This window comes from Salvelinus alpinus, chromosome 28 (genome assembly GCF_045679555.1).
Source record: "Salvelinus alpinus chromosome 28, SLU_Salpinus.1, whole genome shotgun sequence".
NCBI lineage: Eukaryota > Metazoa > Chordata > Actinopteri > Salmoniformes > Salmonidae > Salvelinus > Salvelinus alpinus.
Window position 1 is genome coordinate 19,857,268 of NC_092113.1, and position 131,447 is coordinate 19,988,714.

The 131,447-nt window shown below is 42.8% G+C and overlaps 4 protein-coding genes and 1 long non-coding RNA gene across 23 annotated transcripts; 4 read left to right on the forward strand and 1 right to left on the reverse strand.

Annotated features, from left to right (window-relative positions):
* Positions 1-9,002: 9,002 nt before the first annotated feature.
* LOC139557357 (cold shock domain-containing protein E1-like) lies at positions 9,003-26,208 on the forward strand. Of its 18 annotated transcripts, none has more exons than XM_071372057.1 (22): positions 9,003-9,111; positions 11,602-11,954; positions 12,128-12,213; positions 13,171-13,414; positions 15,775-15,973; positions 16,353-16,519; positions 17,268-17,354; positions 17,424-17,542; positions 17,643-17,724; positions 17,820-17,948; positions 18,521-18,646; positions 18,741-18,980; positions 19,393-19,557; positions 19,866-20,036; positions 22,763-22,870; positions 22,969-23,144; positions 23,255-23,367; positions 23,478-23,597; positions 23,727-23,905; positions 24,127-24,290; positions 24,544-24,676; positions 24,792-26,208. In XM_071372057.1, exons 4-22 carry the CDS (start codon positions 13,289-13,291, stop codon positions 24,837-24,839), a joined length of 2,652 nt encoding a protein of 883 aa, XP_071228158.1. In that variant the 5' UTR covers positions 9,003-9,111; positions 11,602-11,954; positions 12,128-12,213; positions 13,171-13,288; the 3' UTR covers positions 24,840-26,208. The 18 variants fall into 18 exon arrangements, with proteins under 18 accessions (XP_071228158.1, XP_071228156.1, XP_071228157.1 ...); XM_071372055.1 differs by lacking the exon at positions 13,171-13,414 and adding an exon at positions 14,892-15,050; XM_071372056.1 differs by having other exon boundaries at positions 11,602-12,213.
* Positions 26,209-44,048: 17,840 nt separating this feature from the next.
* LOC139557359 (AMP deaminase 1-like) lies at positions 44,049-72,655 on the forward strand. Its single transcript, XM_071372074.1, has 15 exons — positions 44,049-44,179; positions 44,727-44,892; positions 45,008-45,173; positions 52,467-52,632; positions 53,494-53,716; positions 55,296-55,425; positions 68,874-69,068; positions 69,303-69,434; positions 69,520-69,683; positions 69,944-70,070; positions 70,656-70,819; positions 71,010-71,130; positions 71,258-71,431; positions 71,658-71,768; positions 72,030-72,655. Exons 2-15 carry the CDS (start codon positions 44,741-44,743, stop codon positions 72,183-72,185), a joined length of 2,181 nt encoding a protein of 726 aa, XP_071228175.1. The 5' UTR covers positions 44,049-44,179; positions 44,727-44,740; the 3' UTR covers positions 72,186-72,655.
* LOC139557360 (uncharacterized) lies at positions 59,392-62,268 on the reverse strand. Its single transcript, XR_011671371.1, has 3 exons — positions 62,051-62,268; positions 59,879-59,938; positions 59,392-59,502 (listed from the first exon to the last, which is right to left on the reverse strand). It is a non-coding gene; the product is annotated as an uncharacterized lncRNA (long non-coding RNA).
* A 142-nt stretch (positions 72,656-72,797) lies between the features above and the next one.
* LOC139557361 (DENN domain-containing protein 2C-like) lies at positions 72,798-102,306 on the forward strand. Of its 2 annotated transcripts, none has more exons than XM_071372075.1 (19): positions 72,798-73,289; positions 83,917-85,256; positions 86,630-86,754; positions 87,067-87,182; positions 87,300-87,449; positions 88,735-88,819; positions 89,086-89,130; positions 89,399-89,607; positions 89,857-89,966; positions 90,327-90,396; positions 90,733-90,810; positions 91,181-91,321; positions 91,521-91,669; positions 91,941-92,118; positions 92,501-92,542; positions 100,062-100,164; positions 100,365-100,601; positions 100,738-100,824; positions 100,913-102,306. In XM_071372075.1, exons 2-19 carry the CDS (start codon positions 84,160-84,162, stop codon positions 100,936-100,938), a joined length of 3,048 nt encoding a protein of 1,015 aa, XP_071228176.1. In that variant the 5' UTR covers positions 72,798-73,289; positions 83,917-84,159; the 3' UTR covers positions 100,939-102,306. The 2 variants fall into 2 exon arrangements, with proteins under 2 accessions (XP_071228176.1, XP_071228177.1); XM_071372076.1 differs by having other exon boundaries at positions 89,420-89,607.
* A 1,900-nt stretch (positions 102,307-104,206) lies between these two features.
* Positions 104,207-112,098, forward strand: LOC139557362 (pre-mRNA-splicing factor SPF27-like). Its single transcript, XM_071372077.1, has 7 exons — positions 104,207-104,423; positions 106,981-107,073; positions 107,246-107,316; positions 107,470-107,631; positions 107,897-107,947; positions 108,149-108,229; positions 108,316-112,098. Exons 1-7 carry the CDS (start codon positions 104,331-104,333, stop codon positions 108,440-108,442), a joined length of 678 nt encoding a protein of 225 aa, XP_071228178.1. The 5' UTR covers positions 104,207-104,330; the 3' UTR covers positions 108,443-112,098.
* Positions 112,099-131,447: the final 19,349 nt, after the last annotated feature.

The following is a 131,447-nucleotide window of genomic DNA, read 5'->3' on the forward strand; positions in this document are numbered from 1 at the left end:
CATTAGACACACACAACTATGATTAATGTGCACTGTCCCTTTAAAATAAAATTAACCCAACCTGCAATCCCCTTTACCGACCTAACATGGTTCCACGTAATGGAAACAGATTATAATGTTAGAATACTTGAACTTTCTGTTCCAATTCACTGGTGTTACCTAAACTATCAAACCAAAAATCAATAACCAGGAACTATTACAAAACTTTTACGATTCAACTATTCAGACTTGAATCTCTTACAGTCAAATATAGCCCAGTGAGCGCGACTAACTGTCCTCTTCTTACCAGTGGACAAGAATATAACCTCTCCTCATTAACTTCCTGCCTTACCGCTATCGTACGATTAAAATCAAACTTTACAACTGTCCCGTCTTTCGGCTTCACCCTTATGAATTGTTCCAGCCTTAAAAGTAATATGTAAATCGCCAAAATTTATAACCTACATCAGTCAATCCATAAAAAAAACACATTTCGGTGGGCATAACTCTTTCTCAATTATCTCTCCGCTATTATTTAGAATGCATTAGATTTAGGTAACTGTCTCTTCTATGATTCAGTAATATAAATACGACTCCATTCTCAATACATTATTCCAGCAGATCATTTAGGCAACACAACGTATTACATCGAAATCGCCTCGCTATTATTTTGAATGAATTAGTCTTTCAATTTAACCTAAACAAGCTATTAAAACGTTCAGTTTATATCGTAAACAAACACTAACAACCGTATCTCTCCCGGCAAAACATATCAATATTTGAATTCCAATCAAAATGAATTTTAGTCTATCGGTGCATAGGCTGAGAAGCGAACCCGAGTCTCCCGTGTTTTAGGCAGGAGTTTTACCCCTGGACCACCAGCACTATTGAAAAGAAAAAAAGATAGCCCTAATTTAAAAGTCCAAGCGTTTCCCCAGCGAGGATTCTCATTAATCTCGCTCTCGTTGTCTCTGCCTCTCTCTTTCTCTCCCGATTGTCGCGCCTGACCTTCCCCTTATGTTTGCAATTGCGGTAGTTGTGTCCTACTCGGTCACAATGTTTACAGGGAGCCTTATAGCACTCTAATCATGCAATATTTTAGTAATTTGAAGAAGAAAATGTTTCAATACAAGGTCACATGACAAACAGAGGGATTGAGCCTTAGGACATTATATTAGAAGCAGCCATCTGGTGTTTGGGTTAGAGATAAGCTTCCTGTGGACAAACATATAATAAAGAAGAAGAAAATAAGTGGTACTCACTGAACTCAAACAGGCTGTAAGGGGCATAGTGGGACATCTGGGACAGAGGTAAGAATAATTGAATAAGAGACGTTTTTTACAATTTCCAATTATTCCAAGTATTACTCATTTCTATAGTTTGGGTAAAACCAGTGATTTAAGTAAAAAGATAATTTAATCTAAAACAATAATCTGTTTTCATTACGTGGAAATGTGTCTAAGAAATGTGTTGTCCTTCCTCCCCTCTACAGTTCCAGATTCTGACCCAGCACCTGCAGCAGCCCCAGTTCCCGGTTCCTGGGTCCCGGTTCCTGTTTCTCGGTACCTACTCCCCAGCACCAACTCCTGGTCTCCAGTCCCAGTCCCAACACGACATCCAGTCCCGACCTGGATTTTGGAACCGAATAATAGTACCTTTTGAAAAAGCTCACATAAGTGCATGTGACAGATGGGAGGAATATTCCATAATACAATGTTCAGTTTGCTCCATTTTCTTATTTTAATTAGAATTTTAAAAAATGGGATGTGATTGTCACGTTCGTTATAGCGATGAGACCAAAGCGCAGCGTGATTTGAATGCATCTTCTTTTAATAAAGAAAGAACACGGAATGAACTATACAAAAACAACAAAACAAACGTGAAGCTATATAATCATAGTGCTGACACAAGCAACTAAACATAGACATAGATAATCACCCACGAAATACTCAAGGAATATGGCTGCCTAAATATGGTTCCCAATCAGAGACAACGATAAACAGCTGCCTCTAATTGAGAACCAATCTAGGCAACCATAGACATACAAAACCCCTAGACAGGACAAAAACATATAATCACCCATGTCACACCCTGACCTAACCAAAATAATAAAGAAAACAAAGAATACTAAGGTCAGGGCGTGACAGTGATAATGCTTTATTCACTGACATGTCAATATACGTGAATGTACATACCATTGAAATTTGGCCAAAGAAAGAATTACCCAAAAAATATTTATATCAACGTCCATGAAATATGTATTTTAAATGTCCGTAAAATATGTATTATCAACGTCTGTAAAAGACGTCTTTTCAATGTCCGTAAATTACGTATTTTCAAGGTACAGAAAAAACATTTTTTTTACTTTTATAAAGAACCAAAAACAAACTTAATTTATTAAATGTCTGGTAAAGACGTAATTTTGCTCATTGGGGTGTTTTGAGGCTATACAGTGCTTGCTTACATTTACTTTGCTTACATATATTGCAGTAAAACAAGCTTATGTTTTTGGTTCTGATGGGGTATGACATTTGAAGTTAGCTCATGAGACATTTAGAAGTTATATTCTTTAAGAATCAATGGATACATATCATTTTTACATTTTCATTTTAGTCATTTAGCAGACACTTATTCAGAGTGATTTAAAGGAGCAATTAGGGTTAAGTGCCTTGCTCAAGGACATAGATAGATTTTTCAACTAAATGGTTCACGGATTCGAACCAGAGACCTTACGGTTACTGGCCCAACACTCTTAAGCTAGGCTACCTAATATAATTAATTAATACAGATGTAGCAACTGCAGATTGCCCCTTTAATGTCTAGCACCATGGTCAATCCACTCTCAATTGTTGTTGTTTTGCCATTATTGTAAGCCTCACACTCACACTATACAATACATTTATTAAACATAAGAATGAGTGTGAGTTTGTCACAACCCGGCTCGTGGGAAGTGACAAAGAGCTCTTATAGGACCAGGGCACAAATAATAACATAATAATAATAATCAATAATTTTGCTCTTTATTTAGCCATCTTACATATAAAACATTTGTTCATCAAAAATTGTGAATAACTCACCAAGGTTAGTGGCGTCAGGAGCAACTGCTTGCATCCGCGTTACCACTCCACTATGTCTCCCTGTCATGGCCATCAGTACAGATACCAACACATCTTGACCACCAAAGTCGATTTGATGTCACAAAGCTGTCCCGTACTTTAAAAATATCCTCTCATGTTGTACTGGTTTCCAGTGGTTTTCAGAAGAGGATGTCTTCCTTAATTGACCCCCCATAAACGTAACGGACATATACCAGGAGCTGTGCCAGGACCACCGCGTCTGACTCATCCAGCTGTAACGCATATAATTCACTGGCTTGTATGCGAAGCAGTAATTGTTTCAAAACATCTCCTGCCATGTCACTGATGCGTCATGAAACAGTATTGCTTGAAGGCATTGTCTGTATAGTTGTTTTGGCTTTTTCCCTCAGCATTGTCCCAGCCATATCCGCGACAGCAGGAAGAATTAAGTCCTTCACAATAGTATGGGGCTTGCCTGACTTAGCCACTCAGTAGCTCACCATATAAGACACTTCTAGCCCCTTATTTATGGTATATGTTGCTTTTATACATGTCTTACTACTTGAAAGTCATCTTTATTCTCGCTCAAAAAACTCATGGCTTATTTTTCAAATTGTCATGTTTCGTTTCTAAATGTCTGCGCAAGAGTAAAGGTTTCCCGCGAGAGAGTAACGGTTAATGTGATCGGATGTTAATTATTTGACTAGGCTACCTGTATTTGACATTGTGTTATTTCGCTGAATAATAGATGATTTAATTTTGGCTGTGAAACGAGGCTACTCAGGCAAGAAACAACCTCACCCAAATGTATATCCCCGTTGAAAAATATAAATGTACTGTTTGAAAATGTGAATCACGTTTTTATTTGGCGTACCCCCGACGGCATTGTCGTCAGTTTGGGTATACCTGCCTTAATGCATACTTTAAAAATATAAATAAAAGGAAATATAAAAAATATTTTCTTAAATCATTTTTTTTAGGCAGTACTAATATTACTGTCCTTACTACAACAAATCAATTCTTAAATGTATGTAATTTTGTCCATGAAACATTTATTGAAATACTGTACAATTACATTCATTCCTATGGAGGACTGCTCCTTTCGAAAAGTAACAATATGTTGGATTATGGCTTCAGAGCCTCATTGGCTAGTACATAGCATCAGCAATCTATATACAGCATCGATCTGCACTAGAAATACTTGGCAAGTATTTACCCAGTGAATCCCCTAACGAAAATGCTAGGGCGGGATCCTTGGGAAGTCCAAATCTGACATCACCACATTGAAGTTGACGTTTAAAAAGATTAAGGTATTGGTAGGGGTTAAGGTTAGGGTGTAACGTTCGTTCTCCTCCTCGTCTGAGGAGGAGCAAGGATCGGACCAATATGCAGCGAGGTATGAAGACATAATGATTTATTTAAAGAAAGACGAACACGAAAAAACTCTTAACAAACTACAAAACAATAAACGACGTAAACAGACCTGAACATGAGAACTTACAGACAACGAAGAACGCACGAACAAACTCACAAACGAAACAGTCCCATGTGGCATAAACACTAACACAGGAACAATCGGTGTGAACAGCCTACCTTAATATGGTTCTCAATCAGAGGAAACGTAAAACACCAGCCCCTGATTGAGAACCATATCAGGCTAATTAACAATGAACCTAAACATAGAAACACATAACATAGAATGCCCACCCAGCTCACGTCCTGACCATACTAAACAAAGACAAAATAAAGGAAATAAGGTCAGGAACGTGACATAGGGTTAGGGTTTAGGGTAGGGACATCCCAAGGAATCTACCTAGCATCTACTGAATAACTATGACACATAGTGTCACGTTCTGACCTTTATTTTCCTTTGTTTTTGTCTTTAGTAAGTATGGTCAGGGCGTGAGTTGGGGTGGGCAGTCTATGTTGTGTGTTCTATGTTGAGGTTTGTCATTTGGCCTGATATGGTTCTCAATCAGAGGCAGGTGTTTTGCATTGTCTCTGATTGAGAACCATATTAAGGTAGCCTGTTTTCACTGTTGGTTTGTGGGTGATTGTTCCTGTTCGTGTGTTCCTGGTTTTCTCTGTGTTCACTAGTTCGGGACTGTAGCGTCGTTGGGTTTTCGTCTGTTTATTGTTTTTGTTCATATTGAGAAGTATTCTAATAAATTATGGATACGCACCATGCTGCGCTTTGGTCCTCCTCTCCTTCTACCGACGAAAGCCATTACACATAGGCCTTCACTTATGTCAATGGTTTCACCGTACTACTTTATTGTAGTGACCTTAATCCCAACACCTAGTCTTCTTGTCAAGAGATTTGGGTCCCTTGGCATAACAGCTAAGGTGTTGGGTTGACTGTCAAAGTTGTGTGTTCAAGCCCTGGTCTACCCCCTGACTTTGCTACACTAGTGTCAGAATTTGATGGACCCCAGTTGTGGCCATCAAGAGTGTATACCAAGTGTGCAGGTACATTTTACATTTACATTTGAGCCGTTTAGCAGATGCTCTTATCCAGAGTGACAATTAGTGCATTCATCTTATGATAGTTAGGTGAGACAACAACATGTTATAATCGTAGAAAGTATATTTTCCCTCAAAGTAGTTACAATAATTATCAATGAACTCCCTAGGTTGAAGCTGTGTGGCGTCATTTTCCCCCAGCCCTCTAGCAATTTGAGTTTCAGCCAATGAGCGTTAGCCCCTCGCCATTTGCGTGATAGCTAGCAAGATGCACACACAGCAGAGAGAGACAGAGATCAATGACACGGTGCACATACAGTGCATTGAGAAAGTATTCAGACCCCTTCCCTTTTCCCACATTATGTTACATTACTGAAGAGGTAGACTGAGCGGTCAACTGGTCAGACTTCAGAGGCGCACACACCACCTACCGCTTCCGAGTATATTACTCGCTAATGTCCAGTGTCTAGATAACAAGGTAGATGATATTAGGGCAAGGGTTGTCTTCCAGAGAGACATCAGGGATTGTAACATACTCTGTTTCACGGAAACATGGCACTCAATCCTGTCGGTACAGTCGGAGTCGGTACAGCCACTTGGATTCTTTATGCGTTGTGCCGACAGAAATAAACATCTGTCCGGGAGGAAGAAGGGCGGGGGTGTATGTTTCATGATTAACGTCTCATGGTGTAATTGTAACAACATACAGGAACTCAAGTCCTTTTGTTCACCTGACCTAGAATTCCTCACAATCAAATGCCAACCATATTATCTCCCAAGGGAATTCTCCTCGGTTATAGTCACAGCCGTGTATAACGGCCCTCAAGGAACTTCACTGGACTTTATGCAAACTGGAAACCATATATCCTGAGGCTGCATTTATTGTAGCTGGGGATTTTAACAATGCAAATTTGAGAACATGGCTACCTAAATTCTATCAGCCTACTGAATGTAGCACTCGTGCTGGTAATACACTGGATTACTGCTGCTCTAACTTCCGCGATGCATGCGGTGATTCGGTGAGTGAGTTTATAAGGAAGTGTATTGGAGATGTTGTACCCACTGTGACTATTAAAACCTACCCTAACCAGAAACCGTGGATAGATGGCGGCATTCGCGCAAAACTGAAAGTGTGAACCACCGCATTTAACCACGGAAAGGTGACTGGGAATATGGCCGAATACAAACAGTGTAGTTATTCCCTCCGCAAGGCAATCAAACAAGTGAAATGCCACTATAGAGACAGAATGGAGTCGCAATTCAACGGCTCAGACACGATACGTATGTGGCAGGGTCAACAGACAAACACGGACTACAAAAGTAAAATCAGCCACATCACGGACAACAATGTCTTGCTTCCAGACAAACTAAACAACTTCTTTGCCCAGTTTGAGGGTAATACAATGCCACCAACACAACCCACTACCAAGGACAGTGGGCTCTCTTTCTCCATGGCCGAGTAAGATACTTAAACATGTTAACCCTCGCAAGGCTGCCGGCCCAGACGGCATCCCTAGCCGCATCCTCAGAGCATGCGCAGACCAGCTGGCTGGTGTGTTTATGGACATATTCAATCTCTCCCTATCACAGTCTGCTGTCCCCACATGCTTCAAGATAGCCACCATTGTTCCTGTACCCAAGAAGGCAAAGGTAACTGAACTAAATTACTTCTGTCATCATGAAGTGCTTTGAGAGACTAGTCAAGGATCACATCACCTCCACCTTACTTGTCACCCTAGACCCACTTCAATTTGCTTACCGCCCCAATAGATCCACATACGATGCAATTGCCATCACATTGCACACTGCCCTATCCCATCTGGACAAGAGGAATACCTACGTAAGAATGCTGTTCATTGACTATAGCTCAGCATTCAACACCATAGTACCCTCCAAGCTCATCATTAAGCTTGAGGCCCTGGGTCTCAACCCCGCCCTGTGCAATTGGGTCCTAGATTTCCTGACGGGCCGCCCCCAGGTGGTGAAGGTTGAAAACAACATCTCCACTTCGCTGATCCTCAACACTGGGGCCCCACAAGGGTGCGTTCTCAGCCCTCTCCTGTACTCCCTGTTCACCCATGACTGCGTGGCCATGCACGTCTCCAACTCAATCATCAAGTTTGCAGATGACACAACAGTAGTAGGCTTGATTACCAACAACAACAAGACAGCCTACAGGGAGGAGGTGAGGGCACTCAGAGTGTGGTGTCAGGAAAACAATCTCTCACACTACGTCAACAAAACAAAGGAAATGATTGTGGACTTCAGGAAACATCAGAGGGAGCACCCCCCTATCCACATCGATGGGACAGCAGTGGAGAAGGTGGAAAGTTGTAAGTTCCTCGGCGTACACATCACGGACAAACTGAAATTGTCCACCCACACAGACAGACCCACCTCAGGAGACTGAAGAAATTTGGCTTGTCACCTAAAACCCTCACAAACTTTTACAGGTGCACAATTGAGAGCATTCTGTCTGGCTGTATCATCGCCTGGTACGGTGACTGCACCACCCTCAACCGCAAAGCTCTCCAGAGGGTGGTGCGGTCTGCACAACGCATCACCATGGGCAAACTACCTGCCCTCCAGGACACCTACAGCACCCGATGTCAAACGAAGGCCAAAAAGATCATCAAGGACAATAACCACACGAGCCACTGCCTGTTCACCCTGCTATCATCCAGAGGGCGAGGTCAGTGCAGGTGCATCAAAGCTGGGACCGAGAGACTGAAAACAGCTTCTATCTCAAGATCATCAGAATGTTAAACAGCCATCACTCTAGAAGAAAAAGAAACGCACACCTATTTAGGCGAGGTGCTGGCTAGCGGAGTAGAAAAGTTGAAAATAAAGGAGAGCCGCACAGAGTGAGCTCCTAGAGTGTGCGGCTCTCCTTTATTTTCAAACAGCCATCACTAACATAGAGAGGCTGCTGTCAACATACAGACTCAAATCCCTGGCCACTTTAATAAATGGACTTAATAAAGGTATCACTAGTCACCTTAAATAACGCCACTTTAATAATGTTTATATATCCTACATTACTCATCTCATATGTATATACTGTTCTATACCATCTACTGCATCTTGCCTATGCCTATCATTAGTCACTTTAAATAACACCACTTTAATAATGTTTTCATGTCCTACATTACTCATCTCATATGCATATACTGCTCTATACCATCAACTGCATCTTGCCTATACTGCACGGCATTGCTCATCCATATATTTATATGTACATATTCTTATTCATCCCTTACATTTGTGTGTATAAGGTAGTTGTTGTGAATTTGTTAGATTTCTTGTTAGATATTACTGCATTGTCAGAACTAGAAGCACAAGCATTTTGCTACACTCGCATTAACATCTGCTAACCATGTGTATGTAACAAATAAAATGTGATTTGATTTGGCATGTGTACCCGATCAATAAACTTTGATTTGTGACACAAGTATCTCGTCATTATATCCATGATCTCTGGTATAACCTCTCAGTATCATATGAAATCTCGCGATAGGATCGCACTCCGATCACTACGTAATGTGCCGTGCTGCTTCTGGCGGCGCTGGTGACAGTGCTGAAAGCTGTTGGGGTGAGTTTTGTTTAATATACTAATTGAAAGTTACGGTTAAAACCCCATTAATATGAGATTATATTCAAGTTATAGCGATATAAAATCATTTTGAACCAAGTTTTTATCCTTCAAAGCTTATAGGCGGGGTAGTGTTATCTGGTGTTTTTACTCGTCCTAAATCATACCAACACGTTACAGTACTGTGTAGCTAACGTTATCTATCTGGGGAGATATTTTGGTAAACGTTTCGACGTAATTAATAAACTGTATAAACATTATCAATTGTTTACTGCATACTGGTATCCTCACGTTATGTTTGACGTTAAACAAATTTGCTGAAGTGACAAACGAGCTGACTCCATTTGTTATCTGGACTTGCACGAGTTTAGCAAGCGTTGGCTAGGTAGCCACAAGCTAGCGAATTTATCTGTCGCAGTTCCTTTGTTGTCCGGTGCCACACTACCAACTAATGCGCCTGCCCATCTTACAATGTTAACCCTTGCGAAGTGAATGGGTAGTTGAAATTGGCACAATAGACATTGTTCGTATTCACAATTCCATTAATTAGGAACAAACCATTTTAATGTATGATTACCTAGCCAAGTGCTCGTAGTAAGTAACTGTTAGTTAGCGAAGTAAAGCTAACGCGTTGTTGGCTAGCTAATGTCAGCTAGTTAACGTTAGCGTTTAACAAATATCTAACGTTAACTAGCCATTCGATTTGACAATTTGTTAACACCTCATTTGTGTTTTGTAGTTAGCTTGCTAGCTAATTATTGTGCGTTAAACTTAATAAATCAGCTAGCTAGCAATGCAAACTAATGATGCGTTGGCTAGTAGGCCACGTTACTGCATTACAAAGCGTGGTTGCTTGATGGCAAATCACATGGCTGTGCATAGTTATAGCTAATAGTAAGCTGGTTGGTAATTAATGAATTGCTTGGTGTCAAACATTGTTCAACCAACAGGGACAGTTAAGTGACGTTATGACTAGTAATAATGAACGACCTAGGTAGGTTGTCATGATCCATGAACGCTACAGTTCTAGCCAGCTAACGTTATCTAGCTGAGACGAGGCCGTGTACGTATGCTTGTTGTTGCCAACTTTAGTATGCTTTACTGACATGAATTCAGAATTTGGTGAAGCATCAAAACAATAGGTAACGTTAGCAAGTAAGATGACAAACAAAAGTTAGGGGCTTCTGAACTCGACAATGTTCGACCACCTATTTCAGAAATATGTGCTAAAAGGCCAATCATGGCCAGTGTTTTTAGTGGGTGGGCACTGGTAGGCAAATGTTGATTTATGGCTGCGTCATGAGTAACTGAAAAGCACTCGTTCTCAAGTTCCTGTTTTATTTTAACCATGTTGATATTCTTCATTGCTTTAAGCAAGAGTTGTTTTCTGAGTGAATGTTTTCCCCACTCCTTTCAACCAACGTCACTCTATTACCAAGGGTGATTAAATTGCTTACCGTTCTTCAGTTTGACAGTACAGGTGTTGTCTCAACAAACCTTGCTATGTGGTAGTTGTGCCAATCCATTGACAGCTTAAACACACAATGACACGTTGTAACCAAACTGTCACTAATGGCAGTGTTGTCAAGATGCATATTTATCTAGATGTGAATTGAAATCATAGAATTGCAGGGTGTTATAATGGTTATTTATGTAGATAAGTGGTATAAAGGGATCCATTATGATGGACTGTAAGTCAAAGATTGTAGAATTTCTCTGACACTGATTTCCAAGAGGTTCAATTTAGCACTGCTGTCCATAAACAACTGTAACCTGGATACCAAGTATGAGCTTTAAAGACCCATCCACTCATTGGAATTATATTTGACCCCTTTCACAACATTTAGCACTCATTGTGACACAGCCATGACGGATTAGTTAAACTTTGTGGATGTGTCCCTGCTTCTTGTTACTGTGCAAAGTCCTATACAGTTAAATGTTAGGATCAGTGTCTGAGCCTTTTGTCATGATCCACATTGCTCATAGAATTACACAGACCTTACTGGTTAGAAACTGCCATACATATCAGTACGGCCAATGGTATGCACAGGGACTTGTTTATCCGCAGGACTTCTAGTATCTAGTCAGCTGGCACTGTGTGCAGGGGCAGCTGAGGAAGGTCTATATTTAGGTCTGGGGGCGAAGAATCTGGAGTTCAATTCACATGAAAAGTGACCCAGGGCACTAGTCTACAGGTGGCTGTAATGGTTTTTCATTGTGGTCTTGATTCTGGGAAGTCTATTTAGAAAGCTCTAATGCTAGCCCCTTAGTACTTTGTTGCAGTGTTTCCAACACATGATGTCCTAATTTATTGTCAACCTATGGGCTAATGGTACCACCACCATCATAAATGGTGACATATGTCTTTGATGGCACATTTATCAGGAGTCGAGCAATTTGCTAGTTTATTCAAATTAGTAGGCTATGTACATTGATAATGACTTAATCTGATTCATTTTAAACTAATAGTGGATCTCTTTTTCTCAACAGTATGAAGTGAAACGGAACTGAATTTTTTTTGTACCATCCGCAACTGCTTCTTCAAGTTCAGATCACAACGAAGAAACAAATTCAAGAGAAACATCCTGAAACATAGTCGCAACAACTCAAGGAAAGGATCACTTCAAAGGAGAATCTAGAAGCAACTAAACTAAGAAGACATAAGATACACACCTGCCCAATCGAAACACACTCAAGAGAAGCAATCCTTTGCCAACATTGCGAAACCGTGAAGATAACTGATCTGAGACCAGAAGTTTGTGCCTACTCAACAGCTTTGACAAAGCACACGTCCCAACGCTACTCCCAGCCGCCCTCATCCTCACCACCGACTCTACCCTGGGGTGCCTAGAGGGCTTCTATTTGTTTTTCGTTTTTCCCCCCGGTTCCTTTAACTATCCCATCTCCTTCATCTATCTCTTCTTGCTCTGTTTATTTTGTTTTCAAGCACTATTGCACCTGCTTTTGCCTTTTAAAATATTTTTTCTCCCTTTTGCTTCATGCTACTCATATCTAGAACTTGTGCCAGAAACCTGTAACAATTAAGTGTGAGATCTGCAAAGGCGTTCAAGACGACCAGAAGTTTCAAGACGCCAAATCAAGGTAGGTCCATTTTTTCCTTTGTTTTACTTATTTCATAAATGTGTTGTGGTTTTGAATAACTTCTCTTTGTTTCTTGTTTGTGTCTAGAAAGGCGTCCTTTATATAGGCCCAGCTATCTCCAAATATAGTTGCATGTCAAATGTATTTACTTTGCATGAGGCTTTCACTTATCTACACGTATCAAGGACTGATTTGATAGGACGCCATTAGTAAATTTATTTGCAAACTACTGTAATGGTTTATCACATGGCATTTTATCTACAAATTGATGCTCGTGTTAAATTTGATGTTGAACCAATAAAGAGGAAAACGCACCTTCCCAAGTTCCAGTCTGGTCCCCTGGTGTGCTGTCATAAGGCAGGAATGTGGAGATATATTTGTTATGATAATGAACACAAATAACCCACTAAATGTCCCAACAATTCTGCTCTTGTACATGTGCACATCCGCTACCATTTTAACTAAGACGGGGAATATTGCCCCTTACCTAGATGGTCGTTTTTTGATATCATAAATAAACTTGCTTTTTTTGGTGACAACATGCACAACGGCTCCCCTAATTTACTTGAGTGACTTGAATTTCAGATGCAGTTGGACTAACCATCCTGTACCTCAAATTATGACTGACCTCTGCAACTACTTGATAGGGCTGAATCATTCTTCAACTTGTTTTAGGTCAATTGGTAACAAGAGATTAATTGCACCAACTCTAGCAGAGTGATTTAGCACAGTTAAAGCCTTTTAGAGAGCCAGTCTTCCCTGCCATAGGCTTACTTCGTTATTGAAGTTTAGCAATCTTTCCTCTTTATCCTGCCCCTCTACCTGGTCATATCTAGCCTTTCCCTTGTCTCCTCACACCCACAGACCCTTTCCTTTAATTGTGACACTGTTCACTGGCTGACCTTTTTGCCTCGCCCTTTGTTTATTTTTGTCCCTTTCCCATTTTCACCCTTGCAGACATCCAGAGGTGTATCATTGGGTGGTTGAGCAAAAAAATAACAAATCGAGGCAGTCAAGCAAACCAGTTATCAAGTACAACAAAGGGGTGGAGTTTTGCTTGAGTTTATGGAAAAATATGGGCAGCCCCTGGAAAGGCTTTGTTGAGTTTACCTTGCCCACGTCGCCACCTGCCGCGTTTATTAGCGCTGACCTGAGCAGCACCTCTCCCGTCGGACTCAGCCTGTCACCATACGGCCGATCCGTAAGTTCAGTCTTCCCCACCACCTCCCTCCGTCTCCCCCCCATCGAACACCCATTCACCCACCTTGCCCTGCCTCTCTCTGCTCTGACTGGCCTTACCTTTCCATTCCTCGGGGCTCAGAGACTAGCCTCTGCTCAGGTGCAGTTACAGGGTGGTCTAAAGGTTACTTGGGATTTGGGTATGTTTCAAATTTGCTTTTACCCACCACAATTTAAGGCTGTAAATGCTTTGTGCCATGCCCCATGCCACCTGAAATTAGTGGTGTGGGATATGATTAGTGCTGCAATATCTCTCTAATGTAGGCAATATAAACAAACTGAAGTTTGTTTTGTTTAGTGATCTAGTACAGGCAAAGGAAAACAATGGGAGTGTAATGTAACATGAAGTGAGAATAAAGGGTGACTATAAAAATTAAAAAAAAATGCGTGACCTACAAAGCAGGATTCTGATGCTGAGGTGAATAAATTACTATTGATTTTCTGGTTTATTACGAAAGCAAAATGTGTTTTTGCTTGAGTCAATTATACCATGCTCATTTCAAATGTCACTACTTTGTCAAGTTAGCTGGTTAACTCATTGATCCTGCTTTGTATTACACCCCTCAGGTGACGTTAATGCTCAAAATAATGTGACCAGTAGGAACTTGACAAAACGATTTAGACAATGTCAGTTTGACATTCTTTCCCAATTAATAACTAGACTGAAATAAGCTAAGGTAGGCTAGTTTGTAAGACGAGTTGATTTTAAACCTGTTTCCCCGGTGGCTGGTGTCGTTCAATGTCGCTTAGTCTGGAATCTTAGTTATCGAACCAGCAAATGGGATTATTCATCCCTTTAAGGACAAAATCCACTAACTACTGGGAATTTCAACTTTCAACATTGATGCTATGCTAGTAAGGGACCTAACAGATGAGGCTGCTCTGTGACCCTTCATGTTCCCACTATCATCTTACTGTGTAGACATGCTTCTGTCTAAACTGTCTTTCACATCAACACTTTCTGATTCTGTCACCTCTTATTTTAACAGTATTTCAGGCAATAACGGTAACTTAAAAAGTTACATGACCACCTTTCTCAACGCTTTGTTCCGTCAGATGTTGAATGGCAAGTTTTAGGTTTACTGATCAGGCTGATTATTGTAGGGTGTTTCGAAGACTACCTCGTCTGGACATTTAACCCCCCATTTTAGTGTTGTAGAGCCAAACGGCACATACATTTCCATCCATAATACTAGATGCTAGGTCTCTGCTAATAACATAATTTATTAGTTTCTCTTATGGAATTAGGATTCCCACGGTCAGTATCGATCTGTTTTTTTTATTTTTTAAATAGTTTAAAACTCTTTTACAATTGGTGTAAGAAAATAACTTCAAAGACCTAGAAAGCTACAGTGTAATGGAATGAAAACTCATGAGCAAAACCACAGCGCCAAGTATCCGAATCTCCAAATCACCCTTTGACCCCCCCCCCCCAACAGTGTTTCCCAGTCCTGACCCCACTGTTGGATATGGAGAGGGTGCACTCCGAACCCCCTTTGGCACGTAATACTGCTCCTTCCACCTCCGCGGTGGCTATACCCCGCTCCTTCTCTGTCTCCCACAAAAAACACAAGCGGACCCCCCTGTATCAGAGATCAGTAAGTGGGCATGTTGTGTGGGCATCGCATCAGTTGCACCCACAGTGGTAATGACTGCCAGGGGGATGTTAGCTAACCGCATGGTTTGTTTTGCAGTGGCTCTTGATTACTTTGAGGGAGATCAATTAAAGTACTTTTGGTTCTGTGTGAAGTCATATTGTAGCACCCAGTTCATGTTGACTTGTGCTAGTCAATGGGAGATGCAGTAGGTTTGGATAAAGATTTAAGTCCAATAACAATTGTTTTTGCATGTATAATGTTCCCAACTTTGTCAATCCAGGAGTGCTTGTTTATTTTAGTTGCAATAGTGACTGGGTGAATAGAAGTGGAGGATTCTCTTGAGCCAACTAGAAATAACTATACAGTGTGGCCTTTATTGGTAGTGAATGGTCTGAATCAACATAAAAACCACCTGGGGTTGGCCAACTGTGCTCACCGGCATTCAGAAGAGAAATGGTCAGAACACCAGAAAGCTCTTTTGGTTAGTCTCTCCAAACTTTGGTTCAACCATCAGTCAGGAAACACAATTTAATGGATTGTGTGTAAATTAGATCTTATTGACGTATGTGGGAGTTTCATTTGTGAAAGAATTGTTCTATCATATGCATTTACACAATCCCACTCATAAACTCACATCTGCTCTCGTTCAATATTCAGAGCTGTATTTTGTCAGCCTTTTTTCCTTTTCTTTTTCTTCAATAATGTCTGTTCTTGTTCTGCTCAGATGAGTTTTGACCCTGGCATGCTCCACAACAACGGGCACACGGCGTTTGCCAACGGCACGGCGGCGGGCATCAGGGAGACAGGAGTGGTGGAGAAGCTGCTCACCTCCTACGGGTTCATCCAGTGCTCGGAGCGGCAGGCGCGCCTCTTCTTTCACTGCTCCCAGTACAACGGCAACCTTCAGGAGCTCAAGATAGGAGGTGAGAGTCCAGTGCTGCTTCTAGTCATTTAGTAGTCTAGTCTCATCCAACAAGCTACTGAACAACACAAGCTTTTAGGGATGGTTTCCCAAACACAGATTAATCCTGCACTAAACATTTTCAAATGAGATTCTCCTTCAGACTAGGATTAATCTGTCTGGGGAAACCACCTAATGTTTATCTGGCCAAAAATGAGAATTCCTTCAAAAAATCCTTGGGGCTAAGTGGTAACAGATTTCTGTCTTGGGCTCTTCACAAGCTACTGTGGGCCGCTTTTAAGTCGATTGACCTCCATGAATGTCCGGTCAGCATTTGGTGTCGAGAACACATTTTCTCAAAGCCCATTTTCTTCCTTCTCTCTTCCCCTCTGCCTCTCCAGATGATGTGGAGTTTGAAGTGTCCTCAGACAGGCGCACTGGCAAGCCCATAGCAGTGAAGCTGCTTAAGATCAAACCAGAGGTGCTTCCAGAGGAGCGCATCTCGGGCCAGGTGGGGCCAGACTCGCACGCCTCTCCCTTTACTGTGCTGCATGGTTATATTCATCCAGTTAAGGAACACCATTTTACTTTTGGTTCTGTTTTTGTCCCTGTCACCTCAATGTCGGTGTTTGTTCGTCAGTTGGGTGTATGTTCAAGCTCATTGTAAATCTTTAAAATCATTTTTGTTTATTAATAGTTTCATAGATGCGTAAATACGAACCCCCACCACTCTGATTTTAAATTCACTTTTTTATTGTGGTTATTTATGTTGGTCATGGTCTGTTTATCTGAAATGCTAGGAATGTCATCTGTTTCCATGGAGATTTACAATGGGCTTGCCTGTCCTCGACATACATGTTGTGTGGTGATGGTGTTCACGGGTGGAGGTGGGATTTGAAGTTAAAACAAAACAGCCTAAGTCTTTCTCTAGAAAGTTCTGCCTAAATTAAGTTGAAGGCTTATTTTCAAAGGAATGACAAATGAAGTCAGTAAATTGAATAGGTTTGATTGGCTGTAATATTTTGATAGCATTGATGTTTTATTAGCCTTTTCTTCAAATGGCCTTTACTCATTCAAATTAAGAAATTTGGCATTTCAAGCATTTCACATCTCATGCAGTAGTGTCTACAGTACATACCAGGCTTGTATCCCTTCGCTCTCTTGATATAATTTTGAAAATCAACCAGTTTGTTTCCACAGAATGATTGATTGTAATTTCCTTATTTAGGTGCACTGATTTATAGTAAGGCAATTGTGTTGAATCACCCAAATGCCATTCTTAACCATCTCCCCCTGTGGTTCTTGCTGTCTTTTAGGTTGTCTCAGCGATTCCCACTCAACTGGATGGCAAATCTGCACCGGGGCAGGTGCCCACTGGCAGTGTGTGTTACGAGAGAAACGGGGTAAGAATGTCAAATGGCCTGTAGAAAGATTATTTTCATGACAAGGCTGGTAGTCAATGTAATGTAAAGTATGGATTCCTTCCCACGCAGGAGGTGTTTTACCTGACCTACACCCCAGATGACATAGAGGGCAACATGCACCTGGACACGGGAGACAAAGTCAGCTTCTACATGGAAACTAACAAGCAGTGAGTTGTTTGTCAAGTGTCTTATTGTTTCACAATTTAAAATGTTTTGATTGCATACTACCATAGCCTTTTCCTCCATGGTATATTCTGTGTGTTTCAGCACTGGTGCAGTCAGTGCTCACAACATCGTCCTGGTAAAGAAGAAACAGATGAGGTGCCAGGGGGTTGTCTGTGCCACCAAGGTAAAGCCACAGTAGAGCCTTGTGGATCCCTGGCTGGACATTGGCTACTGTATGTGCCTGATTATAATCTAATCTATAACCCTTTTGTCTGGTAGGAGGCCTTTGGGTTCATTGAGAGGGCTGACGTGGTGAAGGAGATCTTCTTCCACTACAGCGAGTTCAAGGGTGACCTGGAGGCCCTACAGGCCGGCGACGACGTGGAGTTCACCATCAAAGAGAGAAACGTAGGTGGCATCCCATGGAACCGTTCTGGCTAGCCAACTCTGGTGACCCGTTCTAATGGCTTGCAAAAGTATAGAATATGAGGCCAGTATTGGAATCAAGTTATTCTTATGTTAGGGACTCAACTTGTCAAATCAAGCAATGGCTGTTTAATGACAGTGAGAATGTCTCAATAGGAAAGTCTGTTCAACAGAAATTACTCCTGCTCATGTATACATTCTGAATACATATTGATGCCATGAGCCTGTAATTATGCAATAGAATGTCGTAATGGAGAGGAAAAGAGCAACATTGAAGTAACTAAAGCATTTATGGCGATACGGTGTCTGTCAGGGCATTCATACTACTTGGGTTTCTTGGAGCTGTGCTGTGTTTACACATGCTCTTCCACTTAGCGTCAACCAATCATCTCAATGCGGAGCTATATGGAGCCCTCTGCATTGTTACAAAATTTGGGAGGTGCATGGCATCGCCGTATGGAGCTCGATTTGGCCTCCGGAGGCTCCGCAATTGCGTTAGACCACATTTTCGAATCAAGGATAAATCGGCTATAAAGCATTTTGTTTTTCTCTAGGGGAAAGAGGTGGCCACCGACGTGAGGCTGCTCGCCCAGGGAACCGTCATATTTGAGGACATCAGCATTGAGCAGTTTGAAGGCACTGTCGTCAAAGTCATCCCTAAAGTTCCAACCAAGAACCAGGTCCGCAACTTATGCGATGCCTACATACTCAGAATTAACCTGCGCTTGGTTTTTACTGAATCCTGGATTTGTATTGTTCCTCCCAATCTTTTAGAATGATCCGCTCCCAGGCCGAATCTGTGCTAGGATCAGCTTCACGGACAAGGAGCTCCTATTCGGCGAGAAGGATACCAAGTCCAAGGTGACCCTGCTGGAGGGCGACCATGTGCAGTTCAACATCTCAACAGACCGCAGGGACAAGCTGGAGCGGGCCACCAACATCGACATCCTGCCCGACACCTTCCACTTCACTAAGGAGTCCCGTGAGATGGTAAGGACCATGAGGAGATCTATGGTACGCTCACTAGTTCATTTGAGGAAGCTTTGTGTGGAGTTTAATCAATGAATATGGCAACCTGAAATTTGCATTCCTAAAAAATCGAGTTCATATTCCAAACTGTTATCTATTAAATGGAAGAGCGTAAACCTACAGTCCCGAATGAAAGGGAAGGATTGGCATTTTATCTTTATGCACTGTCTCTTTAATCTCGGTTAACTCAAAAGTAAAAGAACTCAGTGAAGCAGTTTAAGGGCTGCTTTCGCCCAATCCTGATATGTCCATATAATTAGTGATGAAAACACAAGGATCGGTGAACTAATGCAGCTTGTGAACTCATGCATCCCATTCAGTCCCCGCAGATTATTCGGTCTACATGCAGAGTCGACGTCATCTCTGCTGTGTGTTGACGGCTTTCTCTGTCCTATAGGGTGTGATCGCTGCAATGCGTGACGGCTTTGGCTTCATCAAGTGTGTGGACCGGGACGCCAGGATGTTCTTTCACTTTAGCGAGGTGCTGGAGGAGGGCCAGCTGCACATCTCTGATGAAGTCGAGTTCACAGTTGTGCCCGTGAGTCCAGAGAGAACGCCCATGGTCCGTTTTTCAATATACAATTGCTGTCTTTAAAATTCCTTTACTCTCACCTTCCTTCTTTTTCTCTGTCAATCTTCCAAGGCTGTTAGTTTAATGGGAAACTCTTGATTTTGAAATGAACATCCAGTAAATTCTTATTAATATTAGGAAATTTCACTCTTTGAACCCATTCACTTTTCCTAGGCACATTGTTTTCCAAATGTATTTTGGTCTCTGTCTGGTTTGTATTGTGAGGTAGCCAATCTCAATGAGAGCATTATTGATCACCAACACATTGAAACGTTTTTTTCTCTCCCTCTCCTGTGCAGGACATGCTGTCTGCCCAGAGGAACCACGCGGTGCGCATAAAGAAGCTGCCCAAGGGCACAGTCTCCTTCCACACCCAGTCTGAGCAGCGCTTTGTGGGTGTGGTGGAGAAGGAGGCCACAGCAGCCATCACCAACAACAAGAGCGCCAGCCCCAGCAAGGCCAAAGAGAAGGTACGAAAGCACCCAGGGCAGCACTTGGGAACCCACAGCGACATTGTCAACATTTGCCTTTTTTATTTTGACAGTACATGTTTGTCCTTCCCTGCCTGATCTTTCTTTGCCTTTTCTGTCCTCACCCCCTCCTAGTCTGATCAGTATCAAAATGTAAAACTGCTCCGAGACCCGCACGCACACATTTCCCCTTACGATCAGGCATTTTTCAGCCCATTTGATTTGACACCTTAGTTCTAATTCTCTGCTTTGCTTTCTCCTTTCACCCTTTCCCCCTCATGCTACTTCTCTCCATTAGAAAAAAGACAAGGTAGGAGTTTTGTCTGCATGTTGCCATCAAGTTGAACAATGCTAGATAGATACATCTATCAATGTTTTCCTACTGGGTGGACACAGAGGCAAAGTACTAACCACTAATTTTGTCTCATGTTAGCTAGATATGACATTGATTTGCCAGACATTTTACGTGGCAACTGTGACAAATTCCCCTAGTTACCTTATTAAAATTCATCATGTATAGGTGTTTGCCCAATTGCTTAAATCAGTCTCATTTCCTAACCTTTGCTCTTCACATTGCTGCAGACATGCATACTGTAGTTGCCATGTATGCTCAAATGGTTAGACTAATTGTGCATATTTCTCAAGGGTAAAGTAGTAGAAAAGGTCAGTGGTGTTAATGCCCGCTGAATGTGCTCCTCACCCCATGGTTGACTGTGGTTTCAGTCCTAAACAATTCCTCTGTAAAAACATGTTATTCTCACTTTTGCCGTCTTGTAATTTACTTTACTAGTTCCTAAGGAGATATGGCATTTAACTAAGGCTGACCCCATTAAGTCGACTGTTTGGTCTATCGGCTTTTGGTCGACCAAGATTTCTTTAGTTGAGCAGGAGCTAAAAAAAGTTCATTCATATCTTAGGATCATTATAAAAAATTATGATTTATTACTTATACAAATGTGCTACTGCTACTTTTGGCCATAACACCACCAATTCTACAGTGGCACCTCAAACCCACCAATGAGAATTTTAATATTGAGGGGTTGCAATGCCTGCTTGTTGCCGGTTTGTTTTAATAGCCTATTCATTCTGTGAGCACCAAGCCTCACGCAACCACAACACGTCGGATAAACAAGTTCACAAATGTAGCTGTTTTTAAGCTTTGCTATGCTGTAATAATGGCTTTGCGTCTTTTTGTTTTGTTAGTACAGCCTCTCTGGTTTTATTTAGTGTAACGGTTCCAAATTGTCAGAAAAATATAAGCCGCGTGATCTCTTATTGGATTGTGACTAACTAATGTCATTATCATTAAGTGCTTTCAAGCGTCTTCGATTTAAAATAACAAAGCCACCCTTAAATAATTAGCGTAAACAATAAATAAACCATTCAATTTTGGAAAAATTGCATTCACAAACGAATGTGACTGTCTTTAATCTTTGCTGTAATAAAGGATTTACCCCCCAAAAAGTTGGACTGGTACGCATATAATTTTTCCCGGTGTTTACTTTGTTCCAAACGGTCTGGGGAAATTATATTGTAATCTAACAGCACCTGTTTGCCACACATAATATGTACACAGCGCTTGTGCCTTACCTTCTTGATCTCCAATATTTTCCACAACTGGTCAAATTTATTCTGCACATCTAACTTCCCCTTTACTTCCTGAGCAACCAGTAAACATTCCCAAATTTGAGTGCATCTGTTTTGATGTTACGGTGTTCTGAGTTTATAACCAATTTGTTGATGTGATTGATGTTCTATAGCCCAGGCCCTATTGGTCACGTGCATGTGACACATAAGTGTCATGTAAGGGTTCAGGGAATGTTTTCCCTAAAGAAATTAGGGATTTCGGTAACATGACTTCAGTCAGAATTGGCTGTAATTGTTACAGCAATGTGGACAGCGCTATAAACACTTATTTTTCCTTAACTGCTTTTTTGGTTAAGGGCTCGTAAGTAAGCATTTCACTGTTGTATTTGGTGCATGTGACAAATACAATCTTGATTTGTTCTGTGGTGGTCACTGCAGCAGGGAGGAGAGGATGGGTGCCTTTTAAAATATTTTTTTTACACAGGGCAGCAAGTCTGAGCCCTGCCCTGCACAATCAAATCAATTGCATTCGTACTCCCTCGTCATTTGTCTTAATTATTTAATTAGTGTGCTTAAAGCAGCAGGCAAGCTCAGTGCGTTTAGTTGATTTGATTGGTCGAAAGAACAACTCTCGGTCGAGCCAGTTTTTTTGGAGGGGTTGGGGGCAGCCCTACATTTAACACTGTGTACAAAGGTGTTGATTTCAAACACTAGTCAATGCTAACTGAACACTAACGAGGTGCTTTGGAATGTGTGATGTTGCACATCTTGGTGCCAGTCATCTGCACTCTTAGCGTTAACAAGAAGTTGCTACTGCTGTTCATCTGATATACTCCTAAACTTTTAAAATGCATCATTCCGCCCTTCCTCCTTTTGAAGTTATTACTGATGTGCACTGGCTTGGATGAATTAAAACATTATCCTACACTTTTACTTTCAACTATCCAGCCTCATCATATCAGTATTTATTTTTTGCCAGGCTGGGGGCATTTTTCTGAAGTATTAGAACGTTTCCTAATGCTCAGCAGTGGTGTTATAAACTTGTAACAGTTGAATGCCTGATTTCTGGAGAGGAGTGCAGTAGCCAGCCTTTGACTGGAACTGCCAGTCTAATCCGTTTTCTGATGTCTGTCATGTAGGAAGCAGAAGAGGGAGTGGTTTCTTATGAGGACTGTGGAGTGAAGCTGACTGTGTCGTACCACGTCAAAGATCTGGAGGGAGCTACCCAGCCACAGGCAGGAGACAAGGTACTGAAAACCAAACAAGTTCACACTAGCCAAACCCCAAAGAGAGACAATGAGTTGGCTCTGATTTCATGTGCTGTAAATCCAACCTTGTCCTCTAGGTGGAGTTCTCCATCAATGAGGTAAAGAGGACGGGCCAACAGAGCGCTGTCACCATCAAGATCCTCAACCGCACGGTCAACACCAAGAGGCTGCTGGGATACATTGCCACCCTGAAAGACAACTTTGGCTTCATAGAGACAGCCAATCACGATCAAGAGATCTTCTTTCATTACAGGTACAACTATTAACACATGCAAGCTAGTGTAAAATATGTTGGTTGGTGTGACATTAGATCTGTACAAAAAAGATCTGCCCTATGTTTTTCATGCTGCCTGTCTTTTCCAGTGAGCTGTGTGGAGACTTGGAGAACCTGGAGCTGGGCGACACTGTGGAATACACCCTGTCCAAGGGCAAAGGAAACAAAGTCAGCGCTGAGAAGGTTACTAAGGTGGTAGCAGGTAGGCAGTAAATTGATTTAGTTTGAGTTTGCACCACAGTCAGTTCTATAGCGAAGCATTTATGTATCTACCTTCAAAGTGAGTATGCTAATGGTGTTCTGTTATTGCAGTGAATGGTGTGGGGCAGGATGTTGGTGAGACGGTGATGTTGGGGAAGGTGGTGCGCCCTCTGCGCAGTGTGGACCCGTCCCAGACAGAGTACCAGGGGCTCATTGAGCTCTTGGAGGAAGGTAAGTCACCACTGGCAGTGGAGGTTTATGTCCATCAAATCAATTTAATGTTTTTACTAATGCACTTACTCTATAATAACCAAATGGCTAAATTGACTGTTCCTCTCCTCCCCACCTGTACGCATTCAGATGGCACAAAGTGCCAGAATTACTCCTTTGGCATCGTGGGCATGGCGAACAAGGCAGACTGTCTGCAGAAAGGCGAGATGGTGAAGTTCCAGCTGTGCACAGTGGCTCAGACAGGACAGACGATGGCCTGCAACGTTGTCCCCCAACGTAAAGCCCTGGTGGAGTGCGTCAAGGACCAGGTATCTGATCATGCTTGTCAACATTATTGGCGATGGACAAGATTAAATTGCCTTTCAAAATTTAACTGAGATTCTGCAGTTTAAGTACGTATGGTCAGTAACCCAAACATGAAGTAATTAGAATGTATAATTTGTTTTGGGACTTTCTCACTATGCAAGGTATTGGTGTGGCTACCTATGAGCGCTATGCCTATTTATTCTGTAATGTCTTGTCTCCCCAGTTTGGTTTTATCACGTATGAAGTTGGCGAGAGTAAGAAGCTGTTTTTCCATGTCAAAGAGGTGCATGATGGCTTAGAGCTCCAGACCGGGGATGAGGTGGAGTTCTCAGTCATCCTCAACCAACGCACAGGGAAATGTAGTGCCTGCAACGTACGCAGAGTTAGGTAAATACTGCAGGGGGGTGTACTATTACCATGAAGTAGGGTAAGATGTTCGGAAACTGAAGTATTACCTCAACTTAGCCAATAATGATGCCTGTTTTCTTGATGGCAACCAAAGTCAATGCAACTGAATAAGTGAAATTGGATTTCTAGCCCCCCACATTTACTACTCATGTCTCATTTATGACCCAGTTATCCTAAACCTAGACAGTATATTGTTGGTTAAAAAAGCCCTCTTGTTTCTTTACCCCCACAGTGAAGGGCCTAAACCGGTGGCAACCCCCCGTCCTGATCGCTTGGTCAACCGGCTCAAGAGCATCACCCTGGATGACGCTAGTGCCCCCCGCCTAGTTATTGTGAGACAGCCCCGCGGCCCTGACAATTCAAAGGTACGCACATTTGAACACATAATGCTGTATAAGTTCTGATGTGTGTACACTTTGTGTTTTTATCTATAAAGCGTGTTGATTTTATTAATACTGGTCTACTTTGTTTTGTACCCAGGGCTTCAATGTGGAGAGGAAGACCCGTCAACCGGGTGTCATTGACTGAGCAGTATATAACCTTTCCCGTCTGACTAGGTGGGCCCTGATTTAGAAATGCAACGTGAGAATGGACGACAACAATGGAAAGGGATGTTTGCTGTCTTGTGGACACATGCTCCTACACACACTCTTGATACACAGAGAAATAAGCATGTGTAACCCCTCCATGTTCCATCACCTGCAAGGGAACCCTCATTCCATTTGTTCTCTGCTGCCCATGTATGATGTACTTGATACAGTTTCGTACTGCAGTATTCAAGGCGGGATCCCTCTTCCGAGTGTTGTGCGTGTGACTGTTGTGCATAAGGTGTTTTTAGAAATGATAGAAGTTACAGAGGAATTTGTTTTGAGGGTTTCTGTGTGCTTTAGAATCAGTGACGGTTGCGTGGCAGTGTCTTGTCCCATCTGCTGAATCTGCCTAATTGTCTGGAATTCTGCACCTGCAACCTGTTGTGTGTGTGGGCATGTATTAGAGCTCATCTGCTTCTTTTCCTCCATTGTTCTCCCTCATTTAAGGCAACTAAATGATTATCATTTGCCAATGGTTTTCACTATGCTTTCCTACAAAATGCATAAAGCAAAGTTCCCTCCATAAGGAGGGTGATGTTTCTCATGTGTGGACTAAAACAGAGGCTACTTCTCTGCTCGGTTTTTTTGAGCAGTTTTTTAAACTCTTTATCCAAGAGCTGGAGTGAAAGCATGGTGTTGTGTTGCCTGTGAATGTTTAAGTGGCTATATGATTTGGATTTACTTTCACAAATCTGGAGCCTTTAGATAACTTTTCGCTATTAACACGCTTTGTAAGCAATTTCCTCAGGTGCAGAATTCCTAATGGCATCTTATATCGAGCAGTTTTATACCATGTACTTTATTTTTTTTGCACCTCTTTGCTTTTTTGTTTCATTGACGTAAGAATACGGTGCCTAAACTACAATTTTTTTTTTTTGACATATCCCCCAGTCCCCAGCCCAACTGCCAAAATATGAAGAAAGGATGGCTTTTTATTCCCATTAGAAATAATACTGATCTGCATCCCAAATACCTGTTGGTTGAAATATACTGTATGTAATGTGTGCTTTTTTTTCTTAGTGAAAGATTAAACATCACAATATAACAAAAATACATTTTAACTTCAGTAAAAAAAACAGCGGGGTAACAAAGCATTAGAATTAAGTTGCGTCTTAAGGATCAGGATATCTATTGTGCTCTGGCGGTGTTGGAGGGTGATCTGTTGTGTCTGTACGCACATACGGCAGTTAGAGACCATTTATTTAAACTGGAGATCACTGGGTTGAACCTGAACTGCACAGGCGCTCCTATGTACTTTTGTTAATGGTCTTGAATGAAGCAATTGAATTAAAGTTTTATGAAAATCATATTGTGTTACTTTATTTGAAAGAACATCCAGGCAGTTATTTGTTCCTTAAAATTCCTTGCAGTTTGTAGAAACTATTTTATTCAAGATGGCAGAAAGACTTGTCTTGAAACGGTGCAGTGAAAAAGAAATGCTGTCCCTACTTTCAAACAAATGTGCCTGAACAGTGGAGCAAACTGAAGATGGGAAAAGCTATTCAGCAACTTTTGGTAGGACAATAGAAGTTTGCTTAAAGAAAGACATTTTATTGTTGCCATATAGAAATGTAAAACTGGGAACAAATCCCTGCAGTTTGAATTATCACGCACATTAAGTTACTGGTTTGCTTGTTTTTAAACCAGTGAGTTTCAGTTCTTGCTCTACCTCGTTCAAACCCTGGTGCTGCCCAGATGTATTGTTATCTCGGAGCGATGCACAACCCTTGGTTGTGTTTCTGAATTTGGACCTGGGGCTTCAGACCAGTATGTCCACCAGTCTCTAAGCGGACTTGACCACGAGGGCCGCAAGTCCTTGATCTGGTTTGGAGAAACTAGCGCATGAGGAAGATCTGAGTTCTCTCTGGGAGCAAACTTCCTGTCTATTTACCATGCTGACTAAGAGCTCTTGACTGATTTCAAGGCCTCATTTGGCCTTGTCCACCCTGCAGCAGCAGGAGATGTGGCATCTTGGCTTGGAACATTAACTTTCTCCCTTTGAATAGTTCTGTCTCTTGAGGAATCAAGTCCTTGCAATTTCATTTTGTACTCTTCCAACTTGCCCTTATACTCAACAGCTTTTTCTTTCATCTCCAGGAACTGTTCCAAGTCTCATATCCCTCTTCCACCTTTAGTTCATTATCCCAAAATTCCAGCTGCTCTGCCTTCTCTACCTTCTGCTGGTTCTCTTGGTCAGTTTGCCTGACGTTTTGTTTCTCCTCCAGCTCATGAATCTGGCTATCCGTTGAGTTTATTTGGACCTGCAGCTCTTTCAGACTAGTCTGTTGGCGAGCAACTAGTCCTCTTAACTTTCTTCTCTCATCTTAAGGGCACTGGTTGGATTCTGCCAGCCTTCCGCTTTTATCTTTGCCATGCCAGCCTCTGAGTGTCTCTTAACATGTTGGTTATCCTTACCCTCATCAGAAATGCTTATGTTACTCTTCTCTCTGTCCCTGCCCTGATCTCGCATGCAGCAAGAGATTCGCTAGTGCTCAACGGACTTTGCACTCTTTTCTCCTCTGACTTTGCTCTGCAAAACCCCAGGAGTGGAGGGATCCATGGCAACGGTGACAAACATTCAGGGAATTACCATCCCTTTTGTCGGTGTCCTTGCGGTTTCCTTTTTCGCGGCCTGATTGGTTCACTCTTCCTCGGCTCTCCAGCCATCCCCAAGCCTCCTCCATCAGGGTCGGGGACTTTCTTTTGGATTTCTTCGGTTCTTCCGGTGGCTGTTCGGCTTGTTGCCGCAGGCTTGATAAGGGAGGTAGGCTTTGACGGTACTAAGACCACCATTACCCCTTTGTACTTTGCCCCCAGCATCTGCTCTCCCCAGCTGAGGCCCAGCCTGGTATCTGCCGCCTTTCCCTCTACTAGGCCCTTCCCAGAAGGATGGCCCTTTATGCAGCAGGGTGAGCTTGACCTCTGGGCTGCTGGCCGTACCTCCAAGTGACTTCAGAAGCTGTTCATTGGGTTCCCCATTCCGCTCAAACTCTTTGAATTTCTCTAAGTGTGTAGCACCCAGGACGACCTAAGCAAAGGAAGATGATGGGGATGAATCTATCACCTAAGATTGATTTGGATTGGACGTTTCAAGTGAAATTAAACAGTAAAATGTAAATATTGCTGGACGTGTACACAAAGGGATTGTGCCAAAGCTGTGACCACTTCCTGGCATGTGGTTTTCTCTGTAACTCCACAGACAACAAGTGGGACTCCTTCCACTGATACCTTAACCACCGTTTCTTATTCGGTATTCAAAGTTTATGGGATGAGAGCAAAATTCAGCATTAATGTAGGTTCTGAGGTCTCTGGGTATTACTTTCACACACGAAGTGGTGGAGACAGACAAATTACCCTCATGGCCATTCACTTAAGTTTGTGCTCACCATCTTGGCCAGGCTTGAGGGCAGTCACAATTACATATTTGTAAGTTGAATGCAATCAGTATTTTAAAATGGAGCCTAATGATACTCAAGGAGGTACAAAAAAAGAACTTGTCTATTGAGGGTAGAACTTCGTATCAAACAACATCAATGCAAAAAGCATCCAGCTACTGGCAAAATCCGATGTGAAAACTGATACAAGCTAAAATGTATGTAGTTCCAAGTTTGGGAATTGCTCAAGATAATTGTAATTAATTTTGATGTCAGAAAGTCATATGCATATACTGTTAAATTGTCCACTTACCTCTTAATCCTTAAAGTTGATCCGATGCTGGGAGCCATCCACTGTGCTGAAGGCACAATTCTCTAAGGGATGCACAGGAGTGATTACGGACAATTTTAAGTCCCTTGGGTTTCTAGTACTTCGGCAAAGTTTATGAACCCACCCCTCTTGCAAATAAAAAGATTGAGGGCTGATCTGTGTGAAATATGTACAGATTAGATTTAAGGACAGTTTATCAGTATGTTTGCTGTAATGTATAAATTGGCATTTTGTTACAATACGTCTGAGTACAGTGGATACAAAGACTAGTTTGTATGCATTGTATTGTGTGCTGTATCCAGTTTGATGTCAACATTCGATTTTAAAATTCAAATTGCCATTGTTCTGTCAAGACTAGTCTAGCGTTGCCATACCTTCCAAATCGCGTGGTTCGCGACGAGGCTACGTCGAGACTAATGCCTTTATATCAATCTTACTCGGGTATAAATACAAATTCGACCGGACATAATTAACCCTTAGCTACTTATTCTATCCAATGACACAATACTGTAAACTTTCGTTCACTTGCGTCAGTAAACTGTCAGATTTTTGGCTCTGGGTGTATTTGTATATCTTTCTGACAGGAAGGGTGATCTCTATCAGAATGGAATATATAAACATGCTGGTAAATTGTCCAAAGCTCCAGTAGGCGTACGCCAAGATCTGGAACATTCCACAACTATTTCCTTTGATTTACCAAATACTTTTGGGTTTTTTAGTCTCAGTCCTTGTCAAACAATACAGTAATCCCTCATTAGCTACCGACCCTTGTTCGTCATGAAACATAACCACAGCGCCCCTGACAATTTGTCTGAAATAGTCCCCTGATTAGATATTCTATGGTAGCCGTTCTTAAAGTATGGCTCGCGGACCTGTGGTGGGTCGCGACGTGTCAGTAAATCTATAATTATTTAATGAATTGATTTGGCCAAGTGCAACGGCGGTCTCTGTTCAGTGCGCTCTGTGCTTAGTAGCGGTCTCTGCTAAGTTTGGCAGTTACGGGAGAGGCCTGTGTCCTTCGCGGTTTACAAGATATTTTTTCTGGAGTTTTCTTGATCACTCCGCGACACGCTGCAGCGCTATCGTTCAACAGCAGATGATGCGCTGTTAACCACTGTTTTGTCATTCCCACTCGCCAAATGGACTCATGCTCGCAACAAGTCCTGACTGAGCTCAATCGTCATGAAAAGCCAGTACTCTTTCATACAAACTTTGAGAATTAACGAGGAGCTACCTCAATGTGTTTTGTGTGGGGAAGTGCTTAGTAATGAGTCAATCGAAACAAACAAATTCATATAACGACACGGTTACTCCCTTATAAACATGACTAGCTATTTATAAGTTAAATAACAAGTTAAAGAACCCCTGTTCTAGGGCATTGGTTCCGAAACTTTTTATAGTCCCGTACCCCTTCAAACATTCAACCTCCACCTGCGTACCCCCTCTAGCACCAGGGTCAGCGCACTCTCAAATGTTTTTTGCCACCATTGTAAGCCTGAGGCACACACACTATACGATATGTTTAATAAATGTAAGAATTAATGCGTTTTTGTCACAACCCGGTTCATGGGAAGTGACAGAGTTCTTATAGGACCAGGGCACATATAATAATCAATAATTTTGCTCTTTATTTAGCCATCTTACATATAAAACCTTATTTGTTCATCTCAAATTGTGAATAACTCACCACAGGTTAATGAGAAGGGTGTGCTTGAAAGGATGCACTTGACTCTGCAATGTTGGGTTGTATTGGAGAGTCTGTCTTAAATAATTTCCTGTGTGTCTGTGCCTGTATTTAGTTTTCATGCGAGTGAGGGCCGAGAATCCACTCTCACATAGGTACATGGTTGCAAAGAGCATCAGTGTCTTACCAGCGCGATTTCTCAATAAGCTCGTCTCTCAATAAAAAAAGTGGCAATTGTTGATAAAACAAGTTTACTGGAGAACTGAGACGAAGTAGAGACTCTGGACAGGGTGGATAAGGTTTAATTAAAAGCAATTTATTCAGAGGTAAAGATATCTGAAATAGCGTGCACGGACCCTTTTCATCAAGCTCAAATGGAACTATCCGAAAGAAGCCCAGATAACAAAGTGCATATACATTTTATACAGTACAGAAAGTAGGTTGAGTCTGGAAGTTCTGGTCCTCTGGTTGGTTCTGATGAGTTGGGCGAGGTCTCCTTCAGGCTAGTATCACTGTCCCATTGGCTCTGAGTAGAGTTCTTTGTCTTCAGAAATGTTCAGCTAAAACAGGAGATTAGGTGTGTGCGTAGATGTTCCTATTTTGACATTTCTGTGTGTCTCTGTAAAATGTTCAGACTGAAGAGGAGTTTTTGTGTGTGCGTAGATGTTCCTGTCTTATCTGTGTTTATGAAAGGTTTACGTCAGCCCTCTGTCCTTGGGTATGTGTGTGTCTCAGTTTCTGTGATATGCAGTACCAGGCACCCCTTTTCTTATCAGTCTTTATGAAATGGCCTGTGTCAGCCATCTGTCTCTGGGTGTGTGTGGGTCTCCGTATCTGCTATGAGTTTGTGAGAAACCCTGTTTGGAAAGAAGTTAGTTATAACAATGTATTAGCAAATATGCTTGTGTTATAATAAATGATATTTATTACACAATACTTTGCCCCTTGATAACCAGTGCACTTCTTTCTGTATGTTGTAAAAGTGTTACATAGTCGCTACCCATATCATTGCATAATGCAGAAAATACACGAGAGTTCAGGGGCCTTGCTTTAACAAAGTTAACCATTTCACTGTAGTGTCTAAAACGTCTTTCAAGCAGTTAGAGCATCTCGGTGGATGCTGCAGTGTTCCCAAGTGGCGTCGGGAGAAACTGCTTGCATCCGTGTTACCACTCCACTATGTTTCCCTGTCATAGATTTTGCGCCATCAGTACAAATACCAACACATCTTGACCACCAAAGTCCATTTGATGTCACAAAGCTGTCCCGTACTTTAAAAATATCCTCTCATGTTGTCCTGGTTTCCAGTGGTCTGCAGAAGAGGATGTCTTCCTTAATTGACCCCGCATAAACGTAACGGACATATACCAGGAGCTGTGCCAGGACCACCACGTCTGACTCATCCAGCTGTAACGCATATATTTCACTGGCTTGTATGCGAAGCTGTAATTGTTTCAAAACATCTCCTGCCATGTCACTAATGCGTCGTGAAACAGCGTTGTTTGATGAAGGCATTGTCTGTATCGTTTTTTGGGCCTTTCCCCCCAGCGTTGTCCCAGCCATATCCGCGGCAGCAGGAATAATTAAATTCTAAAACAGGCAAGACCCACACAAGAGTATAAGGCTTGCCTGTCCTAGCCAATCGCTAGCCCACCATATAAGACACTTCTAGCCCTTTCTTATTAATGGTATCTGTTGCTTTTATACATGTCTTACTACTCAAGTCGTCTTCATTTTTGCTCAAACTCCTGTGGCTTATTTTTCAAATTGTCATGTTTAGTTTCTAAATGTCTGCGCAAGAGTGAAGATTTCCCGCGAGAGAGTAACGGTTAATGTGATTGGATGTTAATTATTTGACTAGGCAGTGAAACGAGGCTACTCAGGCGAGGAAAAAAACATCAACCAAAGGTATATCCACGATTGAAAATCTAAATGGACTGTTTGAAAATGTGAATCACATTTTTATTTGACGTACTCTCGACGACATTGTGCGTACCTCAGTTTGGGATTAGCCGTTCTAGGGAATGGATACCCTAAAATAATGTTACTGCCAATAACACCAACTGAACAGGATGCTCATACTGCACAAATGAAGCGTGAACTCAAAATATGGTGACGGAAACAAACCTAAACTGACAAGGGGAGCAAAGGTCCACTCACAATCTGAGTCTCAGTCAACAAATGAGTTGTTTTTCCGCCAAATAAAAATGGGTAATATCATGTATCTGGTCTAGTGCAAATTACAGTCTAATTTACTCCTGTCCCAAAACTATTGGGACTGGGGTTGTCTATTGTGACAGACACCCTTGAACTGAAGATATTGAAAATAGTGTTGTGGAATTTAAGTATCTTTTTTTTCAATGTTCTGTGCCACTTTAAATAAAGTCGGCTACATGTGTTTTTGTTGTGGGATAGGAGTGAATTAGGCTAGAATGTGCACTAGACTAGATATAGTGCCTTCAGAAAGTATTCACTCCTCTAGACTTTTTCCACGTTTTGTCGTTACAAAGTGGGATTCTGTAGTGTTATAGGTTGCAGGGTTCCAGCCTTGTGTTATAGGTTGTCCTGCACAAAGGTGGATTAATCTCCGTGTCTGGTGGAAAGCAGACTGAACCAGGTTTTTCTCTAGGATTTTGCCTGTGCTTAGCTCCATTCAGTAAAAAAAATGTTCTCCTGGAAAACTCCCCAGTCCTTAACAATTACAAGCATACCCATAACATGATGCAGCCACCACTATGCTTGAAAATATGGAGAGTGGTACTCAGTAATGTGTTGTTTTGGATTTGCCCCGAACACATCTTTTTTGGTATTCAGAACAAAACGTTTATTGCTTTGCCACATTTTTTGCAGTATTGCTTTAGTGCCTTCTTGCAAAAAGGATGGATGTTTTGGAACATTTTTATTCTGCACAGGCTTCCTTTTCATTCTGTCAATTAGGTTAGTATTATGGAGTAACTACAATGTTGTTGGTCCATCCTCAGTTTTCTCCTTTCACAGCCATTATACATTAACTGTTTTAAAGTCACCATTTGCCTCATGGATGGTGAAATCCCTGAGTTTCCACTTTGACATTATGGGGTACAGTGTAAAACATTTAATTTTTTTTAATCCATTTTAAATTCAGGCTAACACAACAAAATTTTGAAATGTCAAGGGGTGTGAATACTCTGAGGGGACTGTACATGATGGAAACGGCTGGAGTAAAAGAAGTGGAACACCTGTTGTTGAACTTTGCTTCAGTCTGACAGTCTATCCTCCCTAGATATGTTAATGTTAAGGGGAAATATGAGATTTGAAACTTAGACACCAAGTGACCCACTAGAGAAGAGGCTAAGTGAAAGATATTTTTTTCCCTTCCAGGAACTCCTTTCCTATGGTAAGAATTTGTTTGTCTCATTTTGGACAAGATATTTCCAGGAAACCTTTCTTCATAAGGAGTCGATGAGGCTGTGCTCGCTTGTATAAAGTATTTTTGCATCTATAAATTTATTTATTGTGTATGTCATTCATGATCATGACATACAATAACATGTAGAGTGCAGTTTTATATCACTTTGGCAATAATGCGGAAAGATCTATCGTTATTGTTAATCTTCTGTAATGTGACCAGTTGGGGTCAGAGGACCAGGAATTAGTCCATCAAATTATCTGATATTTATTTTCAGAGTATAGGGAAACTTCTCTGCCAATGCCCCTCACTGGCCACCTCCCGCCTGTCTACCCAATGTCTCCCACTGCCCACCTCCCTGCTCTCAATCCATATCTCTTACTTGATTTCCTTTATTGGCTGCACACTGAAATGAGCTTTGACATTTGGGATTGCATTCCCTAAATAGATTGGTTGTGTCTTCAGGGCTGTTCTGAGAAAGCACTGGGGGACATTGGAGAATCGGGTATGAGGTTGGTGCATGGGCTTAGGTGTTTTCACACGTGTTCTTAGCTTCAAGTTTTTCATCCCAGTACTGTCTTAAAAGTGTAACAAAAAAAGGTCATAAACTTCCATGAGCTTCCTCTCCTTGCCAAACTGGGAGGAGTTGTATCTTGTCTGTTCAAGATTAATCAAAAGACATTTCAGAATGTTTTATCAATACATCCTTTATATATTCTTAAAGGATCTATCAGATTGGTTTACTTTACTTTGGTTTGGTTTATTTTCCTGGTCAAGCAGAAGTCATATTAGCTAAATTATTGAGTTTGGCACCCTTTGGAGCATGAAAGTGGGAGAAAGGAGAATATCTTGTATTTGAGATTACAGTACCTATTTCTCAGTGAACATTTTCTTACATGTTTTAACCTTAGGCTTGTCAGGGAGTGGAGGACTTCAATTCTGCAGTGTAGGAAAAGCAGGAACATTGCATGATGGAAATGGATCCACACACACTCATAAGATTATGTGATCTCAAGTGGTTACTCTTTCATAGTTGTGACTAGATTTAGTAGGTAATTTGTCAGTGTTGTTGGAGACTCTACAGCCAAAATGCTTTTTTCTGGACCATGCAGCTTTTCAGGCTTGGTTTGTCCGTTGTGCCTTAGTTTTTATATGTTCTTACATTTCCAACCAGCAACCTGGCTATTCTTGGCTAATAAAAAGCTGCCCTTCCCTGCACACATGCTCAAAGGCCTTTGGGGGGGAGAAGTGGACTACTTTGACTTAACGCAGGTTCTCTGCTGTTGTTTCAGAAACGACTGGATATTTGATGCTTCTTTTGTGTTCGGAACTATTTCCCAGGTCACAAATGAGTGTACTGTAGTAGCTTTTGCTGAATACATTTTGCAACATTTATTTTTACTGCCCTAATTACACCACAAATGAGTCAATTGTAGTAGCTTTTCCTGAATATATTCTGCAATGATTTGTAAACACTGCTAGATACTTTAGCAATAAGGCCCGAGGGGGTGTGGTAAATGGCCAATATACCACGGCTAAGGCCTGTTCTTAGGTACCACGCATTTGTGTCATAAATAGTGTTTTGTCATACCTGTGGTATACGGTCTGATATACCACGGTTGTCAGCCAATCAGCATTCAGGGCTCGAGCCATCCAGTTTATAATGTATAATTAAAAACATTATTTAAGTGTATACGTGATTGTCTAGACTGTTCAGTGCCGACTAGTTTTCCTGATAATGATTTCCCAGTTGTTTTCCCACTGACCACGACCACCCTTATGGAAACAGAAAAATAAGTGTGTACTCTTGAACTTGACCAGCTATCAGACTTGTATAACACCAGACCGTCTCCCTCTGTCCCTCTGTCTGTACTTGTCAGGGAGACCGGGACAGATATTAAAACTTAAAATAGAGTGGGCACGCAGGATCCTCTTTTGCGTATCCTGTGTGGGCATTGCAGGCTCTGGTTACACGGCGCAGGCACAGCTTCATATTGCACTGGAGAGGCAGATGACTCTACATTTCCCTGCTACACCGGTCCAGTAGCTGACCAGCTTTGCTAGTCCTCAGGGAGCACGTTTGTGGAAGCGAACAGCCATCACCATGCCTAAAGTCAATATGCCAGGTGAGTCGTCTGGTGGGTGCCGCTGACATTGTATTGACAGACTGCTGCCCCACTCAAGGCATGCCCAGGCCTGAGATTGTTGGTGGCTCTATCATGCAGCAACATAGCCAATAAACAGTTTTTCAGATTGCAGTTTTTTTATATATGAAAATGTAGCTCTTTGGTAATAGTCTTCTGTACAATGATTTGTCTGTCCAGTCTTAATCTTTCAGGGTTTACATTTATTTCACAGCTTGTTTTCTAACGGAACACACATTTAATTGTGAATGTCAGACTCAAATTATATGTTGGTGACTTTCTGACATTTGCAAGAGTCAGTCAGTAACTTCTGCTGATTTATCCACTCATGTTTTTTATTTTTTTAAACATTTTAGGAAATCTGTTCATAAATGTTAATTTTAAGGATTTACACAGGATAACAGTTTCTAATGAGTTACTAATCTCAATTTGCCTTAATATCAGAGATTTTTGGTATTTTAATTTACATACGCAGTCACACCAGGTTTTGTGGCATGGGCACAGACCAGACCAACTGTTCTGGTGGTACATACCCATTGAGGCATTTGTTTGTCTGTCTGCTAGCCAATGTCACTGACATTATTAGTGATGGGCAGAGAATTAGCTTGACAGCTTTAGTGTCTAATCAAATGGACTACCGCATTTGGGGACCCGGGGATAACTTCCTAAATTTCAACACATTTTGTCATGGTGCAGAGAGAATAATGTGCAGCTATGTAATGCTATTCTACACACTTTTTTGATGTTGTTGCTATGGGGCATGATTTTCTGTTTTAAATCTCATCTCATGCTTTTGTTCACATTTTGCCATGAGGCTGAGAGAAAATGTCAAAGTTTTAAGCTAATTTACTGCAATTCTACATATTTTGCTATTATATGCCAACGGGGTTGGGGCCCCAGGGGGCCGTGCCCATTTGGTAATCCGGCCCTGCGAACACCTTGCTGGCAAGATGCATACAGTTCCAATATGAAGTTAAGGCATAATATGAACCTCCACCTATGAGCAAGCAGTCCACATGATCACATTCTTTTCATTTAACTAGGTAAGCCAGTTAAGAACATTCTTATTTACAATGACTGCCTACCCCGGCCAAACCTGGACGAAACTGGGCCAATTGTGCGCCGCCCTATGGGACTCCCAATCACGGCCGGATGTGATACAGCCTGGAATCGAACCAGGGTCTGTCGTGACACCTCTAGCGCTGAGATGCAGTGCCTTAGACCGCTGCGCCACTCGGGGAGCCCCAAAATTCTCTGACGGAGTGTTGGAGAGTCTTCCCAGTTCCAGTATTTCTGTCCAATACCTGTTATGTTACATTAAACGTGTGTGGATGTACTATAATACACAATGTTACATGATGTCCTGTACTGGTGTTGCCTTTTAGATTGAGAGTAGAGGAGAAATTGAATGAGGGATATGCTGAGTGGTTGCGTCAGAGCAGTGAAATTGAGAAAGTTAGAGATTGATGGCTGTAACTTGTCAGCAAATTCTGCTTGGTCAAGTGTCGTTATGGAAGAACACAGGACATGTTGTATTTCAGCCAAACATTTTGTGTTGGTCATTTAAGCAATAAGGCACGAGGGGGTGTGGTATATAGCCAATATATAGCCAATATACCACAGCTAAGGGCTGTTCTTAGGCACAACTCTTAGCTGTGATATATTGGCTATATACCACAAACCCTGATGTGCCTTATTGCTATTATAAACTGGTTACCAATGTAATTATAACTATTTCCCAGATAACAATGACACACAAATGAGTGTACTGTAGTAGCTTTTTGCTGAATACATTTTGCAACATTTATTTTTACTGCCCTAATTACACCACAAATGAGTCAATTGAAGTAGCTTTTCCTGAATAAATGTTAAAATGATTTGTAAACACTGCTAGATATTTCAGCAATAAGGCCCGAGGGGGTGTGGTATATGGCCAATATACCCCAGCTAAGGCCTTTTCTTAGGCACCATGCATTTGTGGTGTAATTAATTAGGTTCAGTAAAAATAAATGTTTTGTCATACCCGTGGTATACGGTCTGATATACCACGGCTGTCAGCCAATCAGCATTCAGGGCTCGAACCACCCAGTTTATAACTTGTAGTATAGCACATTGATACCAGTGAACACCATGCATTTTTGTGCAATAGTTAAATGCTATATCAGTTTCTGAATGATGTTGTGTAAATGAACACTAGACCTGCGTCACCATTCAGAATCAAGTGGTTTATTTCTGTTTTGTTATATTTTTCTACTAAGGCTGTTAGCCAACAGCTGGCCCATGTTTTTCTTGTAATACTGGTACTGAATAGTACTGTATCATCTCTATCAGCTCCCTGTATGACTATTGTAATGAGTTCCTGAGTGTAATTCAATCATAAGAGGGCCCTGCTGTCTGAGGGGAGGGTTATCACAAACAGATTTTTTTGAAGGGGTAGAAAATAGAAGTGCTATCGTTCAGACAGCTGCTCTCCAGGAGGCATTGGCTGGCTGACTGGATAAGGGTGACAGTGGGTGCAGCGGTTAGATATGAGGTTGGAGCATGCCCAGGGCATAACGTAAACACAAACACAGGAACATTCCGAGACTGCCTACAATGGATGTAAACTCATAGTCGGTTGTGTTCAAGTTGAGTCATATTAAGTACAAAGGCCCTGCATAGTCAAGATGGTTACAAAATGTACATGTTAAATTGTTGTGGATTGAAAAAAGGTAGGTATGTCAAATAAAAAGGTTTTTGTGTAATATATACAGTTAAAGTAATTTTTCCAACATTTTTTACAGACAGATTATTTCACTTATAATTCACTGTATCACAATTCCAGTGGGTCAGAAGTTTACGTACACTAGGTTAACTATGTCTTTAAACAGCTTGGAAAATTCCAGAAAATTATGTCATGGCTTTAGAAGCTTCTGATAGGCTAATTGACATCATTTGAGTCAATTGGAGGCGTACCTGTGGATGTATTTCAAGGCCTACCTTCAGACTCAGTGCCTCTTTGCTTGACATCATGGAAAAATCAAAAGAAATCAGCCAAGACCTCAGATTTTTTTTTTTAGACCTCCACAAGTCTGGTTCATCCTTGGATGCAATTTCCAAATGCCTGAAGGTACCACGTTCACCTGTACAAACAATAGTACGCAAGTATAAACACCACGGGACCACGCAGCCATCATACCGCTCAGGAAGGCGATGCGTTCTGTCTCCTAGAGATGAACGTACTTTGGTGCGAAAAGTGCAAATCAATCCCAGAACAACAGCAAAGGACCTTGTGAAGATGCTGGAGGAAACCGGTACAAAAGTATCTATATCCACAGTAAAACGAGTCCTATATCGACATAACCTGAAAGGCTGCTCAGCAAGGAAAAAGCCACTGCTCCAAAACCGCCATAAAAAAAGCCAGACTATGGTTTGCAACTGCACATGGGGACAAAGATCATACTTTTTGGAGAAATGTCCTCTAGTCTGATGAAACAAAAATAGAACTGTTTGGCCATAATGACCATCATTATGTTTGGAGGAAAAAGGGGGATGCTTGCAAGCCGAAGAACACCATCCCAACCGTGAAGCACGGGGGTGGCAGCATCATGTTGTGGGGGTGCTTTGCTGCAGGAGGTTCTGGTGCACTTCACAAAATAGATGGCATGAGGAAGTAAAATTATGTGGATATATTGAAGCAACATTTGAAGACATCAGTCATGAAGTTAAAGCTTGAGTCTCGCAAATGAGTCTTCCAAATGGACAATGACCCCAAGCATACTTCCAAAGTTGTGGCAAAATGGCTTAAGGACAACACAGTCAAGGTATTGGAGTGGCCATCACAAAGCCCAGAAAATATGTGGCAGAACTGAAAAAGCGTGTGCGAGCAAGGAGGCCTACAAACCTGACTCAGTTACACCAGCTCTGTCTGGAGGAATGGACCAAAATTCCCCCAACTTATGGTGGGAAGCTTGTGAAAGGCTACCCGAAACGTTTGACCCAAGTTAAACAATTTAAAGGCAATGCTACCAAATACTAATTGAGTGTATGTAAACTTTTGACCCACTGGGAATGTGATGAAAGAAATAAAAGCTGAAATAAATCATTCTCTACTATTATTCTGACATTTCACATTGTTAAAATAAAGTGGTGATCCTAACTGACCTAAAACAGGGAATTTTTACAGGGATTAAATGTCAGGAATTGTGAAAAACTGAGTTTCAATGTATTTGGCTAAGGTGTAAACTTCCGACTTCAACTGTATGTATGTATGTATGTATGTATGTATGTATGTATGTATGTATGTATGTAAACTCAGCAAAAAAAAAAGAACTGTCCCTTTTTCAGGACCCTGTCTATCAAATGTAGTTGGCTAAGGTGAATGTAAACTTCCGACTTCAACTGTATATATATATATTTTTTAACTTTAGGCAGCAGCCAACCTGGTTTGTTTTCATTACCTCTCCTTCTGAGATAACCCACACATCTTTTTGTTTGATTCCCTCTACCTGGACTGTCCCTATGTGACTGGGACATTTTGATAACTCCACAGAGGGAAAGGGCAAGTATGGAGAGAGACAGGGAAGGGGTATAGGAACACATGGGGAGTATTTCAAATGCATGGATCGCATAGGGATTGGTTGGCATAGTCCCCTCGATCACTGTGTTCCAATGCACTGATTTCCCTGAAGGGAATGCACCACAATGTGGTGGAATACAATGGACATGCAGATTAGAAGGTTCAATTTATTTATTTGTTTAGTGTTCACTTTACAATGTAGAACAATGTTCATTTTCTGGGTCGTCTGACGTAAAAGCACCTACAGTAGAGAAACGTGTTGTTCTTCATCCAAGGATAAGGTATTGAGAGTGAACACGTAAAGGCAGTGGCGGTTCTAGCTTGTATGGCTCCATTTGGAAAACAAACAAACAAATAATCATAACTCTTAAACTATATAAATATAAAAATATATACACAAATAAGACTCATAAATATCAAAAAGAACTAACAAAGACAAATAGAAACAAATTTGTGTTGATTTGGCAATCGAGGCATCAATATATTACCCATCCACCAACACTGTCAACCAAGAGTCAAGACTAAACCAATTCACCTTGGTGGTGTTTATATTATTCTTAACGATTTTGCAAAATCAGAAAAAAATTAAACTATGTCTGTGGAACTATATATTCACAATATTATGAATGAATTGTTGTTTAATTGGTAGCATTTCATTGTGTGACTGATTTTACTAATTGCGTTAGTACTGTACAAAGAGGTGCACTATTTGATAGATTCACCCGCTCCCCCTACCTTGGGCTTCCAGTGGGGAGACCTGAGGTCAACCTACCCACGCACCCCTCCCCATTTCGTACTTCTGAGTGGGAGACCTTCCCAGGCAGTAGCCTGCCTAGCTCACAAACTAGAATCAGGGCTCCCACTCCGACAAGTTTGACATAATATCATTGACGTGACATGCAAATGAGCGATCGAAAGCCGATCGTGCAAATGTCAACAATCCAAATGTTTTTGTGTGGGCGCCACGTGCTGCCCCCGGGAAGATGCCGCCCTGGGCGACTGCCCATGCCGCCTATACCTAAATCCGCCACTGCTAAAGGAATAAATTAATCAAAGGTGGCATGTCTCATTGAGTCACCGTAGGGCTACGTGAGAGTGCATGACAGTTGAAGTGACAATTGAACAAAATGAATTTCATGCTTGTTTGCATAGATTAATGTTTAACCTCAATACACATCCATCGATGCTCTAGTTGATTTTGTTGTGTCTTTCAGTCATGGTGCGATTCATTGTTAGTATTTTATCAACGCCTTCATAAATAACTCAATTGACTATCATTATGTTTAAGTCATCTCGTGCTGAATCAGGAGGGTTGCATCTCTAAATGGGAAAAGGGGTTTCTATTATTTGATCAAATCAAACAGACCAGGAAGGGGTAGCTCATTCATTTTAATGTGTAATACTTTGGTAACATCATTTAACTCATTTATTTAATTCCTAACATGACTTGTCTTTGTTTCTTTGGTTCCATTTTGGGTTATCCTCTGCTCTCCTGCTGTGGAATGCACTATCAGGTCAAAGTAAGTATAAAGGGTGAGAAGAAGATATCAAATGTAGAGAAACCTGACCCTGCATGTACAGTGCATATCATAAGTATTTACCCCCTTGGGTTTTAAAATGTTTTGTTTTGTTTTACAAAGTGGATATAATTTTGATCTACACAAAATACCTCAATGTCAAATTAATAAGAAAATTAAATCAATTTTTGTTATGTTATGTTATTTTTGTTATGGCAAGCCTAAATAAGTTCACTAGTCCAAATTTGCTTAACAAATCATGTAATAAGTTGCATGGACTCACTCTATATGCAATATTAGGGTTAACATTATTTTTGAGTGACTACCCCATCTCTGTACCCCACACATACAATTATCTGTAAGGTCCCTCATTCGAGTAGCGTATTTCAAGCACAGATTCAACCACAATGACCAAGGGGGCTGTTCCAATGCATCACAAAGAAAGGCGCCAATTGGCAGATGGGTAAAAACAAAAGCAGACACTGAATATACATCTGAGCATGGTAAAGTTATTAATTAAGCTTTAGATGGCCTCCAGAGTGGCACAGTGGTCTAAGGCACTGCATCGCAATGCTAGCTGTGCCACTAGAGATTCTGGGTTTAAGTCCAGGCTCTGTCGCAGCCGGCCGCGACCGGGAGACCCATGGGGTGGCGCACAATTGGCCCAGTGTCGCCTGGGTTAGGGGAGGGTTTGGCCGGCAGGGATGTCCTTGTCCCATCGCGCACTAGCGACCCATGTGTCGGGCAGGCCCAGTGCACGCTGACACGGTCACCAGGTGTACGGTGTTTCCTCCGACACATTGGTGTGGCTGGCTTCCGGTTTAAGTGGGCATTGTGTCAAGAAGCAGTGGGGCTTGGTTGGGTTGTGTTTCGGAGGACGCATTGCTCTCGACCTTCGCCTCTCCCGAGTCCGTACGGGAGTTGCTGCGATAAGACAAGACTGTAACTACCAATTGGATACCACGAAATTGGGGAGAAAAAGGGGTCCAAAATGTTTTAATGTTGTATCAATACAACCAGTCACTATTACGATACCGGCGTCCTTCCTAACTGAGTTGCTAGCAGAAGAAGGAAACCGCTCAGGGATTTCACCGTTTGGCCAATGGTGATTTTAAAACAGTAACAGAGTTTAATGGCTGTGATGGGAGAAAACTGAGGATGGATCAATAACATTGCAGTTACTCCACAATGCTAACCTAAACACACAGAACAAAACATATTCCAAAACCTGCATCATGTTTGCAACATAGCACTAAAGTAATACTGAAAAAAATGTGCCAAAGAAATTTACTTTTTGTCCTGAATACAAAGTGTTATGTTTGGGGAAAATCCAACACAACACATCACTGAGTACTACTTTACATATTTTCAAGCATGGTGGTGGCTGCATCATGTTATGAGTATGCTTGTCATCGGCAAGGATAAAAAGAGACAGAATGGAGCTAACCACAGGTAAAATCCTAGAAGAAAACCTGGTTCAGTCTGCTTTCCACCAGACACTGAGAGACAAATTCATTCACCTTTCAGCAGGATAAGAACCTACAACACAAGGCCAAATCTACACTACAGTTGCTTACCAAGATGATATTAAATGTTCCTAAATGGCCTAGTAACAGTTTTGACTTAAATTTGCTTGAAAATCTATGGCAAAACCTGAAAATGGCTGTCTAGCAATCATCAACAAATAACTTGACAGTGCTTGAAGAATTTTGAAAATAGTAAATGGGAAAATATTGTACAATCCAGGTGTGGAAAGTGAGACTTATGTGAGACTTACCCCAAAGTACTTGCAGCTGTAATTTTCTGCCAAAGGTGTTTCTAACATGTATTGACTCATGGGGGTGAATACTTATCTAATCAAGATACATTAGTGTTTAGTTAATTATTAATTATTTGTGTTACATTTTTCTTCCACTTTTACATTAGATTATTTTGTGTCGATCAACAAAAAATTACAAAATAAATTTTAATTCTACTTGAAAACAATAATAATCCAAGTGTGTGAATTATATGCACTGTATGTCCCACCATAGAAATTTGTGACTGTAAACATTAATTCATTCACTTATTTGTCATAGAATAAAGTTTGTAGTGGATGCTAGACAAAAAAAATGAATCAATGAATTGATCAGTCCGAATGCGCTTGAGTTTTCTGGGCCTTGTTGAGTCCACAGACACTATGACTCCAGGAACAAGATAGGCCAAGAGTTGCTGCAGTATCACAGCCTCTTTGTCTCGTTTGGCCCGAGAAGGCTGTCTTGTTTGTACTGTAGATATTTGATGTAAGTGCAGAGCAAGTTGTTGAGTGTTTATGTGAGTTGTCTGGCCCTAATCTTTGTGCTGGATTACTGTAGCTCTGTGTGCATGGAACCTTGTGGTCATAGCCCAGGCTAGTGCTGAGAGCTGTGAGTTGACGTTGGACTAAGTTCTGCTTGGTCTTATACACACAAAGCATGTGCTGCTGGAGAGTCTGTTTTCAACTGTTGCAATAAGGTATGTCTAATGTTTCCCTTTGTGATAGTACCTTGTTTTTTACAAAATAATTTCAAACAATAATTTCAATCATGATGAATTTGACCATCCTACTGTAGCTTGCTTTATCACGCCTGTTGAATCTATGCTGCTGATAGCTTGTTCCATGTTCAGTGCTTATTTCGGGTCAACACTCCATGTTGTCCATTTCATTGCATAATTTCCTGGGTAGTGCACTTGAATAGCTTTTGGGAAACAAAACCAAATGTAGAAAATGGCGTAATAAAAGTGCAAATTTTCAACTTAGTAACTACCTTTGAAAAAACAGGGTGGGTAACACCTATGTCTTTCTGCCAGAGACCGATGAGCATATGCTTGCCTTTGCGGAGAAAGTCTTTGCATCGGAGACCAAAGGTGAGGGCGTCCGTGATGAGATCTCCATGTTTGAAGTGCAAGATGACTGTCCCATCCTCCAACAGGAAATGGCCCACCATCTGCACACCGATGAAGATACTGACAAACGGTGGGTAGTAGTTCCTAAATCTTTTTTCTTCTTCATGTGAACTGTCCAACAATGGTATCATCCTTTGCCTTACCACTAAATCCACTGTTTGTCTGTCCCTCCTCCCCCTCCGTAGTAAGAAGAGACAGCAGAAGTGTCGCACCATCCCTTTACCTTCATCAATGAGTGACCAGGCCAGGAAGGCGCTGACCCCTGTGGCAGATGTGTTGTTGGACATACCAACCTACCTAGAAGTGCCTGACTTCCAGAGAGTGGCCATCATTGGAGACTATGCCTCTGGGGTATTATATCTTAGCTATGTAGCCTACATTTCCCTTTTATCCAGGTTAGTCTTATGGAAATCAAATCTCCTTTGCAAGAGAGACCTGGTTCAAGATGTCAGCAGGGTCGAACATGATGGACCCCACTCATAAATCAAATCAAACTTTATTTGTCACATGCGCCGACTACAACAAGTGTAGACCTTAACGTGAACTGCTTACTTACAAGCCCTTAACCAACAGTGCAGTTCAAGAAGAGTTAAGAAAATATTTACCAAATTAACTAAAGTAAAATATAATACAAATTAACACAATAACATAACAATAACGAGGCTATATACAGGGGGTAACGGTTAGAGGTAATTTGTACATGTAGGTAGGGGTGAAGTGACTATGCATAGATAATAAACAGTGAGTAGCAGCAATATACAAAATAAATGGGGGGGGGGGGGGGGGTGTGTCAATGTAATAGTCAGGTGGCCATTTGATTAATTGTTCAGCAGTCTTATGGCTTGGAGGTAGAAGCTGTTAAGGAGCCTTTTGGTCCTAGCCTTGGCGTTCGGTACCGCTTGCCGTGCGGTAGCAGAGAAAACAGTCTATGACATGGGTGACTGGAGTCTTTGATAATTTTATGGGCTTTCCTCTGACACCGCCTATTATATAGGTCCTGGTTTGCAGGAAGCTTGGCCCCAGTGATGGACTGGGCTGTATGCACTGCCCTCTATAGTGCCTTACGGTCAGATGCAATACCAGGCGGTGATGCAACCGATGGTGCAGCTGTAGAACTTTGAGGATCTGGGGACCCATGCCAAATCTTTTCAGTCTCCTGAGGGGGAAAAGGTATTGTCATGCCCCGTCTTGGTGTGTTTGGACCGTGACAGATCGTTGGTGATGTGGACACCAAGGAACTTTAACTCCACTACACCCCCGTTGATGTTAAATGGGGGCCTGTTCGGCCCGCCTTTTCCTGTAGTCCACGATCAGCTCCTTTGTCTTGCTCACATTGAGGGAGAGTTTGTTGTCCTGGTACCACACTGTCAGTTCTCTGACCTCCTCCCTGTAAGCTGTCTCATCTTTGTCGGTGAGGCCTACCACTATTGTGTCGTCAGCAAACTTAATAATGGTGTTGGAGTCGTGTTTGGCCATGCAGTCGTGGGTGAACAGGGAGTACAGGAGGGGACTAAGTACGCACCTCTGAGGGGACCCTGTGTTGAGGATCAGGGTGGCAGACGTGTTGTTGCCTACTCTTACCACCTGGGGGCGGCCTGTCAGGAAATCCAGGATCCAGTTGCAGAGGGAGGTGTTTAGTCCCAGGGTCCTTAGCTTAGTGATGATCTTTGTGGGCACTATGGTGTTGAGCTGAGCTGAGCTGTAGTCAATTAACAGCATTCTCACATACAGTGGGGAGAACAAGTATTTGATACACTGCCGATTTTGCAGGTTTTCCTACTTACAAAGCATGTAGAGGTCTGTAATTTTTATCATAGGTACACTTCAACTGTGAGAGACGGAATCTAAAACAAAAATCCAGAAAATCACATTGTATGATTTTTAAATAATTAATTTGCATTTTATTGCATGACATAAGTATTTGATCACCTACCAACCAGTAAGAATTCCGGCTCTCACAGACCTGTTAGTTTTTCTTTAAGAAGCCCTCCTGTTCTCCACTCATTACCTGTATTAACTGCACCTGTTTGAACTCGTTACCTGTATAAAAGACACCTGTCCACACACAATCAAACAGATTCCAACCTCTCCACAATGGCCAAGACCAGAGAGCTGTGTAAGGACATCAGGGATAAAATTGTAGACCTGCACAAGGCTGGGATGGGCTACAGGACAATAGGCAAGCAGCTTGGTGAGAAGGAAACAACTGTTGGCGCAATTATTAGAAAATGGAAGAAGTTCAAGATGACGGTCAATCACCCTCGGTCTGGGGCTCCATGCAAGATCTCACCTCGTGGGGCATCAATGATCATGAGGAATGTGAGGGATCAGCCCAGAACTACACGGCAGGACCTGGTCAATGACCTGAAGAGAGCTGGGACCACAGTCTCAAAGAAAACCATTAGTAACACACTACGCCGTCATGGATTAAAATCCTGCAGCGCACGCAAGGTCCCCCTGCTCAAGCCAGCGCATGTCCAGGCCCGTCTGAAGTTTGCCAATGACCATCTGGATGATCCAGAGGAGGAATGGGAGAAGGTCATGTGGTCTGATGAGACAAAAATAGAGCTTTTTGCTCTAAACTCCACTCGCCGTGTTTGGAGGAATAGAAGGATGAGTACAACCCCAAGAACACCATCCCAACCGTGAAGCATGGAGGTGGAAACATCATTCTTTGGGGATGCTTTTCTGCAAAGGGGACAGGACGACTGCACCGTATTGAGGGGAGGATGGATGGGGCCATGTATCGCGAGATCTTGACCAACAACCTCCTTCCCTCAGTAAGAGCATTGAAGATGGGTCGTGGCTGGGTCTTCCAGCATGACAACGACCCGAAACACACAGCCAGGGCAACTAAGGAGTGGCTCCGTAAGAAGCATCTCAAGGTCCTGGAGTGGCCTAGCCAGTCTCCAGACCTGAACCCAATAGAAAATCTTTGGAGGGAGCCGAAAGTCCGTATTGCCCAGCGACAGCCCCGAAACCTGAAGGATCTGGAGAAGGTCTGTATGGAGGAGTGGGCCAAAATCCCTGCTGCAGTGTTTGCAAACCTGGTCAAGAACTACAGGAAACGTATGATCTCTGTAATTGCAAACTAAGGTTTCTGTACCAAATATTCAGTTCTGCTTTTCTGATGTATCAAATACTTATGTCATGCAATAAAATGCAAATTAATTACTTAAAAATCATACAATGTGATTTTCTGGATTTTTGTTTTAGATTCCTTCTCTCACAGTTGAAGTGTACCTATGATAAAAATTACAGACCTCTACATGCTTTGTAAGTAGGAAAACCTGCAAAATTGTCAGTGTATCAAATACTTGTTCTCCCCACTGTAGGTGTTCCTTTTGTCCAGGTGGGAAAGGGCAGTGTGGAGTGCGATTGAGATTGTGTCATCTGTGGATCTGTTGGGGCGGTATGCAAATTGGAGTGGGTCTAGGCTATCCGGGAGGATGCTGTTGATGTGAGCCATGACCAGCCTTTCAAAGCACTTCATGGCTACCGAAGTGAGTGCTACGGGGCGGTAATCATTTAGGCAGGTTACCTTTGCTTCCTTGGGCACAGGGACTATGGTGGTCTGCTTGAAACATGTAGGTATTACAGACTCAGTCAGGGAGAGGTTGAAAATGTACACTTGCCAGTTGGTCCGCGCATTCTTTGAGTACACGTCCTGGTAATGCATCAGGCCCCACGGCTTTGTGAATGTTGTCCTGTTTAAAGGTCTTGACCACATCGGCTATCAAGAGAGTTATCACACAGTCATCCAGAACAGCTGGTGCTCTTGTGCATGCTTCAGTATTGCTTGCCTCAAAGCAAGCATGAAAGGCATTTAGCTCATCTGGTAGGCTCGCGTCACTGGGAAGCTCACGTCTGGGTTTCCCTTTGTAGTCCTTAATAGTTTAAGCCCTGCCACATCCAACGAGCGTCAGGGCTGGTGTAGTAGGATTCAATCTTAATCCTGTTTTGACGCTTTGCTTGTTTGATGGTTCGTCTGAGGGCATAGCGGGATTTCTTATATGCGTCTAGATTAGTGTCCTGCTCCTTGAAAGCGGCAGCTCTAGCCTTTAGTTTGATGCTGATGTTGCCTGTAATCCATGGCTTCTGATATGTACGTACGGTTACTGTGGGGATGACGTCGTCGATGCACTTATTGATGAAGCCGATGACTGAGGTGGTATACTCCTCAATGCCATTGGATGAATCCCGGAACATATTCCAGTCCAGTCCAGCGCCATCTGACCACTTCAGTATTGATCGAGTCACTGGTACTTCCTGCTTTAGTTTTTGCTTGTAAGCAGGAATCAGGAGGATAGCATTGTGGTCGGATTTGCCAAATGGAGGGCGGGGGAGAGTTTTGTATGCAACTCTGTGTGTGGAGTAAAGGTGGTCTAGAGTTTTTTTCCCTCTGTTTAAACATGTGACATGCTGGTAAAAATTTGGTAAAGCTGATTTAAGTTTGCCTGTATTAAAGTCCCCAGGCACTAGGAGCGGCGCTTCTGGGTGAACATTTTCTTGTTTGCTAATGGCCTTATAGAGTGGGTTGAGTGTGCTCTTAGTGCCAGCATCGGTTTGTGGTGGTAAATAGACAGCTACGAATAATATAGATGAGAACTCTTTTGGTAGATAGTGTGGTCTACAGCTTATCATAAGGTACTCTACCTCAGGCGAGCAATACCTCGAGACTACTTTAATATTAGACCACCAGCTGTTATTGACAAAAGACACACACCACCACCCCTCGTCTTACCAGACGTAGCTTCTCTGTTCTGCCGGTGCATTGAAAATCCCTCCAGCTCTATATTATGTACACATGTACACAATAACACATGTACAGTACAGCTCAAAAGTTTGGACACACCTACTCATTCAAGGATTTTCTTAATTTGTACTATTTTCTACATTGTAGAATATTAGTAAAGACATCAAAACTATGAAATAACACATATGGAATCATGTAGTAACCCATTTGTTTTTAAACAAATCAAAATATATTTTAGATTCCTCAAAGTAGCCATGCCATGCCTTGATGACAACTTTGCACACTCTTGGCATTCTCTCAACCAGCTTCATGAAGAATGCTTTTCCAACAGTCTTGAAGGAGTTCCCACATATGCTGATCACTTGTTGGCTGCTTTTCCTTCACTCTGTGGTCCAACTCATCCCAAACCATCTCAATTGGGTTGAGGTTGGGTGATTGTGGAGGCCAGGTCATCTGATGCAGCACTCCATCACTCTCCTTCTTGGTCAAATAGTCCTTACAAAGCCTGGAAGTGTGTTGGGTCATTGTCTTGTTGAACAACAAATGATAGTCCCACTAAACCCAAACCAGATGGGATTGCATATCGCTGCAGAATGCTGTGGTAGCCATTCTGGTTAAGTGTGCCTTGAATTCTAAATAAATCACAGACAGTGTCACAAGCAAAGCATCTCCACACCATCACAACTCCTCCTCTGTACTTCATAGTGGGAACCACACATGCAGAGATCATCCGTTCACCTAATCTGCATCTCACCTGGCGGTTGGAACCAAAAACCTCAAATTTGGACTCATCAGACTAAAGGACAGATTTCCACCGGTACAATGTCCATTGCTTGTGTTTCTTTGCCCAAGCAAGTCTCTTCTTCTTATTGGTGTCCTGTAGTTGTGGTTTCTTTGCAGCAATTTGACTATGAAGGCCTGATTCACGCAGTCTCCTCTGAACAGTTGATGTTGAGATGTGTTTGTTACTTGAACTCTGTGAAGCATTTATTTGGGATGCAATCTGAGGTGCAGTTAACTCTAATGAACGTATCCTCTGCAGCAGATGTAATTTTGGGTCTTCCTTTCCTGTGGCGGTCCTCATGAGAGCCAGTTTTATCACAGCGGTTAATGGTTTTTGCGACTGCACTTGAAGAAGCTTTAAAAGTTCTTGAAATGTTCAGAATTGACTGACCTTCACGTCTTAAAGTAATGATGGACTATTGTTTCGCTTTGATTATTTGAGCTGTTCTTGTCATAATATGGACTTGGTCTTTTACCAAATAGGGCTATCTTCTATTTACCATCCCTACCTTGTCACAACACAACTGATTGGCTCAAACGCATTAAGAAGGAAAGACTTCCACAAATGAACTTAAGGCACAACTGTTAACTGAAATGCATTCCAGGTGACTACCTCATGAAGCTGGTTGAGAGAATGCTAAGAGTGTACAGAGCTGTCATCACGGCAAAGGGTGGCTACTTTGAAGAATCGCAAATATGAATATATATTTTGAATTTTTTGCTTACTACATGATTCCATATGTGTTATTTCGTAGTTTAGATTTTCTCACTATTATTCTACAATGTAGAAAAAAGTAAAAATAAAGAAAAACCCTGGAATGAGTAGGTGTGTCCAAAATGTTGACTGTTACTGTATGTTTGTAAACTCACCATTAAAAATACCATAGTGATTGAGTGTCCATATAGCTATTCCATGATATTTGCATTCTACTAAGTAAACCTCCAATTGTTCCCAACTATTCCACCCTCTAAAACCCCTCCCCATCCCAATTTGGGTTGTCATCCTAGTGACCGGCAGACCACCCCCGTTCCCCCGTATCCCAGGGCCCTGAGAGACCTGGACCCATCCTTCGAAAAAAGCACACAGTGCCACCCACAGAACAGAAGCAGATCAACCGCCAAAGCTTTTCCATCGTCCTCACTTCGATTTGCATTATATATAGCTATTAAAAAATATATCTAAAATATTTAAATTTCCATAATTAACAAAATAATATGCGTAATAATGTAGACAGTTCATGCAAAGGATTGTTACCTATAACCAGGATTGCCATTGCAAAAAATTACATATTTAGCAAGCAATTATTATTTTTGCAAACAATTATGGTGATTCATCCTATATTGTCCCTAACATCCTTACCCCCTAGCAACAGATGTGGGACACACACACACACTCAACCCCTTTCCCCCACAAACAACAATAAGTTCAGATGCTCAAAAGTTGTTCCATCCCTGAGCTTTGATGTCTTCATTATTATTCTACAATGTAGAAAATAGTAAAAATAAAGAAAACCCCTGGAATGAGTAGGTGTGTCCAAACTTTTGACTGGTACCGTATGTCTCCACCTCCCTCTCTCCTCAAATAGCAGCAGAATGAAGTCTCGTTGACCCTGTTTACATGTTGTGGAGCAGTGTCCTTATTGACGGGTTAAACTGAGCTGGATGTTGGAGGAGTAGCATGGCTGCCCATGGCCCTGGGTGTGAACTTGACCGTTATGGCTAGTATATGTCTCTGGGTCTGTGTCATTGACCTCCTGTAGAGAAATCTCCTCACATAAATAGATCCCTCTAGACTGGAAAATAAGAACCCAGCAAAGGTCGTCTGGGTTTAAATTTCAGTAATGTGGCTCTGACATTTACAGAGAGAAATCATCAGGAGGAGGTGGGGCTTGCTTATCAAACTGCTTGTTGCTCACTTTCCCAATTTAAGCACTACTACATAATCCACTTATGAATATTACATAATCATTTGGTCCATTGTGAACGACCGATAACTTGCTGACAATTATCCATTTTTGTTAGATCAGTGATTACTTCAAGGAACGGAGGGATGGAGCAATGCATTGGAACAGGGCCCTTAATATCATTCCCCTCTCTACTCTTAGGTGACCATGGACGACTTTGAGCTGTCCTGTAAGGGCATTTACCGTGCTCTAACCATCAGAGAGAAGTACATGAGGCTGGCCTTCCAGCGCTTCCCCCTCACCTCATCCCAGTACCTGAGGGAAATTGAGGGAGAGCCGTTTAAGCCTGAACACACAGTGCAACCAGGTATGCAGACTAGGCTGACAAGTTTGAACGTAATCGAGAGGGCATGTCTGGGATACGCATGCAGTAGTTTCTCGTGACAGACTATTACTGCCAGTGGTGGTTCTAGCTTGTATGGCTCCCTGGCCGAACCCCCCCCTATATAAATATAAAAATATATACAAAAATAAGACTCATTAATATCAAAAATAAGTAACAAAGACAAATAGAAACAAATTTTTGTTGATTTGTCACTCGAGCATCAATACATTACCCATCCCCCAACACTGTCAACCAAGAGTCAAGACTAAAACAATTCACCTTGGTGGTGTGCAGACTGGTTTTATATTATTATTAACGATTTCGCACAAACCAGAAAAAAATGCAACAAAGTGAAACTGTATATTCACAATATGAATGAATTGTGGTTTATTTGGTAGCATTTCGAAGTGTGACTGATTTTTACTAATTGCATTAGTACTGTACAAAGTTAGAGGTGCGCTATTTGATAGATTTCCTCACTCCCCCTACCTCGGGCTTCCAGTGGGGAGACCTGAGGTCAACCTACCCCCGCCCCCTCCCCATCTCGTACTTCTGAGTGGGAGACCTTCCCCGGTAGTAGCCTGCCAAGCTCAAAAACTAGAATCAGGGCGCCTACTCCGACCAAGGTTAATTGACCCACAGTCCCACACGGTGACATGATATCATTGACGTGACGTGCAAATGAGCGATATAAAACCGATTGCGCAAATGTCACCATTCAAAATAAAATTGTGGGGGCACCCCGTGCCGCCCCCGGTAACATGCTGCCCATGTCGCCTATACCTAAATCCGCCACTGATTACTGCCAAGAAAGTGTCTAACAGCTAACATTTTGTTTGCCAGTCTTCACATCGCCACCCAAGAAGGGCGAAGACCCCTTCAACACCAAGTGCTTGCCTGAGAACCTGAGCTGGGTAGCCCGTATGAAGGACGGTGTCATTTATACATACAAAGATGCGGCAGCGGCCGACCAACACAAACCCATAGAGAACATGCCTGCCCCTGACTACATCACCTTCATCGACGACATGAACTTCCTCATCGCTCTGATTGCACAGGGCCCAACGTGAGTCTTACTGCATGACTAGCTACAGGATTGTTAACGGAATATGTGATACCCTATACCCGTTACAGCTTGGCTAATGGAAAGCCTCGAAAGGAATTTTAATTGGCCATACTTTCTTCGTTCTTGATTCAGTAAAAAGTGTATTTTATAAATGTCTGTCCAGTTGCAGGTGGTTCTCCAAAAAACAGAGAATATTCAGAAAGATATTAAATCCACGTTTTGGATAGAGTGAGAAATGCCTCTTGGATGTGTGTAGATCTTTGTTTTGGTCACACTGTGTAACTCGCTCTCATCTACTTCTACGCGTGGCTGTGGCTGCATCTCATAGAAACAACTAGTTCCTGCAAAGATGTTGGGAAATGCAAGATCTCTGGAAGCTAAAATGGCGAGGGAAATCCCCACTCGGTGCAAACCGTGGATTTAATATCTTTCTGAAAATTCTCTGGTTTTGGAGAACCAACTGGACACTGACATTTATAAGATACACTTTTTACTGAATCAAGAACAAAATAAAGTATTGCCAAGAACAGGTTATTTGAAAAATTCCTTGCAAGGCTTTCCATTAGCCAAGCTGTAATGGGTATGGAGCATCACATATCCCATTAACAATTCTGTAGCTACTTCACGACGGGAGATCAACTCCAACGCAGTCAAGTCACAGCAGTATGTATTTACCAATGGTGTAAAGTACTTAAGTAAAAATACTGTACTTTTCTTTACTATCATATTTTTTACAACTTTTACTTTCACTTCACTACATTCCTAAAGAAAATTATGTACTTTTTACTCCATACATTTTCCCTGACACCCAAAAGTACTCATTACATTTTGAATGCTTAGCAGGACAGAAAATTGTCAAATTTGCACACTTATCAAGAGAACATCCCTGGTCATCCCTACTGCCTCTGATATGGCGGACTCACTAAACACAAATGCTTTGTTTTTAAAATATGTCGGAGTGTTGGAGTGTGAGCCTGGCTATCCGTAAATAAAAATACAAGAAAATTATGCTGTCTGTTTGGCCTATTATAAAGGATTTTTACTTTTACTTTTGATACTTAAGTATATTTTAGCAACTACATTTACTTATTTAAAACCAAATACTTTTAGACTTTTACTTAAGTAGTATTTTACTGGGTGACTTTTACTTGAGTCATTTTCTATTAAGCTATCTTTACTTTTACTCAAGTATGAGAATTGAGTACTTTTTTCGCCACTGGTATTTACAGTATGTACTGGCTTTTGAACCAACCCTGCTCTAACACACCTGATTCAACTAATTCTGATCTAAATTTAGCACTATGATAATTTGAATCAAGTGAGATAGGCTGCGTTTACACAGGCAGACCAATTTTGATTTTTTCCCCCCACTAATTGGTCTTTTGACTAATCAGATCAGCTCTTTTGCCAATAATTGGGTGAAAGATCAGAATTGGGCTGCCTGTGTAAACACAGCCTTAGTGCTGGTCTGGAACAAATAGTCCAACATATGGACTACATATTACACCATGAAATGTCTTACAACTTTCTAAGTTCCACATGACGTTTGCTTGTCCTTTTTGTCTCTCCTGGGTGGCAGTAAGACGTACACTCACCGTCGTCTGAAGTTCCTCATGTCCAAGTTCAATGTGCATGAGATGCTGAACGAGATGGAGGAGATGAAGGAGCTGAAGCTGAACCCCCACAGGGACTTCTACAACTGCAGGAAGGTAGATAGCTACCGCCTTACAAAACATATTAGCATTAGCCTATCTTATTAGCCTGTTATTAGCCTTTTAAGACCTCTTAAGATGTTGGCTTGACAGTCGCTGGACCCTGGTCGAGTCCCGGTCAGGATTACCCCTCAAATTTTCTACAGTATACTTCCATGGTTGGTTTCATTGACTCTCCCCTTTAACTGCCCCTAATTGACACATAGGATCAGTTTGAGCAAAGTGAGTTGTATAATCACTGATCTACAAATAGGATTCCCTTCCAAATAGGTTTTGTGCGATTAAGATTCGTAGAGGTACGCCTCCCATGGCTCAGGCGATCCCCCTGCCAAACACACACACGCACAACCAGACATTGATTGATTGGAGACAGCTTGTGTCAATTACAGAATATTTCCTAGGATTTTCTACCTACAGCAACTAGGGGATAATGCTGGAAATACCGGTAAAAGCACAGTTCCTCCATTTCTGCACAAAAACAGGGCCCTAGACAGTCAATCACAGAGCACATTTAACATGATAGCAACACTCAAACTAACTGCTTGTAACGGACAATCTTCACCCTGTTACACTAGTTTCATTTCATTTATAAAAATGACGGCTATGACAAAATGACAAAATAAAGTCTCTCCTTTCAACAAATACCTTATATTTGTGAATGGCTTTAGATAAAATAATACTTTATTACTAGAATAGACTTGCTTAACTTCCTACAACCAGGGTTGGACTTCTGCTTCTGCGCCCTAATAGCAAATGTGTGCTCCGCTCCCCCTGTTGTTCACTTTAGGCTCTGGCTCCAGCAGATACCTTCTCACGCCACAGATGCTGTGAGACATATGAGATTATACAGGATGTTGAATGGTGCCAAATTGGATGGTGTCTTACCGCCATCAACAGTATGGGTACTGGTATTACATTTATAATTAGAAGCTAGGTACTAGCAAGCTAGTGTGTTCTACCTAGCTAGTCAGTACTAGTTAGCTTAGCTAGTGTGTACTAGCTAGCTGCACAAGAAACAGTGGTTAGCATAACGCCCTGGACCAGAGCTAGTGCGCCGACTGGTATGAGCATAGCATACTGACGCCCTGGAACAAAGATAATGACTCAGGAGATCAACAAAAGTCTACAGGTTGCGCGTACACATACCATTTGAGACACAAAAATACCATCTGAGACTCATGGGCATGCACTTTGATGTTTGCAGACCACACAGAGTCAGCTGCCCTGAAAGAAATTGCTGTCAGAGTGCAGTATAACTGCAGCACACTGCCGTATAACTGCAGTTAGAATGCAGTATAACTGCAGTTCAACTGCAGCACACTGCTGTTATTCTGCAAGTACTGCATCCAAAATACCACAGTTGACTGCAGTTACTGCATTTGTACTGCAGTTTCAAAACTGCAATATTCTTTTTCAAGGGTGATGCGTCTCGTTGTTCCAGCACGGTCAGTACACCACAAAGAAAACTCATAATAACTACCCAGTAAGCAAATGTACTTATTTTCCAGAAGTTGGCCACACGTGCATTATAAGTGCTGACTATGTAAATTGGAAACCACATATCCTGAGGCTGCATTTATTGTAGCTGGGGATTTTAACAAGGCTAATCTGAAAACAAGGCTCCCTAAATGTTATCAGCATATCGATTGCGCGACCCGGGCTGGCAAAACCCTGGATCATTGTTATTGTTACTTCCGCGATGCATATATGGCCCTCCCCCGCCCTCCTTTCGGAAAACATGACCACGACTCCATTTTGTTGCTCCCAGCCTATAGACAGAAACTAAAACAGGAAGCACCGATGCTCAGGTCTGTTCAACGCTGGGCCGACCAATCGGATGCCACACTTCAAGATTGCTTCGATCACGTGGACTGGGATATGTTACGTATAGCGTTGAAAAACAACATTGATGAATACGCTGATTCGGTGAGCGAGTTTATTAGCGAGTGCATCAGTGATGATGTACCCACAGCGTCTATTAAAACATTCCCCAACCAGAAACCGTGGATTGATGGCAGCATTCGCGCAAAACTGAAAGCGCGACCCACTGCTTTTAATCAGGGCAAGGTGGCAAACATGACCGAATACAAACAGTGTAGCTATTCCCTCCGCAAGGCAATCAAACAAGCTAAGCGTCAGTATAGAGACAAAGTAAAGTCACAATTCAACGGCTCAGACAAGAGAGGTATGTGGCAGGGTCTACAGTCAATCACAGACTACAAAAGAGAAACCAGCCCGGTTGCGGACCACGATGTCTTGCTCCCAGACAAACTAAACAACTTCTTTGCTCGCTTTGAGGACAATACTGACAATACCGCTACCAAAACCTGCTGGCTCTCCTTCACTGCAGCCAACGTGAGTAAAACATTTAAACATGTTAACCCTCGCAAGGCTGCAGGCCCAGACGGCATCCCCAGCTGCGTCCTCAGAGCATGCGAAGACCAGCTGGCTGGTGTGTTTACGGACATATTCAATCAAACCTTATCCCAGTCTGCTATTCCCACATGCTTCAAGAGGGCCACCATTGTTCCTGTTCCCAAGAATGCTAAGGTAACTGAGCTAAATGACTACCGCCCCGTAGCACTCACTTCTGTCATCATGAAGTGCTTTGAGAGACTAGTCAAGGACCATAGCACCTCCACCCTACCTGACACCCTAGACCCACTCCAATTTGCTTACCGCCCCAATAGGTCCACAGACGACGCAATCGCAATCACACTGCCCTAACTCATCTGGACAAGAGGAATACCTATGTAAGAATGCTGTTCATCGACTACAGCTCAGCATTTAACACCATAGTACCCTCCAAACTCGTCATTAAGCTCGAGACCCTGGGTCTTGACCCTGCCCTGTGCAACTGGGTCCTGGACCTCCTAACGGGCCGCCCCCAGGTGGTGAGGCTAGGTAACAACATCTCCACCCCGCTGATCCTCAACACTGGGGCCCCACAAGGGTGCGTTCTCAGCCCTCTCCTGTACTCCCTGTTCACCCATGACTGCGTGGCCATGCACGCCTCCAACTCAATCATCAAGTTTGCAGACGACACTACAGTAGTAGGCTTGATTACCAACAACGACGAGACGGCCTACAGGGAGGAGGTGAGGGCCCTCGGAGTGTGGTGTCAGGAAAATAACCTCAAACTCAATGTCAACAAAACAAAGGAGATGATCGTGGACTTCAGGAAACAGCAGAGGGAGCAGCGCCCTATCCACATCGACGGGACAGTAGTGGAGAGGATGGAAAGTTTTAAGTTCCTCGGCGTACACATCACGGACAAACTGAAATGGTCCACCCACACAGACAGCGTGGTGAAGAAGGCGCAGCAGCGCATCTTCAACCTCAGGAGGCTGAAGAAATTTGGCTTGTCACCAAAAACAAACTTTTACAGATGCACAATCGAGAGCATCCTGTTGGGCTGTATCACCGCCTGGTACGGCAACTGCTCCACCCACAACCATAAAGCTCTCCAGAGGATAGTGAGGTCTGCACAACGGATCACCGGGGGCAAACTACCTGCCCTCCAGGACACCTACACCACCCGATGTCACAGGAAGGCCAAAAAGATCATCAAGGATAACAACCACCCGAGCCACTGCCTGTTCACACTACTACCATCCAGAAGGCGATGTCAGTACAGGTGCATCAAAGCTGGGACTGAGAGACTGAAAAACACCTCTCTCAAGGCCATCAGACTGCTGAACATCAATCACTAACTCAGAGAGGCTGCTGCCTACATTGAGACCCAATTACTGGCCACTTTAATAAATGGATCACTAGTCACTTTAAACAATGCAACTTTAATAATGTTTACATATCTTACATTACTCATATCATATGTATATACTGTATTTTATGACATCTATTGCACCTTGCCTATGCCACTCGGCCATCGCTCATCCCTCTATTTATATGTACATATTCTCATTCACGGAAAACAGAAAGGACAACGCCGCACACTGCTGCTCATGCTCCCAGGTGATATTTATTAACAATGTTTTGACAGGTCTTCATCAGGCATCCATATCCCTGGTGGGAGGTCCTAAATATAAGGGCAGTACTCAGTGACATCACTTCCTGAAACAGGAGGTTCATTTTTGTAATTGATAACATAGTTTCACAATATTAACATTCAATGTATCACAATATATGATCATACACAGGGAATTTGATCAATATTTACAGTAATATACATACAATATTCAATTAGAATTTAAACTATTTAGACATTATATTGAAACTATAAAAATGGTTTCAAGTCAAACTCCTCATTAAGGCCAAGAGGAGAGTGTGTTGAGCCTGTGGATCCAGAAAGATTCCCTTTGAAGAAGTTTCCTCTTAATGTCCCCTCCCTTGCGTGACATCTTGACCATTTCTATTCCACTGTATCTCAGAGAACTAATAGGATGTTTAGCTTGTACAAAATGAGCAGCAACCAGATGTGTTGTCTCACCTGTCCATGTATTGCTGCGGTGCTCACTGATCCGTGTCTTAAGGCTTCTGCGGGTTTTCCCTATGTAAGACAGACCACAAGGACATTTCAACATGTAAATAACATTGGTGGACATGCAGGTAATCAGGCCCTTGATCTTAAATCTTTGTCCTGTGCGGGGGTGGGTAAATTAGTTGCATTTGTACGTAAAGCTGCATTGAGCACGTTGGCCACATTTTTAATTACCCTCCCGAACCTTGTCCAAAAAAGTTTCCCTTTTCTCTGGTGGGTAATCAGATTTAACCACAGTATCTCTCACGTTTGGGGGTCTTTTAAAAACGATATGTGGGGGATATTTAAAAATGGGTTTCAATTATGGGTCAGTATCAATAATGTACCAGTACTTCCTGATAATGTCCTTAAATGCCTTCCCCAATGTTGAATATTGGGTAAGGCATGATTTTTCTTTGACTTTTGGTTGAAGGCTTTCCAACTGTGTTAGACCTTCAAAACGATTATTGGCATGTTTTACCCAATTGTCTTTTGTATCCCCTTTTCCGTGGTCTGTTTCTGATGAGAAGCATCAGAGCTGCATATTATTCTGATACGACTGAATTGATTTATAGGGAGACTTTTAATAAGTGGACGTGGATGAAAGCTGTCACCTCTAAGGAGGTTATTCCTGTCCGTAGGTTTCCTATAGAGATCCGTAGAGAGGGAGGTTTTGTCCTTAATAACCATCACATCAAGAAAACTGATTTGTGATAGGTCATAGATAATGGTGAAGTGAAGGTGGTCATAGAGTTTAGGTAAGGATGGAATTCCAAAAGTTCTTCCTGGGTGACAGTATAGATCACGAAAATGTCATCCAAATCTCAGAATTAGGAGAATATTTGAGAGAAAATGGTTAAGGTCTGGATTCAGCACCACCTGTTTTTTAAACATTCCTAGATATAGGTTAGCATAATTAGGAGCCATAGCTCCCCATCGCTGTCCCTTTGGTCTGGAGGAAAAAGTTTCCTCTGAAGAGAAAATAGTTGGAGGTTAGTACCAGTTCAGCCAGGTCCACAATACATTTGGTGCTGGGTAGAGCATTGACAAACTTGCGAAGGAGACAAAGACAAACAAGCGGAAAAAGTTTGAGCGTGGTATTGCGGACTACAAGGAGCAGAAGGTATATTTCTGGAGGGATGGCCGGAGACAGCCAATTGGCACTCCCCCACGAGCAAGTCGGTCTCTAGCTTTAACGGTTCAAGAGTTACTGTTGGTGAGTTATTTCACGTAAATGTATTTAATTCTAGTTTATAAAGGTTTTAAGTTAGGATAGCCTGAGCGTTTTAAAGTTGGTCTTATAGCTAAATTGGCAAAGGAGCAGGACCATTTTGAATAGCAACATCTGTATTCCTATGGTTCTCATTCAAACCCATGTTAATGTACACACATTTTAAATGGTTATTGTTCAAAAAGTATGAATAGTATCAAAAAGTTGTTTAATGCAATCTAAGTAGGGTCAGACAATGTTGGTTTGGAGTTGATATTTTAAATGGTGAAAGAGGCGTAGCACGGCCAAATGTCCCCCATCTAAGTCTATGGCCCTGTTATTGCCATTGAAATGTATTTGGAGCTCATTTAAATATTGTTTAAGTATAAACGCTATCATAAATATTTTCTCAAGCAATCTAAGTTGGAGCAGTCTGTCCGTTCTAAAGTTGTTTTTGTTTTTATAGCTTATCAGTGGTGTAAAGCATATTAAAGTACTACTGAATTCGTTTTTTGGAGTATATGTACTTTACTATTTATATTTTTGCCAACATTTACTTCACTACATTCCTAAAGATAATAATATACGTTTTACTCCGTACATTTTCCCTGACACCCAAAAGTACTTGTGACATTTTGACAGGAAAATAGTCAAATTCACGTACTTATCAAGAGAACATCAATGGTCATCCCTACTGCTTCTGATCTGGCGGACTCACTAAACACAAATGCTTCATTTGTAAATTATGTCTGAGTGTTCAAGTGTGCCCCTGGCTATCCGTAAATTAAAAAAGAACAAGAAAATAGTGCTCTGGTTTGCTTTATATAAGGGATTTGAAATGATTTATACTTTTACTTTTGATAATTGAGTATATTTTAGTAATTCCATTTACTTTTGATACTTAAGTATATTTAAAACCAAAATGTACTTACGTCATTTTCTATTAAATTATCTTTAATTTTACTCAAGTATGACAATTGAGTTGTCATATGTCAGTTGTGCAGAGGTGAGGATGGAGTCAAGCGCAGGACACAGAACTGAGTAAAATAACGTACTTTACTCTGAAAAATAAATCAGCCTAAATAATCCACGCAGGGATAACAAACCTAACACACACGACTAACACAAACCAGGAATAATCACGCACAAAACATAATGGGAACCAGGGTTAAATAGGGAAATAATAATAACTTAATGGGAACCAGGTGTGTACACTCAAGACATAACAAATGGACAACAGAAACATGGATCGGTGGCAGCTAGAAAGCTGGTGACGACGACCGCCGAACGCCGCCCAAACAAGGAGAGGCACCAACTTCGGCGGAAGTCGTGACATGAGTGCTTTTTCCACCACTGTAGCTTATACGGTTACAGAGTTGTGGCATTTGTTCTAATATGCAAATGTATGCCAATTTAAACTGATTAAAGGATGGAGGAATGAAAGAATCTATACATTTATGAAGTGTTTCCATCCCCCTGAAGTTCGTTTGGAGTTCCTAGCTTGAATAGTTAGAAAGCAGTGGCACTGCAAATAGAGTGCCTTCAGAAAGTATTCATACCCCTTGAGGAATTCCACATTTTGTTGTTACAGCCTGAACTTAAAATGGATACAATAATACCACATAATGACAAAGTAAAAAAAATACAAATGAAATTTTGTTAATTTATAAAAATTGAAATACAGATGTCACACACCTGAGTGAATACTTTGTAGAAGCACCTTTGGCGGCAATTACAGCTTTGAGTCGTCTTGGGTATGTCTGAATCAGCTTTTCACATCTGGATTTGGGGAGTTTCTCAAGCTCTGTTAAGTTAGACCTTACTGTTAAAAGCTTACTTACAAGCACTTAACCAACAATGCAGTATTAAGGAAAATAAGAGTCAAGAAAATATTTACTAAATAAACAAGGATATATACAAGGGGTACCGGTACCGAGTCAATGTGCGAGAAAACAGCTTAGTCAAGCGTTAAAAGAAGGGGGGTCAATGCAAATAGTATGGGTAGCCATTTGAGTAACTGTTCAGCAGTCTTATGGCTTGGGGGTAGAAGCTGTTAAGGAGCCTTTTGGATCTAGACTTGGCGCTCCGGTACCGCTTGCAGTGCGGTAGCAGAGAGAACAGTCTATGACTAGGGTGGCTGGAGTCTTTGACAATTTGTAGGGCCTTCCTCTGACACCGCCTGGTATAGAGGTCCTGGATGGCAGGAAGCTTGGCCCCAGTGATGGACTGGTCTGTACACACTACCCTCTGTAGCGCCTTGCGGTCGGATGCCAAGCAGTTGCCGTACCAGGCGGTGATACAAATGGTCAGGATGCTCTCGATGGTGCAGCTGTAGAACTTTTTGAGGATCTGAGGATCCATGCCAAATCTTTTCAGTCTCCTGAGGGGGAATAGGTGTTGTCATGCCCTCTTGATGACTGTCTTGGTGTGTTTGAACCATGATAGTTTGTTGGTGATGTGGACACCAAGGATTTTGAAGCTCTCAACCTGCTACACTACAGCCCCGTTGATGTGGATGGGTGCGTGTTCTGCCCTTCTTTTCCTGTAGTCCACGATCATCTCCTTTGTCTTGATCACGTTGAGGGAGAGGATGTTGTCCTGGGACCACACTGCCAGGTCTCTGTCCTCCTCCCTATAGGCTGCCTCAGAGATCATCGACAAACTTAATGATGGTGTTGGAGTCGTGCTTAGTGATGCAGTAGTTGGTGAACAGGGAGTACAGGAGGGGACTAAGCACGCACCCCTTAGGGGCCCCCATGTTGAGGATTAGCGAGGCAGATCTGTTGTTGTCTACACTTAGCACTTGGGGTGGCCCGTCAGGAAGTCCAGGATCCAGTTGCAGAGGGAGATGTTTAGTCCCAAGGTCCTTAGCTTAGTAATGAGCTTTGAAGGCACTATGGTGTTGAACGCTGAGCTGTAGTCAATGAACAGCATTCTCATGTAGGTATTCCTTTTGTCCAGGTGGGAAAGGGCAGTGTGGAGTGCAATAGAGATTGCATCATCTGTGGATCTGTTGGGCGGTATGCGAATTGGAGTAGGTCTAGGGTTTCTGGGATGATAATGTTGACGTGAGCCATGACCAACCTTTCAAAGCACTTCATGGCTACAGACATGAGTGCTACGGGTCGGTAGTCATTTAGGCAGGTTACCTTGGCGTTCTTGTGCACAGGGGCTATGGTGGTCTTCTTGAAACATGTAGGTATTACAGACTCGGTCAGGGACAGGTTGAAAAGGTCAGTGAAGACACTTGCCAGTACATGTCCTGGTAAACCGTCTGGCCATGCGGCCTTGTGAATGTTGACCTGTTTAAACGTCTTACTTACATCGGTCACGGAGAGCAGGATCACACAGAGGTCCGGAACAGCAGGTGCTTTCATGCATGCTTCAGTGTTGCTTGCTTCGAAGCGAGCTCATAGGAGTAATTTAGCTCGTCTGGCAGGCTAGGTTTACTGGGCAGCTCGCGGTTGGGCTTCCCTTTGTAGTCCGTAATAGTTTGCAAGCCCTGACACATCCGACGAGCATCAGAGTCAGTGTAGTAGGATTCAATCTTAGTCCTGTATTTACGCTTTGCCTGTTTGATGGTTCGCGGGATTTCTTATAAGCATCCAGGTTAGAGTCCCACTCCTTGAAAGCGGCAGTTCAAACCTTTAGCTCAGTGCGTATGTTGCCTGTAATCCATGGTTTCTGGTTGGGGTATGTACTGTGGTCACTGTGGGGATGATGTCATTGATGCACTTATTGATGAAGCCGATGACTGTGGTATACTCCTCAATGCCATTGGATGAATCTCGGAACATATTCTAGTCTGCGCTAGCAAAACAGTCCTGTAGGTTAACATCTGTGTCATCTGACCACTTCCGTATTGAGCGAGTCACTGGTACTTCCTGCTTTAGTTCTGCAGAATTATTTTAACAGAATTATGGTCAGATTTGCCAAATGGAGGGTGAGGGAGAGCTTTGTATGCGTCTCTGTGTGTGGAGTAAAGGTGGTCTAGGATTTTTTCCCCCCTCTGATTGCACATGTTACATGCTGGTAGAAATGAGGTAAAATGGATGTAAGTTTTCCTGCATTAAAGTCCCCTGCCACTGGTAGCGTCGCCGCTGGATGAACATTTTCTTGTTTGCTTATGGCCTTATACAGCTCGTTGAGTGCGGTCTTAGTGTGGTGGCAGAAATATTATATACAAAATAAGTTACAAACGTGAAAAAACACACAAAATATCACAATTGGTTAGGAGCCCGTAAAACAGTAGCCATCCCCTCCGGCGCCATTCTGTATTCATAGGATGCCACCTTTTCGACAAGTCAGTTGGTCAAATTTCGGCCCTACTAGAGCTGCCCCGGTCAACTGTAAGTGCTGTTATTGGGAAGTGAAAACATCTAGGAGCAACAACGGCTCAGCCGCAAGTGATAGGCTACACAAGCTCACAGAATGAAGTGCGTAGTACCACTGAAGTGCGTAGTATGTAAAAAGCGTCTGTCCTCGGTTGCAACACTCATTACCGAGTTCCAAACTGCCTCTGGGAGAAATCTCAGCACAATAACTGTTTGTCGGGAGCTTCATGAAATAGGTTTCCATGGCCGAGCAGGCGCACATAAGCCTAAGATCACCTTGCGCAATGCCAAGCGTCGGCTGGTGTGGTGTAAAGCTCGCTGCCATTGGACTCTGGAGTAGTTGAAACGCGTTCTCTGGAGTGATGAATCACACTTCACCATCTGGAAGACTGATGGACAAATCTGGGTTTGGCGGATGCCAGGAGAACGCTACCTGCCCCAATGCATAGTGCCAACTGTAAAGTTTGGTGGATGAGGAATTGTGGTCTGGGGCTGTTTTTGTTTTTCATGTTTCACGGTGTTCAAAGAAAAAGACTGTATGACGTTATTTTATGTTTTGAATAATAAAAGAAAAACATTTGCTTTATAAGTAGTGCATGATCTTAGGGTGGCAACACATACATTCTAAGGGATTTCATTAATTTAACCAAATGTTGCAATTGCGATTTGACTTGTGATTTAGAGCAAAACACTTGGGTGAACTGGAAATAGAAGAATTATTCAAATTCTATGGTTGCAATATAGTGTGCACTTTGAATACAGTTTGACATGACAACAAATTAAAATGCCAGGTAGGCGTTATTGTGACAGGGTAGGAATCAAAGGGTTGACAAGTGTTTCCTACTGGACCCTATAATCTTTGGCTACATTGAATGTTTTCTTTTAGCTACTTCATGTAGCTGACATATTCTTGCTTCACGTATTCCTCTTTGATTTAGAAGATACTGTTCCAGAAATAACATGCAGATGTACAGTACCATTCAGAAGTTTGGACACATCTACTCATTCAAGGGTTTTTCTTTATTTTTACTATTTTCTACATTGTACAACTATGAATTAACACATATGGAATAATGTGGCAACTTTGTGGCAACAGTTTGGGGAAGGCCTTTCCTGTATCAGCATGACAATGCCCCCGTGCACAAAGTGAGGTCCATGCAGAAATGGTTTGTCAAGATTGGTGTGGAAGAACGTAACTGGCCTGCACAGAGCTCTGACCTCAACTCCATCGAACACCTTTGGGATTATTTGGAATGCCGACTGCGAGCCAAGCCTAATCACCCCACATCAGTGCCTGATCTCACTAATGCGCTTGTGGCTGAATGGAAGCAAGTACCCGCAGCAATGTTCCAACATCTAGTGGAAAGCCTTCCCAGAAGAGTAGAGGCTGTTATAGCAGCAAAGAGGGGACCAAATGAGATGTTCGATGAGCAGGTGTCCACATACACTACATGACCAAAAGTAACTCCAAATTAAGCGAATAGGAGGACCTGTTTCTTTAACTTCTCAACACAGAATGTGCCAAAGGGTTGTGGAATAACAACAAAATGTGGAATAAGTCAAGGGGTATGAATACTTTCTGAAGGCACTATATTTCTCTCTCATGGTCTACATTGACTAATGTAAATATTGCACATTTTAAATTGTTATAATTCTCCCTCTAATCCTTGGGACAAAATATCCTTTTAGTTTATTCAGCTATGTTCAATTGTATTCTTCATACTATAAAATGCCACAGAATTCAAAGCAAATCTTGTCTGCTAAATGAACTAGTGTAGTCCACAGCCATATGGTATTGCCAGATCATGGCCTAACATAAGGACAACAGAGTATGCTATTCTGTTCTTCTGAAATAGATTACATTTTCTTCATATGTTTTTTGGACCTGTCTAAAATAAATTATGTATGTATTGTGATGGTGTAGGCTATATTACATGGATTTATTATACTTTTTAAAATGTAGATGTTCCAAAGGTCTGCATTTGTGGCTTGTAGACTATGCGTGAAAGCTAGGAGATGCGAAATGTGTTTGTTAATTAGCGGTCAATTACTGTGAGTGCAGCCGTTATTTGCTTGAAAATCACCGGCTGACAAAATTTCATGACCGCCACAGCCCTACTCCCTGACCAAGGTCCTTCTTGCCTGGTTGCTCAGTTTGGTCAGATGGCCAGCTCTAGGCAGAGTCTGGGTAGTTCCATATTTGTTAAATTTCCCAATGATGAAGACCACTGTGCTCTTGGAAACTTTCAACACTATAGAAATTATTTTATACCCTTCCCCAGATATATGCTCTACGGACAGTTCTGTGGACTTCATTGTATAGTTTCTGCTCCAACATGTACTGTCAACTGTGGAACCTTATATAGACAGGTGTGTTTCTTTCTAAATCATGCCCTAACAATTGAATTTGCCACAGGTGGACTCCAATCAAGTTGTAGTGACATCTCAAGGACGATCAATGAAAATTGGAGTGTCATATACAAAGGGGTGTGAATACTTACGTAAATGTGATTTCCTTTCCAATAAATGTGCTAACATTTCTAAAAACATGGTCATTATGGGGTATTGTGTGTAGATGGGTCTAAAAAAAATCTATTTTTTTTAAATTCAGGCTGTAACATAACAAAATGTGGAATAAGTCAAGGGGTATGAATACTTTCTGAAGGCACTATATTTATCTCTCATGGTCTACATTGACTATTGTAAATATTGCACATTTTAAATCATTATAATTCAAAAAGTATACATAGTATCAAAAATCTGTATATAAGCAATCTAAGTAGGGTCAGTCTGAACATCTCAACGTTGGTTTGGTGTTTAACTTAAATGTTGAAAGAGGAGATAAGTGTAGAATGCTAGATTTTTTTTTTTACCATTGAAGTTTATGGCCCCTTTCTGCCATTGAATTGCATTGGGAGCTCATTTAAATATTATTGTAGTACAAAAAGTATAAATGCTGTCAAAAATATTTTCTCAAGCAATATAAATTGGGACAGTGTACACATTTGGAAGTTGGTTTTGTGTTAACAACTTAAAACGTTTAAGCGCTAGAGTGACTCAAATAAATCAAATAATAATAATAAGACTGTAAGAAATCTAGAGTTGTGCTTGGCTTCAGCAAGCACATCTAATTATAGATATCTATGTTTGGGCCAAATATAGGCCTGTCAGGACTGGACCTGTGTAGATATTGAAATCAGGGCCAGTCCAGACTGGACAAAATCTGAACCAAACATAGATGGCTATGATTGGTTCATGCTTTGTCTGGTCTGGACCAAAAAGAACTGTCCTTGGACGTTGAAATCAAGGCCGGTCCGGACTGCACCAAAAAAAGACATCCAAAAGACGTCGCTGATGGTAAATGCTTAGTGGGTAGTAACTCATATACATTTTTTCTCACAACTCCTGTGTGCTGTTGTAGGTCGACACCCACATCCATGCTGCTGCCTGCATGAACCAGAAGCACCTCCTGCGCTTCATCAAGAAGTCTTACCAGGTGGACGCTGACCGTGTAGTGCAAAACATCAAGGGCAAAGATGTGACCATGAAGGAGCTGTTCGCCAACCTCAAGCTGCACCCCTATGACCTCACTGTCGATTCCCTGGATGTGCACGCTGTGAGTCATACTGTTAGCTAGTTTAGCGATCAAAGGGGGAAAAGCAGTCCTGTGACCACAGGGCAAGTGCGCTCCTACCTCCTGTGTCAAAGGTCCAGACCTCTTGGCAGAAGCCGTTGAAAGGTTACATAGTAAGCTGCATACGGTGAAACTATGCATCTTTGATATTTTGAAACTTTTTCCAATGTGAACACTCCTTGGTCTTACGTGCTTCTCTCTCGCTCATGTCTTAAGGGCAGACAAACCTTTCAGCGTTTTGACAAGTTCAATGCTAAGTACAACCCTGTGGGAGCTAGCGAGCTGCGTGACCTGTACATGAAGACAGAGAACCACATCGATGGAGAGTACTTCGCCAGGATCATTAAGGTTAGACTCAGCTATGGCTTAGTTAGTTCCCTTTTGTAAACATCGCTTGATTACAACCAGCTGATTCTATATTTTTCGCACCCAGGAAGTGGCCTCTGATCTGGAGGATGCCAGGTACCAATACGCAGAGCCACGTCTGTCCATCTATGGCTGCAACCCTAATGAGTGGACCAAGCTCTCAAGCTGGTTCAACAAGCACAGAGTCTTCTCCCCTCAACTCAAGTGGATGATTCAAGTGCCCAGGATCTAGTAAGTTGTATCTCTCTGTTCTTCAGTGAATGTGCTCTACCCTTTTTGCACCCTTTGGCAAGTTTGGCAAACTCAGTATAAAATTCTACTCTTTTAGGGGTACTTGGCCCTCCAAGTAAAAACAAACAATATTTTTTTTAAATGGCTCTCTAAATAATGAAATTTGTACATTTAGAATAAGGTCTGAAGAACATGTTTATTACCATGGCATCTCATGTTTGTAAACTACTAACTGCTCATTCTCTGTACTTCCACCTCAGTGACATCTTCAGAGGCAGGAACTTCGTGCCCCACTTTGGAAAGTTGCTGGAGAACATCTTCCTGCCTGTTTTCCAGGCCACCATCGAACCCCACGCCAACCCTGAGCTCAGCATCTTCCTCAAGCATGTGAGTGAGACTGGCATGAGGAACCAGGGATGAAGGAGTTTTACATTTTAAAGCTGCAATATGCAACTTTTTGTGCATCCTGACCAAATTCACATAGAAATGTGTGTTGTAGATCTGTCATTCTCATTTAAAGCAAGTCTAAGAAGTGGTAGGTATGTTCTATGTGCACTATTTCTGCGCTTACCTTTCTCAAGTTTAGTTTTTTGCGTCTTTTGCTTTCGGTTTTGTAAATCAGCTTCAACCTGAAAGTACAATATTTTTGGTTATGGAAAATATATTTCACAGCGTTTTAGATGTTACAATGATTCTCTACACTATACTTGCTTGTTTTGTCACACAAACTGAAATTAGGCAAACTATTCGAATTTTAGCAACCAGGAGTAGTTCACTCAAATGTCCTAATTCATGATTGTTCTCCAGCCTTGATGGAAATGTTATCAGAAGGTAGGAATTTGAGTTTTAAAATGTGTTTTTTACATTTTCAATCACTTAAAAAAATAAAATAATAGTTTGGTATGATATATGAAGAAAATAATTTGAATAGCAAGGCAATCTCTTCATTCTCCATCTTCCTCTGCTCTGTAGGTGACAGGTTTCGACAGTGTGGATGACGAGTCCAAGCACAGTGGTCACATGTTCTGCACCAAGAGCCCCAAACCAGAGGAGTGGAACATTGCCAAGAACCCCTCCTATACTTACTACATCTACTACATGTATGCCAACATCACTATGATCAACCAGCTCCGCAAGTGAGTATCGCATGTCAAATCACAACCCACTGGGCACACAATGGTTGAACCAACATGGAATAGACGTTGAATTGACATCTGTGCTCAGTGGGAATCCACATGTCCTTCAAGAAATTGTTGCATGAAAAGGAAAATTCAAACATGATACACTCATATCATTGTTTGTTTTGTGTTTTTGTTTGCATTCTAGGGCTAGGGGAATGAACACCTTCCAGTTCAGGCCCCACTGTGGAGAGGCTGGAGCCGTCACCCATCTGCTGGCCTCCTTCATGACAGCTGACAACATCTCTCACGGCCTCAATCTCAAGAAGGTCCGTAGCCTCTCCAAACAAAATGGTCTCCTCTGTTTCTTTGACACTATCAAAACCTAAACACATTACACAACTAACTCCTGTGGTCCTAATGTTGACATTTGTATCTAACCCTCCCACTCAACAGAGCCCTGTGTTGCAGTACCTCTACTTCCTGGCCCAGATTCCCATTGCCATGTCTCCACTCAGCAACAACAGTCTCTTCCTGGAGTATGCCAAGAGTCCTCTTCTGGAGTTCCTCAAGAAGGGCCTGATCGTCTCCCTGTCCACGGATGACCCCATGCAGTTCCACTACACCAGGGTGAGGCCAGACTGGGAGCCCGTCTGGCAGTCTGTGTGTTATGTAGAAAGATATTTACCTGTTTTGGTGCGCTCTTGGTTATTGTTGGTGCATTATGCGCCAATCAACTGGCCCAAGGTTCCATTCAGTTCAAAATGGTAACGGCTGATTTTTAAGCTGATCCTAAATCAGTTATAGAGAGTAATTGAGATGCCAAGCTTACTCTGCTCTGACTGTGTGTCCTCAGGAGCCCCTGATGGAGGAGTATGCCATTGCAGCCCAGGTGTTCAAGCTCAGCACCTGTGACATGTGTGAGATCTCCAGGAACAGTGTGCTGCAGAGCGGCTTGTCTGATGAGGTAAACAACACAAGAGACGACAAACAGGATAGACAATATACTACCTCATAGACTCACAATTTAGCCACACTTTGTAAGACCTGAACCATTATTATTTTACACAAAGACATTATATTTTGTTACTTTACAATCTACATTAAAGTATGAGTTCAATCATAGTATAGACTAGTTGGATGACAGCACTGTAAATAGACTGCCATGTCTAATTGCCATCATAACATCTTCAGCACCAAAACGTGTTGCCTTGGTTTCTTTCTACAGGAGAAGACTCACTTCCTTGGTTCCGACTATCTGAAGGAGGGCCCTGAGGGCAATGACATACGCAAGACCAATGTCGCCCAGATCCGTATGGCCTATCGTTACGAGACACTTTGCTATGAGCTCAACCTTATTAAGGAGGGTCTGAAGACTGAGTGAACAATCTGAGATGTTATGTTTTATGGTGATGGCCCCTGCTAAATGTACCGATTATTTAAGACAACCTTCTTGTGTACTGGCGTTCCCTCCATGGCAAACCACATAATCTATTTATTAGAATACAGCCACCAGCCATCATCTGGTGGCTGTGTGCAACTAATATCAATTTAACACAGTTTGCATATAGTGATTGGTCAGTGCTATCCGGGATCTTTGGGACTTCCTTAACCATAACCCTTACACATTTCAACTTTAAAGGGGTAGGGACATCACAAGAATACCAGTTTGCACGGACCTATAATGATAATCCTGTTTGTGTCTGTTGTATTCTATCTTTTCATTTGATTGGTTTCACTGGCCTTGTACTTGTTTATAAATGTGTGAAAACAATTACTCTTTCTAGATGTGTCATATTGTGGGGGACTCAATTGCAAGAATGATTTGAAAGTAATAAATGTTAAAACAAATATAATTTCATTTCTGTATTAATATTTTTCGTGAAACCAAACCACGACAGAATTGATTTGCTGAAATGTATGCCCTTGCCCTGATTTCTGAGTGGATGCAAATGTCATCGTCCTGTGATTATGTCAATTGGCCTTCTCCTACAAATCAAGACATCCATTCGTTGGATGAGACAGCAGGAGTTGACGACGCCTCTTAGCTCACAGGATTAATATGGAGCCCCCTGAAAAGTTTCTTACTTGCTTCGAGTTGTACCACTAGCTAATATCTCGGTGCCTGCTTAATGTTATTCCTTACTGTCCAAGACTGGTGAACGGTAGTTGGAAGTAAATAGACGTTTTTGCTCTTAAAAGAAGACATGTTGGTGATAGCTAGCTACAGCTAGCTTTAGCGGCTAATCAGCTAAAGGGGAATGTGTGGCAACTAACTAGTGCAATGGAACGCCCGATTTGGAATTCGTCGTGATTTCCTACTGCGAGAAACACTTCTGAGTCAACTAGGACGAAGATTATAGCTAATATTGATGTCTAAAACCAACCACTACAAACAGGGAACAGGTCTAATTTGCCGTTTACGATACTTATTGCTATTAAAGAAGTTGGGATTGCTGCAAGCGACCTCGAGAGAAACCAATTGGAGGTGGGTAATACATATCGCTACGATTCAATGGATTAAAAACAAATAATTTGTCTGAGATTAGGCATTTTGGTTGGTGTCCCACGGTGTCTGGTCTCACATCCAATTAACTGATTTAGCTACAAGTTATCAGTAACTTGTTAACGTGTTGCATTGATGTCACAATCGATGAATTTAACATGAATCTGCTGGTTTAATTGAATGTTCTAACCTCGTCGTGCATGGCATTATTTATTTGTTGAGTTAATCTAGCCTACTACTCAAATGTAATTACATCTGTTGATTAGGTTAATCTTAATTGGATGTAAACAGGACAGTTAATCTCTTCGTATATTTACAGATACATTGTGGCAGGGGTGAGATCAGCAACAGTGTAAGAATTAAAATACATTCCACATGACCTAATATAAATTGCATTGACTGTTTACTGAAACAACCCATCACTCCTTACCCCTTTTGTACTCCACCTAGGGCAAGTTTTATCATGCAGCAATTCTTGACGAGGGCGGTTTATGGTTGTTTTGAAGGTGCAATTAGGTATAATTTATGTTGGTAAGTGATGACGGGCTATTTGGGTCTTGATGATCCCTGTTTGGATTCTACTGGAGTAACATTGTTGTTCGAGTTCCACTGCAAATTTTAAAGGTACCCTGGAATGACAAAATGTCCATCCTTCATGATGGTTCAAACCCCCCAGACTCCTTTTGAATGGGGGAAAAACCAAGAGGTTGATATCTGTGTAACTGCAAATCTAATTATAGCTGGTAAACAATACTGAAACCAAAGCTTCTAAATGGGTGCAAGTCTCCCAAACCGTAATTATGGACAGTCTGCTGATCCTTTGTTTCTTAGTCTCAGGAAACACAGACTAGGCCTTCCTGCATAACACACACAAATAAAGCAAGTGGGTCAGAGTGATAAGTGACAGTTTAAAGTGTAGGATGGGTCCTGGCTATGTGATTCCACTACGTACATTGGATTTAGGTCAAACCAAACAAAAGCGTCATTTGTGGAGCCTGACTGACCTGTCTCTGGTTAAATTTATTCCCCTGCACCCTCCTAGCTGGAATGCAGCACATAGAATCATTATTATCATGAGCATCACTGGAATTTCACCATGTCTCCCTTTTCTAAATGCTTTCAATGTGATGTGCATCGTGTCTAAGTGCTTTGCTTCCAGCAAACAGAGTACAGTAAAGGAAGCAGGAACAGGAGTTTTAATATATTTAGGCAAGATTTCACATAAGGACTTGGGCCTCTCCATACAGTTTGGATGGTGCATACAATGAGGGGGCTGTGCAATATCATAAATATCAGTATTGCATGCCAAACTGTTCAGTTGTAGTTTTAGCGCAAGCTAAATGCATTAATTCACTGTGAGGGACTCAGAATGTCAATGTTTCAATAGTCTGTTCCTATAAAATAATCTACTAGGCCTAAACTAATTAATTTAGCTAAGAGTTTACGGCCATATAGAATATATTTTCCAGTAATAAGACATCACTGTGGCTGTGATGTGGATTTACTGGAATCCTTCATAATTTATCTTAATTGTTTGTGCATGTGAATGCATCAGTGCTCCAATCTTCAGTTAATGTTTATGGCGCGTAGGCCTAGGCATTCTGAAGTCAAGATAAAAATACTTGGAATACCCATCCTGGCATTTTTCCTGATCTACAGAAAGAGACTTTTTGAGATGAGAGTAAATTAGGTTTAATGTTTTAATCTATCATGGTGTTCTGTAATGGGACAGCTGTGGTTAAGGATGGGACAGGGGGATAGCCAAATATGCTGGGGGGGGAAGCAGACTTCACTCTGGCTGCACAAAGCTCCTGTGCCTTGTTCCTGCCGTTGTCTTATTTTCTCCTCCCGGTTTTATTTTTGGCTACTGACCTTGACAGGAGCCTATCCTCTCCAGCTTCCTCTGGCCAAACACATCCCGTACGCCTTCCACTGCCTCAGGAGTGTGCTGTTGAAAGATACAGTGCCTTCAGAAAGTATTCATACCCCTTGACTTATTCCACATTTTGTTGCGTTACAGCCTGAATTCAAAATGGATTAAATATATTTTTTTCACCCATCTACACACACTACCCCCATAATGACAATGTGAAAACATGTTTTTAGAAATTGTTGCAAATGTATTGAAAAGGAAATACAGAAATGTAATTTACACAAGTATTCTCAGCCCTTTGCTATTATACTCCAAATTGAGCTCAAGTGCATCCAATTTTATTTGATCATCCTTGAGATGTTGCTACAACTTGAATGGATTCCACCTGTGGCCAATTCAATTGTTTGGACATGGTTTAGAAAGAAACACACCTGTCTATACAGTTAAAAGTGCATGTTGGAGCAGAAACTATACCATGAAGTCCAATGAACTGTCTGTAGATCACAGAGAGAGAATTGTGATGAGGAATATATCTGGGGAAGGGTATAGAACAATTTCTAGAGTGTTGAAAGTTTCCAAGAGCACAGTGGTCTTCATCATTGGGAAATTGAGAAAATATGGAACTACCTAGACTCTGCCAAGAGCTGGCTGTCCGACCAAACTGAGCAACCGGGCAAGAAGTACATCGCAGAAAGTTTTATACTGTCAAGAGGAGTAAAACAAGGTTGTCCAGTATTGGCATATCTATTTATTATTGCCATCGAGATGTTGGCTGTTAAAATCAGATCCAACAATAATATATTAAGCGATTAGAAATCCAGGGCTTAAAAACAAAGGTGTCATTGTACGCTGATGATTCATGTTTTCTTTTCAATCCAAAATTAGAATCACTCCACAGCCTCATAGAGGATCTAGATACTTTTTCTAACCTCTCTGGATTAAAACCAAATTATGATGTGTACTTACTATATTACGGATCACAAACAGACTCCATCACCTTCTATATTTTGGATCACAAAAAAATTATTTTACATTACCGTGTAGTTTACCAATAAAATGGTCTGATGGGGATGTAGACATACTCGGTATACATATACCGAAAGAAAGAAATGATCTCACTCAATACATTTTTATAGAAATTTAGAATAAATAGATACGTTTTGCTACCATGGAATGGAAAATACCTGTCTATTTGTGGAAAAGCCACCCTCATTAACTCTTTAGTCATATCACAGTGGCCTGCTGGAGGTCATTTTGCAGGGCTCTGGCAGTGCTCCTCCTGCACAAAGGCGGAGGTAGCGGTCCTGCTGCTGGGTTGTGGCCCTCCTACGGCCTCCTCCACGTCTCCTGATGTACTGGCCTGTCTCCTGGTAGCGCCTCCATGCTCTGGACACTACGCTGACAGACACAGCAAACCTTCTTGCCACAGCTCGCATTGATGTGCCATCCTGGATGAGCTGCACTACCTGAGCCACTTGTGTGGGTTGTAGACTCCGTCTCATGCTACCATTAGAGTGAGAGCACCGCCAGCATTCAAAAGTGACCAAAACATCAGCCAGGAAGCATAGGAACTGAGAAGTGGTCTGTGGTCACCACCTGCAGAATCACTCCTTTATTGGGGGTGTCTTGCTAATTGCCTATAATTTCCACCTTTTGTCTATTCCATTTGCACAACAGCATGTGACATTTATTGTCAATCAGTGTTGCTTCCTAAGTGGACAGTTTGATTTACATTTACATTACATTTAAGTCATTTAGCAGACGCTCATATCCAGAGCGACTTACAAATTGGTGCATTCACCTTATGATATCCAGTGGAACAACCACTTTACAATAGTGCATCTAACTCTTTTAAGGGGGGGGGGGGTTAGAAGGATTACTTTATCCTATCCTAGGTATTCCTTAAAGAGGTGGGGTTTCAGGTGTCTCCGGAAGGTGGTGATTGACTCCGCTGACCTGGCGTCGTGAGGGAGTTTGTTCCACCATTGGGGTGCCAGAGCAGCGAACAGTTTTGACTGGGCTGAGCGGGAACTGTACTTCCTCAGAGGTAGGGAGGCGAGCAGGCCAGAGGTGGATGAACGCAGTGCCCTTGTTTGGGTGTAGGGCCTGATCAGAGCCTGAAGGTACGGAGGTGCCGTTCCCCTCACAGCTCCGTAGGCAAGCACCATGGTCTTGTAGCGGATGCGAGCTTCAACTGGAAGCCAGTGGAGAGAGCGGAGGAGCGGGGTGACGTGAGAGAACTTGGGAAAGTTGAACACCAGACGGGCTGCGGCGTTCTGGATGAGTTGTAGGGGTTTAATGGCACAGGCAGGGAGCCCAGCCAACAGCGAGTTGCAGTAATCCAGACGGGAGATGACAAGTGCCTGGATTAGGACCTGCGCCGCTTCCTGCGTGAGGCAGGGTCGTACTCTGCGAATGTTGTAGAGCATGAACCTACAGGAACGGGTCACCGCCTTGATGTTAGTTGAGAACGACAGGGTGTTGTCCAGGATCACGCCAAGGTTCTTAGCACTCTGGGAGGAGGACACAATGGAGTTGTCAACCGTGATGGCGAGATCATGGAACGGGCAGTCCTTCCCCGGGAGGAAGAGCAGCTCCGTCTTGCCGAGGTTCAGCTTGAGGTGGTGATCCGTCATCCACACTGATATGTCTGCCAGACATGCAGAGATGCGATTCACCACCTGGTTATCAGAGGGGGGAAAGGAGAAGATTAATTGTGTGTCGTCTGCATAGCAATGATAGGAGAGACCATGTGAGGATATGACAGAGCCAAGTGACTTGGTGTATAGCGAGAATAGGAGAGGGCCTAGAACAGAGCCCTGGGGGACACCAGTGGTGAGAGCACGTGGTGCGGAGACAGATTCTCGCCACGCCACCTGGTAGGAGCGACCTGTCAGGTAGGACGCAATCCAAGCGTGGGCCGCGCCGGAGATGCCCAGCTCGGAGAGGGTGGAGAGGAGGATCTGATGGTTCACAGTATCAAAGGCAGCCGATAGGTCTAGAAGGATGAGAGCAGAGGAGAGAGAGTTAGCTTTAGCAGTGCGGAGCGCCTCCGTGACACAGAAGAGCAGTCTCAGTTGAATGACTAGTCTTGATTTCACAGAAGTGTGATTGACTTGGAGTTACATTGTGTTGTTTAAGTGTTCCCTTTATTTTTTTGAGCAGTGTACATACATACAGTTGAAGTCGGAAGTTTACATACATTGAAACTCAGTTTTTCACAATTCCTGACATTTAATCCTAGTAAAAATTCCCTGTCTTAGGTCAGTTAGGATCACCACTTTATTTTAAGAATCTGAAATGTCAGAATAATATTAGAGAATGATTTATTTCAGCTTTTATTTATTTCATCACATTCCCAGTGGGTCAGAAGTTTACATACACTCAATTAGTATTTGGTAGCATTGCCTTTAAATTGTTTAACTTGGGTTAAACGTTTCGGGTAGCCTTCCACAAGCTTCCCACAATAAGTTGGAGGAATTTTGGCTCATTCCTCCTGACAGAGCTGTGTAACTGAGTCAGGTTTGTAGGCCTCCTTGCTCGCACACACTTTTTCAGTTCTGCCCACAAATTTTCTATAGGATTGAGGTCAGGGCTTTGTGATGGCCACTCCAATACCTTGACTTTGTTGTCCTTAAGCCAATTTGCCACAACTTTGGAAGTATGCTTGGATTCATTGTCCATTTGGAAGACCCATTTGCGAGACCCAAGCTTTAACTTCCTGACTGATGTCTTGAGATGTTGCTTTAATATATCCACATAATTTACTGCCTCATGATGCCATCTATTTTGTGAAGTGCACCAGTCTCTCCTGCAGCAAAGCACCCACACAACATGATGCTACCACCCCCGTGTTCTTCGGCTTGCAAGCCTCCCCCTTTTTACTCCAAACATAATGATGGTCATTATGGCCAAACAGTTCTATTTTTGTTTCATCAGACCAGAGGACATTTCTCCAAAAAGTATGATCTTTGTCCCCATGTGCAGTTGCAAACCATAGTCTGGCTTTTTTTATGGCGGTTTTGGAGCAGTGGCTTTTTCCTGCTGAGCGGACTTTCAGGTTATGTTGATATAGGACTCGTTTTACTGTGGATATATATACTTTTGTACCTGTTTCCTCCAGCATCTTCACAAGGTCCTTTGCTGCTGTTCTGGGATTGATTTGCACTTTTTGCACCAAAGTACGTTCATCTTTAGGAGACAGAACACATCTCCTTCCTGAGCGGTATGATGGCTGCGTGGTCCCATGGTGTTTATACTTGCGTACTATTGGTTGTACAGATGAACGTGGTACCTCCAGGTGTTCGGAAATTGCTCCCAAGGATGAAGCAGACTTGTGGAGGTCTACAATATTTTTTCTGAGGTCTTGGCTGATTTCTTTTGACTGTGCCTTTAAACAGCTTGAGAACATTCCAGAAAATGATGTCATGGCTTTAGAAGCTTCTGTTAGGCTATTTGACATCATTTGAGTCAATTGCAGGTGTACCTGTGGATGTATTTCAAGCAAACAGGCACTGAGTTTGAAGGTAGGCCTTGAAATACATCCACAGGTACACCTCCAATTGACTCAAATTATGTCTATTAGCCTAAAAGAAGCTTCTAAAGCCATGACATAATTTTCTAGAATTTTCTCAAGCTGTTTAAAGAACAGTCAACTTAGTGTATGTAAATATCTGACCCACTGGAATTGTGATACAGTGAAGTAATCTGTCTGTAAACAATTGTTGGAAGAATTACTTGTGTCTTGCTCAAAGTAGATGTCCTAACCGACTTGCCAAAACTAGTTTGTTAACAAGAAATTTGTTGAGTGGTTGAAAAACGAGTTTTAATGACTCCAACCTAAGTGTATGTAAACTTCTGACTTCAACTCTACATACATACAGTCATGGCCAAATGTTTTGAGAATGACACATTCATTTCCACAAAGTTTGCTGCTTCAGTGTCTTTAGATATTTTTGTCAGATGTTACTATGGAATACTGAAGTATAATTACAAGCATTTCATAAGTGTCAAAGGCTTTTATTGACAATTACATGAATTTGATGCAAAGAGTCAATATTTGCAGTGTTGACCCTTCTTTTTCAAGACCTCTGCAATCTGCCCTGGCATGCTGTGAATTAACTTCTGGGCCACATCCTGACTGATGGCATCCCATTCTTGTATAATCAATGCTTGGAGTTTGTCAGAATTTGTGGGTTTTTGTTTGTCCACCCGCCTCCTTGAGGATTGACCACAAGTTCTCAATGGGATTAAGGTCTGGGGAGTTTCCTGGCCATGGACCCAAAATATTGATGTTTTGTTCCCCAAGCCACTTAGTTATCACTTTTGCCCTATGGCAAGGTGCTCCATCATGCTGGAAAAGGCATTGTTCGTCACCAAACTGTTCCTGGATGGTTGGGAGAAGTTGCTCTAGGAGAATGTGTTGGTACCATTCTTTATTCATGGCTGTGTTCTTTGGCAAAATTGTGAGTGAGCCCACTCCCTTGGCTGAGAAGCAACCCCACACATGAATGGTCTCAGGATGCTTTACTGTTGGCATGACACAGGACTGATGGTAGCGCTCACCTTGTCTTCTCCGGACAAGTTTTTTTCCGGATGCCACAAACAATCGGAAAGGGGATTCATCAGAGAAAATGACTTTACCCCAGTCCTCAGCAGTCCAATCTCTGTACCTTTTGCAGAATATCAGTCTGTCCCTGATGTTTTTCCTGGAGAGAAGTGGCTTCTTTGCTGCCCTTCTTGACACCAGGCCATCCTCCAAAAGTATTCGCCTCACTGTGCGTGCAGATGCACTCACACCTGCCTGCTGCCATTCCTGAGCAAGCTCTGTACTGGTGGTGTCCCGATCCCGCAGCTGAATCAACTTTAGGAGAGGGTCCTGGCGCTTGCTGGACTTTCTTGGGCGCCCTGAAGCCTTCTTCACAACAATTGAACCCCTCTCCTTGAAGTTCTTGATGATCCGATAAATGGTTGATTTAGGTGCAATCTTACTGGCAGCAATATCCTTGCCTGTGAAGCCTTTTTTGTGCAAAGCAATGATAATGGCAAATGTGTCCTTGCAGGTAACCATGGTTGACAGAGGAAGAACAATGATTCCAAGCACCACCCTCCTTTTGAAGCTTCCAGTCTGTTATTCGAACTCAATCAGAGTGATCTCCAGCCTTGTCCTCGTCAACACTCACACCTGTGTTAACAAGAGAATCACTGACATGTCAGCTGGTCCTTTTGTGGCAGGGCTGAAATGCAGTGGAAATGTTTTTGGGGGATTCAGTTAATTTGCATGGCAAAGAGGGACTTTGCAATTAATTGCAATTCATCTGATCACTCTTCCTAACATTCTGGAGTATATGCAAATTGGCATCATACAAACTAAGGCAGCAGACTTAGTGAAAATTAATATTTGTGTCATTCTCAACTTTTGGCCACGACTGTACATTCACTCACTCACTCACTCACTCACTCACTCACTCACTCACTCACTCACTCACTCAGTACCAGTCAAAAGTTTTAGAACACCTACCCATTCAAGGGTTTTTCTTTAATTTTACAACTTTCTACATTCAAAAGGCACTCGCACAACTGAGCTATCTTTTTTGCAGGGACATGGTAACATTTGAATAAGATGAGAAATAAGAAGGAACCCGCAAACTGCTCTTGATAGTATCCCTGCTCTTTAATAAGCTTTACGTATCGGCCTCACGGCCTTCGTCAGAGTTTTTAAATTGTAGAATAATAGTGAAGACATCAAAACACATGGAATCATGTAGTAAACAAAAAAGTGTTAAACAAATCAAAATATATTTTATATTTGAGATTCTTCAAATAGCCACCCTTTGCCTTGATGACAGCTTTAAACACTCTTGGCATTCTCTCAACCAGCTTCAGATGGAATGCTTTTCCAACAGTCTTGAAGGAGTTCGCACATATGCTGAGCACTTGTTGGCTGCTTTTCCTTCACTCTGTGGTCCGACTCATCCCAAACCATCTCAATTGGGTTGTGGTCGGGGGATTGTGGAGGCCAGGTCATCTGATGATGCAGCACTCCATCCCTCTCCTTCTTGGAAAAATAGCCCTTACACAGCCTGGAGGTGTGTAGGTTCATTGTCCTGTTGAAAAACAAATGATAGTTCCACTAAGCCCAAGCCAGATGGGATGGTGTATCGCTGCAGAATTCTGTGGTAGCCATGCTGGTTAAGTGTGCCTTGAATTCTAAATAAATCACAGCAGTGTCACCAGTAAAGCACCCCCACACCATAACACCTCCCCCTCCATGCTTTACGGTGGGAAATACACATGCGGAGATCATCCATTCACCCACCCCGCGTCTCACAGACACAGCAGTTAGAACCAAAAATCTCACATTTGGACCAGAGCAAAGGACAAATTTCCACTGGTCTAATGTCCATTGCTCGTGTTTCTTGGACCAAGCAAGTCTCTTCTTATTCTTATTGGTGTCCTTTAGTAGTGGTTTCTTTGCAGCAATTCAACCATGAAGGCCTGATTCACAGTCTTCTCTTAACAGTTGATGTTGACATGTGTCTGTTACTTGAACTCTGAAGCATTTATTTGGGCTGCAATTTCTGACGCTGGTAACACTAATAAACTTAACCTCTGCAGAGGTAACTCTGGGTCTTCCATTCCTGTGGCGGTTCTCATGAGAGCCAGTTTCATCATGGTGCTTGACGGTTTTTGCGACTGCACTTGAAAAAACATTCCAAGTTCTTGAAATGTTCTGTATTGACTGACCTTCATGTCTTAAAGTAATGATGGACTGTCGTTTCTCTTTGCTTATTTGAGCTGTTCTTATCATAATATGGACTTGGTCTTTTACCAAATAGGGCTATCTTCTGTATACCACCACTACCTTGTCACATAACAACTGACTGGCTCCAACATATTAAGAATGACGAAATTCCACAAATTAACTTTTTAAGAAGGGCACACCTGTTAATTGAAATGCACTCCAGGTGACTACCTCATGAAGCTGGTTGAGAGAATGCCAAGAGTGTGCAAAGCTGTCATCAAGGCAAAGGGTGGCTATTTGAAGAATCTCAAATATACAATATATTTAGTGTTGTTTAAGACTTTATTTTGTGGTTATTACATGATTCCATATGTGTTATTTCAAAGTTTTGATGTCATCTATATTATTCTACGAACCCTTGAATGAGTAGGTGTTCAAAATTTTTTGACCGGTACTGTATATATTTGCAAAAAAATATATGGGGGATTAGAAGTGATGCAGACTTGTATCCCGTTAAATCTGTGGAAAGACTTGATGATTGCTGTTCTCCACCACTCCCCATTTAATTTAACAGAGCTTGAGAAAATATGCAAGCAAGAATGGGAGAAAATCCCCACATCCAGCAAAGCGAATACAGACATTCCAAATCTGAAATCGATGCCACAGGTGCTTCTCCAAAGTTTTGACTCGGGTGTAAATTAGCTTTTCTGTATTTGATTTTCAATAAATTTGCACTTTTCTAAATACATGTTTTTACTTTGTCATTATGGGATATTGTGTGTAGGTGGGTGAGATTATTATTATTTTTTAAATCATTTTGAATTTGGGCTGTAACACAACTTATTCCACTTTGTTAAGTGGCATGAATACTTTCTGAAGGCACTGTAATAGTGTCATCCTCAATAGATACTGCTTTCTCTTCAGAGTGTTGTCTTGACTTGTTTTGAAGTGCTGATGGATGAGTAATAGCTTTTGTGTCCTTTGCTTTGCAGGTCCTTCTTTATGAGGAAAAGAGCAGTCACCGACCCTGTTTAACGGAAGAGGGGTTTAAAAGTAAAAAGGAAACGATAGAAGAAAGACCCCTGTGGATCTCCTTGCTTTCCATAGGCTACTGTGGTTAAACCAGTTGTAGGACAGACTCACTGTTTTTAACAGTGTGTCTATACACCAGGAGGGTCCTCATGCCTCCACCAACTATGCAGTGAGGGTGAGCTGGCAGTGTGCCCCCTCTCACCATGCTGGTTCTGGGCATAGAGCAGGGGAAAGGTGGAGGGGGACGGGGCCGGGCTACTGTGGCCTGGCAGGCCACATCCTCAGTGAAGTCTCTAACCCAGGACCCAGGGAGGCCTACTGTGGCCTGGCAGGCCCCCTCCTCAGGGAAGCCTCTAACCCAGGACCCAGGGAGGCCTATTGTGGCCTGGCAGGCCCCCTCTGGGGAGCCTCTAATCCAGGACCCATCAAGGCCTACTCTGGCCTGGCAGGCCCCCTCAGGGAAGCCTCTAACCCAGGACCTAGGGAGGCCAGGCCTCAACATCAGGCAGAAGATTTCCCAGTGGGAAGGCCTCTGTCAACCAAACGGTGATGGGCAAGCCGAAAGGGTCAAAGCGCATGCACCAGTTGTATCCCGATCTCTTTCAGGGGATGTCCTGGGTAATGGAGTATGTAGCGACAGTTTGGGAGGTGGACCTCACGGCAAAGCCAACCTCTCTAAAGCCAGAAGCCTGGGTTTGGATTTCAGGGAAAACCTACAAGCACGGTGCGGACACAAGGGCATTGGCAGAAAGTCGGATGCCCCTCAGAATCACTCCTGTTTCAGTAAGACTTCAACCACAATACCAGTGTCCAAGCCATTCACAGCGCCTTCGCAAACTCTTACAACAGACACTACAGACATCTTCCAAGTAGAAAGGATCATCCCCACCAATGGTGAACTGAAGGTGGGTAATGTGTTGGAAGTTAAGTGGACCAAACCCCTATGTCTGTCAGTGGATGACCATGGAGAGAGCCTGCCACCAGGTAATTTCTACACCTCAAGGGGCTTCTGGCGGAGGCTGGAGGGAGATGTGTTGTTCTGGGAGAAGGGAAGAAATACCTCAGCAGAGCCTCAGAGTGTTGTGGGTCCAGCGACTCGCCCTCCACCAAAACCACAACGGACATTTCAGTATCAGGGAGGGGACAGCACCCCAGCAAACTGGGTCCAATGGGACAGCAGGATTCCATCTGCCAACCAATCCAACACCAAGTGCAGTGGCATAGCCCAAACACCTAGCTTCCCAGCACCCCTGTGTCCTGTCAGCCGTGGCAATGTGTTTTCCAGACACAGAAAGAACAGGTAAGTTCATGATACTGACACCTCTAGTATAGAGAAGGTTTGGTTTACCATTTTAAAACAGAACATTTTTGGCATCTTACTTTTGCAACGGCTTTAGTCAAGGGAAAATCTGGTTGTTTGTAATACAAAAACATGTTAACAATTATTTGGTGAAAGTTTTTCTCTGTCCTGAGCTATTGTGCTCTCATACAGTGTCCTTAGTTGTAAATTGTTTTATGTTAAGTGAGATGAGAGAGTTTTAGAGGCAAAGTTTGAGTGAGAGAAGGATCAGTCTAGCATTTGGTCGGCCTCCATGTGTGATGACACAGTCTTTGGCAGCATTGCAGACTATTGTCTGGATATGGCCTACTTCCAGAGCAGCCAACTGTCCAGCGGTCACGTTTGTTTTGACACACACACCAGCTCTCACATTGAATTCCACTAATGTAGCCTCCTAATTTTTCTATCAGTTTGCATTCTCTATGAGGGCAATTCCATATGAACACACAGTAAGGTTTCAAAGGACACCAATACTGCCTTTGTAGCATCTACTGATTTATTGTTGTAGTGTCTTAAAGAAGGCCTGGGTAAATGTCACACATTATTTCTCAATAATCATCTTGGATACAGACTTCAATGGTATGCCAAAAACCTACCCCCTAAGGACCTTTTCTATTGATTTAATTCCAGGAAGATCCAAAACATCATACATATCTTTGGGCCAATCTTGAATGGAATTCCCCATGCGTCTTTAGCATAACCATCCAAATTGCTTTCTATTAGGCTTACTCTTGTAACTCTCTTTCCTGCTCTCTCTCTCCGTATTGATCTTAACCCTTAGCCACATGTTGAATTAATTTTTCATTATGCTCTCTGTGCTTCTATTTTACACCCTTTTTTTCTCTCCCTGACGCTCCCTCCTACGGTCTTTATCGCCATCACTAGCCGGCTACCAACCGGTTATTCAACCCTGCACCTTAGAGGCTGCTGCCCTATGTATATAGACATGGTCACTGGTCACTTTAATAATGTTTACATACTGTTTTACTCATTTCTTATGTATATACTGTATTTTACTCAATCCCAGTCTGACATTTGCGTGTCCTAATATTTATATATTTCTCAATTCCATTATTTTAGATTTGTGTGAATTGTTAGATAATACTTCACTGTTGGAGCTAGGAACACAAGCATTTCACTACATTCCGCAATAACATCTGCTAAATATGTGTATGTGACTGATTTGATCATCTTCACTATCAACTTGTGAAAACCCCTCCAATGCCGAGGCCCTTTGGCTGAACGTAAGAGGATAACACATTGAACATCACAATGCAGACTGTGTTTAGGGCGACCCCTGTCTCACATCCCCCTCTCTCCCTCCATTTTTACAGGAAGTCCTTTGAGTTTGAGGATGTGGTACAGTTGACAGCGCAGCAGGGTACACTGGGAAGTGGGGCCAGGCGCTCCGGCCTGTTCCACGCCTTCTCTGACGACAACATTTATGAGGACATTATCTGTGAGTTCACCCCTGACACAAAGTGAAAAATTACACTCCACTTAGGCAGACGGAGTCATCTTACAATTTTAGGAACATTTAGGAACCAATTCTTTCCTAGTCTTACTTCCCATCGTAGTAACCACTGATAAAGAAATGACTGGAATATAGATTTTTCTCCATATTGTCACATCAAGTCCTTTTTAGATCAGTGGTGGATGTGAAAGGAGAGAAATAAAGGCGGCCATTTAAGACCATTCGGACTTAAACATGGACTATTAGCGTATTATGCTGTGTATGTCATCTGTCTCCCTCACCTTTGACCCTGGCCAGCTGGACCCAGAGACAACCCATATGAGGATGTCAAGCTGTCTCCTACTATGTGTCTCCCCATCAGGCGTCCCCGACCCTGGAACATGGCACAGAGAGAGAGCCCTTGCACCCCAAAGGTAGTAATGGAAACTGATTCAAAGGATATTAGATTTCAATTGAGCCCAGTTTGATATGAAAAAACAAACATGCTTTAATCTTTAAATAACCCAGTCCCCTTGTATTCTGTGTCTCAGCTCCCTCCCAAGCCTCTCACGTTGCGAGTGGAGAGGAAGGAAACACTGGCAGCGACACCACCCACCCCTACCTCCCCTACTGAAGCCCCACACAGAACTGCCTTTCCAAAGCGACCCACAACCACCCACAAAACATACAGACTGCCTCAGGTAAACACACACAAGCATTTCATAAGCATTTTATACACAGTGTAAATTGTATTTACCGCAAACTATTAGTTATTTTATTTTGTAATTTTGAGTGGGAATAGCAGCCTAAAATGTTAGTGGTATTGGTCTGTTTGCAAGATTACACATAGAGAAGCCAAGCTAGTGTTAGGCCTACAATCTGTTGTCCATTTGGAGAAACATCTGAGCTTCCTGTATGCTTGGCTCTGGATCCAGGTCACTCATTTTGCTGCTCAAGTTGAAACTTGACTGATGGCCTTATCCAGTCCAAACAGGTACCCATGAGGAAACGTTTTTCAGTGCAACAAGGAAGTTGTGCTTGAATTGCATTTATTGATTCGCTAACTTTTCAGAAAAGTTTGTTGCCAGATCACAAGTATGTCAACAACTATGTGATGATATGTCACATGAATGTGATTTATTTGTATCAGATAAATATACTGAACAAAAATATAAATGCAACATGCAACAATTACAAAGATTTTACTGAGTTACAGTTCATATAAGAAAATCAGTCAATTGAAATAAATGAATTGGGCCCTAATCTATGTATTTCCCATATGACTGGGCAGGGGTGCAGCCATGGGTGGGCCTTGGAGGGTGTAGGCCCATCCATTTGGCAGCCAGGCCCACTCACTGCGGAGCCAGGCTCAGCCAATCAGAATCCGTTTTTCCCCTCAAAAGGGATTTATTTCAGACAGAAATACTCCTCAGCCCACCCCCTCCCGTTCACCCACCCCCTCTCAGACGATCCTGCAAGTGAAGGGGGTCCTGGGCTGGCCTCGTTAAACTTGGTCTGCTGTTGTGAGGCTGGTTGGACGTACTGCAGCTTATGGTAGAGAAATTAACATTCAACTCTCTGGCAACAGTTCTGGTGGACATTCCTGCAGTCAGCATGCCAATTGCACACAATGCCAGATGTTTCAAAACTGCACATTTTGAAGTGGTCTTTTATTGTCCCCAGCACAAGGTGCACCTGTGTAATGATCATGCTGTTTAATCAGTTTATTGATATTCCACACCTGTCAGGTGGATGGATTATCTTGGCAAATGAGAAATGCTCACTAACAGGGATGTAAACAAATTTGTGCACAACATTTTTGAGAAATTAGCTTTCTGGCCTTGTGCAAAATTTGGGGCATTTAAAAAAGAAAAAAAGATTTGCTCAAAAAACATGGCACCAACACTTTACATGTTGCGTTTTATATTTTTGTTCAGTGTATATCTTTGTGTACGTGTTTGTTTGTGTGTGGTTTCTCTGACGCAGTATGTCAATAAGATTCATGTGATCTTTGACGCCAAGCGAGGGCGAAAGAGAGTGAAGAGCCAGGCACAGGGCGGTTCAGCTCGAGGTATGACTGTTATTACCCTCGAACTTGTCTACAAGATGAAGATTAACTGCTTTCTGTAAATACCCAGCAATTCATGAGATGCGTTACATCCCGTCACTGGTACAAATACAATACAAAGACACTCTGTCTCCTATAATGTCTCTTTTTTTCATCCCTTTATTACTCTCTGTCTCTCGCTCTGTGTTTCTATCTCTGTCTGTGTGTTTCTGTTGCGCTCTGTCGCTCTCTCATTTTCTCTTGCGCACTCTCTCTTCTGCTCTGAACAGAGGAGACCAGTGGAACTGAGAGTGACCCAGAGGACAACACTAATGGTACTACTATAGGATTGACCTTCTTCTTGTCAAAAAAGTCCATTCCAAAATCAAAGTTTGGCAGACGTTTTTAGAATGTTGAGATCAGTCAATGTCCCACGCCTTCTACTAAAGTTGTATAGATCAAGCCTCAATCCCAAATTAAGGGGAAAGCACTGTCTAGTTTTTTTCAGGGGGGGGGGGTGCCTTTATTTTTTCTATTCACATTTTATTAGCACTTAATCAAAGCAAGATATAATATCCTGTTCCGTTAGATTCACCTTATCAGATTTTTTACTGTCTCCACTAGGAGGGTCGAGACGCTCGGTCTATGTCCAGTCCACGCTGAAGCGGAGGCCAGGCTACCGCACCCTGGAGAGGGACCTGATCCAACTCCAGCAACAGCAACTCTTCCAGCTCTTTGTGGTTGTGTCACTCAGAAAGAGTTTCCCGGGAAACACCTACGCCCCTGAGATCACGCAACAGTTTCCCAACAAGGTTATTGTCAATTGAAATCAATTAAAGCCAACCTCTTTCAGGTGGGGGGCAACGGAGCTTGGTGGCGGAACACACTTATACAAAACATGTTTATAGGGGAAACCATGGATGGGCTCAAAGGAACCCCAGAATGTTTTGAGTTGCCTTTGTTTTTTGTAACCATTGTATTTCTCTTTACTTTTTCCTGTTTTGCGGGCCAGGGAATAAAATGAGTCTATAAAATGAGTCTCTCCTTTCTTTACTGTGTAGTTTGCGAAGTCTTCTCGTCACTCCCGTGAAGCTGAAGATCGGCTGAAGGCCATCCCCAAGTTTTGCTTCCCAGACTCTCAGGACTGGCGGCCATCTGGAGACCTGCCCAGGTAAGCTGCTGTTACATTCACATTGTGGTCACAGTATGTAGCAGTGGTGTACAATAAGGATATTCATATAAGGGTGCTGAAACAACCACTTTAATATAAGTATTGAAACGGGTCAAAACTTTAAAAGTAGCAAGTTTTTTTTGTTGTAATAATCACTGTGCTAGAATGAAATATGATCTGAGAATAAAATGAAAGTTATGTTAAATGAAAGGTTGAACATCTAGTGAGTCAGACAAAGAAAAACATGATTGCAGTTCATATGCCATGCTTTGTTTTCTTCCCAGGGAGTCTGCCCTAGAACACTGCTTAACTCTACTACAATGTGTATCCCTGTCATATTCTCTATGCTTCTGTCTCTAGTGAAACTTTCTCTTTTGTCTTGACGGGAGAGGATGGCAGCCGTTGGTTTTGTTACTGTCGTAAGATCCTGGTGAGTGTGTGTGTGTCATTACGTTTTGTGTGTGTCTGCCTATGCATGTGACAACTTGGCAGTAAAGTGCTTACTCAACATCTAGGATATACTCCATCTGAATCGTAGGCCATAAAACCTCAATCAATGAGCCTAACTAAAAAGAATTTCACATTTTGTTCGAATGTTAAATTGTAGATGAATGTTAGATTTGTGTTTTTTGAATGCATTGCACAATGCAATGTTTCTGTTATCCCCCAGAAAGCCAGCATTGATATAGCCTTTCAATAACATTATTGACACTGAATGTCAGGATTGGTTTTCACGCTCTTCTCTGTGTTGATTTGTTCCATTTAGCCCTGTGGAAAGGGGAAGAGACTGCCTGAAGTTCACTGTATTGTAAGCAGACTGGGCTGCTTCAACCTGTTTGCTAAGGTAACCGGCAGTCTGATTAAACTCTTCATATATAATGCATTTTAGCTTGCTTGTGCACATTGAAAAGGGTTGAAACTAAATCCTGTAAAAATGTCCCAAGCTAATCAGAAGGGTGAGTTTTGAGAAGGATAATTGATATATTTAACGATGTGTTATTATGTACCACCCAATGTTTTAGTCGGTGCAGGTGAGAGGGGACAGGTGTGACTGTAGTGTAAATAAAAGGTGAAGAAAGCAGCTAGTATTTAATGTAGTCCTGGTGTATTCCCTTGTTGATACCTGTCATCAGGATAGTCTTTGTGTTTAGGGGTGTAGTTATGGAGTTATACTGGGTGCGTCTTTGTGTGCGTGTGGGTGGGTGTGTTTTCAGATCTTGGAGGAGGTAGAGAGGCGCAGGGAGATCTGTCCTGCCCTGGTGTCCCCCTTCATGCGTAGCGTCATGGAGGCTCCTTTCCCTGCCCCTGGACGCACCATCACAGTCAAGAGCTTCCTCCCAGGCTCAGGAAATGAGGTAACACAATCACAACTAAGAGGAAGTCACCCTAGGACTATAGGAAAATAGTTACTACAGGATGTTAAGAGAAGTAACAGTTCCTACCTAGCTCTTTATTACGGACACTGTCAACAACACCTGCAATCATGTGCAATGTCTCTGCCCAGCAACCAACTGTTGTACGAGCAATAGCCAACCGTGGTGTGTGTGTGGTCAGGTGCTGACTCTGTGCCGGCCGGTGGACTCGAGGCTGGAGCACGTGGACTTTGAGAGCCTGCTGCAGTGCCTGAGCGTTGGGAGACTCCTGCAGGTGTTTGCCTCTCTACTACTGGAGAGGAGGGTCATCTTTATCGCTAACAAACTCAGGTGATGAGTTTCCTCTAGTACACACAGCTTCACTGGCATCTCCAGCTTGACTGGAGACAGTGGGAGGGCAGGTACTGCAGAGTACTGGTTCAGGGTGGAATGTATTGTTTGCTTTGCTCTTCTGTTGGTCGGTGTGAAAGTGCTGTGTGTAAGTTTTCATAAGTACATAGTGTAGTCCGAGTTAATTGTATTGAATAGACTGTATGGACTCTATCTTTGACATACCTCTTCTCTGGAATTTAACATTTTCATCCCTTTCTCCTCTCTTCAGTGTGCTGTCTCGTTGTGGCCATGCTGCGCTGGCGCTGCTCTACCCGTTCACATGGCAGCATACTTTTGTGCCTGTGCTACCCGCCAGCATGCTGGACATCAGCTGCTCTCCCACTCCCTTTCTCATGGGGGCGCTGGCGCCCTGCTTGCCTGAGCTGCTGGAGCTGCCCATAGAGGAGGTAAGTGACAAAGCTCACCATCTGATTCCCAGTGGCTAGTCACTAGATGGCCATGCTACAAAGGACAGCATTTTCGATTTCATCAGAATTGATGAGGAAGTACATGAGTGATTAGTTCATTGATAAAGGGTTAATGTTAGGGTTATTTAGTGTTCTGTCGCACACAATGGTTTATCAGAATTAAAAGTATTTGTGCCACCTAGTGGTAGTTTTATAAACGTCATTACAGTAAGACTAACAAATAACTGGAGTATCAAACTTCAAATAGTTCCTAACAGTTAATGGTAGACAGTCCCTGATGTCTAATTTGAAGCCCAATACTTTGACCTGCTTTCCTGTTGTCATTGATATTTTCTATGTTCTCTCTCTGTTTGCATTCTAGGTGCTTATTGTAGATTTATGCGCAGACAAGTTTGTCAAACAGGTGTGTACATTTTACATTTTAGTCATTTAGCAGATGCTCTTATCCAGAGCGACTTACATTATTGAGTGGATACATTACTTTTTCCTGTACTGGTCCCCTGCGGGAATTGAACCCACAACTCTGAGCAAGTGCCATGCTCTACCAACTGAATTGTATTTAATTGCGACTCATGAAAGATGGGTGTGGTTCCAAAACATGACAAGTGACTAGGACATGAGGAAGACTTTATCTGTGCATGTCTGCTCTCCGTCCTTTTCCTGGGATTGTCTTTTGAAGTGACATTGTTAAATTTGTATTTAACGAGGTAAGTTAGTTAAGAACAAATTAGTATTTACAATGACGGCCAAACCAGGACGACGCTGGGTCAATTATGCGCCGCTCTATGGGACTCCAAATCACAGCTGGTTGTGATACAGCCTGGAATCGAACCAGGGTCTGTAGTGATGCCTCTAGCACTGAGATGTGGTGCCTTAGACCGCTAAGCCACTCGGGAGTTTAATATCATACTACACTATGCCAGAGCTTGAATTTCTCTTGGATGTAGTCCAAGTTCATATAGTGAGAATATTAAAGGGATTATCCACACCCAGAAATAAAAATAATGAAACTCCTGTCAATTTGATGAACGCCAATGTTCTATCAGTGAGAAAAATAACAATTTCCCCCCTGATTTAACTTCTAAGTGGTCCATCTGTAAAGTCTGGAAATTGTGTAGGAATGCGTTATGCAGTGCATTCTGAAAGTATTCAGACCCCTTGATGTTTTTTTACATTGTTACGTTACAGCCTTATTCTAAAATGGATTACATTTACAATCTACAGACAATACCCCATAATTCAGACCCTTTGCTATGAGACTTGAAATTGAGCTCAAGTGCATCCTGTTTCTATTGATCATCCTTGATGTTTCTACAACTTTATTGCAGTCCACCTGTGGTAAATTCAATTGATTGGACATGATTTGGAAAGGCACACACCTGTCTATATAAGGTCCCACAGTTGACAGTGCATGTCAGAGCACAAACCAAGCCATGAGGTCAAAGGAATTGTCCGTTGAGCGCCGAGACAGGGTTTTGTGGAGGCACAGATCTGGGGAAGGGTAACAAAACATTTCACAAGCATTGAAGGTCTGCAAGAACCCTGTGGCCTCTATCATTCATAAATGAACGTTTGGAACCACCAAGACTCTTCCTAGCGCTGGCAGCACGGCCAAACTGAGTAATCGGGGGAGAAGAGCCTTGGTAAGGGAGGTGACCAAGAACCCGATGGTCACTCTGATAGAGTTCCTCTGTGGAGATGGGAGAACCTTCCAGATGGATAACCATCTCTGCAGCACTCCACCAATCAGGCCTTTATGGTAGAGTGGCCAGATGGAAGCCACTCCTCAGTAAAAGGCACATGACAGCCCGCTTGGAGTTTGCCAAAATGCACCTAAAGGACTGACCGTGAGAAAGAAGATTCTCTGGTCTGATGAGACCAAGTTTGAACTATTTGGCCTGAATGCCAAGCGTCACATCTGGAGGAAACCTGGCACCATCCCTGGGGTGAAGCATGGTGGTGGCAGCATCATGCTGTGGGGATGTTTTTCAGTGGCAGGGACTGGGAGACTAGCCAGGATCGAGGGAAAAAATACATGGATCCTTGATGAAAACCTGCCCCAGAGCGCTCAGGACCTCAGACTGGGGCGAAGGTTCACCTTCCAACAGGACAACAAACCTAAGCACACAACCAAGACAATGCAGGAGTGGCTTCGGAAGAAGTCTCTGAATGTCCTTCCTTGAGTTGCTTAGCCGGAGCCCGGACTTGAACCCGATCTAACATCTCTGGAGAGAACTGAAAATAGGTGTGCAGCAACGCTCCCCATCCAACCTGACAGAGCTTGAGAGGATCTGCAGAGAAGAATGGGAGATACTCCTCAAATACAGGTGTGCCAAGCTTGTAGCGTCATACCCAAGAAGACTTGAGCCTATAATCACTGCCAAAAGTACTGAGTAAAGGGTCTGAATACTTATGCAAATGGGATATTTCAGTTTATAAAAAAATAAAAACCAGTTTTTGCTTTGTCATTATGAGGTATTGTGTGTTGATGGATGAGGGGTAAAAAAAACAATTTAATCCATTTTAGAATAAGGCTGTAACTAAACAAAATGTGGAAAAAGTCAAGGGGTCTGAATACTTAATAAATGCACTAAGTAATAGTTGCTATGGAGTTTCGCTTCCTTTTCTCACTGAGATCCTATTGGGCCGCTGATATTGAATGCTAGTTTCTATGACGACACCATTCTGTATACTTTTGGCCCTTCTTTGGACACTGTGTTAACTAACCTCCAGATGAGCTTCAATGCCAACTCTCCTTCCGTGGCCTCCAACTGCTCTTAAATGCAAGTAAAACTAAATGCATGCTCTTCAACCGATCGCTGCCTGCCTGTCCAGCATCACTACTCTGGACGGTTCTGACTTAGGTATTTGTAGTTGTCCACATATTCTAAGTGTCTGGCTAGACTAAACTCTCCTTCCAGACTCACATTAAGCATCTCCAATCCAAAATTAAATCTAGAATCGACTTCCTATTTCACAACAAAGCCTCCTTCACTCATGCTGCCAAACTTATCCTTGTAAAACTGACCATCCTACCGATCCTTGACTTCGGCGTTGTCATCTACAAAATAGCCTCCAACACTCTACTCAGCAAATTGGATGCAGTCCATCACAGTGCCATCCATTTTGTCACCAAAGCCCCATATACTACCCACCACGGCAAATGTACCCTCTCGTTTGCTGGCCCTCGCTTCCATACTCGTCGCCAAAACCACTGGCTCCAGGTCATCTGCAAGTCTTTGCTAGGTAAAGCACTGCCTTATCTCAGCTCACTGGTCACTATAGCAGCACCCACCCATAGAACGCGCTCCAGCAGGTATATCTCACTGGTCACCCCCAAAGCCAATTCCTACTTTGGCCGCCTTTCCTTCCAGTTCTCTGCTGCCAATGACTGGAACGAACTGCAAAACTCACTGAAGCTGGAGACTCATACACCCTCACTAGCTTTAAGCACCAGTTGCCAGAGCAGCTCACAGATCACTGCACCTGTACATAGCCCATCTGTAAATAGCCCATCCAACTACCTCATCCCAATACTGTATTTGCACCCCAGTATCTCTACTTGCACATTCATCTTCTGCACATCTATCCCTCCAGTGTTTAATTGGTATATTGTAATTACTTCGCCACCATGTCCTATTTATTGCCTTACCTCCCTTATCTTACCTCATTTGAACACATTGTATATAGACTTTTTCTACTGTATTATTGACTGTATGTTTGTTTATTCCATGTGTAACTCTTTGTTGTTGTATGTGTCGAACTGCTATGCTTTATCTTGGCTAGGTCGCAGTTGTAAATGAGAACTTGTTCGCAACTAGCCTACCTGGTTAAATAAAGGTGAAATAAAAATGATACATTTTTTAAATTGGAGAATCAATGATGCACAGTATATGGGTAGCCAGCTGCCTTGTTTCACGTCATTAGTGGAACAAGGCAGCTGGGTACACCATGTCATTTCAACGTGGATAATAGGGTAATATTTGGTTGACGTTGATAAATGAGATTACAACCTACATTCACCCACTCAAAAAGACTGCCAAAAGTATAGGTATTACTATGCTTTCAACCATCTACAAGCACAACCAAAATCAAATCAAACTTTAAATGCACTTCAAATAACTGTTCATTTGATTTAGCCCTATTCTTTAACTTAGATTTTTGGTTGAGATGGAAATGTGAATCAACATAAATTATTAATTTGTAGACCAAATGGAATTAAAGCCAAACTAAGTCAGTGGCACAGATGTAAATATCAATACAGAAGATATATCTCCTTGAAATTTTGATATTTGGTTGCGTTGACAAACGCAATTCAATATCATTACATTTTAAATCAACCAGAGTTTGAAACCCTAGGCCTATTCTATTATCTATTTTTAGTTTAATTCTAGGTTGAACTGAAACAATGGCTGTTGATGACTTTGCAAATGCTATACAAGCTTAAACATTGATATATGAGTGAAAGTATGGTCACATTTCATTTGCTCTGTTAAACCTACCCTTTGGAATGACTTCGATAGCAACAGTGAATCTACAGTACACTGAACAAAAATATAAACGCAACATGTAAAGTATTGGTTTCATGAGCTGAAATAAAAGATCCCAGAAATGTTCCATATGCACAAAAAGCTTATTTTGCTCAAATTTGGTGCACAAATGTATTTACATCCCTGTTAGTGAGCTTGTCTCCATTGCCAAGAAAATCCATCCACCTGACAGGTGTGGCATTTCAAGAAGCTGATTAAACAGCATGTTCATGAAGCAGGTGCCCCTTGTGCTGGGGACAATAAAAGGCCTGTGACAGCTGATGAAACTGATGAAACTTTGCACAATCAAAGATTTTCTGCACAAACCGTCTCAGGGAAGCTCATCTGCGTGGTCATCGTGCTCACCAGGGTCTTGATCTGACTGCAGTTCGGTATTGTAACCAACTTCGGTGGGCAAATGCTCAACTTTGATGGCCACTGGCACACTGGAGAAGTGTGCTCATCATGGATGAATCCCGGTTTCAACTATACCAGGCAGATTGCAGACACCGTGATTGGAGTCGTGTGGGTGAACGGGTTTGCTGATGTCAGCTTTAAACAGAGTTGCCAAATGGTGAGGTTATGGTATGGGCAGGCATAAGCTACGGACAATTAACACAATTGCATTTTATCGTGACGAGATCCTGAGGCCCATTGTCGTGCCATCCATTGAAGAAGAGTGGGACAACATTCCACAGGCCACAATCAACAGCCTTATCAACTCTATGTGAAGGAGATCTCGTGCTGCAAATGGTCACACCAGATACTGACTGGTTTTCTGATCCATGCCCCTACCTGCGACCAACAGATGCATATCTGTATTCCCAGTCATGTGAAATCCATAGATTAGGGCCTAATGAATTTATTTAAATTGACTGATTTCCTTAACCTCACTAGGGTATGCGTCCCACCTCGTCAACAGCCAGTGAAACTGCAGCGCGCCAAATTCAAAACAACAAATCCCATAATTAAAATTCCTCAAACATACAAGTATTTTACACCATTTTAAAGATACACTTGTTGTAAATCCAGCCACAGTGTCCGATTTCAAAAAGGCTTTACGACGAAAGCACACCAAACGATTCTGTTAGGTCAGAGCCAAGTCACAGAAAAACAGCCATTTTTCCAGCCAAAAAGAGGAGTCACAAAAAGCAGAAATAGAGAAAATGAATCACTAACCTTTGATCTTCATCAGATGACACTCATAGGACTTCATGTTACACAATACATGTATGTTTTGTTCGGTAAAGTTCATATTTATATCCAAAAATCTCAGTTTACATTGGCGCGTTATGTTCAGTAGGTCCAAAACATCCGGTGATTTTGCAGAGAGCCACATCAATTTACAGAAATAGTCATAATAAACATTGCTAAAAGATACAACTGTTATGCATGGAATTTTAGATCCACTTCTCCTTAATGCAACCGCTGTGTCAGATTTCAAAAAATCTTTACGGAAAAAGCACACCATGCAATAATCTGAGTACAGCGCTCAGACAAAAACAAACCATACAGATATCCACCATGTTGTGGAGTCAACAAAAGTCAGAAGTAGCATTATAAATATTCACTTACCTTTGATCTTCATCAGAATGCACTCCCAGGAATCCCAGTTCCAAAATAAATGTTTGATTTGGTTGATGAAGTCCATCATTTATGTCCAAATACCTCCTTTTTTTCTGCGCGTTTAGTACACAATCCAAACTCACGAGGCGCGGGCAAGTCCAGGCGAAAGTTCCGACAAAGTCATATTCCAGTTCGTAGAAACATGTCAAACGAAGTATAGAATCAATCTTTAGGATGTTTTATCATAAATCTTCAATAATGTTCCAACCGGAGAATTCCTTTGTCTGTAGAAATGCAATAGAACGCAAGCTAACTCTCACGGGAGCGCGCGTGATCAGCTCATGCCACTCTGGCAGACCTCTGACTCATTCAGCTCCCATTCCCCCCTCCTTCACAGTAGAAGCATCAAAAAAGGTTCTAAAGACTGTTGACATCTAGTGGAAGCCTTAGGAAGTGCAATATGACCCCATAGACACTGTATATTCGATAGGCAATGACTTGAAAAACTACAAACCTCAGATTTCCCACTTCCTGGTTGGATTTTTTTCTCAGGTTTTGGCCTGCCATGTGAGTTCTGTTATACTCACAGACATCATTCAAACAGTTTTAGAAACTTCAGAGTGTTTTCTATCCAAATCTACTAATTATATGCATATTCTAGCTTTTATGGCTGAGTAGCAGGCAGTTTAATTTGGGCACGCTTTTCATCCAAAATTCCGAATGCTGCCCCCTACCCTAGTGAAGTTAAATGAACTGTAACTCAGTAAAATGTTTGAAATTGTTGCTTTTTACATTTTTCATCAGTATATTTAGTTGAGTGGAGATCTCAATAATTCTCACGATAACATAATGGTAATCATCAGCGACACAGCTAAGGCCTAGGGTTTCAAGTCTAGGTCCAAGAGGATCCTAAATAGCCCCGCTATTGTAATTTATTGCTGCTTTTTAATTATTTGTTATTCTTATCTCTTTTTTTTATTTTTTTATTTTATGGTATTTTCTTAACTGCATTGTTGGTTAAGGGCTTGTAAGTAAGCATTTCACTAAGGTCTACACCTGTTTTGTATTCGGCGCATGTGACAAATAAAATTTGATTTAAACTGGGATGGATTAAAACCCTGGATGGGAGACCAAAGGGTAGCTGTAGATAGGTAAATTCTTCAGTAGGAGGTGCTGTCCAGCATATTGTATTTTTTTTTCATGTAGTGGATATAATGTTAAAGATCTGACATTGTTTTAAAGATACAAATTCAACCTATATTGAAATTTGGTTACTATGAAGACACAATCCTGTGGTTGAAATTTCACCCTCAACAGTTTCAAATTCAATTCCCCATAATGTGGAATTATGTTTTGACAAAAAGCTGAAAGTGTCTAAATATTCAACCCCTTTGTTACGGCAAGCCTATTAAGTTCAAATAAAATTGTATTTGTGACATGCGCCGAATACAACAGGTGTAAACCTTACAGTGAAATGCTTACTTACAAGCATATCAAATTGTATTGGTTACATACACAAGCCCTTAACCAACAATGCAGTAACCAACAACATTGATTACTTTTTTTCAAATCCAATGTATTTGTCACATGCGCCGAATACAACAGGTGTAAACCTTTCCGTGAAATGCTTACTTACAAGCCCTTAAGCCCTTAACCAACAATGCAGTAACAGACAACGTTGATTACTTTTTTTCAAATCCAATGTAGATTTCACAGCCACATTGACAAATTACGTTGAAACATTGCTTCAACCAGTTTGTGTCCAGTGGGAGGTTCTCTTGCATGATGTGAGTTGCCCTGACCTCTTAACTACTCCTTGTTTCTCAGCTTGGTGATGAGGACTGTATCTTGCCCAGTAAGCTTCAGGCTGCACTGCAGCAGATCCTGGAGGAGAGAGGGCAGATACTACGGCAAGACGGAGACTGCACAGGTTTGCACAGCCAACTATTACCTTAAAATGGCCTTGTAGCCAAAACATTGATGAAACAATGTCTTGTCTCCCTGTCCAGGTTGGATAAAGTGTAATTGTGTAGAAAGACATTTCTTAAAGCTTTTTTTACTCGCCTCTCCATTTTGACACCATCTACTTTTATAAGTGACTATCCCCCTCCCTACCATCTGTCCATGCAGGCCAGCAGTGTGAGCTGAGCTCCCTGGTGTCGGAGGCCTTTGTGCATTTCTTCGTGGAGCTAGTGGGCCACTATTCCCTCCACATGTGCGTCAGCGGGACCCGGGAGCTGCAGAGGGAGAGCTTCTGTAAGTCCCACCCCTCCCGTGGGGCCCGCCAGTTCCTGCAGCTCTTCATGGACACGCAGATGTTCTCCGGCTTCATCCACGACAAAGAGTTGCGCAAGGGAGGGGGCAAAGGTCAGGGAGTGGCCTATCAGTGGCCCTGTTGTTGCAATACTTTGAGAATGCATTCTTCCTTCCTCTAAGTAATCACCTCTTACCAAAATGTATTTTCTTGTGGACCTTGTACTAAGCTTTTCTCCCCCTCCCACAGGGCTTTTTGAAGTTAGAGCTGCAGAATATTTGGCTTCAAACCCGGAGTCTGAATCTAGCGGGTTCCTCAAGGGACTCAAGGGAATTGGTTAGTATTGCTCCATTCACAACATCCAATTAAACAAATATGACTTTTACTGTCAAGAGTTAAATAATTTTGTCAATTTTATTTTCAGGGATGAAATTCCTACAGAAGAAGTGACAGACAGTCAGCAGTCTGGTTGAAAATGCTTCTGTAAGAGAGGATGAGAGCCATCTGCCAGATTGGCCGAGACACATGTGCTATGATGTTACAGCTATATAGATATGTACATGACTCGACCAGGACATAACGGTGTTGGGCACAGAGGTCCACAGTCCTAGATAGAGAGCTCTCTGCTTGAGACATAACCAGTCTCTTCGTATTGCCCTGAATGCATTCCAAGCCGGAGTGAAGTGCAATTGTAATTGGAGGAAAACTGGAAATGTGCATTTCTGACCAAACAAACTTCGATGAAGACTTTTGAGATGTCAGAAGAAAGGCAGGAGCAAACACTATGTACTTGTGAAATGCACATTTCAGCTACAGGACTCGGTATTAACTTAACAGATGTTGTGCCATGATAAACTAACCCACGCGTTTTTGTGTTTTTGCTAGTATTTTTTGAATGTTCGTTTTAGCCAAGTCTTAAGTGTTTGGTCTCCATATTATGGATATAATGTTATTTTTAAGTTTAGTTTTGAACTCGTGTCTAGTTGGAAATTAATAAGTAAGGCTACTCTTGATACCCTTCTGCACTCTGCTACAGAACAATGTAAGAATAATGATTTTTATTATGTGCATGATTGTTACTTTAAATATGACATGACATATTTAAAAAAAAAAATCAATTGAGGTTAATGTATGTTGTCTCTGACATTTTGATGGCCTTGACAAATCTTCCAAGTAATGTTTGGATCATTAGGATAATACATTACAATTCACATTTCTCACCGATTTTGAATTTTGTAAAGCTTATTCTGTAACTAAATATTTTGTTTACAATATTTTAGCTACTTTTCATGCATATTTTTGCATTTTGAACTTAAATTGAGATTGTATGAGCCTGTTTGGATACCCTTTCCTCAGTCATTTGATAAGACAGGTGAAAGCACATATTGAACTGGACCACCTTGACTAAGGATGTGATTTTGAAGGATCAGAACTGAGTCTTAATCTCATGTATCCAACATTCCAATGCACAAAGTTTGCTAAAAACGTTTTTGATGTTCTCATGTGGGTTTTAAAAAGTCACAACTAGAGACCAGAAACTAACTAGTCACACCTCCTTCCTATTGACTGGAGTTGCATACTTAGTACCTTCAGAAAGTATTCACACCCCTTGACATTTCACATTTTGTGTTACAGCCTTAATTTTAAATGGATTAAACTGTCTTTTTTGGGGGGGGGGGGTCACTGGTCTACATACAATACCCCATAATGTGGAATTATGTTTTTAGTATTTTTTACAACTTGATGAAAAGCTGAACATGTCAAGTATTCAACCCCTTTTTTATTAAGTTCAAATAAAAGTGTATTTGTCGAATACAACAGGTGTAAACCTTTCTGTGAAATGCTTAATTACAAGCCCTTAACCAACAATGCAGATTTTTAAGTAACAAAATATTTGTTACTTTAAATATGGCATGATATATACAATTCTAAAAAGTAACAAAATAACAAGAATGAGGCTATATACAAGGGTACCGAGTCAATGTCAGGGTACAGGTTAGTCGAGGTAATATGTTCAGGAGTAAAAGTTTGCTTAACAAGTCACACAATAAGTTGCATGGACTCACTCTGTGTGCAATAAGTGCTTAATATGATTTCTGTATGACTACCTCATCTCTGTACCCTACACATACAATAAATTATCTTTAAGGTCCCTCAGTCAAGCAGTGAATTTCAAACACAGATTCAACCACAAGACCAGGGTGGTTTTCCAATGCCTCGCAAAGAAGGACACCTATTGTTAGATGAGTAAAAAAAAAAAGCAGACATTGAATATCCCTTTGAGCATGGTGAAGTTATTAATTACACTTTGGATGGTGTATCAACACACCCAGTCTATAAAAAAATACAGGCGTCCTTCCTAACTCGGTTGCCGGAGAGGGAAGAAACCGCTCAGTGATTTCAACATGAGGCCAATACGGACTTTAAAACAGAGTTTAATGGCTGTGATAGGATGAATCAACAACATCCTCGTTACTCCACAATACTATCCAATTTAAAGAGTGAAAAAAAGGATGCCTGTTCAGAATAAAACATTTCAAAACATGCATGCTATTTGTAACAAGGCACTAAAGTAATACTGCAAAAGATGTGGCAAAACAATACATTTTTTGTCCTGAATACAAAGCGTTATGTTTGTGGCAAATACAATACATTACTGAGTACCACTCTCCATATTTTCAAGCATAGTGGTGGCTGCATCATGTTGAGTATGCATGTAATCGTTAAGGACTGGGGTGTTTTTCAGGATAATAAAGAAATGGAATAGAGCTAAGCACAGGAAAAATCCTAGAGGAAAACCTGGTTGTCTGCTTTCCACCAGACACCGGGAGACAAATTCACCTTTAAGTAGGACAATAACCTAAAGGCCAAATCCACACTGGAGTTGCTTACTAAGATCGTGAATGTTCCTGAGTAGTTCAGTTACAGTTTTGACTTAAATCTACTTGAAAATCTATGGCAGACCTGAAAATGGTTGTCTAGCAATGATCAAGAACCAATTTAACATATCTTGAAGAATTTTGAAAACAATAATGGGCAAATGTTGCACAATCCAGCTGTGGAAAGCTCTTAGACACTTACCCGGGAAAGACTCACAGCTGTAATCACTGCCAAAGGTGCTTCTACAAAGTATTGACTCAGGTGTGAATACTTACTTAAATTAGCTAAATTTGCAAAAATGTCAAAAAAACATGTTTTCACTTTGTCATTCTGAGGTATTGTGTGTAGATGGCTGAGTTGTTTTATTGAATCCATTTAGAATTCAGGATGTAATAACAAAATGTGGCATAAGTCAAGGGGTATGAATAATTTCTGAAGGCACTGTAAAATGTGTATCTCAACAGGTACAATTTTGAACTATTGTACATTTTTTAAATATTTTTATAAATGTGAAATGTCCACCATACATGTCAAAATAAATGTGAAATGTTAGTTTGGAATTCATTCACGACTCCACTACTTCAACACGTTGGTCTCCCTGTGTCAAGTCAGGTGAGTTATGTATTTTCTTTCCTAATGTTGTGCCATTTTTGTGGTAATTAGTCCTAGGAACCTAAGATATTACCTGATAAACACCAAATTCAGGATGCAAATGGCATGTGTTGAAAGATGTATTATTAGCTATGTTACATAATTATGAAATAGTAATTTTAGTGCGCCCCTTACGCCCCAATGCGTAAGGGGCGCTATAAAATCAAGGGCCATAAGACACCAACGAAAAATACGCTCAGCCTCCCGGAAGACGGCAGGAGCGACTCGCTGCGTTGTTTTGCTGCTGAGACAACTAGCTAGCTAGCAATCCATCCATCCAGCGGTGCTAGCAAACAAACAATAAACTGAATATGGCTGGAACTTCTTCAGTAGCTGGTGAAGTATTTGTCGATGCCCTACCGTATTTTGACCAGGGTTATGATGCAGCGGGCGTTAGAGAGGCGGTAAGTATCTGCTCCATACATAGCTACCTGTTGCAAACTAGCTAGCATCAGACATGAGCTAGCTGAGAAACGTGCAACTCAGTTCTCTTAAAGCTATTCAAAATATACAATATAGAAAAAGAGTAAATAACGGAGTATACAAACAGTCCAGGGACTAAACAAATGTATATAAAGACCATTATATCAAGTTGATTGCTTTTTTTGTTAAATTATTTATATATTCAAATTCATTCTCACAGTTTCCGACTCCTGTACATTTATGAATATAGAATTTAGCTCATAACTGTGGTTGATTAAGAAGAAAGGCTTCGTATAGTTTTTGCTATACTTTGTAAAACCAAAAATCACATTTTCAGTATCGTGTGTGTTTTGGTGGGGAAACTGAGTCTGATACACGGACGATAGCAACCAATTATTCCAAGTTAACTGTTTGAAGCACACTTATTCAATCTTCCATAATCAAAATTATACTAAATCGTTTTTCATGTTCGTGCCATATCAAAAATGACTTTCAGTAGCCTAATGGGGTGCTGTTTAGCAAATGTTAAATTGTTAACGCAAGATTTGCTTACAGTCATGACCTGAACACCATACACATACAGCCAACTCTAAGTGAGCTAGATGTTTTTTTCGTTTTTTTCTCGTATTTCATTAAAGAAAAAGTTTACATTTTAAAGTGTTTGACCAAGAAATTGTAGTTATCCCCACATTCTTTAATTTTCTTATGATTTTTACAGTTAACTTTGACCCCTATACTTTTTATGTGCCACTAGTAGATCATTAGTGCAGGTTGATGACCATTGCATACCATAAGATCCCCATATTATGACATCTTAAAATATGCATGCTTCGGAGGTAGGGGCAGGTAGCCTACACACACAGGCAAAGATTTTCAGCTGGCAGGCAGACACTGGAATAAGTTTGAATGACACACAGGAAACTGTTGATTGTGAAAAACCCAGGGGCATTGCAGTTCTTGACACACTCCAACCAGTGAGCCTGGCACCTAATACCATACCCTCTTCAAAGGCAAATAAATATTTTGTCTTGCCCATTCAAATAAAATTTTATTGGTCACATACGTGTTTAGCAGATGTTATTGCGGGTGTAGCGAAATGGTTGTGTTTCTAGCTTTGACAGTGCAGTAATATCTAACAAGTAATATTTCACAACATATACACACAAATCTAAGTAAAGGAAATATGGGTATGTTACCCTCTGAATGGCACACATACACAATCCATGTCTCAATGATTAAAAATCATTCTTTAACCTGTGTCCACCCCTTCATCAACACTGATTGAAGTGGATTTAATAGGTTACATCAATAAGGGATCATAGCTTTCACCTGGTCAGTCTGTCATGGAAAGAGCAGGTGTTCCTAAAAAAAAAGTACACAGTGTATATTAGTGAACTTTGAAGGAGCCCATATTATGCCAGCTTAAAGATGTTTTGTGAGGTGTGCCACTAGTAGGTCATTAACATTGCAAAGCATAACATGCCCATATTTTGCCAGCTACAATATTGGAAAATTACTTGTTTGCTGTATATTACATTTGAAATTTTAGGTAACCTAGTTCAATTTTAAACAGGGATTAGAACCGGTTCAGGTATAGAACCGAAAACATTTTTTTTGAGGAACAGAACCGAGAACGAAAGTAATCTATACTGCTCGGGAACAGAAGCGTTATTTTAAAAGCATGGGAACTGGTTAATAACGTTATTTTACGTTCAGGCATATTTTTTTTTGAGTACCACAAATAAACGCAACTAAGCACATATGCAAAGACCTCGGTCACTCAAACCTATTCCAGTGTCTGCCTGCCAGCATTTCGCTACACCTGCAAACACATGTATGTGACAATATTTTTTTTTTAAGTATTGGATTTGAAATCTTTGCCTGTGTTTCAACGCTAGTTAGGGATACTATAGTTATCACTTCTCACATTGGCTTTATTAACTACAAAAAGGTGAAACGTGTTTTTAATCCTGGTGCCGCTTTGCACACTTAAGTTCGTTAGCTAGCTATCCCTGGCAACGTTAAGCCAAGTCTCGGAATTTAAAAGATTTTCAAAGTTCCTCCAAAGAAGCCGCTCCTCCATAGGTATAATTCTGTGGGCCTAATTCAGATAAAACATGTCATAACAAGATGCCCAGTGCTTCAAGCTAAACTTCCTCCTCCATCCTCTCTTGCGCTCTTCCTATCTGCAAAATTTCAGTCACATCTCGGCCCTATACTTGTTTACATGTCCATTACGCATGTAAACAACTATAGCTTGCCCGCACCATAACAAGCTACTCTATCTACACTGATTGTGAAGTAGTTTAGAAAGGAAAAATATAAACTGGTACTTTTTGGGGTTCATACCGTTCAGAACTTTATTTTGCAGTTCGGAAAAGTGGAACAGAATGAAAAAAAATAATGGTTCTGTTCAGAACAAAACTATTGGAAAATAATTTAGGTTCCAACCCCTGCTTTTAGGTCACCCCTCAGTCACAAGTCTAGCTAGTCTACTGTACTAGTATGCTGTCAATCTGTATTAATTTCCATACACAGGCTGCAGCCTTGGTAGAGGAGGAGACTCGCCGATACAGACCCACCAAGAACTACCTCAGTTATATGCCAACACCTGATTTCACTACATTTGAAGTAAGTACCACGTACACAGTTCATGCTATAAAAACAAAAAGGCATAAATTAATATGTAAACTAATGCCATGAGGCTGGCTTTTGACTGACTCGTCACTGTCAACTGTGAAATCTACACTGGTCGACAATGACATTATGTGAAGCAAATACTAATGCTTATATCACCCATCAGACTGAAATCATGAGGAACGAGTTTGAGAGGCTAGCAGCCCGGCAGCCCCTGGAACTTCTCAGCATGAAGAGGTAAACCCAGTCTACTCTTTTGCTCAGAGCACGAACAGTCATGTTAAAAAAAGCTTGCTAACTGTCAATCCCCCATTCAGTTCTAACTTGACGCATTTAAACCCTCGTCATCCTCTGAGTGTACACTCAACTGTTTCTGTTTCACCTGTGCAGATATGAGCTTCCAGCTCCATCATCAGGGCAGAAGAATGACATCACTGCATGGCAGGAGAGTGTGAACAACTCCATGGCTCAGCTGGAGCATCAAGCAGTGCGCATTGAGAACCTGGAACTTATGGCACACTACGGTACCAATGCATGGAAGGTCTACAATGAGTGAGTCGGTGGCTGCTACTTGTGCCCAGTAGAGCTCTTCATTTATTTTAGTTTCCAAGAAAGAGTCAGGAGGGACAACCAAACTGATTTGAATTAAGCTAACAAATGGGGTTTGATTAGTCATTTAATTTGAGAGTAGAGGAGATCAGTCTTTTTACTTGTCAGTTTAGTCCTTTTTACACATGCTTGTCCTGAAGGGTAAAGTATAGATTCACAGGGATTTTTTGACTTTGCCTTAATCTTTGTCATTATTTCCACTCCACAGTAATCTGGCCTTTATGATTGAATTGGCTCAAAAAGAACTACAGAAATGTAGGTAAGTAAATGGTGTGATGTGTTGCTTTACAATTTCCAGGTTGTGCATTACATTCCTCATTGTTAGCTTGTTTGGTAATAGTTTTGGACTCAGTCTGACAAACTGTGTCGACAACCTTCTTCACGTCAATAACGAGCTTCTGCATATACAGTATATATTTTTCACAACCTTTTCTGGTGTGTGTGTGTGTCATTTATACAGAAAGCAGATTCAGGACTTGAACTGGCAACGGAAGAATGATCAGCTTGCAGGCGGGGCCAAGCTGAGAGAGCTGGAGTCAAAGTCAGTTCTGTAAATGTTGTATTTTTCATTACTGTTCTCTCAACCGTGGTATGATTTCTAAATCCATGCCATCTCTCTTGTAACAGTTGGGTGTCCCTCGTAAGTAAGAACTATGAGATTGAACGTGCCATCGTCCAGTTGGAGAATGAAGTTGGACAGCTCAAACAGCAGCATGGTGACGAGAACAAGGAAAACATTCGACAGGACTTCTAGAAACAGAACCTTGCAGAAGAGACATTTTACAAGAAAGGAAATGTTGAGCTTGCAGCTGAGAACAACGAAAACCAATGTGAAAAGAACAGGACTGTCCCTCCAAAGTTTAAGAACCTAGTTGCCTTGGCTGCACAGCTTTACATTAGTCTCAGACAGTGACCGTTGAAAAACTGTTGGTCATGTGTAGAGCATATTTGGTGTACCTCGATCACTTCAGAGGGGAAGTCTGATTTTGTGTTTATTTTTTATTTTTTATCAATGCTTGTCAATTTGAGTAATTCTAAAATGAGGTAGTTAATAACTAATGATGCGGTCTACAAAAGTCACTTGATTTCTTAACATAAGTACAGTTGAAGTTGGAAGTTTACATCTTAACCAAATATATTTAAACTCAGTTTTTCACAATTCCTGACATTTTAATCCCTGTTAAAAATTCCCTGTTTTATGTCAGTTAGGATCACCACTTTATTTAAAAAATGTGAAATGTCAGAATAATATTAGAGAATGATTTCTTTCATCACATTCCCAGTGGGTCAGAAGTTTACATACACTCAATTAGTATTTGGTAGCATTGCCTTTAAATTGTTTAACTTGAGTCAAACGTTTCAGGTAGCCTTCCACAATAAGTTGGGTGAATTTTGGCCCATTCCTCCTGACCGAGCTGGTGTAACTGAGTCAGGTTTGTAGGCCTCCTTGCTTGCACACACTTTTTCAGTTCTACCCACAAATTTTCTATGGGATTGAGGTCGGTGCTTTGTGATGGCCACTCCAATACCTTGACTTCATTGTCCTTAAGCCATTTTGTCACAACTTTGGGTCATTGTCCATTTGGAAGACCCATTTGTGACCAAGCTTTAACTTCTTAACTGATGTCTTGAGATGTTGCTTCAATATATCCACATAATTTTCTTTCCTCATGATGCCATCTATTTTGTGAAGTGCACCAGTCCCTCATGCAGCAAAGCACCCCCACAACATGATGATGCCACCCCCGTGCTTCACGGTTGGGATGGTGTTCTTCGGCTTGCAAGCATCACCCTTTTTACTCCAAACATAACGATGGTCATTATGGCCAAACGGTTCTATTTTTGTTTCATCAGACCAGAGGACATTTCTCCAAAATGTATGATCTTTGTCCCCATATGCAGTTGCAAACCGTAGTCTGGCTTTTTTATGGTGGTTTTGGAGCAGTGGCTTCTTCCTTGCTGAGCGGCCTTTCAGGTAATGTCGATATAGGACTCGTTTTACTGTGGATAGATACTTTTGTACCGTTTCCTCCAGCATCTTCACAAGGTCCTTCGCTGCTGTTCTGGGATTGATTTGCACTTTTCGCACCAAAGTACGTTCATCTCTAGGAGACAGAACGCGTCTCCTTCCTGAGCGGTATGGCGGCTGCGTGGTCCCATGGTGTTTATACTTGCGTACTGTTTGTACAGATGAACGTGGTACCGTCAGGCATTTGGAAATTGCTCCCAAGGATGAACCAGACTTGTGGAGGTCTACAATTTTGAGGTCTTGGCTGATTTCTTTTGATTTTCCCATGATGTCGAGCAAAGAGGCACTGAGTTTGAAGGTAGGCCTTAAAATACATCCACAGGTACACTTCCAATTGACTCAAATGAGGCTAATTGACATCAGAAGCTTCTATAAAGCCATGACATTTTCTAAGCTGTTTAAAGGCACAGTCAACTTAGTGTACAGTGGGGGGGGGGGAAGTATTTAGTCAGCCACCAATTGTGCATGTTCTCCCACTTAAAAAGATGAGAGGTCTGTAATTGTCATCATAGGTACACTTCAACTATGACAGACAAAATCAGAAAATAAAATCCCATTGTAGGATTTTTTGTGAATTTATTTGCAAATTATGGTGGAAAATAAGTATTTGGTCAATAACAAAAGTTTATCTCAATACTTTGTTATATACCCTTTGTTGGCAATGACAGAGGTCAAACGTTTTCTGTAAGTCTTCACAAGGTTTTCACACACTGTTGCTGGTATTTTGGCCCATTCCTCCATGCAGCTCTCCTCTAGAGCAGTGATGTTTTAGGGCTGTTGCTGGGCAACACGGACTTTCAACTCCCTCCAAAGATTTTCTATGGGGTTGAGATCTGGAGACTGGCTAGGCCACTCCAGGACCTTGAAATGCTTCTTACGAAGCCACTCCTTCGTTGTCCGGGCGGTGTGTTTGGGATCATTGTCATGCTGAAAGACCCAGCCACGTTTCATCTTCAATGCCCTTGCTGATGGAAGGAGGTTTTCACTCAAAATCTCACGATCCTTTACACGGATCAGTCATCCTGGTCCCTTTACAGAAAAACAGCCCCAAAGCATGATGTTTCCACCCCCATGCTTCACAGTAGGTATGGTGTTCTTTGGATGCAACTCAGCATTCTTTGTCCTCCAAACACGACGAGTTGAGTTTTTACCAAAAAGTTATATTTTGGTTTCATCTGACCATATGACATTCTCCCAATCTTCTTCTGGATCATCCAAATGCTCTCTAGCAAACTTCAGACGGGCCTGGACATGTACTGGCTTAAGCAGGGGGACACGTCTGGCACTGCAGGATTTGAGTCCCTGGCGGCGTAGTGTGTTACTGATGGTAGGCTTTGTTACTTTGGTCCCAGCTCTCTGCAGGTCATTCACTAGGTCCCCCCCGTGTGGTTCTGGGATTTTTGCTCACTGTTCTTGTGATCATTTTGACCCCACGGCGTGAGATCTTGCGTGGAGCCCCAGATCGAGGGAGATTATCAGTGGTCTTGTATGTCTTCCATTTCCTAATAATTGCTCCCACAGTTGATTTCTTCAAATCAAGCTGCTTACCTATTGCAGATTCAGTCTTCCCAGGCTGGTGCAGGTCTACAATTTTGTTTCTGGTGTCCTTTGACAGCTCTTTGGTCTTGGCCATAGTGGAGTTTGGAGTGTGACTATTTGAGGTTGTGGACAGGTGTCTTTTATACTGATAAGTTCAAACAGGTGCCATTAATACAGGTAACGAGTGGAGGACAGAGGAGCCTCTTAAATAAGAAGTTACAGGTCTGTGAGAGCCAGAAATCTTGCTTGTTTGTAGGTGACCAAATACTTATTTTCCACCATAATTTGCAAATAAATTCATAAATGAACCTACAATGTGATTTTCTGGATTTTTTTTCTCATTTTGTCTGTCATAGTTGAAGTGTACCTATGATGAAAATTACAGGCCTCATCTTTTTAAGTGGGAGAACTTGCACAATTGGTGGCTGACTAAATACTTTTTTACCCCACTGTATATAAACTTCTGACCCACTGGAATTGTGATACAGTGAAATAATCTGTAAACAATTTTTACAAAATTACTTGTCATGCACAAAGTAGATGTTCTAACCGACTTGCCAAAACTGTAGTTTGTTAACAAGAAATGTGTGGAGTGGTTGAAAAACTAGTTAATGACTCCAACCTAAATGTATGTCAACTTCCGACTTCAACTGTACCTGTGCACAAAAATATGCTAGCATGTGTTTAAGTGCATGTTATAATGACAAATAATTTCTGAACTGATGAACTTCAACATAGCAAAGTTGTTTTCATTTTTACTACTTTGTGATACAAAAGTTTGTGTGTAGCCAATTTTCTTTCTTTTTTTACTTATAATAAATTACAAATGTGTCGACATTGTTTATAGATGGTTATGCGTCTACTGCCTCAACAGATACGACCTTGTTCTTGCATGTAAATAGATCTCTGTCCGTGAATGTGAAATGTTAAGTTAAAAACACACTATTGCTACTGTCAAGGAGTCTTGCCTAATACTTTTTTTAATGATGGAAATGCTAAATTTCTTGAGGGTGAGACTTATTTTAAATCTCAAATTATTTGGAAATGTAAAGCATTACTTTATTCTATAATTTTTGGGTCCTAATTATTCGGGAATGTTAATACTCAGTTATTGACAAACATGGACAAAGATTATACTGACTTTAAAAAATATGTTTCACCTTTATTTAACCAGGTAGGCCAGTTGAGAACATGTTCTCATTTACAACTGCGACCTGGCCAAGATAACGCAAAGCGGTATGACAAAAACCACAACACTGTTACACATAAACAAACGTACAGTCAATAACACAATAGATTTTCTATGTACAATGTGTGCAAATGTAGGGAGGTAGGCAATAAATAGGCCATAGAGGCAAAATAATTACAATTTAGCATTAATACTGGTGTGATAGATGTGCAAGTAGAGATACTGGGGTGCAAGAGGGTAGGTAATATGGGGATGAGGTAGTTGGGTGTGCTATTTGCAGATTGGCTGTGTACAGTGATCGGTAAGCTGCTCTGACAGCTGATGCTTAAAGTTAGAGGGAGATATAAGACTCCAGCTTCGGTGATTGTTGCAATTCGTTCCAGTCATTGGCAGCAGAGAACTGGAAGGAAAGGCAGCCAAAGGAATTGTTGGCTTTGGGGATGACCAGTGCAATATACCTGCTGGAGCGTGTTCGTGTTGCTATGGTGACCAGTGAGCTGAGATAAGACGGGGCTTTACCTAGCAAAGAGTTATAGATGAACTGGAGCCAGTGGGTTTGGCGACGGATATGTAGTGAGGGCCAGCCAACGAGAGCATACAGGTCGCAGTGGTGGGTAGTATATGGGGCTTTGGTGATAAAACAGATGGCACTGTGATAGAATACATCCAGTTTGCTGAGTAGAGTGTTGGAGGATATTTTGTAAATGACATCACCGAAGTCAAGGATCAGTAGGATGGTCAGTTTCACGAGGGTATGTTTGGCAGCATGAGTGAAGGAAGCTTTGTTGCGAAATAGGAAGCCGATTCTAGATTTAATTTTGGATTGGAGATGCTTAATGTGAGTCTGGAAGGAGAGTTTACAGTCTAACCAGACATCGAGGTATTTGTAGTTGTCCACATATTCTAGGTCAGAACCGTCCAGAGTAGTGATGCTAGTCGGGCGGGAGGGTGCGGGCAGCAATCGGTTGAAGAGCATGCACTTAGTTTTGCTAGCATTTAAAAGCAGTTGGAGGCCACGGAAGGAGTATTGTATGACGTTGAAGCTCATTTGGAGGTTTGTTAGCACAGTGTCCAAAGAAGGGTCAGATGGATACAGAATGCTGTCGTATTTTTTTAATTTCACCTTTATTTAACCAGGTAGGCAAGTTGAGAACAAGTTCTCATTTACAATTGCGACCTGGCCAAGATAAAGCAAAGCAGTTCGACACATACAACAACACAGACATGGAGTAAAACAAACATACAGTCAATAATACAGTAGAAAAATAAGTCTATATACAATGTGAGCAAGTGAGGTGAGATAAGGGAGGTGAAGGCAAAAAAAGGCCATGGTGGCAAAGTAAATACAATATAGCAAGTAAAACACTGGAATGGTTGATTTGCAGTGGAAGAATGTGCAAAGTAGAGATAGAAATAATGGGGTGCAAAGGAGTAAAAATAAATAAATACAGTAGGGAAAGAGGTAGTTGTTTGGGCTAAATTATAGATGGGCTATGTACAGGTGCAGTAATCTGTGAGCTGCTCTGACAGCTGGTGCTTAAAGCTAGTGAGTGACATAAGTGTTTCCAGTTTCAGAGATTTTTGTAGTTCATTCCAGTCATTGGCAGCAGAGAACTGGAAGGAGAGGCGGCCAAAGGAAGAATTGGTTTTGGGGGTGACCAGAGAGATATACCTGCTGGAGCGCATGCTACAGGTGGGTGCTGCTATGATCACCAGCGAGCTGAGATAAGGGGGGACTTTACCTAGCAGGGTCTTGTAGATGACCTGGAGCCAGTGGGTTTGGCGACGAGTATGAAGCGAGGGCCAGCCAACGAGAGCGTACAGGTCGCAGTGGTGGGTAGTATATGGGGCTTTGGTGACAAAACGGATGGCACTGTGATAGACTGCATCCAATTTATTGAGTAGGGTATTGGAGGCTATTTTGTAAATGACATCACCGAAGTCGAGGATTGGTAGGATGGTCAGTTTTACAAGGGTATGTTTGGCAGCATGCGTGAAGGATGCTTTTGTTGCGAAATAGGAAGCCAATTCTAGACTTAACTTTGGATTGGAGATGTTTGATGTGAGTCTGGAAGGAGAGTTTACAGTCTAACCAGACACTTAGGTATTTGTAGTTGTCCACATATTCTAAGTCGGAACCGTCCAGAGTAGTGATGCTGGACGGGTGGGCAGGTGCAGGCAGCGATCGGTTGAAGAGCATGCATTTAGTTTTACTTGTATTTAAGAGCAATTGGAGGCCACGGAAGGAGAGTTGTATGGCATTGAAGCTCATCTGGAGGGTTGTTAACACAGTGTCCAAAGAAGGGCCAGAAGTATACAGAATGGTGTCATCTGCGTAGAGGTGGATCAGAGACTCACCAGCAGCAAGAGCGACATCATTGATGTATACAGAGAAGAGAGTCGGTCCAAGAATTGAACCCTTGTGGCACCCCCATAGAGACTGCCAGAGGCCCGGAAAACAGACCCTCCGATTTGACACACTGAACTCTATCAGAGAAGTAGTTGGTGAACCAGGCGAGGCAATCATTTGAGAAACCAAGGCTGTCGAGTCTGCCGATGAGGATGTGGTTATTGACAGAGTCGAAAGCCTTGGCCAGGTCAATGAATACGGCTGCACAGTATTGTTTCTTATCGATGGCGGTTAAGATATCGTTTAGGCCCTTGAGCGTGGCTGAGGTGCACCCATGACCAGCTCTGAAACCAGATTGCATAGCGGAGAAGGTATGGTGGGATTCGAAATGGTCGGTAATCTGTTTGTTGACTTGGCTTTCGAAGACCTTAGAAAGGCAGGGTAGGATAGATATAGGTCTGTAGCAGTTTGGGTCAAGAGTGCCCCCCTTTGAAGAGAGGGATGACCGCAGCTGCTTTCCAATCTTTGGGAATCTCAGATGACACGAAAGAGAGGTTGAACAGGCTAGTAATAGGGGTGGCAACAATTTCAGTAGATAATTTTAGAAAGATAGGGTCCAGATTATCTAGCCCGGCTAATTTGTAGGGGTCCAGATTTTGCAGCTCTTTCAGAACATCAGCTGACTGGATTTGGGAGAAGGAGAAATGGGGAAGGCTTGGGCGAGTAGCTGTGGGGGGTGCAGTGCTGTTGACCAGGTGGAAAGCGTGGCCAGCCGTAGAAAAATGCTTATTGAAATTCTCAATTATAGTGGATTTATCGGTGGTGACAGTGTTTCCTATCTTGTGGGCAGCTGGGAGGAGATGTTCTTATTCTCCATGGACTTTACAGTGTCCCAGAACTTTTTTGAGTTTGTGTTGCAGGAAGCAAATTTCTGCTTGAAAAAGCTAGCCTTGGCTTTTCTAACTGTCTGTGTATATTGGTTTCTAGCTTCCCTGAAAAGTTGCATATCACGGGGGCTGTTCGATGCTAATGCAGAACGCCATAGGATGTTTTTGTGTTGGTTAAGGGCAGTCAGGTCTGGAGAGAACCAAGGGCTATATCTGTTCCTGGTTCTACATTTCTTGAATGGGGCATGCTTATTTAAGATGGTGAGGAAGGCATTTAAAAAAAATAACCATGCATCCTCTACTGACGGGATGAGATCAATATCCTTCCAGGACACCCCGGCCAGGTCGATTAGAAAGGCCTGCTCGCTGAAGTGTTTCAGAGAGCGTTTGACAGTGATGAGTGGAGGTCGTTTGACCGCTAACCCATTACGGATGCAGGCAATGAGGCAGTGATCGCTGAGATCTTGGTTGAAAACAGCAGAGGTTTATTTAGAGGGCAAGTTGGTTAGGATGATATCTATGAGGGTGCCCGTGTTTACGGCTTTGGGGTGGTACCTGGTAGGTTCATTGATAATTTGTGTGAGATTGAGGGCATCAAGCTTAGATTGTAGGATGGCTGGGGTATTAAGCATGTTCCAGTTTAGGTCGCCTAGCAGCACGAGCTCTGAAGATAGATGGGGGGCAATCAGTTCACATATGGTGTCCAGAGTACAGCTGGGGGCAGAGGGTGGTCTATAGCAGGCGGTAACGGTGAGAGACTTGTTTTTAGAGAGGTGGATTTTTAAAAGTTCAAATTGTTTGGGTACAGACCTGGATAGTAGGACAGAACTCTGCAGGCTATCTTTGCAGTAGATTGCAACACCACCCCCTTTGGCCATTCTATCTTGTTTGAAAATGTTGTAGTTAGGGATGAAACTGTCAGAATTTTTGGTGGTCTTCCTAAGCCACGACTAGAACATCCAGGTTGGCAGAGTGTGCTAAAGCAGTGAATAAAACAAACTTATGGAGGAGGCTTCTAATGTTAACATGCATGAAACCAAGGCTATTACGGTTACGGTTAAGTCATCAAAAGAGAGTGCCTGGGGAATAGGAGTGGAGCTAGGTACTGCAGGGCCTGGATTCACCTCTACATCACCAGAGGAACAGAGGAGGAGTAGGATAAGGGTACGGCTAAAAGCTATGAGAATTGGTCGTCTAGACTGTCTAGAACAGAGAGTAAAAGGAAGTTTCTGGGGGCGATAAAATAGCTTCAAGGAATAATGTACAGACAAAGGTATGGTAGGATGTGAATACAGTGGAGGTAAACCTATGCGTAGAGGTGGATCAGAGAATCACCAGCAGCAAGAGCGACATCATTGATATATATACAAAGAAAAGAGTCGGCCTGAGATATGAACCCTGTGGCACCCCCATAGAGACTGCCAGAGGTCCGGACAACAGGCCCTCTGATTTGACAAACTGAACTCTATCTGAGAAGTAGTTGATGAACCAGGCGAGGCAGTCATTTGAGAAGCCAAAGCTATTGAGTCTGCCGATAAGAATGCGGTGATTGACAGTCGAAAACCTTGGCCAGGTCGATGAATACGGCTGCACAGTACTGTCTTTTATCGATGGCGGTTATGTCTTTTAGGACTTTGAGCGTGGCTGAGGTGCACCCATGACCAGCTCGGAAACCAGATTTGATAGTGGAGAAGGTACGGTGGGATTCGAAATGGTCGGTGATCTGTTTGTTAACTTGGCTTTCGAAGATTTTAGAAAGGCAGGGCAGGATGGATATAGGTCGATAACAGTTTGGGTGTCTCCCCCTTTGAAGAGGTGGATGACCGCGGCAGCTTTCCAATCTTTGGGGATCTCAGACTACACGAAAGAGAGGTTGAATAGGCTAGTAATAGGGGTTGCAACAATTTCGGTGGATAATTTTAGAAAGAGGGTCTAGATTGTCTAGCCCAGCTGATTTGTAGGGATCCAGATTTTGCAGCTCTTTCAGAACATCAGCTGTCTGGATTTGGGTGAAGGAGAAGCGGGGGGGCTTGGGCAAGTTGCTGCAGGGGGTGCTGAGATGTTGGCCGGGGTAGGGGTAGCCAGGTGGAAAGCATGGCCAGCCGTAGAAAAATGCTTATTGAAATGATCGATTATCATTGATTTATCGGTGGTGACAGTGTTTCCTATCCTCAGTGCAGTGGGCAGCTGGGAGGAGGTGCTCTTATTCTCCATGGACATGAATCCATAGAGAGCCTATTAAAAATGTGTTAGGGATAGGTGTCCCGTCAAAGGGACAGTTGCAAATCATGCAGCCCCGTGTGTCACGATTGCAGATTTTATAGAAACAACAAATGTCGGTACGTATGTGTCTTATATCGGCTGAAAGCTTAAGTCTTGTTAATATAACTGCACTATCCAATTTACAGTAGCTATTACTGCGAAAGAATGCCATGCTATTGTTTGAGAGCTCCTAACAACAAAATGTTTTTCACCATGATAGGTTTGATAAATTCACCTCTGAAGGTGAAATGTGTCCTTACATTCTGAAACATTGCTCTGATTTATCATCCAAAGGGTCCCAGAGATAACATGAAGTGTCGTTTTGTTAGATAAAATCATTTTTCATATCCTAAAAAAGGTCCATATAGCATGCCTGATCGATTTTGTATTTCCACTCATTCAATTTGCAAAGAAAGGAATCTGAAAATCTAACCCTAAACGTTGTTTCAACCAGGCAAATCACATTCGTATTTATTTCACAGAGATCCTAGAACGTAACCAGATTTCACTATATCATTAGGAGTGTAGTATATCCTATAGGACACCAAATTTGGTCAGAGAGTGACGCCTTCATGGCACGCCAATGACACGGGCGGTCTTCACTTGAACGACTGTATCTTTGTCAAATAAGCACCAATTGGGGTCAGGCTAGCTAGATAGCCAATGAGCTGAGCATTACGGAAACCATGTTCTGTCGCAAAATGTTGATGCTAACCTTGTAACCTCTAGACCCTGGGTCTCGACCCCGCCCTGTGCAACTGGGTCCTGGACTTTCTGACGGGCCGCCCCCAGGTGGTGAGGGTAGGAAACAACATCTCCACCACGCTGATCCTCAACACTGGGGCCCCACAAGGGTGCGTTCTCAGCCTTCACTCATGACTGCATGGCCATGCACGCCTCCAACCCAATCATCAAGTTTGCAGACGACACTACAGTGGTAGGCTTGATTACCAACAACGACGAGATGGCCTACAGGGAAGAGGTGAGGGTCCTCTGAGTGTGGTGTCAGGAAAATAACCTCACACTCAACGTCAACAAAATAAAGGAGATGATCGTGGACTTCAGGAAACAGCAGAGGGAGCACCCCCCTATCCACATCGACGGGACAGTAGTGGAGAAGGTGGAAAGTTAAGTTCCTCGGCATACACATCACGGACAAACTGAAATGGTCCACCCACAGACAGCGTGGTGAAAAAGGCGCAACAGCGCCTCTTCAACCTCAGGAGGCTGAAGAAATTTGGCTTGTCACCAAAAACACACAAACTTTTACAGATGCACAATAATCGAGAGCATCCTGTCGGGCTGTATCACCGCCTGGTACGGCAACTGCTCCGCCCACAACCGTAAAACTCTCCATAGGGTAGTGAGGTCTGCACAACGCATCACCGGGGGCAAACTACCTGCCCTCCAGGACACACCACCCGATGTCACAGGAGGGCCAAAAAGATCATCAAGGACAACAACCACCCGAGCCACTGCCTGTTCACCCCGCTATCATCCAGAAGGCGAGGTCAGTACAGGTACCGAGAGACTAAAAAACAGCTTCTATCTCAAGGCCATCAGACTGTTAAACAGCCATCACTAACATTGAGTGGCTGCTGCCAACATACTGACTCAAATCTCTGGCCACTTTAATTAATAATTTGATTTAATAAATGTATCACTAGTCCTATAAACAATGCCACTTTATATACTGTTTACATACCCTACATTACTCATCTCAAATGTATATACTGTACTCTATACCATCTACTGCATCTTGCCTATGCCTTTCGGCCATCGCTCATCCATATACAGTGGGGAGAACAAGTATTTGATACACTGCCGATTTTGCAGGTTTTCCTACTTACAAAGCATGTAGAGGTCTGTCATTTTTATCATAGGTACACTTCAACTGTGAGAGACGGAATCTAAAACAAAAATCCAGAAAATCACATTGTATGATTTTTAAGTAATTAATTTGCATTTTATTGCATGACATAAGTATTTGATCACCTACCAACCAGTAAGAATTCCGGCTCTCACAGACCTGTTAGTTTTTCTTTAAGAAGCCCTCCTGTTCTCCACTCATTACCTGTATTAACTGCACCTGTTTGAACTCGTTACCTGTATAAAAGACACCTGTCCACACACTCAATCAAACAGACTCCAACCTCTCCACAATGGCCAAGACCAGAGAGCTGTGTAAGGACATCAGGGATAAATTGTAGACCTGTACAAGGCTGGGATGGGCTACAGGACAATAGCCAAGCAGCTTGGTGAGAAGGCAACAACTGTTGGCACAATTATTAGAAAATGGAAGAAGTTCAAGATGACGGTCAATCACCCTCGGTCTGGGGCTCCATGCAAGATCTCACCTCGTGGGGCATCAATGATCATGAGGAATGTGAGGGATCAGCCCAGAACTACACGGCAGGACCTGGTCAATGACCTGAAGAGAGCTGGGACCACAGTCTCAAAGAAAACCATTAGTAACACACTACGCCGTCATGGATTAAAATCCTGCAGCGCACGCAAGGTCCCCCTGCTCAAGCCAGCGCATGTCCAGGCCCGTCTGAAGTTTGCCAATGACCATCTGGATGATCCAGAGGAGGAATGGGAGAAGGTCATGTGGTCTGATGAGACAAAAATAGAGCTTTTTGCTCTAAACTCCACTCGCCGTGTTTGGAGGAATAGAAGGATGAGTACAACCCCAAGAACACCATCCCAACCGTGAAGCATGGAGGTGGAAACATCATTCTTTGGGGATGCTTTTCTGCAAAGGGGACAGGACGACTGCACCGTATTGAAGGGAGGATGGATGGGGCCATGTATCGCGAGATCTTGACCAACAACCTCCTTCCCTCAGTAAGAGCATTGAAGATGGGTCGTGGCTGGGTCTTCCAGCATGACAACGACACGAAGCACACAGCCATGGCAACTAAGGAGTGGCTCCGTAAGAAGCATCTCAAGGTCCTGGAGTGGCCTAGCCAGTCTCCAGACCTGAACCCAATAGAAAATCTTTGGAGGGAGCTGAAACTCCGTATTGCCCAGCGACAGCCCCGAAACCTGAAGGATCTGGAGAAGATCTGTAGGGAGGAGTGGGCCAAAATCCCTGCTGCAGTGTGTGCAAACCTAGTCAAGAACTACAGGAAACGTATGATCTCTGTAATTGCAAACAAAGGTTTCTGTACCAAATATTAAGTTCTGCTTTTCTGATGTATCAAATACTTATGTCATGCAATAAAATGCAAATTAATTACTTAAAAATCATACAATGTGATTTTCTGGATTTTTGTTTTAGATTCCGTCTCTCATAGTTGAAGTGTACCTATGATAAAAATTACAGACCTCTACATGCTTTGTAAGTAGGAAAACCTGCAAAATCGGCAGTGTATCAAATACTTGTTCTCCCCACTGTATGTATATGTACTGTAGCAGACCAGGGGGTTGGGTCAAAATGTTTACACAGATCAGACACGGACAGAGTAGGATTAGCTCAGTTTCAAAGGTGTTTATTAAAATAATAGTCCAAAAGAAAGAAAAAAAAGAGACTCTCTCCGGGATACGGTCTTCTGGGCCCCGGGTCTTGCTGTATCCTGTGGGGATCAAAAACTGAACTCCCTCCTGTTACCTCTGGTACCGTCCCCAACTATACGGGAGTCATTTCCTCCCCGAGTCTCTCCCTTGTGTGTTACCCTTCTGGTAGCTTTATGGGAGTTGTACAGCTGGTGAGCAATCAGCCCTTGATTAATCACCAATACCCAATCAGCCCCAATTAGTCCTGGCCGGAGAGCCCATCGAGACCTGCCACGTCCAGCAGATGGAGCCATCGCTTCGTGATGTATACTCCGTCTGTCACCAGCCCTCGATGAGTCCCCCCCTGGTGGCTGACCCCCCTCCCCTTAGCTCTGTCGGAGAGGGGACTGTCATTAGTGCGACGTATGTCTCCCTTCTCAATAGGGCATCCTCGTTTCCATGCTTCGCCCCTGACCTGTGCTTATTAACAGAAAAAGAGATGCGTTGAAGGGACAAGAACCACCTGGTGACCCGATCATTTGTGTCCTTTCCTCTGGCCTTCCAGACCAGGGGAGCACGGTCCGTGACCAGGGTGAAGTGGGTACCTAACAGGTAATACTTGAGTGTCTAGCGCCCACTTCACCGCTAGACACTCTTTCTCAACAGAGTCCTTTTTTCTCTAGGTATCAGCTTTCGGCTGATGTACATGATGGGGTGCTCCTCCCCATCGTATATCTGGGACAGAACGGACCTTAGTCCCGTATCACATGCATCCGTCTGGACCAACATCGGCACCTGGAAATCGGGCGTTATGAGAATCGGATGGAAACACAGCACTTCCTTCAGGCAGCTGAACGCCGCTTCTGTCTCGTCCGTCCGTTTCACTGTTTTCGGGAGGCGGGCCCTGGTTAGATCGGTGAGGGGGGAAGCTATAGCCGCAAAGTTGGGGATAAACCGGCTATAGTATCCTGCCCGTCCCAGGAAGGACTTGACCTGTGTCTTGGTGCGTGGAAAGGGCCAGTCACGTACCGCGTGAACCTTCCTCTCCTGGGGTTTGACGTTCCCCCGTCCGATCAAATACCTCAGGTACTCCACCTCCTCGAACGCTAGTTTGCATTTCTTGGGGTTCGCGGTCAACCCGGCTTGTCTGAGCGCGTCCAGCACCACATTGGCTGTGGGGAATGATATCATCCATATAGGCCACTGCGTACTGCTGGTGGGGTTGAAGTACTTTGTTCATCAGTCGCTGGAATGTGGGCGGGGCTCCGTGGAGACCGAACGGGAGCACCCGGTATTGATACAATCCGTCTGGTGTCGAAAACGCCATCTTCTCGCGGGAGGAGGCTGCCAACGGTACCTGCCAATATCCTTTGGTCAGGTCAAGGGTGCTGATGTACCAGGTCTTTCCCAATCGGTCGATGAGCTCGTCCACCCTCGGCATGGGGTAGGCGTCGAACAAGCTTATGTTGTTCACACCCCAGAAATCATTACAGAAGCGCAGGCTACCGTCCGGTTTGGGCACCAACACGATGGGGCTGCACCACAAACTGTGAGACTCTTCAACGACCCCCATCCTCAGCATAGCCTCCACTTCCTGTTTCACGGCCTTTCTTCGGGCTTCCGGAATCCAATATGGCCTCTTTTGTAACGTTTCCCCAGGCCAGGTACGGATGTGGTGGTCAATGAGGGTCGTGCGGCCCGGCTTCTCGGAGAACACCGCCGTGTTCCGATCGACGAGCTCCCTGAGCTCTTGCTTCTGGGCTGGGTCGAGGTCCTCATTGCTCGGGACCACCCCTGGTACCGTTGGCGTCCTGTGTCCCGACCATAACACGGCCAAGGCTGTCCTCTCGTGCCACTTCTTCAACAGGTTCACGTGGTAAATCTGTTGAGGTTTCCGTCTCCCCGGTTGCCGTACGCGGTAATTGACAGGTCCCAGCTTCTCGATCACCTCGTATGGCCCGTGCCATATTGCCAGGAACTTACTTTCGGCCGTGGGGATTAAGACCAACACCCTGTCTCCCACCTGGAATTCTCTGGGCTGGGCTCTCCAATTTTAGACCTAGGCTTGGGCTTGTTGGGCCTTCTCCATATGTTCCCTTACGACTGGTCATATGGCTGTCATCCGCTCCCTCATCGTCTCCACGTGCTCTACCACGCTGCGTAAGGGGGTCGGTTGGGCTTCTCACACCTCCTTGGCGAGGTCCAGTAGGCCTCGTGGCCTCCTCCCGTAGAGGAGTTCAAAAGGGGAAAACCCAGTGGAGGACTGGGGTACTTCTCAGAATGAGAACATTAGGTGGGGTAGTAGCTGGTCCCAGTTCTTCCCGTCCTGCTCGATGACCTTCCGCAGCATTTGTTTGAGTGTTTTATTGAACCACTCGACGAGCCCATCCGTCTGCGGGTGGAAGACGGAGGTCCGGATCTGCTTGATCTGCAGGAGAGCACACAAATCTTTCATTAGGTGGGACATAAACTCAGTACCTTGGTCTGTCAGAATCTCGTTCGGGATGACCACCCGGCTAAAGAGGTGGAACAGCTCCCAGGCGATTCCCTTGGATATCGCCGCCCATAGGGGAATGGCCTCGGGATACCGGGTGGCATAGTCCACTATTACCAGGATGTACCGGTGTCCTCATGCTGTTTTTACCAGGGGTCCCACTATGTCCATGGCGATGCATTCAAAGGGCACCCCGATGATTGGTAGGGGGACCAGTGGGTTTCAGAAGTGTGCCTTTGGGGCAGTCATTTGACACTCCAGGCAGCTGCGACAGTAATGTTCCACTGCCCTCCTCATCCCGGGCGGCGATCCGTTCCGTCAGGGCAGCAATAATACCTCTCGAAGTTCCCCCTGTTGGCGAGACACCTGATACAAAAGGTTATTTTATTTTATTTTATTATTATTATTTTTAAATTTTATCCCCTTTTCTCCCCAATTTTCGTGGTATCCAATCGCTAGTAATTACTATCTTGTCTCATCGCTACAACTCCCGTACGGGCTCGGGAGAGACGAAGGTCGAAAGCCATGCGTCCTCCGAAGCACAACCCAACCAAGCCGCACTGCTTCTTAACACAGCGCGCCTCCAACCCGGAAGCCAGCCGTACCAATGTGTCGGAGGAAACACCGTGCACCCGCCCCCCTCGGTTAGCGCGCACTGCGCCCGGCCCGCCACAGGAGTCGCTGGAGCGCGATGAGACAAGGATATCCCTACCGGCCAAACCCTCCCTAACCCGGACGACGCTATGCCAATTGTGCGTCGCCCCACGGACCTCCCGGTCGCGGCCGGCTGCGACAGAGCCTGGGCGCGAACCCAGAGACTCTGGTGGCGCAGCTAGCACTGCGATGCAGTGCTCTAGACCACTGCGCCACCCGGGAGGCCCACAAAAGGTTATTCTTGATTTGGAAATGGGGGTATCGCCAGTCACTCACCTCCGGAAGTAGCTGTCCATCCACTGCTATCACTTGGGCTGCGGCGGCTTTCAAGTTAGGATCCTCCTACTGGGCCGTCCCGAATTGTTCCCTCAGTTGGCCCCCAGGGGTGTCTTGACTGGCCCCTAGAAATCGAGGAGGGGGAGGCTGGGCTCTTCCTCCCATGGTTCCCCAGGGGGGTTGGGTTCCGGCACCCCCTCCGACTCCGGACCCGTAGATACAGGTTGATCAACCATTCGCTTCCAGGCCGCAAAGGCGATGGGTCGTCCTCTTCTCCGGCCGGCTCGTACCTTCTTCCTCAGCTCGTGCCCCCACAGGGCCGCGAACAGCGGACAATCTCGTCCCACTAGGAGAGGTACCGGCAACTCTGGTACCGCACCCACCATCATCTGGCAGTTCCCTTGTGGCGTCACGATGTTGGCCCATACGGTTGGATACCGCTTTGTGTCCCCGTGAACACAGGAAATGGACATCTCCCTACCACGTTCGGTATCCTGGTTCAGCAGGCTCGTGGTTACGAGCGTAACCATACTTCCGTAGTCTAAAATAGCTTCCGTGTTGTGTCCCTCAACCTTCACCGGGACCATGGGTGCAGTTGATTCATGGTATGCCCAACAGGAGGTGATTTAGTTCACTCCGTGACACACCTCGCCTCCGGTGCTTGCTGATGGCATCGACTCCTCTCGAGCCGGGCAATCCCAGGCAATGTGCCCCCAGGCACCACACTCAAAACACCTCATTTGGTCTCCATCTACCTGGGGTCGTCGGTGGCGGGTCGGCTCTACCCCAGCCGTCTCTCCACGGGTTTGCGGTCCTTTTGCCCTGCCGACTGCCGGTTCGGGGTAGCAGTGGGGCTGTCCTTCCGACTCCTCGAACGGGTCGCCGACTCGGCCCGGCTCCCACTCAGCAGGGCCTGAGTGTTCTTATGCGTCTCCACTGCTTCCAGGAGGCCCTCCAAGGTCTGGGGCACACATAGACTCGCTGCTCTCTTCATGTCGTGGGGTAGTGCCCATAGGAAGCGATCCAGGACCACTTTGTCTAGGATGGAGAGGGTGGATACGTCGGTTAGGAGCCATCCCCTGATGACGCGCAGTAGATCGCTCATCTGGGATCGGGAGGGATGCGTCGGCTACGAGTCGTGGAATAGTTGAGCACGATGGGCCAGGCTGTACCCGTAGCGGCTGAGTATCTTCTGTTTGAGTCCGTTGTATTTAGCCGCCTGTTCATCGTTCAGGTCCCAATACACCTTTTGGGCATTCCCAGAGAGGAATGGGGTCAGCAGACTGGCCCACTTCTGCCTTGGCCATCCTTCACGTAGTGCTGTCCGTTCAAACGTACAGCGGTAGGTTTCGATGTCGTCATCTTCTGTTAGCTTGATTAAAAACTTGTTTGGATGTGATTCAGTAGACGCTCCTCCTTGTAGCTTCCTGATTTCCTCAATGAGGCGGAAGTTTTGTAGCCGCTGTTCCTCCAGCATTTGTTCCTGAACCACCTGTTGGGCCCGGATGAACTGAGCTATCAACTTGTCCATGCTGATGCTGCGTAAACGTCAACCCTGATCTGACCACGTTATCAGAGTGCCTGCATTCTCCACCACTTTGGCAGACCAGGGGGTTGGGTCAAAACGTTTACACAGATCAGACACGGACATAGTAGGATTAGCTCAGTTTCAAAGGTGTTTATTAAAATAATAGTCCAAAAGAAAAGAATAGGTCTCCCCCAAGAGACCCTCTCCGGGTCTTGCTGTATCCTGTGGGGATCAAAAACTGAACTCCCTCCTGTTACCTCTGGTACCGTCCCCAACTATACGGGAGTCCTTTCCTCCCCCAATCTTTCCCTCTTTATTGTAGTTGTACAGCTGGTGAGCAATCAGCCCTTGATTACTCACCAATCCCCAATCAGCCCCAATTAGTCCTGGCCGGAGAGCCTGTCGAGACCTGGCACGTCCAGCAGATGGAGCCATCGCTTCGTGATGTATACTCCGTCTGTCACCAGGCCTCGACGAGTCCCCCCCTGGTGGCTGACCTGCTGTACGCCACAGTACATATTCTTAATCATTCCTTTACACTTGTGTGTATAAGGTAGTTGTTGTGAAATTGTTAGATTACTTGTTAGATATTACTGCATGGTCAGAACTAGAAGCACAAGTATATCGCTACACTCGCATTAACATCTGCTAACCATGTGTATGTGACCAATCACATTTGATTTGATTTAAAAGGCACGTGATATCAGAAATTGTAATTGTTAACCTAAAATATTTTCGTAAATATACAGTTTATACGGGTTTTATTTAAATGTTCTGTATAAATAGCCTCATGTAAACAGACCATAAATGCCTACATTTTTGTTTTCTTGGAAAGCTGTGAGTGATATATGATGTCAGTACTTGTTGCATTTAAAACTTGTCTATGTTCTATCAACTGATTTCAGTGTATAGATTGACACATTGAATGGAATGTTAGCAGTTAATTTGCTAAATTAATCGAATCATTCCTCAAACTGTGGCTAACAATATTTTAAACAATACAATCTTATTACAGCACTGGCAAACCATGATCCGAAACGGATCCAGTGTCTTGCCTTCCACCCAATACAATGGACCTGATCCCAGCCGGCGAAGCTACACGACGCCGAAAAAGGGGCAAACGTAGCGGTCTCCTGGTCAGGCTTCGGAGACGAGCACATCGCGCTCCACTCCCTAGCATACTACTCGCCAATGTCCAGTCTCTTGAGAATAAGGTCGATGAAATCCGAGCACGGGTAACATTCGAGAGAGACATCAGGGATTGCAACGTGCTCTGCTTCACGGAAACATGGCTAACTGAAAAGACGCTAACGGAGTCGGTGCAGCCAGCTGGTTTCTTCACGCATCGCGCAGACAGAAACATACATCTTTCTGGTAAGAAGAGGGGCGGGGGGGTATGCCTCATGATTAACGAGACGTGGTGTGACCATCATAACAACACTCAGGAACTAAAGTCATTCTGTTCACCTGATCTAGAACTCCTCACAATCAAATGTAGACCGCATTATCTACCAAGGGAATTCACTTCGGTCATAATCACAGCCGTATATATTCCCCCCCAAGCAGACACATCGATGGCCCTGAACGAACTCTATCTGACTCTCTGTAAACTGGAAACCACACACCCTGAGGCTGCATTCATCGTAGCTGGGGATTTTAACAAGGCTAATCTAAAAACAAAACTCCCTAAATTCTATCAGCACATCGATTGTCCGACCAGGGCTGGCAGAACTCTGGACCATTGTTATACTAACTTCCGCGACGCATATAAGGCCCTCCCCCGCCCTCCTTTCGGAAAAGCTGACCACGACTCCATTTTGTTGATTCCAGCCTACAAACAGAAATTAAAACTACAAGCTCCCGCGCTCAGGTCTGTTCAACGCTGGTCCGACCAATCTGAATCCACGCTTCAAGACTGCTTTGATCACGCAGATTGGAATATGTTCCGCACGGCGTCCAACAACAACAATGATGAATATGCAGATTCGGTGAGCGAGTTCATTAGGAAGTGCATTGACGATGTCGTACCCAGAGCAACGATTAAAACATTCCCAAACCAGAAACCGTGGATTAACGGCAGCATTCGCGTGAAACTGAAAGCGCGAACCACTGCTTTTAACCAGGGCAAGGTGACCGGAAACATGACCGAATACACACAGTGTAGCTATTCTCTCCGCAAGGCTATCAAACAGGCTAAGTCCCAGTACAGAGACAAAATTGAATCGCAATTCAACAGCTCAGACACAAGGGGTATGTGGCAGGGTCTACAGTCTATCACGGATTACAAAAAGAAAAGCAGCCCCGTCGCGGATCAGGATGTCTTGCTCCCAGACAGGCTAAATACCTTTTTTGCCCGCTTTGAGGATAATACAGTGCCACTGACACGGCCCACTACCAAAACCTGCGGGCTCTCCTTCACTGCAGCCGAGGTGAGTAAAACATTTAAACGTGTTAACCCTCGCAAGGCTGCAGGCCCAGACGGCATTCCCAGCCGCGTCCTCAGAGCATGCGCAGACCAGCTGGCTGGTGTGTTTACGGACATATTCAATCAATCCTTAGCCCAGTCTGCTGTTCCCACATGCTTCAAGAGGGCCACCATTGTTCCTGTTCCCAAGAAAGCTAAGGTAACTGAGCTAAACGACTACCGCCCCGTAGCACTCACTTCCGTCATCATGAAGTGCTTTGAGAGACTAGTCAAGGACCATATCACCTCCACCCTACCGGACACCCTAGACCCACTCCAATTTGCTTACCGACCCAATAGGTCCACAGACGACGCAATCGCAACCACACTGCACACTGCCCTATCCCATCTGGACAAGAGGAATACCTATGTGAGAATGCTGTTCATCGACTACAGCTCAGCATTCAACACCATAGTACCCTCCAAACTCGTCATCAAGCTCGAGACCCTGGGCCTCGACCCCGCCCTGTGCAACTGGGTCCTGGACTTCCTGACGGGCCGCCCCCAGGTGGTGAGGGTAGGTAACAACATCTCCACCCCGCTGATCCTCAACACTGGGGCCCCACAAGGGTGCGTTCTGAGCCCTCTCCTGTACTCCCTGTTCACCCACGACTGCGTGGCCATGCACGCCTCCAACTCAATCATCAAGTTTGCGGACGACACTACAGTGGTAGGCTTGATTACCAACAACGACGAGACGGCCTACAGGGAGGAGGTGAGGGCCCTCGGAGTGTGGTGTCAGGAAAATAACCTCACACTCAACGTCAACAAAACAAAGGAGATGATTGTGGACTTCAGGAAACAGCAGAGGGAGCTCCCCCCTATCCACATTGACGGGTCAGTAGTGGAGAAGGTGGAAAGTTTTAAGTTCCTCGGTGTACACATCACGGACAAACTGAATTGGTCCACCCACACAGACAGCGTTGTGAAGAAGGCGCAGCAGCGCCTCTTCAACCTCAGGAGGCTGAAGAAATTCGGCTTGTCACCAAAAGCACTCACAAACTTCTACAGATGCACAATCGAGAGCATCCTGTCGGGCTGTATCACCGCCTGGTACGGCAACTGCTCCGCACACAACCGTAAGGCTCTCCAGAGGGTAGTGAGGTCGGCAGAACGCATCACCCGGGGCAAACTACCTGCCCTCCAGGACACCTACACCACCCGATGTCACAGGAAGGCCATAAAGATCATCAAGGACAACAACCACCCAAGCCACTACCTGTTCACCCCGCTATCATCCAGAAGGCGAGGTCAGTACAGGTGCATCCAAGCAGGGACCGAGAGACTGAAAAACAGCTTCTATCTCAAGGCCATCAGACTGTTAAACAGCCACCACTAACATTTAGCGGCCGCTGCCAACAAACTGACTCAGCTCCAGCCACCTTAAAAATGGGAATTGATGGAAATTATGTAAAAATGTACCACCAGCCACTTTAAACAATGCCACCTAATATAATGTTTACATACCCTACATTACACATCTCTTATGTATATGTATACAGTAATCCCTCGTTTATCGCGGGGGTTACGTTCCGAAAATGACCCGCGATAAGTGAAATCCGCGAAATAGAAAACTTCTTTTTTTTTTACAATTAGCAACTATTACATGTATACAAATACAGTGACTCACGTGTAGGCCGTTTCACTGCTCTTCAGACTGGGCCGCTGCATCCTGACTGCGCTCTGCAGTGTTCTCTTCTTCTGAAGCCCGCGGTGCAGGTGTGTTTGTTCGGGAGAAGAGCATAGTGATAGGCAGCTGTTGTCGCTCTTTTTTCTTCTTTGCAAAAAGATCCTTGTACACCGACATGCCACCATCGATTACGTTGGAGAACTGTAATGAACGGCTCATCAAAGGGTCCCATTCCTCAGCTACTCGCTTAAGTTCAGTGGCCATTCGCACCATGGTTGCTAAGCGACCAAGCGTTAGTCCTTCCTTCCTTCCTGGCCAACTTAATGTAAATTTGCCAAGCTGTTTTATGTACGTACACATAACTGCACGAGACGACAAAATGATAGCACAATTCGTAGCATGTTTTGATACAAGAAGCGGGAGTGAGTTTTTAGCGAATCAGAATGCAGAGCACAATGCACCAAAAAAAAATAAAAAATGCATTATGAAAATCCGCGAAATAGCGAATCCGCGATAAGTGAACCGCGAAGTGGCGAGGGATCACTGTATACTGTACTCTATATCATCTACTGCATCTTGCCATCTTATGTAATACATGGACCACTAGCCACTTTAAACTATGCCACTTTATGTTTACATACCCTACAGTACTCATCTCATAGGTATATACCGTACTCTATACCATCTACTGCACCTTGCCTATGCCGTCTGTACCATCACTCATTCATATATCTTTATGTACATATTCTTTATCCCTTTACACTTGCGTGTATAAGGTAGTAGTTGCGGAATTGTTAGGTTAGATTACTTGTTGTTATTACTGCATTGTCGGAACTAGAAGCACAAGCATTTCGCTACACTCGCATTAACATCTGCTAACCATGTGTATGTGACTAATAAATTTGATTTGATTTGATGATTGACCAACTCCCTGACCAAAATGGCTGACCTTTATCCCA

Excerpts from the sequence above, each read along its gene's own strand:
- LOC139557359 (XM_071372074.1), top strand. The coding sequence starts at position 44,741 with ATGCTTGCCTTTGCGGAGAAAGTCTTTGCATCGGAGACCAAAGGTGAG. Across the intron at positions 44,893-45,007 it reads GATGAAGATACTGACAAACG|TAAGAAGAGACAGCAGAAGT; the intron begins GTGGGTAGTAGT and ends CCCCCTCCGTAG. Across the intron at positions 70,071-70,655 it reads TCAGCATCTTCCTCAAGCAT|GTGACAGGTTTCGACAGTGT; the intron begins GTGAGTGAGACT and ends TCTGCTCTGTAG.
- LOC139557362 (XM_071372077.1), top strand. The coding sequence starts at position 104,331 with ATGGCTGGAACTTCTTCAGTAGCTGGTGAAGTATTTGTCGATGCCCTA. Across the intron at positions 107,074-107,245 it reads CTGATTTCACTACATTTGAA|ACTGAAATCATGAGGAACGA; the intron begins GTAAGTACCACG and ends ATCACCCATCAG. Across the intron at positions 107,948-108,148 it reads AAAGAACTACAGAAATGTAG|AAAGCAGATTCAGGACTTGA; the intron begins GTAAGTAAATGG and ends TCATTTATACAG.
- LOC139557361 (XM_071372075.1), top strand. The coding sequence starts at position 84,160 with ATGCTGGTTCTGGGCATAGAGCAGGGGAAAGGTGGAGGGGGACGGGGC. Across the intron at positions 86,755-87,066 it reads CATTTATGAGGACATTATCT|CTGGACCCAGAGACAACCCA; the intron begins GTGAGTTCACCC and ends GACCCTGGCCAG. Across the intron at positions 89,131-89,398 it reads CCCAGAGGACAACACTAATG|ATTTTTTACTGTCTCCACTA; the intron begins GTACTACTATAG and ends TCACCTTATCAG.
- LOC139557357 (XM_071372054.1), top strand. The coding sequence starts at position 14,922 with ATGGAGAGGGTGCACTCCGAACCCCCTTTGGCACGTAATACTGCTCCT. Across the intron at positions 18,647-18,740 it reads AAGTTCCAACCAAGAACCAG|AATGATCCGCTCCCAGGCCG; the intron begins GTCCGCAACTTA and ends CCAATCTTTTAG. Across the intron at positions 23,368-23,477 it reads GGTTACTAAGGTGGTAGCAG|TGAATGGTGTGGGGCAGGAT; the intron begins GTAGGCAGTAAA and ends CTGTTATTGCAG.